The 144179-nt window shown below is 43.4% G+C and overlaps 2 protein-coding genes across 3 annotated transcripts; both read right to left on the reverse strand.

Moving 5' to 3' along the window:
* Positions 1–13705: 13705 nt before the first annotated feature.
* Positions 13706–108947, reverse strand: PAX3 (paired box 3). 2 transcript variants are annotated; one of them, XM_079924790.1, is made up of 9 exons: positions 108459–108947; positions 106993–107228; positions 105498–105624; positions 104170–104304; positions 44623–44828; positions 34068–34233; positions 32977–33191; positions 14943–15189; positions 13706–14448 (listed from the first exon to the last, which is right to left on the reverse strand). In XM_079924790.1, exons 1-9 carry the CDS (start codon positions 108541–108543, stop codon positions 14414–14416), a joined length of 1452 nt encoding a protein of 483 aa, XP_079780916.1. In that variant the 5' UTR covers positions 108544–108947; the 3' UTR covers positions 13706–14413. The 2 variants fall into 2 exon arrangements, with proteins under 2 accessions (XP_079780916.1, XP_079780915.1); XM_079924789.1 differs by having other exon boundaries at positions 105498–105627.
* A 19216-nt stretch (positions 108948–128163) lies between these two features.
* RNF228 (ring finger protein 228) lies at positions 128164–130043 on the reverse strand. Its single transcript, XM_079924945.1, has one exon. It carries the CDS (start codon positions 129779–129781, stop codon positions 128792–128794), a length of 990 nt encoding a protein of 329 aa, XP_079781071.1. The 5' UTR covers positions 129782–130043; the 3' UTR covers positions 128164–128791.
* Positions 130044–144179: the final 14136 nt, after the last annotated feature.

Here is a 144179-nt window from a genome sequence, read left to right on the forward strand (position 1 = left end):
TACAATCCAGAAAAGGGCATGAATTTTATATTAATTCCTCCCTTTGTCAGTGGTCAAAAGGAGCAGACTGCCTGCTTCTGAGGTGGGGGTCACTATAAACAAACAACTTAGGTCAGGAGCCACAACAGCTAATTTACCTCCCGTGGTCGCCATCTTGTGTGCACTTTGGTGGGACGGTTGGGGGTGGGCGTCATGAGTGAGCTAAGGCAAGAAGGGCGCTAGGTTGCTGAAGGGCTGGGAAGTTGACTGAAAATGAAATAGCTTACCACAGCAGTCCCACTTCTGGAAATCCATCCTGTAGAAGCAAAAGTGCCAACATGGAAAGAGATACAAATAGAGAGATAGAGACAGAGACAGGGACAGAGATAGAGATATATAAATAAGTTTACCCCAGCATATTTACTAGCAGGAAAAATCTGAATGTTGGTCCTTCCATCAGAAAATGGTGTAATGAATTAAGACAGATCCACCCTCTGCACCATTATGTAGCAACACAAAAAAATAAAGCACAATAAAATGCAAAAATCAAAATAAAAACAACTCCATGTGTGCCAATATAGGTTTATATATTTGTATAAGCATAAAGAATAAGTGGAGAGATACTGTTAATTTGGGGAGTTGGAGGGAGCTACACAGATTCTTAACTTTTTATACATGTGCCTCATTCTAGTTTGGTTATAAAAAGTATAGAATTTTATATACATATACTAATAAAGGATCTTAAGGAGAAAAAATACACGGGTTTTGCCCCGCATCCATTTTCTTTGGATCCTTTGCCCTAGAATCTGATTTTTTGAACCAACCTTTAGGCCACTGAAAGTGACAAAGAAAATGGGGAGAGGGTGTCTAAGTAGGTAAAGCAAACTGAAGTTGCAGAATATCTGGATGATCGATGTTTCAGCACGAATAAATATGAAGTGCAGAGGTCCCGAGGTAATGGGTGCTTGGAGTGCTAAGAAACAGCAAGGAAGCCAGTGTGGTTAGGGCTGAATAAACAAAAGGATTACAACAAAGGAAGCTGTAAAGGGATCCAGGAGCCAGATTATAAAATAGGTTTGCGATTTTTTTTTTTGCTGCAACTCAAAGTAAGAAAACCACTTTTGCATCACAAACCAGCACATGGTTGCATACATGTACACACACAGAGACAGACAGATCACAAACCACAATTGAAAAACATTGATTGAATTTTATTCTAGGTGTGAGAAAACATCACTAGAAGATTTGATCTACGTTTAAAATAATCACTGTGGCTGCTGCGTGGAAAACAGACTTGGTGGGGCGGTAAGAGTGGAAACAAAGATCACATTTGGAGAGTACTGAGGTGGCTGTCTAGGTATTGAGAAAGAGCAATGACTACATTAAACTGTTAGCAACAGAAATATTAAGAGGTGATTGGATGTGAGAGATATATATATATTTTTTTTTTTTTTTTTTTTTGCGGTACGCGGGCCTCTCACTGTTGGGGCCTCTCCCATTGCGGAGCACAGGCTCCAGACGCGCAGGCTCAGCGGCCATGGCTCACGGGCCCAGCCGCTCCGCGGCATGTGGGATCTTCCCGGACCGGGGCACGAACCCGTGTCCCCTGCATCGGCAGGCGGACTCTCAACCACTGCGCCACCAGGGAAGCCCGAGGTATATTTTTAAAGTCACTACAATGTGCCGATAATTTGGATGTGCAGCATGAAAGAAAAAGAAGAGTCAAAATGACTCCCAATTTGGGGGCATGATCAACTGGGTGAATAGTGATGCAACTTACTGAGACGAGGGGCAGCATGATTGAATCAGACTGTGGCAGAAGGGGAATGGGGGGTTCTACTTGGGATACGTTAAGTTTGAAGTGAGAAGGACCATGTGGTTTGCTTTGGCTGATGAAATATGAGCGGAAGTGAAGTGCGTCACTGTTGAATGTGTAAATTTGGGTGGCGTCATGATCTAGATCTAGACGGCTAGCTAGTAAACAAGACGAAACAAAAGGAAGATTTTGAGGGCAGGATTTTTCAGACTGTTAATCTTGGCCATGAAATTAATGTAGGGATCAAGACCAGAACTATTTTCATGAACTGGAATAAAATGAAATTAATCGAATAGGACAGGACAGGATAAAACAAGATAGAGCTGAATCGAACCACATAGGATGCGATAGAATAGATCAAAGGACACCACATGTACACTTGGCAAAAACCTGTAGCTATTGTGATGAGCCGTGTAAGAGAGACAGTTTGTAAGAAAAATGTAATGAATGCTTGTATCAGAAAACAGTGTTTTATCTTTTGCTCACCTGCATCTCATTTAACTTTCCAGTAGGTAATGATTTACCATAACAGGATAGTTAACATTGTACCTATTTTCAGTTAGGACATAGGAAGTCAGTAGAGAAAAATCCTGAGGTCATAACCTAATGCTAGACTTTCCCTCACTGACCCTTTTCTGCCTTGTTCTCTTTCTTTATAGCAGTTTATAAATTATATGAGATACATAATATTAAAAGGACTGAAGGGCCCAGTCACGACCACCCTTTCCATGGTTATTTCTGTGTGTACTCAAGGATCTTGATGATGGTGGCATTTTGCATGTTAATGTCCAAACCTCTATTTGTACTTGTGTGTCTTGGAAATTTAAGATCTTAAAATTAATAGATCGCAGTTTCCTTTCTGTTCTTAAAAATTCAGGTTTTAGACAATAGAATAGAGAAAAAATGAGAGAATCTCCACGGCATCTATCCATTGGGGTGCTCACTAACTGTTAACCTACTGTTATAGTAAGATTCAGTACGAATAATCCCTTCAGTTCAAGCTCAGTGACTTGGAACACTCACCCACAAATTTTTATTGAAAGGCCATTAGGTTACAGGAAAATTACCCCATTTATTTCTCATGACAGTGCCGTAAGGGATGTGTTAATATCTCCATTTCATAGCTGAGAAAACCAAGACTTATGAGGCTTGGATGAGTTGCCTATTCAGCTAATCAGGGGGATTTAGGATTACAAACCAGATCTTTCCGAAGCCAAGCCAGGTTGGTTCTTATTACACTACACCACAGCAGCTTCATCGAAGTGTGCTCTTAGCATTGCTGTCAAAGGAGGAGATTGGAAACACCCTGCCATCAAAAAGGAAGTGGTTATGTAAAGTATGGTACATACAGCCGTATGTATTAGTGGTACATATGGCCACTAATGCAGGAGAGCTATATGATATATAGACAAAGGTTTTTTTAAAATATATTATGTAGAAATAATCCAACAACCAAGCATAAAAGACAGAAGAGTGTTATTGAATATTCTTATTTGAGTACCAAAAAAGGGATGTGTGCACACATCCATATACACACCACATGTATTTTCATATGAAGAGAAAATTTTGAGCATGATATACCAGAGCATGTTAGTAGTGGAGAGGCTGGAGAGAAGGACTGGGAATCTAGGTTAAGAAACAGAATTACTTTTCATCATTTACCAAGTGTGCTATTAACCCACATAGTCATCACAAGAGCTCTAGTCAGAATAATTCTAGATCTCTTTCTAAGCACAAGGTGGGAATGCATATCCTCCACCTTTTTGGACGTTAGGCTGTGTGGCTTGCTTTGGTCAGTAAAATGTGAACAGATATAAAATGTGTCTTGCCTGGGCAGAAGTTGTAAGAGCCAATGTTCAACTCATCTATTCCCTTCTGCTGTCCCAGCCTTGCTGAAAGCATGTGCAAAGATAAAACCTCCATCAGCCAGGGTTCCTGAGTGACCACGATGAGCAGAGCTCATTGGACATGTAGAGAAAGTTAGAAGTAAATCTTCATCGTCTTAAGCCACTAAGATTGGAGGCTGTTTGTTATGGCAGTGTTGTCCTGGCTGACACGATATCAAAAGAAGTGCTGATGTAAAGAAAAACATAAACCTAGTAATTACGATAGAACTTTTTAGTATTTTTAGACGTTTAAGAGGGAAAAAAAAAGATGTGTTTTAAAATATAAGTCAGTTCATTCATTAAATTAGGCAAATATTTATTGAGGACCAAATATATCCCAGGCCATTATAGGCGCAGGAGAAGTACCATTAAGTAGGACAGACAAGATCCCTACTGTCACAATTAACACACATAAGTGAGCAAGAAAGTATCAGGTAATGACGTGCCCTCTGATGAAAATAAGCTGCATAACGTTATTGAGAGGGAACGGGTGACTAGTTCGAGAGGTCGGAGAGGCCTCTGGGAAGAAATCACGTCAGCTGACGGCTGCCATTGTGATAATAGTTCTAAAACCACAAGGAAGTTTTCTTTTAAACGTCTTTGTAGTCTCCACATTTTTTCTACATTTCATTTCAAATCAGAATAACACCATAAAATAAATAAATAACAGTGAATAAAAGGATGGGGTGATAGAGCCTTCAGTTAGAAAACCCAGGAAGTCCAGCCTTCCTTGGGAAAGTGAAGGACCATATTCAGTTACACCTGCAGATGGAACTGATAGAGTCCTAAGTGGATGCAGAAGCCAATGTTGGCACCTCTGTAAGTGGAGGAGGCCACCAACTGAAAATTTATCCCATAAAACATCAATCAAGATAGCAGTAAAAGGGATGAAATGTGTATACACGTAAAAACAATTGAAAACATATCTGCCTAATTATATAGACAAAGATATCAAGATGAGTGCTGAAAGGGGATGAAAACCTAGGAGATGCAGAATCCCTGCTCCGATGGTACCCAACTCCAGGGCTAGTAACATGGCCTCAGGGACAAATGCCACCAATTACAAAAACATTAAAGAGTTAATAAAGCCCGTGAAGTGTTTCCAAAGAAAGGAGGATCTGAAAGAAGGAAGCCACAATTCTGCTTTTATCAGCAATTACGCCTTCATATTTTTGTATCAAGCTAACTTTATTAAATCATTCTGCAAAGGTCAAGTGGGATGTGTCTTTCCTGAACTATTTTCATATTTCATGACACAGACTGAGTAACTGGATAATATACACTGTATTTCCAAAGACTGAAAGACATTTATGCCCAAGTGCTGATTTCCTGTGGCGTGAGATTGGTCACTTGGACAATGGGGATTTATATGATGCTGTGTGTGTGTAGTAACTCAGCCAATTCCTTTTTTGTGCGTGAAAATCTTCCAGTTACCAGCTGTCAGAAATACAATTTCATTGCTTATCATTAGAATAATGAATTAATTCCAATTCATCTCTTCAGCAATAGGGCATCATATCCTCAGGTTGCCATAGTCAACACGTTTTCTTAAATGTAATAAATTACTTACAAGGCATAAGATCCATTTAGCTGCTAGGATAATAATTTATGAGATACCAAAGTTACCTCCCTCAAGATGTCTTCTTTTCCCTAATATTGGGGAAATGCTTATCAGTCCAAAAGAGGACCCCAATATTTAAATTTTTTTTTTTTTTTTTTTTTTTTGCGGTACGCAGGCCTCTCACCATTGTGGCCTCTCCCGTTGCGGAGCACAGGTTCCGGACGCACAGGCTCAGCGGCCATGGCTCACGGGCCCAGCCGCTCCGCGGCATGTGGGATCTTCCCGGACCGGGGCACGAACCCGTGTCCCCTGCATCGGCAGGCGGACTCTCAACCACTGCGCCACCAGGGAAGCCCGATATTTAAATCTTTACAATCATTTTGAAAGTGACAATGAAACAACAGTGCACTATATTTATATAGTATCCTTTGTCCAAAATTTTTTAAACTTTTCACGAATAGCTCGTCTTTCTTTTAGCACCGCTAACAAGTAGACATTGTCTACTGTGTTATCCTCGGTGCAAAGAGGCTAAGAAAACCAAACTATTAACCATGGTTATGTTTGGGTCGTGTCTCTTTAGATGAATTTTTGTTTGTTTGTTTTAATCTTTCTAGTTTTCTATGGTTTCTAATTTTTCTTTAATGGACCTTTAGTATTTTTACAATGAAAACAGAATTTTTAATGTTGTGAAGTAAATACTAACAGACATCACTACCCTTATAATAGACCCCATAGGGCAAGGATTAACATCTCTTCTCTGTCTTACTTTCACCAACCCATTGACCTCTATGCAGCACACACGTCTTCATTAAGAAGTAGAGATCAGGGTTTCCCTGGTGGCGCAGCGGTTAAGAATCCACCTGCCAATGCAGGGGACACGGGTTCGAGCCCTTGTCCGGGAAGATCCCACATGCCGCGCAGCAACTAACCCATTACATGCACCACAGCTACTGAGCCTGCGTTCTAGAGCCCACAAGCCACAGCTATTGAGCCCGTGCACCACAACTACTGAAGCCCGCGCGCCTAGAGCCTGTGCTGCGCAACAAGAGAAGACACCGCAATGAGAAGCCTGCGCACCGCAACGAAGAGTAGCCCCCGCTCGCGGCAACTAGACAAAGCCCGCGCGCAACAATGAAGACCCAGCACAGCCAAAAATAAATAAATAATATTTTTTTAATTAAAAAAAAAAAAAAAAAGAAGGAGAGTATCAGGTCCTTTATCTACTCCCAGCGGGGAGGGAAAGAAAAATGAATGTTTCTTGAAGTTCACAATATGCACCAAACCTGTGTTAAGACACATAAAATTAACTCAGTTAATCTCACCACCCTATGAATTATTACTCACTTAATTTTGAAAATGGCAGCTCAGAGAAAGCACTGCCTGGAGAGCATAAGTAAATAATCATAGGAGATTGAATGAGGATCCACATCTGAGTGATTCCACAGCCATCCTCCCTCCAGGAAGACACACGCAGGTCAAGTCTCATCATATTACTGCCCAGGATTTCCACTCCTGTCTCCCTCCAACACAACCTTCACGGAGGAAGGAAATTAGATAATGTCCCTCCTCTGCTTGAAAGTCCTCAGTCACTTCCCCTTGCATAGAGAATCAAATCCAAGCTCCTTACTGTGGCCTACAGGGGGCCGGGCATGACCCAGCCCAGGCCAGCCTCATCTTATGCCACAGTCCGCCTCTGCAAAACAGATGCAAGGACGTAATGTCAGTACCTCAAACAAGCAAAGCTCTTTCTCAGATCCAGGCCATCACACATTCTATTCCTTCTGCTTAGAAAACTTCTCTGTTCACTTCCCAAGACTCATTTTTTCTCATTCCCTGTCAGACCTTCCTTAAAGACTCAATCTAGGTAGGTCCCATGAATCTCTCTTTGCATCTCATTCTGTTCCTTTCCAACATTCAGCACTATTTCTAATTATACGTTTGCTTCTTTACTCATGTAGATCTATCTTCCCTACATGAGCTTCCAAAGTCAGGAACCAAGTCTATTTGTTGAACAAAACATCAAAGACACTAAAACAATTTCTGGCTAGCAGAAGATTCTCAAAAAGGTGTTTACCAAATAAATGAATAAAAGGGTTGGAACTCAGTTCTCAATGACTCCCAATTCACATTCTAATTGTTAACATAATATTGAGTATCTGCCTCACTCTCATCTTCAGGAGGGTGATGGAACACAGTTCTTCCTTCCCTCCCCATCTACACCCTGGATTTCACTGGTTTCAACTGATCCGAGGACATGACTGCAAGAAAACTGAACGAAGTTGGGCCTCTTTCAGCAAAGAAGACATATAGGAATCACCATTTAGGTAGTCAAACACTAGACCACCTCCTGCCCTGGACCATGAGGTTAAAAGCCCCCGGACTTGTGCCTGCAAAAATCTACTCACACTTTCTCCCCCTACAAATACACATTCCTATAAAATCCAAACCAAAGAGAACTAGAAATGGTCCTCTCCAAAAAGTTCCTGATATCCCCAGTAACTGCTCCCCCAGTGCCGTCATACGCTGTTAGGAATCAGTCTCGCAGTGAGACATTCCTCTGTGTGTCAGCACAGGGGGTGGGGTGTTGGAGACCACTGCCTCAGACTGACCCTTACTGTACTTCCTTTGCGTCTTAGAAACGTACCTGTTTCCATGACAAAAGTTGCCTTGATAAACAAGCCATCATCAGTAAGGATTCTTTGGAGCAGAGGTCAGGTTATTATTTTGTTTGTGACTTCAATCCCATTATTTTGGGAACTCTCCGGGGTAAGAGAGAATCATTTAAAAACTATGACTATGTATGGCAAAGAAAAAAAGAAACTATGAATACATCTGCTCAATAAATTATATTCACATAGAAGAGCTATTTTTTGACTTCTCCATTCATGGTCATTAAAAATAATTCCTCCATTAGTTTAGTAACTGGGATAGGTTAATGTGCGAGTTTAAAAGCCCAGGAGTACGTTTTACAGTCTGCACGTTATGACCAATGTGATTAAATAATAATATTAATCGCTAAAATTTATTGATTGCCCACCTTTACCCAGGCATATGCAAGATAACATTTAACCCTCAAGAGAGTCCAATAAGGAAACCATCACCATTTTTCTTTCTTTACAGTATCTCAAACTAGTTTAGAGAAATAGATGACTTATCAGGTAGTACAAATTTTTAAACTGCCCATGGAGAATTTAAAACCTAGGTCTAGAGTCCTTAAAATCTATAGCATTAGGCTACACTGCCTTCAGAAAATTACTTTCAGAGCAATATATCATTCTTAAGGATGTGACGATGTAAAGTCGTGGGAAGAGGGTTGTCTCAGAAGAATGTCCCCTACCCTTTGTAACTCTGTCAAGTCCAGGAGCTTGGGGTCCATTTTCAACATCTCTCTTGAATCCCTAGGCAGAGATGATGTCATCTCTTCTCTGGTGTGCAGTGAATCCTACCTCGGTTCTTGTCCCCAGCACCAAACTGCAGCTCTCCAAAATGATCTTTCCAACAGTGTGTGTCAGGTTGTGTTTCTCCCTCCTTTAAAACCTTAGTCTAGCAGCCTCATAGGTGCTTAGGAGGAAACTCTTACAATGGCCTTCAAGGTCCTGCAAGACTCAGCCCCTTCCATCCCCTCCAGTAGCCTTTCCACCACTCACACCTAGCTGGTGACGCTGCAATCCCCCCAAAAGAATCAATCCAGTCTCCAGTCCACTCAATCCCTTTGCGTGAGCCACGAAGCACAGCTACAAGAAGTCTTCCTGCCCTCTCCCGGGTGCTCAAGGCTGCTCCACAGCCTCTCCGTGTCCCAAGACAGATCCCTCACTGCTCCCCTGAGGCCATTTTAAATGCTTGTCCCCTTCCGTTGTGCTCAGCTCCAGAGAAAACAGAGGCAGCAGAGGTGGCCTCGTGCAACTTCATGGCCTCCTCACCCACCTGCCAATACGTATGTCTGTGTTCTTCCTTACTTCCCTTACTAACATAGAAAATGTTTTAAAAGCTGCTCATTTTCCTGGATAAAGCCAGTCCCTCCAAATACTTGCTTCATCTTATTCCCTTCCAACTACAATTCACACATCCTTCAGGTTGAGTTCCTTCTTCAGAAGAGCACGTTAGGACAGTTTGAGTCACTCTTCACTCATTTACTTATTCAACAGGCAGGCACTGAGTACTCATTTTGGGTCACACGTGGGACTAGATACTTGGGTTGCAATGGTCAGCAATACCAAAGAGTAGGTCTATGAAAAAGACAGAACTAACGTATATCACTGGCATTTGGCAACAACCCTAAATTGCGTCCTTTATTCCTATAGTCTCACGTATCATCTAACACTGATTCCAAATCCACAAGTCCTTGTCCAGGGCTGAGGCTCGTCTCTGGATCTCTTTGCATAAATACTGCCACTTGTCACTTGTTCTCCTTCTTGATGTTTGACACCAGCTCTCCTTACCCATAAGTGATTAAACACCAAAACATCATTTACTCAGAAAGGTTGAGGCCCTACTCTTCACCCCCCAAAATAGATTTCCTTCTATAGAGATCTCGGTTCTGGTTCCATGTGGCAATTACGTAGTTTGAGGAGGGATTCTTCCATGGCAGGTCCACACAAAGGGCATTAATTAATCCATCCCTCCCCCATTTAAGTCTCTTTCTAAACTCACAACCATAAGCCAGTGACCTGGTCCATTACACTGGTTCCATTTGCCAGTGCTAATGAAGATCCCTCCTAACATGGAACGGTTCCCCAAGTATCCAATGTGTGTGAAAACGCATTTCCAAACTGGGCTAGTTAAAATCCTAAATCAATATGTTTGTTTCCATCACAGATGTAAAATATACCTATTTCTAGGAAAATTGCTGTCAAGGTATGACTCAGCAGCTGACATTCGTACATCCACTATTTAATAATTTTAAGCTCTCATTTTCAGTTTTTACATTTAAAGTTTTCAAATTAAATTCTATACGTACACGAACAAAAGGGAACCCCTTCACACACAATCAGGTTTGAACACAGTTGAATGCCAAAGAGTTCAAAGTCCTGAGGGCTGCCTGTTCCAGGGGATTAGAGTAGGGACCCCGACTAGGGTTAGGACTGGGGAAGTCAGATCCCCACTCCCCTGGAGATGGACTAGATACCCAAAAGAAAGTCAGGCGAAAAAATGATCTACAGAGAGTTTCAACGTAAGAAATATGATCAGAGCAACAGATCTCAGAGACAGGTAGAAATAAGAGAAGGGTATAAAGAAGTATATCAAAAAGAGGTATGAGCCACACATGGCAAGTTCTGAGATCAGGAGGGGAGGGAAAGTGATATGTAAGATCAGTTTCTACTGAGTAATCCCACATCCTGGTAGCATTTCTCTCATGTGTTGAGAGTGAATGATTTTTCTTTTAAATGCCTGCTTTCAACTTGAGTTTGGCGTGCGGACAGGTTGACATAATGAAGTGAGTACCACAAGGAGGATTTGCAGAGGTAAAGTAATGAGCTCCACCGTCAGGCTGAACAGAAGTCAAAGCCTGCTTCTGCTATTTCTGACAGGGTGTGACCTTGCCCAAACTAATGAACAACTCTGGACCTCAGTCTATTTAGCTGTAAATTGGGGCTAATAATGTCCAGCTCACAGGATTTTGTGAAGATTAAGCAAGATAACAAGAGTAAAAACTCAGTACGGATTACCTTCCTTTCCTCTTCTTATTTTTGGAATAGATGATTGTCAGAAAAGGGGCAACATATTTGACTAGAAGGATGAGTGTATTGCTAAAAAGACCTTAAGGCATTGAAAGAATTTGGACATTTTTATCTACTGCACTTCGAGTCCTTGGAGTTTTTAAAAGATGAGCTTGGGGCTTCCCTGGTGGCAGTGGTTGAGAGTCCGCCTGCCGATGCAGGGGACACGGGTTCGTGCCCCGGTCCAGGAAGATCCCACATGCCGCAAAGTGGCTGGGCCCGTGAGCCGTGGCCGCTGAGCCTGCGTGTCCGGAGCCTGTGCTCCGCAACGGGAGAGGCTACAACAGTGAGAGGCCCGCGTACCGCAAAAAAAAAAAAAAAAAAAAAAAAGATGAGCTCAGGTGCTTTAGATCAGTGCTGAACAACAGAACTTTCCATGATGATGGGAATGTTCTCTATCACTGCCCAATATGGTAGCTTCTGGCCACATGTGACCTTTGCACACTGGGGATGTGGCTAGTGCAACTAGGATCTGACTTTTAAATTTTATTTACTTTCAATAACTTATTTAAGTAGCCATACATGACTAATTGCTACAAATTAGATGGAACTCCTTTATTATAAGGTTCTCTCATACCAGTCTGGGAAAGCAGAGAGAGTTTAAGCTCACAGGCTCTGAAATTGGACCCCCTGGGTTCAAATCTCAGCTCTGCCGTTGGGTGACCTCTCGTAAAAGAAGTATGCTAACGACATCACCTGCCTCATAGAAGATGTTGGGAGGAATAAACGAGGTAATACAAGTAAGACCTTCAAAGAGTATCACAATCATTTCCCCAATCAAGTGTCCTCTTGCTTTACTGTAGCCATGTATGTGCTTCTCTGTCTTACCCACGACATTAGAATCACCGCTGTAACACCAGGGCCAAGCCCCATGCCTGGCACATTTAGACTCTCATTTAAGTAAGTGTTGAAGGAACACAGGGAGGGAAAAGAAGAGGAAAGGGAGGAGAGAGGATGGGAGAAAAGGAGGAAGGGAGAGGCGGAAGGAGAATGAATAAAATAGGCAGTAATGCCTTTTCATGAAGCGTAAAGAAAGCTTCTAAAACAAAATAACAAAATATGAGAGCTTTCAATAAAAACCTCAGTGGGTATGACTGTCGGCGCTGAAGATGGAAGTGAGTACTCTGAGGGAAAACACGCTTCCCAGGGACAGTGAAGAGAGCTGACAGCTCTGAGAGAACCGGGAGAGAGGAAGGTGGGCTTGAGGGGTTTTTCTAGATTCCACATCTATGAAAACACAAGCTTCAATCCTTAAATGTACGTTCAACCAAGCTTCTTCATGAGAACACAAGTGTGGGTTGTGTAACCTTATTCATCCATGGGACAGTCTAATCTAAAAGGCCAATAAAAATTAATTTTAAAAATATGTATATATAGTTGTGAGGCAAATTTTGTTATATTAATATTACTGAGTTATGCAGATGAACAAGGTGAACATGAGGTTGATTTGGTCATTGGAACATCCTGATAATTGGTGGATGAATTTTGAGATTGTCTTTCCTTCTTATTCCAGAATAACCTTTTGTGATAATGATAAAGTATATACCAATATTTGATGGAGAATTATTTCTAGGTAAAGAAATAAAAGAAATTTAATATTTAAAAAAATAAGTTAAAAAAACAGGGCTTCCCTGGTGGCGCAGTGGTTGAGAGTCCGCCTGCCGATGCAGGGGACGCAGATTCGTGCCCCGGTCCGGGAAGATCCCACGTGCCGCGGAGCGGCTGGGCCCGTGAGCCATGGCCGCTGAGCCTGCGCGTCCGGAGCCTGTGCTCCGCAACAGGAGAGGCCACAACAGTGAGAGGCCCGCGTACCGCAAAAAATAAATTAGTTAAAAATAAATAAATAAATAAAAGGCATTAGATTAGAAGTGAAGTATATGCTTTGTTGGTTCCCCATTTCCAAGTTTTTATTAATACTGCGTTCACCAGTTCCCCCAAAAAAGCAGTGTTGGGCAAGTTTTCATAACTGTTTATTCATTATAAATAGTAAATATTTACTGCACTTTTTACAGGAAAGACATTTTTACAACACATTGTTGTTGGCTGAGGCTGCAACACGAAGGTAACGCTTCTCTTGATCCACCACCCCTAAGACCAACGTAGGAACTAAACTCAGTACTATGTCTAGTCTCACTAACTCACTACGTCATAGTTCCTAACTCTAAAAGGAATGTACTTGTGCCTACCTCGTTCATGGTTCCAAGAATAGAAAGAAATAAATAACACTGCATTCCACCTTCCTGTTCCTCTTAACATCTCAAAAAACAAATTTATTGACATTCTAAAATGTCACCACACAAACGTATGTAAACCTCAGTTTCCTATCATCTTTCAATTTCAGGTATTATTGTATAATTTAAAAGTACATGACAGCCACATGGACATTTCTGGTGTTGCCCTGCCTTTCATAGAAAAGAGAAGAATGTAAACGAAGTCATTTTAAAAGCATTATTCTCAAACATGGTCTCTAATCAAAAGGAGCGAGCCGGGTATTGGTTGTCCAGCAAATGGCAAACATCACTGCATTCTACCACAATGAATCATGGGCTGCGAAAATAAAGCACCTGCAAAAATATAGTTCTGATTCTGTTTCTATGGCCCTGGCCAATGCCAAGGCATCCATGAGGTACACAGTATTGCACACTGATAAGCAGCTGTGGGAATGCACGTCACTTCTCCACCATGCCCTGCCCCCGCCCAGGTTGGCTTCCAAATGAAACTACATTGGGCAGATGTCACACACCTCTCCCACACTGAGAAAGAAAACAAGCTTTTCTTCTGGTTCCCCCATATCCTGTTAGCAAGACGTGTCCATCCAGGACATGTATTGACAACTGAATTACAGATGAGGATAAGATAACAAATAATTTATTTGGGAGGTCCTTTACATCTAGTCTTAACTTCCTAAAAATGGTGGCATTTATTTTTATATCCATTTCCAGTGTGTAAAAGTCAAGGATTCCTCCGTTCCTGCTTCATGGAGCGAGCAGTTTTAAGGTTGTAGAAGTGTCAGCATTGGACATCAAACTTGTTATACTTTATTCTCCGACTATATTTTCAGAACATTCTGCTTGCCCAAACCAGTCAAGATAAATCACACACACACACGCACACACGCACACGCACACGCACACAAATGGAATGTTTTAGCTCCTTGATCATCAGCACTAAAGAGTTGGGACATTTGATATGTAGCCATGTTAAATCATTGCCTTAAAATGTTGCATTTGTCTTTTATTTTTCCGGATCTTCCTTTTCTCCACTGCTTTTGTCCAACACGTTCAAAAGAATTTGAAACCAACTACTGGAGAAAGAAAATCAATCATTCTCCTTTGTCTCCTGTCGAGACTGCCCCCCAAGAGGGTGATTTTTTTTTTTTTCTGAGAAGATTCTTCACGTCTAGGCTGTGGAGACCGGAAACAGGGCCAGTTTAAGCTCCAAGTGGACAGTTCACTTATGCGATATCTGGCTTGAGATAATGAAAGGCACCTGTAAGGAAACACATGCAGCTTTTCAGGTCAGGCTGGGACAATTCACAGCAAGGGGCAAAATCAGCTACAGGCTGACAATGTCATATTTAATACCGAGGTATCAAAGGATCGAGACGAATATTTTTATTCCTAAGACAAGTTTGACAGAACTCTGTGTCCTTGGGATTATACCCCATATGATCCTTGAGCTGACCTCATTAAGAACATGTGTTTCTAATGCCAGAGGTTATTTCATTTTGGCCAACCCTTGTGTTTTACCTAGTGGCAATCAGCTTTCACGTCTCAGCAATTAATAACCGCAAGATGTTGCTGACATTGGTTAAGAAAATAATTATACTGGGAAGCCCTTGCTGGAAAAACCAGCTGGCTTTGCCACAAAATTGATACCAGGATGGAAGGCTTAATCATGCTGGCAGCTCCCCTTTCTCAACGAAGAGTTAAAGTGTTCCACCCTTACAGGAGTAATTACCCCCTAGAAAGTCCAAGGCTTACTTTGTCCATACTGCCCATATTGGTAGCCTGTGACAGGGTCCATACTGTAGCCCGTGGTGCTATAGGTGGGTGGACAATAAGATTGAGAGGTTGGCAGACTGTCCAAGCTCTTCATATGGTCTAGTCTCTGACTGCAGCTGGCCGACACCGTCGTGGTAGGTTCCAGGCCCCCAGTGAGAGGCGAGAGCGCATAGTCGGTCTGGGGCTGATGGGGTACCCCACCGTGGTTGGTCAGGAGTCCCATTACCTAAAATAAACAGGCAGATTAGGAAGAAGTGAGAATGCAGGGAGGACCAGACCCTAGCCTGTAGCTGAAAGGATAACTGAAAAGGGCCGTTTCACTTCTTTGGAAATCTGCTGTTAAAGAGCTGTCCCGAAGACGGTGACCTCCATTCAAAGTGGCAGAGATATTCCATCATGCCCAGTGATAGCATCTGACTGCAGTTTCAGAAAGAAGGAGAGGGGGAAAGGGGAAGGAGGGTAGGGGAAGAAGGGAAAAGAAAAAGAAGGAAGGAGAGAGGGTGGGAGAGAGAGGACACCGTGCCCCTAGTGATAAAATCATACTGGAAATTCAAAGAAGGAGGGACACAGGCACAGAAGGTTGGAAGGAGGAAGAAATTATATCTGTTCATATCGAATCATGTTTAACCATGTATTTACAGCTGGGAGTCTCACATGTCATTTTAAACAGGCATTTGCTTATATATTTTTTTAAGTTGAATCCAAATCAGATTCTTTTTGTGTATTTTGAGATCTCTATGTCTTTTTTCATAGAGTTCCCTCTCACGAAAACTCCACTCTCCGTTTTGGCCATCCTTCAGTAATTAGAAATTAGTACACCCTCCCTGATATTCCCTTGCGTTTTCCTCAGCCCTCTTACTGTGTAATTAGTACTTGGTCACCTACTTTGAATTACGAGAGCTCTGAGGGGAGTAATCTACCGAGTTTCATATCCTCAGCACCTAACAGAGGGCGGACACATATTAGGTACTGAATGAATGAATGAATGAATGGTAAATGATTCTGCAAATAACTGCCCCTATTACCTAATCCTTTCATTTCTTCTCTAAACTAACATTTTCATAAGAAGCACTTAAAAAAAATGCCTGAAGAGCAAACATGTTATAAAAGTCTGCTCGGTTTTTTAAATAACCCTGGAGAGCAAGCGAACTTTTAAAAAAACAAAACTGTGATAACAAAACAACTTTCCGATTAGCACGGTGACAAGTTTCACAAACACAGGCTCGATGACCCTTACAACACCTCGTGATGGAAGCAAGTAGATAATTAATTTTGCATCTGGAAAACTGCCACCCAAGAGAGGAAGTGATTTTTCTCAACTTCATGCAAGTCAGTGGCAGGACTCAAAAAGCAATCGCAGAAGAAATCGACTGCTGAGTGAAGAGCTTCCAGAAAATATCACCTGCTTACAAAGTACTGCAATGCAGGGACCCACGACTGCACAGTATTTCCATCCTAGTCCTGTTGTATTTTAAGACGTTGGAAGCATATGGAGATTAAAGTGTACAAATAAGAGTGAGATGAGAGGGCAGTAATGAAACTCAACCCTGATTGTAGGTCTTGGGTTATCCACCAAGGTAATTCAGGCCACAGGATCCTGGATGGAGGGGTACCAGCAAGGCAGGAGGGAGGGATGAATCTCGCATTCCAGAAAGCTTCCTAAATTAGATTCCAAAACCAGTGAGGCCACAATCCCCTTTGGGAAGGGTTTGCATAACCCTCATAGCTAAACAAAATCTTCTTGAAATAAAGCTTTAAACGGATCCATCTTCAATTAGCCCCAAAAGACAAAAAAAAAAAAAAGAAAAAGAGAAAACAAAACAGAATCTGTTCCACCTTCTATGGATTACCCTTTCTTCCTCCATTTTAACAAGCCATGATTCTCCTCACCATCCCACCCCGGCAAGTCTCTATTCTCCATTTCCTCGTCTCCCTTTCCCTTGAGCTCTTCTATGCGTGAGCAGATGGGAAGGCGGGCTGGTGTGGGGAAAGCAACACAGTCTTACCGAAATTTTTAAAGACATGCCAAGGGATCAAAATTTTCTTGAGCTTGAGATTTTTCAAAATCTCTAAAAATTACTTATATTCAAAAAAAATTGTATGTTTCAGAGCCTACTTTTGTTTTATTGGGCATTAGGGGAAAGTGAGAGTCACAGAGTAAAGTAAGAATAAGAGTCACAGCTAACGGAGAATGAAAAGTCACCAGAACATGGGGCTCTCAGACACTGCTGATTACAGTAAGTTAATTACTTCATTTTCTCATTTAAAAAACCTGAACACAGCCCCAAATGCATTTATTTCCTGAATGTTCTTCCATCTATATTTTTTTCTTTTTTGCCTTTCTTTGAGTTCATGTAGATGATTTTGCAGTATATACTTGGAAAATTCATAAATGTCAATTGATATACTAATTTATTAAATATTTTCTTTCAGCCCAAATTACGAACGTCTATTAGAAGAGAAGTCTTTAAAGTAGAGGTTGTTCAGTGCCAAACACACTCCTTTCAAATCAGGAGTACCTCTCTGTGTACTGGTCTAATGGGCAAGAATAGACAAGGAAAATTAAAAGATTAAAAATGTGATATTTTTAATGAAAGGGGGATTATGGCACAGGGCACAAATAGTTTACTGTGTAAATAATCTGTGCTAAGTTTTTTTAAAAAGCACTTAGAAAAATCAACTTTGTAACTGTATAAATTCAAAGAAAAATAGGCAGTGGTACTGGATAAAAGGAAATATATTTTTAGTAGTGTCCTTCATGAAGATACTTACTTGAAATTCTGTTAATGGTATACCTCTTTAAGGAAGAAATGGAATACTCTATACACAGCCACAGTTGAAGAGTAATAGAAGAATTTTATTCAAAACATGCACACTCTCCCATGAGCTATATGTACATTTTTGTGATAAACTTTTTTTAATCCTCTGCCATATATTTCTTGTTTGCATAACTTTGAAGGCCGCAATAATTCTGAATATGGGAGGAAAAAAACATGCAGATCCTAAAAGAGAAGAGATGAGTCCTTCCTAGAAGCAAAATTCAGCTGATGATGTTCACGTAGCAACTTTTTGCAGCTGTTGAATTAGAAAATACCTTAGGACAGGAAGACCTTGAAATATATCTGTTGGAGGATGGAGAACATACAGTACCATCTGCCAAGGCTATATTCTAGGGCAAGAGAAAGACAGCTCCTTAAAGGTGCCAGGGCACAGTGTCCTAAAGACATCCCAGCTCATGGTCCAGTCAGGAGGGATGGCTGCTGTGTGAATGGAATAAGAGGGATGCTTGATAGATCTTCGTGTCACTGTTATGACTGTCACACACCGGAAGCTCGTGACAGCTCCTGCTTTAGCAACTGCCCTTAGCTCAGCAGCCCAATACCTGCGGAAGCTAATGTGAGAAAATAAAGAGCACCAGAGAGACCCGTTATCTTGCTTAGAGACAGATATTCTCCCACGAGTTTTTCTTTCCGCTGTGATGGTCACACATTGTAATCATGACTTCTTTCTCAAGAATTGGATGAGGATGGGAAAAGAAGCACTAATACTTCCCTACATTTGCTCTGAAATGGAAATTAATGAATAACGACAACGAACGCAATTTATTTCAATATTTCATACTGAGAAAACCTGAGAAATGTACATCGTTGTAATAGCTTCTTATTTAAAAATTAAAAAGGAAATCTGTGTTGGAAAAGAAAAATAACTATATCAATACAAAATGCATTACTCTCCCCTAACATAATTTAAAACCTCAAATCTCTATGGAAGGGTCCCATTACATTTGTATGTACATTTCTTTAAAAGCAATTTTGCTATTTAATGTGGTTCAAGGGAAGCTATGGAAATTTCTTTCTGCTGCACAAAGTTGGTAAACAGACTTCTTAGAACTCCCCCAATATGGTCATGGAATGTCTTCCAGTCATATTTTCTTTTTAAGAATGTTGTCAGGATCTCTTTCATATAAGCTTTTCCTACAGCAATTTGTAATTCAAAGCCTAAAATAAAATCTCCATTGGTTGCCAAGTGGGGGACTTTTCCTCATAAGCCATTAATAAGCTATTTCTATTACAGGGATGGCATTTTTGCCTGATTTTATTTTATTTTTTAATTTGAGGTAAGAGAAACACAATTGCCTGGTTTTCACAAACAATTTCACAGGAAAAGAAATAGACTCAGGGCTAATCAGTTCTGTCTACTGAACATCAATCACATTCTTATTAAATGTCAGATGAGTCCAGGAACTGCAATGAACAGGAAAAGTTTTCCTTTTATAAAGATCTCTGTTCTGTCTCCTTGGGAATGGAGGTGGGAGGAGGATTTTTTTATTTTTTATTTTTTTTAACTTTTAGTTGAGTACAACTCTTAGGTGAGACATCTGGAAAAAAATCTATTAAGTATACCAGTAACTTGTTACCTCCGAAACACTTCCCAGACACCGTTTCTAAATTGTTTTATGGCTAACCTTTAAAAACAAATTCAAGCCTTAGAATCTTGAACTGGGACTTCTGCTGGTTCCTCAGTCATTCCCTTTATTAGAGACTTGGTTGAAGATCTTTTTAAGCTCATTCTCAAGTTTCAGAATTCCAAAGAAGTTGTTTATATCTTGATTGGAAGATTATATGGTTCAGGAAAAACTAACTCTTTACAATTGCTTCATGCCATATTTCTCTTGAATTAATTTTCCTATTGTAAGATTAAATATAAAAGATAAAAAACTATGAGTCAAGCTAAGATTTACATTGAAAACAATGTGTCTGGAAAATATCCGTCTTGGCTTAAGTGTTATCATGTTGCCATCAGTTGAAAGTGCTCAGAGCTTATCAGAAATCTAAAATGATTTAGCAAATTATGGTGTACGTCTAGGCGCTTCTTTTTTTCCTTAGCGGGAATCCTGGTTCATGTCTTTATTTACATTTTTGCTCTTAAGTAATCAGATGCTTTTCTGATTTAACATTTAATAATACACATTTAGTTGCATTTTAGAAAACCACTGTGAATTACAGCTTTGTATGACATAAAGGGTTTTTTTTATAGCTTCTGCACTTTTCTCAAAAGGCTAATGATGATAAACTTTTAAAATTTGGATATAATTTATTCCCACAACCAAACAAAAAATTCAAATGTTTATGCACGTGTTTTTTTGCCGATACGGGTACTACTGGAGTTATGTTCTGCTTAAATATCAGTGACTGTATCTTTGAGGCTGTAACTAACCCTAAACTTGAACAGCGGAGATTTCCCTGAAAATGTTGTCTTCAGATTCAAATGCCTTGGGAATTATCCTGCAGTTGATTAGCATCTAAATAATTAGATTTTTTGGCCCTGTCTGTTTGAAAGCTGTAAGAGGGAAGTTGCCCGAAGGCAGAAGTTTCTAGCAAGGTAAGGACGGTGACCTTCTCACCCACCCAGAGTTACGGGAAGGGCATGGCTGACCTTTACCTAACCAGACAGAAAACCAGTGCATGTAAAATGTCCAGCTAAATACACACTTATTTTTTACTTTAATCCTTAGCTAACATTTTAAAGTAGCTATGTTTCACACATGATGCAAAAGTATGCGTGTCAGACAAGTGTGGTTCATATGGTGCGTATATTTCCAAGTTTCATTTGTAAAGATCACAGTGAGTACCTTCTCAGTTAAACTCTGTTATATGTGCTCTAATCTCCAGCTCTGTGACAAGTTACAGAATGAATTTTACTTTATTGATTCTTTAGAATACCTCTTTCTCAATAGACCTAAGCTGTCAAATGGGTAGCACTATTCTTTAGAGACTGATGACTAAAATATAAACCTAGGCAAAAAAATTAGCATAGAAATGGCTTGCAAGAGACACATATACACATACAGAGTTTACTTCTAGACAATGATGAACAATCATATCGTGTCCATCTATTATCAATAAAATAAAGCCCATTAAGAAAAAGCTCATTTCACCTAAATGAAAAAGTATGGTTCATACAGTTGGTATCTATGTTAGACCCACCATGGGCTGTAATAAAATTCTCATATGTTTTAATTCATTTACGCATGCCTGCATTTAATATGCTTTGTGACCATGTCTACAATTAATATGATTTATGAGAAAAGAACATGTGTGATATTGGGGGGGTAGGGTGTAGCATACATATTTTTTCTTCTGTGAATGAAAAATATAGCAAAATGGCTCAAGGAAAATTGTTGGCTGTTAGCATATTAAGATGGACTGACAGAGCCCTGAGTAAACTTGGGGGAGTTAATGATATCCTCTTATCTGACCCTGACACATTTGCAGCATGTAATTTACAGAAGCTCTGTCCAGGGAATCTTGACAAATGCTCCTAACGATGTCAGGGCAATGTTCCATTCTAATGTAAAACAGATGTGGGTCAGATACCCTCATTCATCACTTAACACAGAGAGTCTCAAACTCTTTCTGAGAGGAATGACATTACCTGCTGTTAACTCTTCTCATTTCAGGAAACAACAGCAGCCTTCTATCTAGCACTCAAACCTATCACCATTTCAAAAACATGACTGTAGAAAATTAAGCATATATCTTGGTTTAATTTTATGACTACTTCTGGACACGTTTGCTAAATATTAATTGACCTCTTGAGACCTAGGATTCCAAATACAGAAAGGGAAAAGCTCTACACTTGGGCATCCCACGGTAATTCAGTGAGATGGTGCTTAAAACTTTACCTCTAATTGCCCATAAGCTAAGCCTGCATTCAAGAAAATGCAGGGCTGATTCACCTAATAACCATTCCTAAAAGCACACCTTGCTGAATCTTAACTGCCCAGTTCTGTCTGAGATTCACACAGAACTTTACAATAACCTAGGTGTCCACGTTACCTTTTCGAAAGAAGGACCTCCACACTGCCCCTCTGAAGCATAGGGGTGCTGGGCTACACTGTATCTTCACTCCCCAAAAACTTCCCCTTCCACCCAATACTACAACTGTGTGTAGGGCAGACATTCCAGCCTACTGAGGGAGGAAAAAATTTGCCCCGCTCAACAGTGAAATTTCTTCTCTCTTCCAGATCATGTGTGATACAGGCAAATGTTTCTGCAGCTGCCCAAAGTCCATGTCATAAGACTCCATCTACTAAACGCCTGAAGATTACAGAAGAGAAACTTCCCTACACTTCTGTTCATGTGAAGGAAGATAAGTCCTTAGGACAAAGAGCCAACTGAAAAGATCAAGTGATACTGATTTAATGAGTAGATATCAGGAAAGTTGTTTCTATTAACTATGGGAAATCAGTGCACAGCCTTGCAAAAGTCTGAGAATGAACTTACCGTTCGGGAAGTGTTTTCTGCCCTGTTTCACAGGTTTTGTGTTAAGGTAGAATAAGCTTTCATTTAAGATGCATGGAAATGTGTAACAGCTCTATACATATGGGACAACATCTGAGAATACAGTCTTCTAAGGACCAGACGCTACTATTCCGGTAAGCTAAAGTCCTACCTACTTTAATTCCCCACCTTCCCGACTCCAGGGACACTGGACCAATAAAGATGTTGCAGTGCTTTTCTACCTGCAAACTTACTTGTGTTCTTGATCGTAAATTGGGCAGTGGCTATGTCTCCTATTCCCAGGCAGCTTGAAGTAGCTGGCAACATCCAGGACCCACAGTGAGGCCATATACATAGTTCTTTGACCTACAGAAATTAAATCTGCTCCTACAGATCTTGACAGAATAGAGTCTTTGTAATTTAGTGATAAAAGGAATACTCCCCAATCAGTTAAATCAAAATTACTTAGATTGCCCCTTACTTTCTAAAACCTTGCACCTGTTGTTTAGCTACCTTTCTCTTTTGCTGGTGAGAGAGAAGTATAGCGTTCATAAGATTCTCCTGCCTTTGAGGTATCTAGTATCATAAAAGCTAGACTGTAGATTTTTTAAAAATGAGTTCATGTCAATATTATATTTCAAGGGGCTTCCCTGGTGGTACACTGATTAAGAATCTGCCTGCCAATGCAGGGGACATGGGTTTGAGCCCTGGTCCGGGGAGATCCCACATGCCGTGGAGCAACTAAGCCCGTGAGCCACAACTACTGAAGCCTGTGTGCCACAGTACTGAAGCCTGTGCGCCACACTGCTGAAGCCCGTGCACCTAGAGCCCGTGCTCTGCAACAAGAGAAGCCACTGCAGTGAGAAGCCCACACACCGCAACGAAGAGTAGCCCCCCGCTCACCACAACTAGAGAAAGCCCGTGTGCAGCAACGAAGACCCAAGGTAGCCAAAAATAAATAAATAAATAATTTTTTAAAATTACATGTCAATAAATCAAAATAAGAATAGGAAACAACAGGACAACCCTGTCCCCTCCCTACTCTTAGCCCCATGGAATGAAGGATGGTTGCCTCTTCTTTTCATTGTAGTGGGTTCTCATGTTATTGTGATCTGAATTACTCAAACAAAACCAATTTTTGTACATTGTATTTCTGGGGAGTATCATATCCCAGTAGCATTACAATGACTGCATTCTGAATGGACACCAATATGTGTCCTTAGGTCTTTAAAATGTCTGAGTAGAATACCTTAAAATACTCCAGTCCACCAAGAAACTGCTTTTCCTTTGATGGTATTCAGCTTCCACATTTGTCTTATTCACCAGGGACAAAGAAAAGTATGTCTTTTTGTCAGAGGCCTGCGTGATATTTTTCAGCAAACAATAATGAGAGCTCTGTTGCAACAAACAGTATTATCACTTTATCAAAATGCATTTAATCCTTTTAAGTACTGTGTTTCTCAGCGTAGCTCTATAGGGTGACTCTTTTGCAATATCTCCCAAGTTTAACAGGAGGATGAAACAGAAGCTGAGATAGTTTAAGCAACTTGCCTGAAGACACACAGCTAGTGAGTGGCTGTTAAGTACTGGAATCTACTAAACAGGAATTCTCTCTGTTTTTACTCCCTTTTTCTGCCTATCTTAACATTATTAAGCAGTTAATAGCTTCTTCTTTAAAATTACTCTTTTTCCTGCTAAGGTCACTTGCAGAGGGTGACAATGTATTGAAGCAGGAGATAACATCAGACATTAAATAGAAGGAACATTCACTAGTGAAAAAAAATTAAAGAACAGTTCTAGAAATGGACAAATCATGAGTTGGGTCTCTACCCATTTTTTTCATTCAGCACTTCCTAGGAAATGTTCCTCAAAACTTGGTAGTCTGATACTCAACAAAAGGGATCCCCAGTTAAATTAGAGAACACTGAGTTAAACAAACATGTTTCTATACTGCAAGGCTCGTCAGAGCCTTTAGTAGGCTAATGTGCACTGCCACTCTGAAAGGTAAAGGGATATAATTTGAAATATTTACCAAATCGTTGGCTCAAAATCCTTTTTCCCCAAACCACTATTTCAAAGAGCCCACTTCGGGGAACAAGCCTTTATTATGAGACACTGTTTGGTTTCTGGGTGTTCAAAGATGATTATGACCTAGTATCATGCTTCTAGAAGCTCATGGTCCAAAGGGGGATGGATATGTTATAATACAGTGTGGTATGTATTTTAACAAGGTATAAACACACTAATGTAGCATCAACGGAGACTAAAGTAAGAAATTCTGCCTACAAGTGTCACAGAAGGGTTCATACTGAACTAGAAATTTTCCCTTGGAATCTTACATATAGAGGGTCGGCTCTTTAGAGGGTTTTTACACTTGATCTTAGCCCAAAGGCCGAGAAGTGATATAAAGGCTTTTTGAATCGACAACTGTTTAATTAGCTTTTGTAATGCAAGCTACCCAGAATGAGACATCAGCATTTTGTGGAGGGAAAAGATGGTTATTTCTTTAAATAATGCCTGCATCCTTCATTAGTTCAGTGCTGAGGACAGCCTGCCCAGTCATCTCACAGCTCCAAAATATTCCCCGCAAGGTAGAAACACAACCCTTTGATTCCACAAAATGCACTATCTCAAAGGGTCTCCCAATTTACCATCTTTTCCATTGATCAGTGGAGACAATACAATCACTAATCTCAGAAACTCTAGTTTACTGAACTCTAGCTAAACGTCGAGAGGAATTTTTAAATATGACACTATACATTGAAAAATATACACCTCTGATGAAACCCAGACTGTTTTGCAGAGACAGATTCTTTAAAAAAAAAAAAAAAATAGTATACAACGAATGACTGAATCCAGTCTTCTGTGTCTGCAGTACAAAGCACACATTCAGCCTCTAATTGAATAAATATGCAAGTATTGAGATTTCTATAGATATTGCCATTTTGCAAATGCAGTAATAAATTAAAAGCTTTACATTGCATTCCAACCACATATAAAGGGTTGATTCAGACCATTGGCCTCACACTAGAATTCAGCACGGCTTTCCTATGTTTTACTGACGAAAAAGAAAACCTTTTTATTCCAGTAGCTTAGTTATGGACCAAGCGATCACACTCAATTTTTTCTCTTCAATGGCTAAAGGAATTCAAATGGGCCTAAATACCTTGGGGTTCTTACATTTTTTGTCCAATGTACAAGAGAAAGTAGCTGATGGAATTTCTACATAAATCAATTGAATTCACAAAAAAATTTTATTTCAGCAAGAAAGGTTTTCTTGTGGCTCATTTCAGTGACATGACGTAAGATTCAGTCACTGGTGGCTGCTGCTCCCTTCCTTTCTTTTAAAAGGAGATTTTGGCCAGGTACTTGCTTCTCTCACAATTCTCCAACTAACTCGAGAGGCTGTGGCTAGAGCTGACATAAACCAGGGCTCTCCTCGCGCTCTTTAAGGGTAGCAACCACAGCCTTCGGAGAAAGACCAAAGGCACCAGGTCAGTTACAGGCTGCATTGATTCAACAAATGGATTAGCAACAACGTTTTCACCACGAAGCAGAATATCTTGAAAACCGAATATGGAGGAATGGAAACATGCAAATGGCCAGTGGTTACTCTGGTGTAGCTGAAATGGGCTTAGTTATGATCGTAAACATCCTTGAGCCTTCATAAACATGTAAAAGGCTTCTGCAGCCCTGGCTGTGAGCTCATGAGTTGCTTTAGAAATGAAACAGAAGGAGGCTGAATCTTCGGAGAGGCTGCCACTCTTGCACAGAATGTCTCTCTGTCCAAGCTTTGTTTGACACCCAATCAATCTCTTTAATCAAAAGCACTCCTTTTTCTTCCACAGATGAATTTCTGGAAATTGTAAGAGGGGAGTGCCTTTGTTTGGAAATGAGTTGGGGGCAGGCCACCTGTTTGTCTGGTTCTTCACGATGATAAAGGTAGGTTGAGGGCACAGGATCTGCAACCTGTGTGTGAAATGGACAAAACAAATGGCCTGGCATCAAGCAGCTTCTGGATGTGTGCCCAAAATGTCCAGAAAAATAGCTCTCCTGAAACAGGAGCTGGCCCCGCCATCACGGTAAATCTTACTGCTTTTACATGTATCAACAGTACTAAAGAAGACCAAGGAATTGCTATACCACAGTGAAAAGGGTATTCTCTCTATACAAAACAGAAAAGTACCCATCTCAACCATTCTGAATGACTACACCCCATTCGCATAACAAACTGATGTGTAGTAAATCGCACACCTTCGATGGACAAAAATCCTTCATCTTGCCTTGCAGCTAAGGAATTTGAGATACTTGTGAACACTGTGGTCCAGGAAATGACAAGCAAAATCAAAAGCAGTCTTGAGTTCTGTGTACACATATTAATGCTTAAATGCTTCTCCCTAGTAAGTTTCAGGAGTAACAAATGTTTGTCAAAAGAAACGGTGCTGAGCAATTGAAATCTGATTTGAAATGGAACCACGACAGTCTAATACATATATGCATGAAGTGGAGAAGCTGCCTAATAAGCGTAGCTGACACCAAATATGCAATTTACATACATTACACACTGATAATCTCAATTTTAATATTATTCTTTAAAAGTAGCTGGATGGGTGGTGGAGTTAAAATTTTTCTTTTATAAAATGTGAATAAGAACAAAAGTGCATCCTGACGTCTTCCACCATTAACCACAACCTCCTTAGTGTAAAGATATATCTGCTCTTTCTTGGGTCCGTTTCAGAGGCAGGATCTCATCCCCACAGAGCTGTGATGATTCAACCAGACTTAACAGATGAATGGTCGATAAACTTGATGAGATCTGCAGACCTACTCTTTGTTCCTGAGGTGCTGAGTGGTGAGCAAACATTCAAGCGTGTTTAAGCCTGGTACACAAATCTTTATGAGAATTTTTTCTTTCCTCAGTACATTATCCATGAAATAGGACAGGTGTACTGGTTATTCAATTACATCTTACACAAACCTGGCCAAAATTTGAAATGAGGCCTCTGAGCATAGATCTTACTGTGGGGATTTATTAATAACAGTTAGAAGTTGTCTATAACAAACCTTTTTTTTGTAATTTAAGCCGATTTTCTTATTTTATCATTGGTTTCACTCATAAACCAGAAACGAAAATCGGCCCATCTGTTCTAAACATAAAATGTGTTCATAATAATCCAGATTTATACCAAATGTATTTTTAAGTATTGCTGAATTGAGAGAGTACTCCAAATTTATAGCCTCTGAGGTTACAAAGAGGACTTCCTCTTTTTAAGGAGGAAAATGCTTAAAATGAACGTAGGAAAGGCTCAGAAAGCTTCTTGGATATCAAATGGCTCCGTAGGAAAAAAAAAATGTCAATGATATAAGAGTAAATGAATCAAAACCATATGGATCAAATTTTCCCTAAAATATACAGTTTGAAAAATTAAGGAGGAAAAGTGCTTGGCAAAATGTGTTTTAGGTTTTACCAAACCCAAAACATTCAAAGAATCATTTGCAATGGTTGATGAACCCTAAATGCAGCCAACTTGGCCCATTTTTGTATACTACATAACAATAAAAAAAAGCTTCCTAGATAACTTCATAGTGTAACCCACTGATACTGTATTTCACTCAAGAAATCATTAGAAGCTGTCACCAGAAACCGTGGTGTTTGTAGGAGTAGGGGGGTGCCTGAAACGATATAAGTGTGTTCATTTAATTGGCCTTGTTTTGGGGGTTTGGCTCTGCGTGTTTGGGAGGTGGGGGGAGCAGTGAGGGTAATGTTTCTTGCAAAGGAAAGTTAATTAGAAGAACATGGGCCAAACGTTAATTAGTCTCACGTCTTGAGCATGAGAATATGGTAGTATTTCCTTGGCACTCCGTAGTCCAAGTCGGCATTCCTTTTTTTCTCCTGCACATGCAGGAAGGCGCTGGGAACACACCAGCTGGGTTTGGAGGGGAAATACGTGGTCTCTATTTCCCTTTGCTCTTTCTGTGGTGTTCCCACACCAAGAAAACACAACTTTTCAAAAGAGGGTGCTACTGCAGGGTAGAGGGAGTTGAATGGTTTCCTTCTCAGATCGTGTTTTGTCATTCATCATAAAAGCCTCATCTCCTGAAAGGGTTATATAGTTCAAATGGTCCTAGAAATTCAGAGACAGTAGAAAATTTCAAGGGAATTAGCCTATTCCCAACCCACCCATCCCTGAGAATCTCAAGTTCCCTGACAAATCCAGCTTTTGAGGGAGTGTGAAGCCCAGCCCTCCATCTGTGAAGGCTTTTGACGGTTCCTGCAGGAAAATCAAGTTGAATATCAGTGCTGGAGCCCATGGAAAACTTTCTACAGCATTATGCTCCTTCAGCAAGTGAAATGTGTAATTTCGTTTATTAAAGAACTAGTAATAACTGCAAGAGAGGTAGACTTGGCTTTTAACTCTGCCAGTGACTCTAACTGTGTTGCACTGGCCTCAGCTTTTGCATAAATAAAATGGGAATATTCCCCAGATACAGTTATGGATTCCCTCAGAACAAGACACACTTTTCCAATGATTCAGTAACACACAGACACTTTAAGCAACTTGAGGAAGGATACGACCAAAGCTTCTAAAAGTTTTCATCAGGATTCTGAGATTTGGAATGTCATAGATGCCTGTCAGTCTACTACTACTCTAATCCCACCAGCTGGACAGTGGAACCTTTTCCTGATTCACTGCTTCACACCCATCCCTCCCGAAGCTGAGAATTTCTCTGGGAAAAGCACTGAGGGAATCTAAGAAACACCATTTGACTAATGGCTCTGATTCCAAGCATTTTTTTTTTTTTTTTTTTTTTTTTTTTTTAGGCCGCAGGTCATGAGAGATCTTAGTTTCCTGAACCCGCAGCCCGGGCAGTGAAGCACGGAGTCTTGCCCACTGGACCAAAAAGGAAGTCCCTGATTCCAAACTTTAAAAGAATCTTTGCTCAAGGGAGCTGATATGTTAGAGACCCCAAGGGAAAATCAACTACATCCCTCACACCAACAGAGAAACAATTTGCTTATCATAATAGTGTCTATTAATTCTTTGACAAGAAACTAGAAAGCCGATTTCACAATGGTTCACATACTTTCTAACTCATGATTTCCAAGTCTGAATGGCAAACAACACATCAATTTCGATGACACTAAGAAAAGAATCAAATAAAATAGCATCCACTAAAGAGATTTACAATGAATTGATCATAATGACTCAAAAAACTTTAGCTCCAATTCAGTTTAAATGAATAGGTAGGTAAAGACCTATGATGAAGAGTAAAGGCAGGGAATAGGTAAGATGCAAAGTTACATATTATATAACATAGAACATGCATACTATCTCAATTATATGTGTGTGTGTGTGTGTGTGTGTGTGTGTGTATATATATATATATATTTTTTTTAAGCATAAGACCCAGAAAGAGCTGAAAGGCAATAGGCAAGAATATTAATAGTGACTCCCCAGGGGAATTTTTTTCCTACTCTAGAGATACCTTTTTAAATTTTTTTTCCATTTTCTACAATAACCATGAAGTACTTTTTATTATTGGGGGAAGTTAAAAGATTGATAAGAAAAATGTGTAAAGCAAAAAAGCATGTAGGGCTTCCCTGGTGGCGCACTGGTTAAGAACCTGCCTGCCAACGCAGGGGTCATGGGTTCGAGCCCTGGTCCGGGAAGATCCCACATGCCGCGGAGCAACTAAGCCTGTGTGCCACAACTACAGAGCCTGTGCTCTAGAGCCCACGTACCACAACTACGGAAGCCCGAGTGTCTAGAGCCCTTGCTCCGCAACAAGAGAAGCCACCGCAATGAGAAGCCTGCGCACCACAATCAAGAGTAGCCCCCGCTCGCCGCAACTAGAGAAAGCCCGCGAGCAGCAACGAAGACCCAATGTAGCCAAAAATGAATAAATAAATTTATAAACATTTTTTAAAAAGCATGTAAAGAGTGCATTAGCAAAAAGAGTGTTAATTAACCCAAATCCAAAGTTTAGAAAACTAGTTTCTATAAAATGATTTTAAAATATGAATAAGACCCCCAGCTCTATTTTTTATGAAACCTGTCTCCTCTTCACCCAACTGGGTGCTATCATGAATGAGATTCGAGAGGAGGAGCTGGGAATCCTCTGTCCAGCCCCAGCTCTCTCACTCAGCGCTGTGACCACAAGCTCTCCGAGCCGCAGTTGATTTGTCTGTATATTAGACGTCCAGATAGAGACAGAGGAAATGGAAAAGTTGGAGGAGAAGAGGAGAAATGGCAGTCGCAGGTTTAGTTCTGTTTTTAATGTAATATGATCCAGTATATTAATAAGCACTTCTCTATAGCAAGGAAAAAGACTAAGCCATGACCACACTTTCTTTACTCTCTTCTTTCGTTAACAGGTAAACCAGCTGTTAGACGTGGACTCTTTTCTTCAAATTTTCTTTACAATATTTTTAATAAAGCCAAACAATCACAAACAGGGTAGTGCACACCTCCCCACCTTGCTTAAATAGAGGCATTCCTGAGAAATGGTAAATCTGAAAGGCTACAGAAATCTGTTTTAATTCCCAACTCTCCTAATGTCCCTATTCCATCTTTCTGTAAATATGTCTGGCAAGATATTGATTCACTCAGCCTTTTTTCCTCCAACTTTGCCTAAGGAAACAAGGAGGAGCTTCATATTCTTCATTTCTTTTCTAACTCACTGGAGATGCTACGAGAACTAAGACAACATGGGTTCCTAGTGGTGGGTTGAGGAGGAAATATATGGTAGAAATGCAAGATGTCCTGGATATTTGCAATTTAATAAGTGAGGAGTTAACATAATGTGTAAGAGCATAGTAAAGAAATACAGGAGAAGTTGCCTGTGGAATTTTCCATGGCTTGATATTGGAATGATTCCCACCCTACCGCCAACTCTGGAATCATAGCCAGGCTTCTTGAAATCAAGGATTAACAGTTTCAAGGTCAAGTGCTAGTACCTGCATTTATATAACACAGTATAATACACTTATACTTCCTATAACATACAAGAGCAGACGTCTATAATACAAGAAACTAGGAGCTTCACTTAGAGAATACATGTTCGTGTCATTATTTTTATTATGCTCGAACACTAAGAAATGCCAAAAGAATCCTGGGTCTCACCTTACAGAAGTGGTTCGAGTTGAAGTTTACTTTTATGCAAACTTTCAACTAAATCATGTTCATAAAAAGCTCTTCTATGGCCCCAAATGACTTATAAAACTGCAGAGATAACTACTTCTGATGTTACTTCTAAACTGTGGAAGAAGCTTCTATGCTATAGATCCAGACATTTAAAGATGAATCTATTAATATAAATCCATGATTTTCATGCAAAATCACATTCACAGAGGCGAGCACTTGGAAATTAAATGTATTAAAGTCCTGTAGGAAGCATGTCCATTGTTTTCATGTTGTTATTTTTCAGCTGAGGCTTAAAGCCACCTCTTATTTTTTATCCCAGGATGTGCTATAGGAATCTATGAAACTTAATTACATTCACTGTTACAAAAAAGGATTTACGAACTTTTGCCTTTAGGCAGAAATGTTTATTTCATTGCCTTTGCTATTCATTCTTTTCAACTCCAACGGCTTTGAACTTTTCAGCTGCTCGGAGTTATCACCGTTGTGCAGAGCCCAGGAACTCCACTCCCAAGACGCAGACCACAAGTTGAAGAAAACGAAGAAGGCAAAGATATATGAGTCGTTATTTTGGCCACCCTTTGTGCCATTAAAATCTCATTTTCTGCCTATTAGAATGCCCTCTTGGTGTTTAGGCAGCAGTGATAGTCAGTGATTAGTGTGTAATTGAGTATAATTGTCTTTTCACTTTTCATTTGTGTCATTCTGAGCTTCTCTCTGTTTTTCTAACCACCAAGAGGAAAAAGGGGGTTAAGAAAAGATAAAGCTGTTAAAACTCTCACTCTCGGCCCTGAAGAGATTCTCGATTGCAATTATAGATTGCAACCCCTTCGTGACATTTCTCCAAATTCAGCGGGCAGCTCTCCTCGCCACCTGGGCCAAGTGCTCTCTAATAAAATCAAGTGATCTGTATTTAAACAACTGCTAATAATGTCAACCTCAGACAGATGCCACGCGTAGGAAATTTAACCAACCCTCTGACATGCAATTATCAAGGCAATTTATTAATATAATCTCTCAAGAAAAGCTCATAGTTCAATGCAAATTAGAAAAACAATTACAACATTCAAATATCTATATATTCCCAAAGAGCAGTAATTCTCCTAATTTGTGCGTTTATAACTCATTTATCCTAGAGTTCTGTAGTCATCAGCTGGGTCTCTCTCCACACAACTTGTGAACCTCCTCTCCAAATACTGTATAAAAGCTTTGGTGTTTTCTAATTAAGTGCTTTTGCTCACAACCCTATCAGCTGACCAAATACCATTAAAAAAAGAAATGTGTGTGAACCTCTTACCCAAAACCCTGAACAAGGAGTGCAGAAGATGAATGCCTTGACAGCTAAGTATAACATACAATCTCTGTGATTACATTAAAAGTCACTTGGATTTTAAGTCTAAGCTACAACTTTTGATACAGCCCGTAGGAAGGGTGGAGAGAAAGGAAACCAGAAAACTGAAATCATGTGGCTTGTATAAAGAATACATTATGGTTTAAATTTGGCAATTCATTATATGACTGCCTCGGGGAATTGACTATTTGGTTCTGGTATACAGCAAATCGTCTGTCTGGAAACACGGGACTGACCTGAGGTGAAAGGCCATTGCCAATGGCGGGGTTCATGGGGTTGGAGGGCCCGGACGGAGGCACAAAGCTGTCTGTATAGCTGGAAAATCCATGCCTGGTGCTGGAGAGGCAGTAGGCAGAGCTGCTGTCCGGGGTGGAAGGAATAGTGCTTTGGTGTACAGTGCTTGGAGGAAGCGGCTGAGGTCTGTGGACCGTGCTGCTGGGATCCGACACGGCTGCAAGGAAGAAGGTCATCAGCCATAAATCTCCTTTGGAGGCCAGCAGAGAAAGTTCAGTACAAAAGTTCACAGTCACCAAGCCATCAGCAGTATATCCTGGTCAGCCACATGTAAATTTCAAACTGTCCTTCTTGACACTCAGGTCTAGAACCACTCATAACAAATACAGCCACATCTCTGCACGTATGTGCCGCTACATGATTTATCTACAGTTTCAACGCACACTCGCCCAGAACAGAAATTCAGAAAGCACATCGACAGTGCGAACAAACCTGTTTTGGTAGTGAATGTTATTCATCAACACGAGGATTAACCCACGTAAGAATTGCAAGTCTCAAGCTTCTTATCAAATTTACTTCCAAAGCACCTGAACATTAGTGTCACAGTATAGTTTCGAATGCCTGCAAGGCTATCTTTCATAATGCAAACTAATTTAGTTTTATCATTTATCCCATTCACCTCTATGCACTAAGACAGAGGGACTTTTTATCAAAGCTTACCTTCCCTCTACTCCTACTGCAGTTAGGAGCCGTCACAGAACTTCAGTTAATGGCAGACTGGAGTATAAATGTAAAGTTTTAACAAAGGAAAAGCAAATTGCATGCTTATTTAGGGATGCTGTTTTGTTTTGTTTTAAAATACTGAAATAGTATTATATTACAACACAGTTTATCTAGAGAGATTCAGACAGGTCACAGGACAAACTATGTTTCTGAAATGGGACAGGTATCAGTACTTTCAGGACAACCTGATGTAATGTAATGAGCATACAAACAGCCACAAGGACACCGCAGAAGATTTCACTGCAGAAATTAAGCAGCAAGGAACAAGATTGGGCGTTGCATCTTAACCCCCGACCCCATTCCTCCATACCTTGTGGAATAGCTGTGGGCTGGTAAGAGGTCTCGGACAGCTGGTATGTTGGCAGAGTCGGCATGGCCGTGGGAGGGAATCCCCCCGGAATGAGATGGTTGAAAGCCATCAGTTGATTGGCCCCAGCCTGCTTCCTCCATCTTGCACGGCGGTTGCTAAACCAGACCTATGGATTTAATTTAAAATTTGAGGATTTCACTGATGAAATAATAGTACAGTCTTAATGAATTTTTCATGCTAAAACAGATTAAAGGCCCCTTACTGACAGGGCAAATAGACACAAGAGCCCTCCACCTTCTGGGTTGTATTGTCAGGGAAGAAAGGAGAGTTAGATGTCAGGGGTCAGTAGAGGGACTTCGAGGGCCTTCAATGGTCCTGCAGAGCCCCCACGAGCCCGGGGGGTGACCATGGGAAGGGATGGCTAAGCAGGGATGGGAACAACGGGAACTCCCTGCCATCACCATAAGCACCCTCCCACCTTCATGTACCGCAGCATAGCGGGGAGGATCCAGGAGTCTGTTTGGCCCCCGCGTGACACGTGTCCTAATTTGGTCTTACCTATCACACTAACCCTTGTTTTTTATAGTCTTATCAATGTGTTTGTATTTCTATGGACATTATGTGCACAATTCCTGGAAAGTCATATAAATTAACCAGAAGGATAAATGGAGCTATGCTACCATCCCTTCCAAAGTGTGAGACATTGTGCTGGTCTTCATGGAAATAGATGCTGAAGAGGTAAGTATTTCAAGAAATGAAAGCCTTTTATCTATGAAGCTCTTTTAAATAGTGGGTTTATTTATTATTTCTTTCAACAGCAGCTGTAAGCACCTATCTTTTCAACAGAGGGCTAAAGGGGTGGATAAGATAGGATCCCTGCGCTCCAGTAGCTTACTGTCTCCTCCTCTAGGAACTCACAGAGTAATCAAGGTCACCAAAATAACTGCTCACAGGAGGTAGAAACTCCATGTGTGAAAATGCAGAGAAATTAGGAGAAGTTTAGAGTGGAGACAAAGTTTCAACTCCTTTTAAAACTTGGATATGATTTCGAAAAGCGGTCACGCCAGTTGGAAGAGATACAAGAGACCAGCATGTCTAAGAAAAGTTGAGACTTGATTTCCTTATAGAACAAAGTTAACAATTATACAACTTAAATGTAAATTTCAAGTCACAAAACTTTTTTTTATTTTTATTTTTTGCGGTATGCGGGCCTCTCACTGTTGTGGCCTCTCCTGTTGCGGAGCACAGGCTCCGGACGCGCAGGCTCAGCGGCCATGGCTCACGGGCCCAGCCGCTCCAAGGCATGTGGGATCCTCCCGGACCGGGGCACAAACCCGTGTCCCCTGCATCGGCAGGCGGACTCTCAACCACTGCGCCACCAGGGAAGCCCTAAAATTTTTAAAAGAGTGGAGAGAGGAATGTCTCCCTTCTGTAGCAAGAAAGCCCAGTTTAACAGATACTTTGCCAAGGTATCTGCTTAAACTTTTGCCAATCACCCAAGCATTTATCTGGAAAAGAGTTTGGTCATCTCTAACCATGATGCAAGACAGTTGTAAGGAAAGCTATTTGAACTTCCTCAGAACACTAACATTGAATACTCCTTAAGTTTCCAACAGGAAAAGAAGGGAAGTCAATATTTTCCCATGTTGATACATAATTGAATTAGAGTTTTACTTAACTTAAGAAATTGCCACCTGGGATAACAGAACCATTGACAGCACTCAATTTCAGGTCTGCGTCAATTGTGTTTTCTCAGCGCAAGTCTAAGCGTCTGTTACCGGGACTCCCAAAGGCATCAGGGTAAGGAAACTGTTTTCAGGGAAGTGCTTGGAACAAGCTGGTTAGCCTGAGGAGGCTGGGGGTGAGAAATTAGGGTTGTTTTCATGCCTGAATGCACTGTCCCATACCACGCACTGTGTCATATTTTATAGTATAAAACCTCCAGATTAATGAGGCACACCTGGCTCAGGTGATGGGTTGTTTTTTTTTTTTCCTCCCCACACTTATCTAGACCAGCCCATGGGCAGTGCACCTTCAGGTTAATGTACTAGGCTGGGAGGAGAGTTGAATTTCCAAAAGTTCTGATGTGACTTCACTCATTCAGACTTACTGTCTTCAAATCTACTGGTGAGATCCCTTATGAAGAACTCAGAAGCTTGCCACTTCTGACATTATCAGAGCATGTTGCCAATCTCTCTGTGCCAACTTCCTGCTGTAACTTTTAGATAAGCAAACCAAATGTGATTTTTCCAGTGGGTGGGCTCTGCCTGGTTAGTTGATCAGTCTTAACCTACTTTTGATCTACATTCATGCTAACGCCTCCATAATCCAATTTTTTAAATCAAAAATGTCTTTGCTCAGATAATAAATTAGAAGAAACATCATAACTACAAATCCCTTCAAAACATTAAATCCAAAAGGCTAGGGGTAAAGTTTTGGGGGTTTTCTTTCCATTTTTCCAAAATGATACAAGTAAATATTGATGACATGGAATAAACCTACCAGGAGTTGAATAAAAATTCTTATAGTTACAATACAGCATATATTATAACTACAATATAAGATGAAGAGAAATAGTTGGGAAGCAAATCTTTACTGAAAAACAAACCTTCAACAGGAGGTTTCAGAGTTTCCCAAAGGAAGGAATTTAAATGTTGTTTAAATTTAGGCTAAATAAATCCAGAGGGCTATTCCTGAGGGAAGCAGGGCTTACTGAAGACTGAGCTGCCTGTCTCTGGCCATTTAACCAGAATTTTCTTTTTTTTCTTTTTTTTTTTTTGCGGTACGCGGGCCTCTCACTGTTGTGGCCTCTCCCGCTGCAGAGCACAGGCTCCGGACGCGCAGGCTCAGCAGCCATGGCTCACGGGCCCAGCCGCTCCGTGGCATGTGGGATCGTCCCAGACCGGGGCACGAACCCATGTCCCTTACATCGGCAGGCGGACTCTCAACCACTGCACCACCAGGGAAGCCCTTAACCAGATTTTTCTATCATCTTGCCCCTGCCAGCCTCTGCATCTCCTAGAACCAGCTGACACTGCCAACAGAAGCACTAAAGGAAAAATATACTGAAGTTGCAAAATGGGAAACAGCCCTTGCCTTCTTTATGCTTTGAAATTCATAAACATCTATTTTTAATAGAAAAAAAATGCCCTTGAAATCACCTTCATTTTAAGTACCCAAACTGGCTATGCACAGTGATCCTGGGGTACTGTTATTAGCCCATCTTTGACTGAAAGACATTCCCTTGCCCTCAGAAGTCCTACCCAACTCTTCCAATATTGTCTGTCTAATTCCTAACAGACAATCAAGGAATAATCTACTGAATGGCTTGTATAAGTGCAGAATACTGAATATGTTCATCTAAAATGGGTGGAAGGCATCTATGATTCAGTTGTTACTATCACGAGAAACTTTGTTTTGAAAAGAGTAGCAATTGCAACAGAGACAAACTGGCCTTTGATGTTCTGGAGGACAATATGAGTGTTCCACCAATTTCTTAGCCAGAAGGGCAGGAAGAACAAGTTTTACTAAGCTATCTACCTATTAAATGTCATTCTACGATCTCTAATTCAATGTGATTTCACTCTCCCCACGCAGCATTACCTGGCCTTACACATCACACTTAGCATGGTAAGAAAGTGGGGCGGGAGACATACATTGGTGGATAACTACTCCCAGGTGTGGGTAATTGCTTACAATTGCCTGTATAATATCACAGTACAGCAGAACCTTCCCTCGCACCAAGTTTTTATTTCATTTGATGAACTGCAGCCTGGTTCATTTTCATCTGCTCCTGGATCTTTCCCTACTTGTACGTCTCTCTTCAGAGCCCTTCTACAAAGTCATATTCACGCTTTTGGACATGATATTTAGATCCATTCTGGAGTAATATAATATCAAATGATTTTTTGAAACAAAATTTAAAATATAACATCATAATAACTAGGAATTAAAGGTAATGAATCACAAAAGAACAGGTCTTTATAAATTTTTCTCTTCACGAGTAAAAAAAGTACCAATTTGTTCTCAACAATGAAAGTTGTAAAAAAACTTAATATTTTAAGAAATACGGTAATACTTTTCATTCACATGGAAGCACTGCAGACCAGGCAATAGTTGAATCCCACCTTTCCCCACCCCTCACTACCTCTGTGATCTTGAACAATTTGCATAATATCTGTGGGTCTCTGTTTTCTCATCTGCTAAATGGGAGAAATAAAAAACTCCTTCAGGGCTTCCCTGGTGGCGCAGTGGTTAAGAGTCCGCCTGCCGATGCAGGGGACACAGGTTCGTGCCCCGGTCCGGGAAGATCCCACATGCCGCGGAGCGGCTGGGCCCGTGAGCCATGGCCGCTGAGCCTGCGCGTCCGGAGCCTGTGCTCCGCAACAGGAGAAGCCACAACAGTGAGAGGCCCACGTACCACAAAAAAAAAAAAAAAAAAAAAAGCTCCCTCACAAGATTAAGTGAGACAATATAATCAATTAAATGAGACAATACAATCAAAGCTTGCAAAACACCTAAGAGATACTGTGTTCAGTAAATGTTAGTTATTAAATACAAACCACACTGAGAAATCCAAGAATTAAGAGACTTGCTTTTTTTTCTAAGCTCTCTGGTCTACAGCCAAAGCCTTTTGTGCCCCTGAGCAAACAGGAAAGTACCCAAATAACACCTCAAATAATTGAACGCCAGTTTGGCTTGAATGGAGACTTAGGTCCAAATTGCTTCCAAGGTTCACGGATTAGTGTTAATTGTCCCATGGTGTAAGCCTAATTTTGCCCGTCAATAAATTACTGGTTCACATTTTTGGCGTGGTCCTCAAAGGCAATCTAACCTACATTGTTCCAGATGGGTTATTTCAAATGCCATTTAAAAAATGGGAAGAGAATGTAATCATTAATCCTTAGAAAGAGAATTCTCAACAAGATTATAAAATGTTTCATTAAATACTAGAGCTGAGGGGCTTCCCTGCTGGCGCAGTGGTTGAGAATCTGCCTGCTAATGCAGGGGACACGGGTTCGAGCCCTGGTCTGGGAGGATCCCACATGCCGCGAAGCAACTAGGCCCGTGAGCCACAACTACTGAGCCTGCGCGTCTGGAGCCTGTGCTCCGCAACAAGAGAGGCTGCGATAGTGAAAGGCCCGCGCACCGCGATGAAGAGTGGCCCCCGCTTGCCACAACTAGAGAAATCCCTCGCGTAGAAACGAAGACCCAACACAGCAATAATTAATTAATTAATTAATAAACTCCTACCCCCAACATCTAAAAAAAAAATGATTTAAAAGAAATACTAGAGCTGAAACTAAAGTGCCAATTACAGTACTTTCCAAGTAGGTAAATTCAGGACAAGCTGCTTGTTCCCTGGACCTTCCCACTCACTCCACTCCCTCTCTCCCATATCTCACACGCCCAGCCCTCTTCCCATTGCTGCTACCCAGCCTTGACCACTGTATGGAGAGCAGGTTGGGGAAAGGATGAGCAAGGCTGATGAGGAGAAATGCCACGCTCCTGTGAATGTCAGAGGATCACGACACACATGAAAGTGTACTTAACTGCACCTTTATGTATCCCAAGGGCAAACTCCTGCAGAGAATTGTAGGATGACCACATTTTTGCTTTATTATGGAGTTCAGGACCAATATTCTGTACCTATCTTTAAACTATACAGATCTGGGGCTTCCCTGGTGGCGCAGTGGTTGAGAGTCCGCCTGCCAATGCAGGGGACGCGGGTTCGTGCCCCGGTCCGGGAAGATCCCACATGCCGTGGAGCGGCTGCGTCCGTGAGCCATGGCCACTGAGCCTGTGCGTCCGGAGCCTGTGCTCCGCAATGGGAGAGGCCACGACAGTGAGAGGCCCGCATACCGCAAAAAATAAAATAAAAATAAACTATACAGATCTGTTAGATGGCTTTAAACCACCATTGGGCTTCCCTGAGGATCACAAATTACTGATGCTATAAGGGTCCTGAGAGATCATGCATCCTAGGGGGTTTTAATTAAAGGAAAGAACAGGGGGGGATTTCCCTGGCAGTCCAGTGGTTAGGACTTCGCGCTCTCACTGCTGAGGGACTGGGTTCAATCCCTGGTCGGGGAACTAAAATCCCATAAGCTGTGTGGTGCTGCCAAAAAAAAAAAAAAAGAAAGAAAGAAAGAACAGGAGGTGGTGATTTTTGGGAATATGATGAGAGCTAGGGGCCCTCTCCCTATTTAACACTTGTGTACACACACACACACACACACACACACACAGGCAAAGGCACAACATTTGTGCACAAATCTCAAGTTTCCCAGATCTCCTGAAGTCCATCCACGATTATCCTGGTCATCCATGGACCCAGACTAAGATCATCTGATCTAAACCCCATATTTTCAAATTTGTATTTAAATTTTGAAAAACCTGAAGTCCAGCAGGATTACAGCAAAATTGTGACTTGCCCAACAAAACATTTTTGGCAAAGCTGAAACCAAAACCCACATCTTCTGAGACTCCTAGTTAAATGCTTTTCCACAAGCAGCTTCCTTTCCTGTCTTCCATTACCTGGGTGGTAAGAGAACAATGCTTGCCTACTTCTTGGAGTTTTAGATGGAATATTTACTAAAACGTTTACACATCATAAATGTCTGCAAGTCACCCTTCCTTACAAAACTTTAGTGCTCGCCCTTATTTGCATAGTAACAGCTACCCAGGAGGTGAATTAGGCAAATTAGTCTTTGCTGTACAATCATTCTTAGATTGTGTACTCAGATTTGACTCTGATAAATATAACATAGCTACTGTCTAAACAAATTTTTATGGAATACTGACATAGGTCTAATTTATTAAAGCTTTAGTCTCATTTTTATCCAGAAGGGTTTAGAAGGTGTTTTTTTTTTCCCCCCTCTGGGAGGAAAAAAAAAGGAATGTAGACACATTTGGGTTTTTTGTGGGGGGGGGGGGTGCGGTGTTTGGTGTTGGGTTTTCCCAGGTGCCCCAAATTAAAATAACTCACACTCTCTGGCTATCACTCAAACTGAGTTGACTTTGCTACTGCTTTCCCAGATCCTTCTAAAAACTAAAGGATTTTGTTCTGGCATTTTAATCAGTGATTAACTACTCCCTTCTTTTTCCTGCTGGGTTAAGTAAAAGATCCATATGCCGGGTGTTGTAGGGAATTTGTTAGGCTGTAGATCATAGCTGTGGTGCAAGACGTGATGTGTCTCAAGGGAACTAATGAAGCCATAAGGAATGCAAAGAGTCACCGGGTTAAAGCCACATTAGGACAGCTGTTAGGTTAATGAGGGCCCCGCTTCGGAGAGGAGGTCACTGTATAGAAAAATATGAACCACTCTTTATTGGTTTGATCCCATGTCCTCTGGAAGTTAATGGGCCATTCTTATTCTCCTTTGACGTTCACTGAGCCAGATGCGAGTGCCGGGCACTGTACAAGCTGCATGCGGTTGAGATTAACTCTGTCCCCCCATCTTTGTCTTTGGCAAAAGCAACAATGAACGAGGGAGAGCAACACAGCACGCTCTTTTCAACTTTCCGTCACTCTCTTTGTTTGATTTCTTTACAGCCAATGTTTATTTTTTGACTCTGAGTTCAGAACTGATCTTCGATCTATCTTAAGGACAGACCCAGTATGTGGGCTTAGCCAGCCAGAGAGGATAAGGACCAGATCCTGGAATATAGTGGGCAGTCAGTAAAGGTTTGCCAAAAGAATGGAAGAATGAATGGACCTCACTTTCCATTTAAACCAGGTGATCACATAACTATAATAAAAACAAATAGATTTGATATATGTAATATTTGTAGCATTATTATATATATTATAATACATACGCTGTATATATTACCATAAAATAATGTGATATTTATATATACGTCTATAAATATCATCATGATTTGTGGTCAGCGGTGGACATTTCTGGGAAGGAGCGCTATATCACAATGTAATAGGCAGAGGGATCGAATAGCTCCAGCTGTAAAACATTTGTGTTGCAAACCCCAGCATATCTGTGACTCTTCCCTACACTCACCTTTGCACCCACCTCCAGCTCACACGATCAGCTGCCTACCTTCCACCTTTCAAGGCAGTTCTCTCCTTTCCATCCTCACTGCCACTGACCTACTTCAGAAACCACTGAAAAGTTTGCCGTTGTCCATGTACCACCCCTAAACTCCACAGAGTGCCTGGTACATAACAAGGATTCCTGAAATGACGAGTGAATAACCTGAGTTGACACACTTCTGTATGTTATATCTGACATAATCATATTCTCCCCATAATGATAACCAAAGTTAAGAATGAACATTTTCATAAGTACCAAAAAATAAACACTAAGAATACAAAGAGAGCAAATAGATTTTCAAGCAATCATATTCCTTCCTGCCACCCTAGCACTCCCTACCCTTAATCAAATTGAACTATTCACTGTGTTCTCAACACGACTAGAGTGAAAAATGAAAGGTCATCTGATATGCAACTCATGTGCTTCCGACTCTGTGCTTTTGCTCATTATTCTGTATTACCAAAATACTCTCCCAACCTCCCTGTCCAATGAATATCTATCTAAACTCAAAAGGCCATCTGAACCCTCCCTTCTTCATGATCCCCTCTTGTTTACTCCAATAAAATCTGACCCTTTCCTCTTCTCGACTCTCACTGCACTTCAGCTCTCTCTAACACACTTATCATCTCGGCTTTGTTTTTAAATTATTCATGCGTTTACTTTATTACCCATTAAATACTAGTTCCTTGAGAAATTTGCCTTAATTCATCTTAGTGTTCCTTGGCCTTCCTAGCACTGTGATGATCAGAAAGAAAGTCAAGTTGAAGAAAACAATCCCTCTGACTTGGCTCTGCAGGCTACGAGAGGCTATTCCAAAATAGTCTGTGATAGGAGAGGTAGTTAGATGCTTATGGGAAAGTGTCGATCAATCTGGAGACCACATCAACTGCCTAGTTCGCTGCTGAGTCCCCAGCCTCACTCTAACTATGAACGTCAAGTATCTGGCAATAACATGACGTTTCCAGACAAGGTAACTTCACTCCTGGGGCAGTAAGGGGTTCCAGGATACCCTGAGGCATTTGTAATCTTTCCAACCATGCTTTACTGCCTTGAGAAGAAAGTTCATTACTCACAATGAAACATCATTCTATCACTCAATAGAAACATATTACACCAAAGTAGCCTTTCCAGAGGGTTCAGAACACTTCTGAGTTGAAAAGATAATTTAAAATGTTCTTTAAATAATACAGTGTAGGGCGCGGTCAGCTAACTGCTACGCGGCAGGAAGCTGAAATAAGCTGAGTCATCCTTCCTGTGGCCACTGCGCTTGCGCTAAGTATACTAATGAGGTTTTAAAGTAGCGACCTATCCGATGCTGGCTCACAAATCGCACCATCGGCGAAAGCCAATCACAGAGCGACACATGTTCTTAATCCCTATATAAGCAGACTGCTATAGGATTGCGGGGTCTTCCTTCCATCTTTCTTCAACCAAGCTGTGCTCCAATAAAGTGTGATACGAGAAGAATCTTGCGTGTGGCGGCTCGTTATTCTGCTGGTCGGAAACGGCTCGCCGCAATACAGTTACTTGCAATGCTTCTAGACTTAAAGGAAGGGATTTTACCTTATATAACTTTGCACATCTTCATAATTGAAAGGCCATAGGGAGGAAGTGTATGGAATCCAATTACCTCCATCACTTACTAGCTACATGACTTTGGGTAGCTACTTAAATAGTCTGAGTCTCAGCTTCCTCATCTATAAATTGGGGATATTAATAGCACCAACCTAGGGTTTTAACGGTGAGTAAATGAACTGATTCTTATAAAGCATTTACAACAGTGCCTGGCACAGAGTAACCACTCAAAATTTTGCTATTATCTATGTACCACCCCCAAAGTCTATACAGTGCTTGGTACATAACAAGGATTCCTGAAATGGTGAATAAATAATGTGAATTGACACCCTTCTCTGTGATACATCTGATATAATTACATTCTCCTCATAATGACAACCAAAGTCTAAAATAAGAATGTCTACTTTCATAAATACAAAAAAAAATACTAAGAATACAAAGAAAGCTAATTAAATGGATCACAGTTTTAAATCTATATATATAAAATACTTGTATCAAATAATGTGATAGAAAAGAAGCAAATATAGCCATCACATCAATAAATTTAATTGGACTTATCAACCTATTAAGAGGAAAAGGAAAACTTTCTGACTGGTTAGCAAAGTAGTATGTTGCTGTATACCACAGACATACCTTGGGGGAGATGGTGGGGCAGGGGGCGAGGGGGGGTGTTGGCAGGAGGTGCTTGGACCAAGCACATGCCATAAAATGGAAACGGAGGTCATGACGTCGTTATCACGACACGGCGAAATATGAAGGAAAGAAATGAGAGAGAAAGGAAGAACTTTATAATGTGAGAGGCTGCCATGCACAATGAAGGACCATTCCTGATACATTTACTTTCTTGGTCTGAAACATGCTTTAGAGGAGAAGACACTCTTGTTTCCTGTGTGGGTTTAAGCAGGAAGGGGATGTTTGGATGTCAGTACCTGTACTCGGGCCTCGGTGAGCTTTGCCCTCTGGGCCAGTTCCTCCCTAGTGTAAATATCAGGATAGTGAGTTCTTTCAAAAGCCCGTTCCAGTTCTTCAAGCTGCTCTGCTGTGAAAGTGGTTCGGCTCCTGCGCTGTTTCCTCTTGAGCGGTAAATCTGGTTCAGAGTCGATGTCAGAGCCTTCATCTGATTGGGGTGCCGAGGCTAAAAGCACAGGAGAAAAAAAGTGATCAAATGTGAATCAGAAAACAAGTCTGGGGAGTTCACTGGTAGCTGAGCAGTGAGGATTCAGCACTGTCACTGCCATGGCCCGGGTTCGATACCTGGTCAAGGAACTGAGATCCCACAAGCTTCTTGGAGTGCCAAAATATGAAAAAAAAAAAAAAAGAAGTCTGACCAAGCTATAATGATTCAAATCCTAGTCTAAAGTACATTCCCAATGTCCTCCCACTGACACAAAGCCCCTCCTTGCAGTATTACATTATTAAATGGTATTTAATCTCTTCCCCTATCCCATCTCCAAGGCCCCCAGGCAGAAATAATGGCTCTCTGCACCTGTCATTCTAAGCCCATTATGAACTCTTAGAAAGCAGAGACAGGCCTTACTCCATGTTTCTGGCCCATGTCCTTAGCCTTTAATGGGTACTCCGTTCTTGTCTAATAAATGAATCACATTTAATCTGGTTCCTGATCAATCTTCACCAGCCTTTAGACCAGGAAAAAATTTGTTAAAAAGGGATTTTTTAAATTAATATTCCAAAACTGACTTCGTATCTAAAAAGGCAATAATCGTAAACTAGTGCAGGATTCCTATAAATTTGTAGACTGTACCGCTCCTATAAGAAACACCGTGTTCAATTTACTCCCTCATTGCCAGGTATTAGGAAATGCTTTAAGGAGAGTTTAGACATTGTTAATGCAAATCTCAAGAACAGACTCAGGAAGAAGCAGGCATCGTCTACGAAACTGTTTCTAAACAGAAGTTCAGAGTCTGGGTCTGAGAGGCAGCTGCTTAGGACCGCTGCCTAGTTTGAGGAACGCAGTGCAAAATAAAAACGCAGGACCCCCGTGTTCACAAGTTATCACGAATTTCAAGATGGCAACTACAGAGCATAAAACTAAGCACGGGGCCTTCTGCACATGGGGCCCTGAGCGACTGCATAGGCCACACGTCCCTGAAGCCAGCCTTGCTACAGGCCCCCTCCTCACCAAAGCTTGAATTTGCCTGGATGAGCACGCATCAGGAAGGAGACCTTCCAGTTTTAGTATGCAGGCGCCCAAGAAACCGGAGGAGGAGTTGGGAAATTAAGTCGAAATTGGCATTAATAATGCAATTTAGCGTCTGTGAGTTGTGACAGTAGAGCACCTGTTGGCCAATAGCAGGTTCTTCAGCTTGAAGATGCACCAGACATAGGGCTCTCGGTAGGAGAGCAGCCCCCTCCCAGAGGCCTGGCCCTCAGGACAGTGGCAGAGGTTGTCAGAGGGCTACCAGGCCACAGACTCTTGAGTGTAGCGTGGGAGCCAGAGCAGCCTTGCCCCTGAACACATGCAAATGCTCTCAGAACTTCCCAAATAACTGGAGGATCCTCTGGGGAAGAGGCTGAGGTGTGCTGTCAGCAAATGAGGAGAGAAAGCCAGAAAATTGTAGATGACTAATGTCAACGTCAAGGTAACTCATCTCCGCCCCCCAGGCTGGTAGACCCTGGGGAAATGCCGGAAGTGCAAGAAGCGATCCTAAAATGAAGTATCTCCTATACTACTAATTCTCTTTTCTCTTAAGCTCAAACTTAGTTCTGCCCTATAGAAATTTAAAATTTCATTTTACTTCAGTATAAATTATACGCTGCCCCAAAAGGTACACATCCAAAATAACCCACAAATATAATTTTAAGTTTTCTAATATTTTAGTCCTTCTACATTTTATTCACATTCAAATACTGTGAAATTAAGAGAGTAAATTAATAATATATATGACAAATCAAAGAAAACCGATACTGGCACATAAAAGCAAAAGGGAATTATAATATGGAATGCTCTACTGTATGTTAGCCATTAAGCTTGGTTTTTCAATTGTTATCTAATTTAATGTAAAATGGTCTAATTTAATATAAATCTTATTTTAGGAAATGTTAGTATTAACTGAAAGAAAGAAAAATAGACTTTAAGTATGCTAACACTTTACAGGAGTATTAACATGCTAAGAAATATGTCATTCATTGCATTATAAACTTCAAAAGCAGCCAATACAACTTACATGTGTATACCTTTAATAAACGTGAACCAAATTAAAAGAACAATAATTTGTGCCTAATTGTAGGGCAGCGGTTCTCAAACCTCTGGAGCATCAGAATCCCTGGAAGAACCTATTAAAAACCAGATGGCTGTCCCCTCTTCTTATTCCATACGTCTGGGGTGGGCTCTGAGAATTCACATTTTTAACACATTCCCTGGCGATTGACGCTGATGTTACTGATCCTGGACAGACACTTTGAGAACGCTCTGCAGAACATTTCAGATTAATTATTCACTTCCCCCTCAAAATTCCCAAGTATATAAAATATTTTCTGCCACAATTTATCCAAAAAATTGCTCCCACCTGTATTTTTTTCCGTTATAAATAATATACTCCCCAAGAAACAGATTACTCATTCCCCTAAGAAGAAAATAAATTTTTATAGAATGTTTTCCTTCCATGCTTCCAGTTTCTGTTGCCCTGACGTTTCTGTCTAAAGTGAATTCAGGTGAAAAACTCAACAGCATTTAAGAACTGACCAAAATCTCTCCTCTGCCTGTGAGAACCTTAAATCTTTGCTTGCACTTTCTCTTACTATGATCCCATTAGGATAATAGTATGTGGAAATTTTCATGTTTCCTTTGGGAGTCTCTGGGGCTAGTAAATCCTCCCAAGTAAATATGATGTGCCATGCACTGTCAGGTCAATTAATCAAAATCATCGCTGGTTTCTGGAGAAAGAGGGCTGCTTAGATGTACAAGTACCAACCAGAGTTAATTCTGAGGGTCAAGACCACTGTTTCACCTTAACAATTAACATCCCCCAGAATAGAAGCTCTATGAGCTCAAGACCCTTCCTTTGCCTTGTTCATTGCTAGAATTACTGCTGGAACATAATAGGTGCTCAATAAATACATGCTGAATGACTAGAAGTACAGGAGAAAAATTAAGTTTTGAACCAAAACTCACTTTTCTGTCACAATTTTACATCTTTAAAATGGAACTTCTGCTCTTTTGAGTCACCCAACTACCACTTATAGATGAGCTTTGGGGCGGGGGTTGTGAGTCCTTGAAAATTACTTGGAAATTCTTGCAAGTACTTGCATGCCTGAATTTTTCTAGGAAATAATTACCAATTTTTTCAAAGAGGATTGTGATTTTTAAAAAAAAGATGAAGAACCACCAACAGTCAATGATAAACAAGACTCAAGACTATCTGAGTTCAACAGCACAGCCTTTACCACCAAAAATAAATTTTTCTTTAACAAGCTAGCAAATTACTACTTTTATTCCTAGACTGTTTATTCAAAAGCAATCCAAAGGTTCCATCTAACTAGGAAAAACTCCAAATAGCATCATTTTAAAGACACTGAGGAAACGATTTGCCTGATTTTTCTGCTAGAAAATTATCTGAACCAGCTGATCATTTTTGACACGATGAAGCCACAACCTTACAAGTCAATTCTAACTTTTCCCCATCTGTAAACTCCAAACGGATGTGGGCTTTAAAAAATGTTCAGTCAGCAACCCTAGGTTAATCTACCAGCTAGGAAATACTAGCTCTTTCTAAAGATGGAAACACTACCATTTCTTATACTACTCAATAGAATTAAAATGTTTTTTGTGTTTTTTTTTTAATTTATTTTATTTTTGGCTGCGCTGGGTCTTCATTGCTGCGAGCAGGCTTTCCCTAGTTGCGGTGAGCAGGGTCTACTCTTCATTGCAGTGCACAGGCTTCTCATTGCGGTGGCTTCTCTTGTTGCGGAGCACGTGCTCTAGGCAGGTGGGCTTCAGTAGTTGTGGCTCACGGGCTCTAGAGCGCAGGCTCAGTAGTTGTGGCGCACGGGCTTAGTTGCTCCGCGGCATGTGGGATCTTCCTGGACCAGGGCTTGAACCCGTGTTCCCTGCATTGGCAGGTGGATTCTTAACCACTGCACCACCAGGGAAGCCCTAAAATGTATTATTTACACAGAACATGGTTCACAATAATGTCCTAAATTTGAATCATTCAGTTTTTACCAAAAACAAGTCTAAAACTTAAATCCCATTTTAATAGCACAAATTAAATCAATCCGTTGAAGTTCTATTTTACATATTTAACTTTACTCAAGATACTGGAACAAATTCGATACTAGATACCAAGTATCTAATCTTGCTAAATATTTCAGCAAAGTAAAAACAAGGCCTTTCTTTCAGACAGCTTGACAGAAAGAAATTATTTTTTTTCTGTGAATAATATTTAAGCTATGACTTGAAAACTACAAGCAGTGTTAGCAAGACAGTTATCTAAATGCTAATAAATTGCCAGGATATAGCAACTAGATTAAATATAATTTCTTCAGTCTATTTATACTGCCTGGCCTTAATTTTTTTTTTTTTTTTTCGGTACGCGGGCCTCTCACTGCTGTGGCCTCTCCCGCTGTGGAGCACAGGCCCCGGACGCACAGGCTCAGCGGCCATGGCTCACGGGCCCAGTCGCTCCACGGCATGTGGGACCTTCCCGGACCGGGGCACGAACCCGTGTCTCCTGCATCGGCAGGCGGACTCTCAACCACTGCGCCATCAGGGAAGCCCTGGCCTTAATATTAAAGGGAGACTTTCATACATTTAAGTTGCTCAGTCACATTCTACACCTGCCTTCACAAAGTTTGCTTTACTGTTCTTTAGAGATATTGTCCCCTAATTTGAAATTCCAGAATAGTTCTCATAAGAAAATCCATATCAATACATAATACATGGTCCTTTAAGTGGAGATTTTATTGTTTTAATTGCATAAAAATTCTCAGATTTTATCCTAATCCATATTCTTATCAGACTTTGAAAGTTTTGACTCTATTACCAAAACCCCTTCACAATCCATTCTCTGACTTATACATTTGTTTAACTCAATGTCACCAATGAACCTGAAGCAAACCTTCCCAAGAGGTGGAGAATTTCTCTCCTTTCCTTACGTAACTACACAAAAACCCGTGAAGTAAATACTCACCCCAGAAAAAGGAAAGATTCAGAGAGGTTATTCAGGTCACACAACTTGGAAACTGGGATTTGACCCAGGTTTATGGGACTTCGGAGAACTCTCTCTCATCTAGCCTGGAGTGTTCTAAATAGCTGTTGAGTTTCTTTATCTCACACACACACACACACACACACACACACACAAACAGTCCCCTTTTGAAGAGGAATACCGGAAACACACCAAAACAGGAATCCCAATGTAAATCATTTAGCTGATTGCCACTACTATTCTTATTTGTCCCAAATTTTCAAAACTTCTTAGAACCAAATGAAATTGACAGAAATACAACAGTTTAATCAATAGTATATGCCAAATCAATTTCCCAATTGAATTTAATTCAACAAATATTTATTGAATTCTTTATATATTCAAAGTATAGATGTTTAACGACAATAAAGCACTAAGAAATGGATCAATTTTCCAAGATATTGAATGAATTTAAGAAATTAAAGCAGTCAGTCTGACCATGTGCAGTCTCCATTAATAATCATCACAGACGCTTAGTTCTAAGATCCAGGGTCAATAGGGAAAATACTACTGTTCACAAGCAGTTGAACTGATCACTCTGTTTATATCTTTATTAAAGTCTTCTTTTTTGATATTAAAGGCACCTTAGTGAAAGGATATCAAGAGCTGTAAAGTAACCTCAAATTCTTTTTAGGCAAAAGCGTAGGAATAAAAACTTGAAATCTGTTGGGATATTCACAAGTTATTCAGCAGAAACCTCAGCGTGATCACCAGGAAAATGTCACCTCTCACCCAGGTGCCTGAGTGTTTCAACTCTGTGCTTTATTCTTAATTTTAAAAGAAGCTCACTTCTTCTTTTTCTATGTTAAGCTAATTCTAGGTCTTAGGAGCAAAATTTTTAGTTATCCCAATCATCTCACATTAACTCCCCAAATCAACCTTGGGAAAATGGACATTTTCTGCTTAAAGAAAAAAAAAAAAAAGATCAAGCATAGGCAACAATCATACCCCATAGGATTACAAATTCTTCTTTCGGAAACAAATCAAACTGGGAGGAGAAGGCAGAAGTATTACCACCAGCGGACCAACCATGAAGTTTAATTAAAGAAGGAATTACAGAATTAGAGAGTATGTCTTTGTCCGTTAACCCCTTGTGACCTCTTCTATAGCCTCAGGAAATATTTCATCCTAGTTAATGCTATTATACATGAGATCTTACCTCAATTTTATAGGGATTTAGTCACGTGGAATTCTATAATTATTGGTTTCCAGACCAGTATAATTCAGAGATGGGAGACAGGCAAAAAATGGAGAGCCAAAATCATTCACAAGCATGCACTTGGCACACTGTCTTTCTTCTCAGCAAGACTTTTCATCTGAATAATTAAAGAATCAAAACATGACAACCATTTAAACTCTATGTTTTCCCCAGATATAACACAATGCAATTTACAGACACGGGAGGAGGTGGGGGGAATCTCTCTCTGCAGGTTTTGAGGCTGAACTTCCTTGGTCAACTGTCATTTATTCTAAGACAGCCTCAGACCAAATCAGATGGTCGTCCCATCTGTACTAACCTTTCCAAGCAAAACCTGTCAGCGTCGGCACTCGAAGCTATGTTTCACCGATGAAAGAACAAGATACAGATAAAAATCGTGCCTAAGAGCCCCACAAGGTGGTTTCACCCTGTGTCAGACAGCATGAAGGTATTTCAGAAGTATATCCCATGAGGTCTTTAACGGGTCAACTTGAAGTTGGATGTACTTACTTGGCTAATTGTAGAATGTCTCCTGTGTTTGTGAGTTTCACCATTCAACACCAAGGGGACAATGGGACAACTAACTGTTTTCTGATCTGAAATAGCCCTTTTACACTGAGAGAGATGTGAATGACCTCTCTCGTGTTTACTCGGGTGAAAATCAGGAAGAGTCTGATATTCCCTCACAGACCCAGAGTAAATGACAAATGACACTTTCCCTTTGTGATCTTTGGGATTTTTGTTGACTTATTTGGAGGCTTTTGTTGGATCCCAAGAAATGGCCTGTGGCCGAGGCCTATTCTACCGATTTCCACGCTCCATCTGTGGAATCCATCAATGGAGCGTTTACCCTCATTCAGGGCTCTGACACCTGCCTGGCAGGGAGCAGCAGACACAAAGAAAGCCGGAGTGGATGAGAAAGGGGAGGTTGGGTGTTTTTTTTTTTCCAGAGGAGGGAGGAGGGGGAGGTTGAAATGGAAGCACAGTAGGGGTTAATCCAAGCCAGTTGAGAGACTTCAGCACCTGGAAGCTTCTCTGCCACATTAATTCACAAGCTAAGAAGTAATCGGCAACATTATTTTTTTTAATGTTTTTAAATTGTATATACGTCAAGAGAAGGAAAAAAGAAGAGACCCCGCCGAAAGGAACAAACCAAAGATTTACAACAAAACCCTAAAGTAGATCTAGAAAGCGTGTGTGACCTAACAAACTCAAGCTATCTAATGAACTTTCCAGAATTCCTAACTCAGAACTAGGATTTGAGTAATTGTGACCATGATCGTTGATAAACTAGGAGAGATAGTTTATAACCTGATCAGTGGCCTCTTGGCGGGTGGCGGTGGGGGGGGGGGGGGGCAGGGGGTCTTGTTTTGCTTTTATTGCCTCTACAACTTCTCCCCCAATTTGCCAGCCCAAAAATCTTTAGCAAGTGCAAAAAAAAAAAAAAAAAAAAAGCAGGACAGTGTATGGCAAGAATATTCTGGGCTCTCTCTCGGAAAGGTTCTTTTAAGAACTCTAAATCTAATTAAGACCCTCCAGCCATTCACCTACTCTCGTTCCCGCCCAGCAGTCCCCATCTGGGGGCTGCAGAAATGTAACGCCGGTCCCCTCCCCTCTGACCCAAGCCCTTCCCTCGGAAGCCGCCTTCTCACAGCACGGGGTCATTAGAAGGAAAATAAGCTCCTGCCAGGTTGGTGCTAATCAAAATAGCGCAAATAAACCCTGACACTCAACAACTCCCCGAGTCCCTGCTGCCCTGGGAGGAGAGTACAGATTGGTTATGAATATGGCCGGCCGCGGGGGCAGTCCAGGAGGGCCGCGTGTGCTCCGGGGCCCGAGAGTGACTTGAAATGCACAACATGGACCATTGGGTGTTTATTTAAGATAAGGGCTGACAAGCAGAGGCTGGCTGAACGGCCAAGCTGCCTCCGAGGCAATGAGCTGCGTGGCCCTAAAGACCCCGGATCCTGAGGTTCTAATAACATTGAATTTCAGGTGTGTGTTGGATCTCAATCCACGTTACACTGAGGAAATGTAATCCGGTGGAGTTCCCTCCTAACAGCCACTACCTGACCGTTAGTCACTTAAAAGGCCTCCTTTGTAACAACACAGCTAGAAAGAAAGGCTATTTCTCCTTCACTTATTGCAGCCCCGCTAGTGATTATTTTTAGTAGCTGTATTCGTTGATGTGTTTAAGTAAAAACATGTTTGTGCCCTTTCTTTTCCCCGACACAAGCAACATGTTGCTTAAAGGAGCCACAAAATCCCAAGCAAACTGCTGTTTCAGCACCTCCTTCCAAAGGCATAAAGTGAAGAAGGAATCGTTACTACTTTTGGGGACCCTGACAGTGACCCAGATTAACCCAGTGGCTTCTTAAACCCTTTATTTTGAGATTTACGTGTGTGTAACAAGAATCCTTTTAACGAAATGAATCTCTCTCATCAAGCAAAGATGAAGCCACACTTCCCTACCCGACCCCGGCAAATGATTTCTACTCGCAAATATTTGTTTTCAATGGCTTTTTGAAACTTCGTGGTAAGCACCACCAGCGTGTTTCAAAGGGAAAAAAAGAAAATGTGCTGCTATTCAATTAGGAAAACCGATTAGTTAACTAATTAGTCAGCTAACAGCATTCTAAGAATAGTCTCCCCTGATAAGAACTTTCCTCCCTCAAGAGCTTAAAAGTCAGTCATAATTAAAATTAAGAGCCAGAGCTCTCTCCGTGCTGAAGTCTCCGTGTCTCTAAAAGCAGTGAGCTAGGTTTTGGTTTACTGGGACTGGATTGCAGGGAGCAAAGAAAGGTAATTTGCACACTGAAGGGGAACAGGAAAACAGTAGTTCTTGTGAAAGGAAAAGGGCCAAGTGACTTTTATTTACAATTGCCAAGAGAGAGGCCATTATTGACCATATGTGCCACAATGCCCTCTTATCACGGGCTGGCCATCATGTCCTTTGGGAGCTGTTAATGAACTGGGTAATTGAGCTGCTGACATGTGTTACCAAAACAAAACAATAGGAAGAAGAGACAAATGAACATTTTATTTGCCAATCAGAGTAGGTTCAGCTTTTCAGGGAGCTGCAGCTAAGTAACTGACTGAATACATAAAACAGTGCATTGAGAGCAAGCAGATGCAGACACAATAATAGTTAACTGACAGCTTATGGCCCATCTGTGCTTAACATTTTGTTAGAGAAATTACTTGACTTGCTAAAGAGACAAGTCATACATCTGCCCCAAGTGCTGCATTATAAGAGATAAATCATCAGCTAAACTGTTTCATGACAATGAAAATGACAATGCTTATTAACAGTTATGCTGGGATACTTTGTCAGCACAGCTTGACACAGTTATTACTTACTAAAAGTGTGACAACTCATAGATATTCAATGGAATTGAGTCAGGAAAGAAAATCAGGACACAGCAAACAAGTTGGAAGAACAATAGGCATTTTTAATCTCTCAGGATTAAATATGCATTTCTAAAATGTTATGAATGAAAAAAATAAGTGCATGAAATAGAACATAAGATCATGTTCCATATAGTAATTATGTATCTTTCTTCCATTTACACCTTATTTATGCACAACTGTAGAATATTGGAAATGCTCTCGTTCTGGGTGGCTTACCACTAATATCACCAATGATATCAGTTTAAGGAATAATTGTGGCTAGCCATTTTACTTTCCCAAACATACCTTCTTTTCCTCTTTTGGGAAAATATTTCTCTAATAGGGAAAGAAAAACCATGTTGCAAAACACCCACTTTATGAGGAGATTTAGCTTATGTTTTTGTCACTGCATCTGAATTGATACCATATTTTTTGGTCCAAGTGTCCATCCACTGCCATGTAGAGCAACTTGATTCTGAAACCATTTTTATGTAAACTGGTTAACCAGAGGCAGAACATGGATCTCTCAAAGCCCTTCTTGTGATGGTTCCTTCAACATTCTGGCAAAATCACCTCCATAACAGTAATAATGATATAAGAAAAGCTGCTATTCACTGATTTCCTGACAGCTTACCATAGCCAACCACTGCTTCCAGCGTTCTTTATGTGCCTTTTCTCTCATCGTTACCAAAACCCTATTGGAGTATTGTCATCCCCATTTTACAGATGAGAAAAAAATGAGTTCTCAAGCGTAATGTAACCTACCTGATCCATGAGAACTAAGAGAGGCTACCCAAATATAAGATCAATGAGTAACATTGTTATTTGAGGAACAGGTCGGTTAAACCATTGATGTGGGTTGAAAAAAAAAGGCCAGTATCGTCACATTTTTCTTCCAAGTCACAGTCAACCCTATAAATCCGTTGCGAAAACATGACCATAAAAGGTGAGTGATATTTTCCATGGTGGTTGGTGTATGTGAAATTATGTTACATACAGTTACTAAGAAAGAATTCTGGCTATGAAACCCAAACCTTAACTATATTTACAGAGCTTTAAATAAGACACAGTTGACAAAGAACCACCCTGCCTTTATTTTCCACTACCGAATATTTTTGCTATTGTGTGCATCAGTCATTTAAAAGTCAACAAATAAACTAAGGCTGAATATATAAAAGAGGTGACCAGTTACACAAAGAGCCTTTCAGCAGGTAGAAAACAAAAGAATGCTTTTGCCACCCTTATGAAGACAAGATAACCCAAGACACACAAAACCTAAACAACTAAACTTTGTCAGGATTAGCATGACTGGGAGATGTTTGGAAAGGAGAAGAAAGGCAGATTAAAGAAGAAAGTTAAATACTACACTTTTTGTGCCAGAAACCAACCAAAGGAGTTAAGGAGAAAAATGACTAAGAGACCTGAAATACCAAAGCAAAACATTTACAGAATTTCAGAATCAAAGGAAGCAACTTTTGGCCAGTCCCTTCATTTTGCAGTTGAAGGTCAGAAAGAGCAAGTAGGGTTGCCCCAAATCACACATCTTTCAGTAAACATTTACTGAGTGCCTAAGATTTGGCTGGTATTGTCCTTGGCACCAGGCATGCAAATATGAATAATGTATGGCGCTTAAACTCAGAAAGTAAAACTCAAATCACCTAACTCCCTCTCCAGTGCTCTTTCCAGTGAATCAAAGTAAAGTATCACTATATACGGAAGATAATCCAGCCATGCCCTGCAGCAACAGGAAGATTAAGTGGTCTCTCAAGGCTGAAAAACCTAGATACATTATTTACTAAATAACAGAGCCATAGATTCTGTGCGCCTGTGATCTTTAATACAGAGATCAAATTAATACATAAATGCTTTAACTGACACCTCCCATATGGTATTTCAAGATTGTTTCTTTGCTTTTCGTTTTCTCTTGGGTTCCAAAAGGAAGAAAAGAGACAGTATGGGAAGCTTGTTTTGAAAATCCAAATCTTATCTGGGTCCATTATTGCTTGTTGGAAGATAGAAAGAGGTAATAACTGAACATAAATGAAAGAGGAAACTTTTCCTGGAGGCAAAAGAGAAGGCTGAGCTTAATTCTCCCTGGCAAACGCATTAGTAGCAACATCAAGGTCATCATCAGAAATCACTCATGGGAGACCTACTGTGCAAATAGTACTTTGATAGAGGCCGGGAGGAAAGGGATAATGAAGAAGAGAGTGGGATTTCTCTCCATCCTGCAGAGGTATGATGCTCAGACTTGGAAGGTTGGCTTCCAAATTAGTGTCCTATCCCACCAGAGAACCCCAGGAGGAACTGGCAAACCAGTCGAGATGACTAAGCAGATAATGGTAAATGATACATCACTGTCCTTAGTCAGATAGGGATGGCTGATTTTTGAAATTTTGTTTTCTTCTCTTTGCATATAAGCAACAGTCATCGTTGAATTCAGAAGAGATGATACCAAAGGTTTGCACAAACAAAGCAGTAAGCCATGGTAGAAGACCCCCGGCTCTAGAGACAAGCCAATCTACTTCAAATGCCCACCTGGCCACTTCCTTTCTGATTTGGGGCAAGCTGCTTAACCCTCTGACTCGGTTCTCTCATTAGTAAAATGTGGTTTAAAACATATGCTTCAAAGACTGGTTTTAAGGAAAGAAGAGTTTGTGAAGCACAGAACAGCTCCTGATGTACAATATATCCTCCGAAAATGTGGCCCTCTGCATCCCTTCACCTTCATATTATCCAACCCCACCGGGCATTAAAAAAAAAATACCATGATAAAAATGCTCTCTAAGTTCTAAGACTCAGAGAGAAAAACAATCAACAAAACTTTGAAGATGTATGTAGAATTTCCGGATTTTGTGAAATAAGAGCATTATCCTGTCTCTCATCTGCTTCCTCTTCTGAAGATCCTGCCCATAATCAGCCAGTATATACATATCCACTTACAAAGGATATTCAGTTCTTGCTCCATTTCCAATTCCCTTAAAAATCTAAAACGTAGCCCAGGATACTCTACTCCTCCTGGCCCAGGGCATGTGTCTGTGCTGTGGGATCAATGGTTATGGTAGCTATGAAAGTAAATAAATCCTGTGCTCCCAAATACCTCAAGACTTAAACAAGAAGGCTGAGCTTAACAAAAGTCAGGCAAACAGCCTACAAGAAATTAAGTATACTTGACCTCTCCTTTATGCCAACATTCATTTCGATTTCCATGGGGAAGAACTTTGAGTATGTTTGCTTGGAGGCAAATTCTCATCTTCAATTTTGTCTACTGATATGAATCTATATAGGCAAAATGAAGCATAGTTTTGACCAATTCACTATCTTCTCATTTTGATTAGTGGCCACAACCAATGTGAATAGGTCAGGTACCCAACTCTAGAAAAGAAAAAAAAAAAATCAAGAACTCTTTCAAAAGCAGGCTTCTATGTGAATTGTTGGGCAATTGCCTTTCCTCTCCACATTAGCTTTCCAGGAACTATCTTGCAGAGCTGGAAGGAAATGAATAAGGAAGTTTTAGGTAGGAGAGAGTAAGGGAGGGAAGGACAGAAGAGGAAAGAACAGAAGAGAAGAGGGTCAACTTTCCTTCCTCATGAAGAAGAGTAATAACACAATAAGTGATTTCAGAGTTAGTGGGTTGACCCCAGGCACTCCTTTCTCCAAAAGGCTCTGATGACAAGTCTTGTTGAGTTAGGAATGCCTGCTCGGACAGAATGGGGCGGGCAGAGGGTAAGGGTCTGAAAATGTGTCCTGATCTTCGGCAGCTTTAAATAAATTAAGGACCCTCCTGGATGCTGACCAAATGTAGTCCTACGCATCCTTCCCACCCACACCAGCCAGTAATTTTAACTGGAAATCACCCCATCAATATGTAAGGATAAGGCCAGCATTTAAAGACTATGTTGCCAATTTAGTTCAAAGTGAAGCCCTACTCTTCGTCACCCAATTGTAAGTTTATTCCTAAGAAGAGTTTCTTGGACAAAATACATTTCTTATTTTGTTGTGGATTTTTGACTTTACATTATAAAGGTAAATTACATTATAAAATAAAATTTGAGCAGTGTCTAAAATTAGAGATCAGATTGTGTAAATGGATGGGTGGACGGATGCATAGACGGATGGATAGATGGATGCATGAATGTGTAGATGGATCAAGAGAGAGATATAGATTGGCCAATCTCCTTTACCGTATTTCTTTCCATTCTTTTGTTCCATGTATATTATTAACGAAATATAAGTTTTTAATAAAAACCCTCTCTTGGGCTTCCCTGGTGGCGCAGTGGTTGAGAGTCTGCCTGCCGATGCAGGGGACACGGGTTCGTGCCCCAGTCCAGGAAGATCCCACATGCCGCGGAGCAGCTGGGCCCGTGAGCCATGGCCGCTGAACCTGCGTGTCCGGAGCCTGTACTCCGCAACGGGAGAGGCCACAACAGTGAGAGGCCCGCGTACCGCAAAAAAAAAAAAAAACCCTCTCTTGATTAGCTACACAATTGAAAAGTAAATAAATTTTTTTCCTCCAGCAAGTATTCAAATGAATTTGTTGTTTTAGAATAACAACAAAATTGTTTGGTTGGTAGTATTGTTGATATGTAAAAATTTCACTTGAGTTCTGAGGTTATGTAGGGTGCTTCCAATTTGCTCATCGAAACTTGTAGATACATTTGAATGTACAAATATAAGCATTTGCCCATGAGGACCGAGATAAATGACGTGTATTCACACTGCGTTCACATGTGAATGCAGTTATGCAATTCATTCAAACAAGCACTGAAGCCACTGTCATACATCTCTCTCTCCACTCTCACAGTAAATAAGCCACAGTTTTAAGAAAGCTTGTCAAAGGCCTGAGTCATCAGAGGTGGTTGTCCTTACTGACCACGCCTCTCAAATCCTCATCCCCATTTCCAACCATGATGCAACTGAGTAAGAGGGGGCCCTTAAAATGCTTTCTTCTTCCTGGTAGAAGAAGCCAGAGCAGGATCAGTGTGTGAATGTCTGAGCATAAGATGGGCATAAAGAGAGACAGTGGCTAGAAAAGAAAACCAACAGGAGAAAACCAACTGAAACAGGAAGATGACGTTCCAGGTAACTAACAATGTAAATTGCAGGGGAAAAATTAGGAATATTGTTTAAAATATTTTTTCCACTATTTGCTAGAGATGTTCATGTTTTGTATTAAATGCGCTGCCTAGCACAGAATTTTAAAAACTGGAAATTACTTTAAAAATCATCATGATTTACCTTACTGATCAAAAAATAATAACTGAGTCTCAAATGAATGAAATGGTACCTCTATCATCATCTGGCTTGTTAGTGACAGAGTTAAATCTCAGACCTAGGTCTTCAAATTCTAAATTCTGGTTCTTTTCTCTGTATCACACTATCAACTCATAATTTTCTGTGGATCTGTGGGTGAAGTGACTTCTATTTTCTGATCAACTATGGCAGGTAGAAAACTTCTCCCAGATGCACTGAATCCAAGAATTAATGAAATGAGATGAAGCACTTTGGGCTCAAATTGGGCTCAGATGGAAAAAAATATCTAGCATCTCAACCATTATATGTACATTTAACCATTATATGATTCTGTTTTTTTCTGATTATTAAAGTTCTTTACCTCATTATATCTTTGTAACAATTCTGTGAGTTAGAAATTAGTATCCTTGTTTTTCAAATGAAGTTGATACTCAGAGGGTTTAAAAGGACTTGCCCAAAGTCTCAGCAAGCCAATAAGGTTCCAGAATTAAGGAGATAATCACCAATCTTCACTCTAAAATGCATAGGAATGATTTCTAGATCATCTATTTCTTAGTATCATTCACAAATTTTTTGCTCAAGTAACATGTATATTCAAATACCAAGCACTAATAACCAATTCTTACAAGAAATAATGACTAATATATTCCTGAATAAATCGGCTTCAAAATGTAGAAAACTATTAATGAACATGTACACGAATATCTACAAAGAGTTCACCAAGTGGAGTTTAAAGTTTTCATTGGACTGAAACAAATCTACTTCCCAGAATCCCTTGTGCTTACCAAAATGGACCAAGGATTGGCCATATCTTGACTTTGCCACCTTAACCCACTGTCTGTTCTACCACCTTTCTGCCCATCTTTACACAATGTCAGGTCTCAAAACCCAGTTCCACAAAACCTTCCCTGAACCTCCCAATCCTAAATACCCCTCCTTTCTCTGTACTGCAGGAGCACTTCATCTTTTCCATTCCATCGACACTTTTCCTTCCTAATTGAACTATTGACTAAACTTTCAGGTCAACTCTTTTGCAACCATACATTTCTCTGACCACTTCCTCGAATGTGTATAAATTTAGTTGTATGTCCCAGTGGTGCCTTTTCATTTAAAGGGTCAAGCAGTCAGAGGTCAGCAAACCAACTAGTAAGTTTATACAGACAAACCTAACAAATGCAAACACCGCCTTACGAAGAGCAGGTTTTGAGGGAACTTGGTCCTTTGCCTGCCAGTTGAGTAGTTGTGCAAGCGAAAAATGAGAGGCCATCTGAAGGGAAACTGCTTTGTGTGTCAAAGTTCAATGGTTATTTAGACTGCTCTGATGCTGAGGAATTCACAGAAGAAGAGAAATTGACAGATGGTGTCATGGCTTTATCACAAAATAAGGAAAGAATAATTAAGAGAAGCATGGAGACCACTCTATCTCAATTTTTCCCAGAATTCCAGTTAATTTTGGAGGCATCCAAAGGCCAGAAATGAAGAGACTCTTTCTTGGCTTCAGTGGTTACCAGTGAGACAAAGTATATGAAAGTGTTTTGTAAACTGTAACATTCATGTAACATATGTATTTTGTCTTCGTCATTACCACCATATCATCGTTATTATTGTAATAGATAACACAGCACCAAACTTTATTAGCCAATATTAAATTAAAGAGGCATTATATTAAGCCTTTCACTTTCTACAGAAAATAAAAACTATGAGTGTATGAGGTTCTTTTCTGATAGCTTACGATATCTGCCCTTCAAGATTTCTCAAATATCCTGATTTTTTTTAATACAGGAAGACAACAGCAATGTCATTCCTGTCTCAGCTTCATGCCCCTTTCCCTGAGAAAAATCTTTCCTTTCACAATGTCGTCTTCAGTCTTAGGCCTTAGGGAAGATTTACTCTCAAATCCCAGAATTCTACATATCTCCCAACAAAGGTGTTTTTCTTTTCCCCTTCCGAAAAGGTTTAAGTAAGTCCCAGCCTGCAAATACAGAGCCAGAAACAGATCCAGGCTTTGTGGGGTCTGAAGCTTTTACGATTTGGGGGGACAGAGTTCTTTAAAAATAACCCACAAAACTAGCTTATTTTTGCCTATTTTACAAAATCACATGGGCATGTGACACATTTTGAGGGCCCTTTGCGAGGATTTGGAAGGACTCCTTGCCAGTAAGGGCTCTGAAGTTAGCTTCACTGTAAATCCACTTTTGCACATAAACCTCTGGTAAAAGCAGAGAGGCCCTAAGTGCAGTGCACAAGAGAAGGACACTTCTTCTACATCCACACTTCTTGCCATGAACATAGTGTAAACATCCCTAAACAACAGCAATGAAGCCCAGTTTACCCCCCAAGTAGCAGGGACAGACAAGTCAATCAATACTCATGACTGTAAACTTCTTTCACGGGGACATGGGGTTTCTTCCTCAATTCCAGTGAAATCAGCCTTCAGGGGCAGCCACTTCATCAGCCTGTGAGCAAAGCCCATTCCATAAACTATAACAGAGCCATACGGTCATGGATAATACAGAGAACCTCATGATAAGTACAGAAAGCCATTTTGCTTTGTTTTCAAACCTTAAGGAAACGTCTTGGGAATCCGGGGCATGTCCTGGGGAGGGATCTCATGAGGCTGCTGACACCCTCATGAAATCACCACCATGAGTGTGGTTCTTCCATGTGCTTATTCCTTTCACTCATTAGCCTCAAAGGGAATACAATTCAAATGACTTGTGAATTATTATTTAAATATTTTTTCTGCAATGAGTATGTGTTACTTTTATAGTAATGGAGATAGTTCCAGTATTGAGAGGTAACCCAAAAACACTTGGGTATTTTTATGAGAATTTGCAAACAACCTTCAGTCGATTCAATACTTTAACCAGCACGTGAAATCTTTTGGTACCTAAAAGGTGACACTACTAGCACCCTCTTAAACTTGAAAAAAATCAGAAAAATAATCATAAACACGATTAAAAATTCTGTGCATGTTAATTAATATGGTCACATCTTGCATGGGAAACGTTGGCACCACAGAAACTGGAAAAAATTATTATGATAAGGAAGAGGGAGGACTTCCCTGCTGGTTCAGTGGTTAAGACTACACGCTTCCACTGCAGGGGGTGTGGGTCTGATCCCTGCTTGGGGAACTAAGATCCCACATGCTGCACGGTGCGGTCCAAAAATAGAAAAAATTAAAATTTTTTTTTAAAAAAGAAAGAGGTCCTTGCACCAGATTTAGGCCAGATATAATACCCTAGAAATTGAAGTGGAAGAAATGGGGCTATTACAAAGTTACAAGGAAAAAAAACCGGTTGGCTGTTTCAGGCACAAGTGCCTTATAATTTCACTTAAATATTACCTTGCATTTCTTCTTTAATTGCATCTGAAGATATGGCTTCATTCTCACCTGAGGTTTCTGAATTCTGAATATGTTATAGGACCTCACAGTTTTACCCCAAATAACTCATTCAAGACTAAATTTCTTTATATTTCTTCACTTTAGATCAAGCACTAATTTTCACTGACCTCAGTAGTTCTAATACATTACCATCTGAGAAAGATTTCTTAAAGATGAAATTTTGCCAAGACTCCACGAAATTGAAAATGCACTTTGCATTTAAAGGACCACCTATCCCATGACTTCAGTTGTCTACTAGAAGTGTTCCACTTTGAGGGTATAACCAGTCTCGGATGAATGAGGAAGGACTGTTGACACCCCATCACATGCTTTGCAACAGAACCAGATGTTGCCAACAGAACTCTAATAATGGGAATCTCCATAAACATAGATGTGGCAATAGGAGATAAAATAATACTTCCAAATTGGAGATGTAATGGTCTATAGCAGGGGTCCGCCAAACACGACCTACTACCTTACCTGTCTTTGCATGCCCTGTGATCTACTAAGGATGGTTTTTACATCCTTAAAGAGTTGAAAAAAATTAAAAGAAGAAAAACATCAATGCATGAAAACTAAATGAAATATTAGTGTCCATAAATAAAGTTTATTGGAACATAGCCATGCCTACTCATTTATGTATGGCCACATGCTACAAAGGAGTAGTTGTGACAGAGACCAGTGGTCCACAAAACCAAAACTATTCACTATACAGTCCTTTATAGCAAAAGGTCTATACGATAGTACCTGGTCTATACAATAACCAACATCTTATGGGTACTTATTACGCATCAGGTACCATGTCAAACATTTTTACTTGCTTCTGTTCATCTAATCTGCAAATGAACACTATTCCCCATTTTATGGATGAAAAAACTGAGGCACAGAGTTACTTAACTAGTATGAAGTGGAAGTAGATTTGACATACTAACTTTCTCAGGTAGATGCTTGTGTTTATGAATTCTGTGCCAAATTTCATCCTCACATTCCCTGTCACCCCCAAGCCACCACCACTTGCATCACCCAGGGGTAGGCAAAATACAAAACACAAACTCTCATTTTTCCCTAGCACGATGCAAGTCCCAAGCCCTCTGCAGTATGCATGGAGGGATGCCTTATCCTATCTCCAGGGATGAATGAAGCCAGAGTTGTGGGGGATTTTTTCCCGTGAGGACCCATGTCCCTGTAATGTTACTCAGCTTTACAGAACAAGTGTCAAACTTCATGCATGAATTAATCACACCCAAGAACCAAAGTTATTACTCAGTTCACAAGCAGATAGAGAACCAGGAAACTCTTTTAATTGATCAACTTTCCCAGATGGTTTGAAGTCTTGCACCTATGGTTACTTTAGCTTAATGTTGACCTTGGCTTTGACTTCAGACTATTGGATTGTCTTGGATCTCCACATGAACTCAGTGACCTCTGACGCAAGCCACTAGCTACACCCACAGAAATGCTAGAACCATAGTTGTCACCTGACTCCCCACTCCTATGTCCCGATGGCCCACACACAACTGGCATCCTTTTTATCTAAGTGGCCACCACCGGGGCAGCAAATTTACCTATTTGGTAAACAAGGAAGCTAGAGGCAGCACACACACACAAAAAAAGAACTGGTATTTTACTCCCAGGATTCTATTCTCAACCCAGTCCTTCAGCTGGGCAAACAGTTGCCTAAATTGTATTCACCATCTGTTAAGGAGTAATAAGAATCCATAGGCGGGGCTTCCCTGGTGGCACAGTGGTTGAGAGTCCGCCTGCCGATGCAGGGGACACGGGTTCGTGCCCCGGTCCGGGAAGATCCCACATGTTGCGGAGCGGCTGGGTCCGTGAGCCATGGCCACTGAGCCTGCGCGTCCGGAGCCTGTGCTCCGCAACGGGAGAGGCCACAACAGTGAGAGGCCCGCGTACCGCAAAAAAAAAAAGAATCCATAGGTGATGGTAAGGAACAGATTTACAGGAGCACGAATAGACTTTGAAAAATGTGGAGAACTGCAGAAAGGTAAAATAAAAGTAAGTTATAGTTTTGAAGTATAAAATATGTATCCTCATTTGACATTAGTATGCTAACTTTCTCAAACACTGAAGACATTCTAGGGTGTGACTCAGAATCTAAAACTTCATGCCAGCCAAGACCCTATTTATACGAGTAACCCTAGATGATGCACCACCAGAAATAGCAATAAAACAAGTTGTCAAAGATATAACCAGAGTCCAGATAACAGGACATAACCTGTACCATACATATGTTTAGACATACGTTTTTTTTCCAGGAAAAAAAAAAGGGATCAAAGTTTTTAATAACCTCATCACAAAATTTTTCTCTAATTTCTCATTTATTTCTTCACCAAATGTTTATTTAGTGCCTACTCTACGTCCAGGTCTGTGCAAAGCAGTACACGCAAAAGGGTGAACAGAACAGAGCTCACACTTTAACAAATATCAAATTAAAAAAACATCTGACATCCAGTCTCCAGGAAATGCCAATTGCAAAGGTTTTTTTTCTTAATGCATAGTTTCACTTTAAGTTTTCAGTCAGACATATTAGATGGTTTACCAGATAATAGTTGGACTTCTAATCCCATTTTGTGTTCAGTGGATATATTATTTGCCTGCAGGGCGGGTAGTGGTGGGGAGCTGTCACAGTCTTTTTTCACTTTACATGTTGTCAGTGTTTTCTCACCTTACATTTAGATTGTCTTTGTTGTACTGAAATATGTTTGTCTGCTCTGACATGCTTCCTCCTGCCATAAGCATTGTCCGATGCTTCAGACATATGTGGTTGCTCTGAAGGTCTGAAAGTCAGGGTCTCTTAGATACCCAGAAAAACCTTTGGAAATCTGGGTTTCCCAGAGTCTCTGAGTATTATTTTATCACAAAGTCATCTCTGAGACCCATCTCAGGGTCTGCCCCTAAACTGATGTCTCCATCAAGGCCAGGATGCAAGAAAGTATCGTCGCTGTCTGAGACCACTTGAAGATCTCTGAGATTTTTGTTCATATTATTTTCGTATCACTTTACAGTGCAAGCATGTCAAACATCTCAGTTAATATCAACATGCATTTGTCATAAACCCTCATGTACTTAAGATTTACTATTAAACTTTCTATTCTCAACTCAGTCAGTTGGACGAGTTGCAACTCATCCAACTGAAGAGAAATAGAGATTTTGTTTTGTTCAGTAGCCAAACTCATTTACAGATTTCACTGGGGAAAGAGGGAATGTGTAGTCTTCAAAAACATGAGTCATGGGATCTGATTTTAATACTGAAAATGAGTGAGGCAGTCCCACTCTTGAGGTTTTGTGATAGGAAATGTTTGCCCTGCCTAAATATGGTCACAGTCTCGAGGAGATGGGGGGAGGAGTAGCAGGACCTCCTAGCTGGAGAGGCCTCATCAGGTGGTGAAGTTAGCACCACTATTACACGGGGATATCATGCAAATCACCTACCAGCATCCACATCAGAATCACCTGCGGTGTTTGTTAAAAAATGATGATTGCTGAGCTCCACTCCAGATCTGCAAAGTCGAAATCACTTGAAGATGATCCCAGAAATATTCTCTTATGCAAGAAGCCCAGAAATTAATGGTAGTAATATCTACACTTACCTAGCACTTACCATATCAGTCAAAGTTCTGAGAATTTTTTGCATACTAATTCAGGTTCTCTATGTACGACTCTTAGGTTCTGTGAAGTTGGACCACTGGGCTAGATTTCGGAGTAAGATGCACGTGGAGTCAAATCCTAGATCTGCCATTTTTCCAGCAGTGTGCTTGCCGGGAGGTTATTAAACCTCCCCCAACCCCAGGGAACTCATGTTCAAAACAGGGATAATAATTCCTATTTTGCATGGTGTTGTGACGATGGCATTTCTTATACACATAAAGTACCCCACAGAAGCGCACTAGAACTCTCCGCCGAGTGCTGACGCAGGGCGCACTATCTTCCAGGGGGCGCTCAAGTGCCCTTAAGCAAAAGTCCACCCTTGAGCACTAATGACAAACCCGGTAGCATTCCTTACTCGCAGTTGTGAGATCCTCCCTTGAGAATGAGGAGCTCCTTCCCTATGGCTTGTGCCGGACCCTGTCCTTGGAAGCCTCAGAGCCCCTGGACTCTTTTCTTTCTTCCGGGATCGGGAGTGTGCGGTAATCAATCACATTCCAGGGGGGCAAACAGAGTGGAGACAGAGCTCTTAAGCGTTTTCAGAGTTTCCACGAAGGACTTTCTCTGCTCACAGAAAACCATTCTTTCCCTCCGACCAGCCCCGAGGACCCGAGGACTGTGCTCACCATCGCCTGGAAGATGCCTTGATCCGAGCAGGACCTCCTCTCGGCCGCTAATACCATCCTCCCTCTCAGAGCCCCCTGCGGTCCCTCCTTGATCCCTCGGGCTCACACCGAGGCAGGCACTTCCTGATCTTTACCTCCCCCTCTCCGCTCCCACCGAGACAATCCCCCAGGTACAAAGACCCCCTAACCTCCTCCAGGCCCTCAGCCCGGGAGACTCGGAAACTGCGCTTTGATTTCTCTACTGCAAGGAATTAGCTTTTCTTTACTAGTAGCCTGGAAGTCTCATTTTCTCATGAATACAAAATTAAATATTGTATGTAACGGCGATGTTTAAACTAATCATCTTTTAAATTTCCTTTTCCAAAAATTCAGAAAGTGAATACCAATACGGTATCCTTAATGTTATGCCTCAACTACGCAACTTGTTTCAGGGAACGGTAACCTGACTCCATCTCGGAAAGCAGGCGTCGAATTTGATGTATTGGTTCTCCTCTCCATTTTGAAATTTTACGCTGTCCCTAGACCGACACTACTTCTAAAGGTATTAAACTTCAGCTCAGCCTGCATCAGGGAAGTGGACCCTGCAATTCTGAGACAGTTTTGCTTAATAAGGCAAATTGGAGACAGTAAATATAACTATTAATAGTTATAACAGGCTGTAGAGCCTGCTGGTAAAATCAGGAAAATATTCACGGAATGGGCACACACAGACACACCATGCCATAGGCTCTTTTTTTGTGAGGAAAAACTACTAAATGGGAAAAAAAAAAAAAACCCAAACTGCCTACATTTTGCTTCAATGTCTCCGCATGCCGTCCATTAACAAGGACACAAAAAATATTTGCTGACTAAAGGGCTCAGCACTTTTAGGCCTCAGATAATATCTAATTCCTCACACTCTTTGCCTGACTATTGAAGTTATGACGTCATGGTAATTCAAGGTGTATATTGTTTTCCTCTGCTTTTAACTTATACAGCTAAACAGCCGATTAATAATAGACTTTCACGTTTTAAGCATTAGCAATATGCTCGAACAAGTATTTTTCCGCAGGTACCAGAAAAATTAAAACCAGCACAGCTTGTGATTTTTTAAAAATTATTATTGGAGGTTTTATCACCCTAATTATAGAGACTTCTCAACGACTTCCCCTGGGAAACTGCCTATTTTCCAGACATTGTTTCAAAAACATCCTTCCATTTGTGTAGAAAAAATAATCATATTAACTACCTGTCTCGGTTCATCTTTTTGAATGCTGATCAGAATGCCTGCAGTCACTGGTCCAAATGCCCTCCCGCAATATTTTCCTAAAACAAACAACGAGGGATGCTGGAGAGTGGAGGGCCGTAAGCATCTGAGAGCAGCGCAGACTTCGGGGCCTGCTGAGGCTTTTGTGTCCACGGGGTCTCCCCGCGTCGCCCGACCGCCGCTGCTGACCGCGTCCCCGTCCGGTCCTGGCTCGGAGTCCCCGCACCACCACCACCACGGCCGGCCGGGCAACGTCCAGGCGGGGGACAGAAGGGGCTTTGTAATGGTATGGACGGCAAACCCTTCTGGGAAAAAGGGAAGAAAAGAAGAACCGCTTCAAGGAAGAGGAATATTCGAGAGACAACCTTCCATCCTAAAACCAGCGTGATTTTCTGGAGTGCTCTCAAGAACATTTCTATTTCATGCTGAATCAAATTAGGACTAATTCCTATCACACCATCCAATTTGCGGGGGGACGGGGCCGGTTGGCGGGAGTGGGGGGGGTGGGGGCGGGGGAGGGCGAGGGGAGAACTATAGTGGTGGAAAGAACAGTATATTTATCTGCCCCTTACTCTGAACTTAGAAAAGGCGTCTGTGTATCTAAGCTTCAATTATTTCATCTGCAAAGTGGGAATAATAATATATAATAATAATATATATCTCACAGCATTGTTTTAAGGATTAAATTATATACTGTATGTGAGGCTTTATTATCATTATTATTTCATATTAATTATAAGTGAGAACAATTTTCTGATTTCATTATTAAGTAATATTTAATAAACCTAATAGGGTAATTTTTTTTAAAAAACTGAATATCTTGCCACAAATTTATTTAAATACAAAGCTTATATTCAGAACCTGAATGATGACCCTCCCCCCACCCTTTTCATTGACCTAGAGATAAACTTTGACCTGTTGTTTGATAATCACACTTTTTCTGAAGATGCCTTGTTCCTTTTAGGCACAACAGCTTGACCCCAGAATCTGGAAACTGACATGCATCAATATACCTCTTTCCTCCCTCTTTCACTTGCCAGCAAGAACCTTTAACCTTTGGACTTGATTCCTAACCCTTGCATATTGTTTGCAATTAGTGAATATTTGGGGCAGATGGAGGATTCTTTTTAATCTGAGTTTTATTGGATGCTGACTATATCTTTCTAAAATGTGGATCTGAAATTTAGTTCTTAAAAAAAAAAAGAGAGAGAGAGGAATTCTTATTGGTAATGCTGAGATTATTTTTCTCTGAGTCTTATTCTCTTGGGTCACATCTGGGATTGACTGCATGGCACTGATTTTATACACACTATAAAAATCTCAAACCCTGAGGCATACTGTGAAGTGAGCCGCTAAAATGGCCTTGACCAGGGAACTAGAATAAGAAAACTTCTTCCTGCAGATTTCCACCTCTGTGGCTTCCTCTTAAAAAAATAATCATCATCATCATCTTAAAATTTAAATTTTCCTAAACCAAATTTATTTTATCTTTTACCTCATCTACAGCTGCTGAGATCTACCTTCCAAGAGTGGTTTGTTGGGAGAGGAAAAACCTACTGTTACTGCTTTTCAATGAACATGCACACGTGCGCACACACACACACACACACACACACACACACTGAAGCAACCGAACACAATGTATCCAACAGAACATCACTGCTGAATAAGCCCACTCCCCGCTTCCTGATACATTCTGAAATGGAAATTCCTAGTTCCTGAAACCATATTACATTAAAGGCAGGAATCACATTGCTTCTGCCTGTTTTATATCTAGATCAAAAGGGAAGACCAAAAGATTGTACAAAGCAAATAAGCACTTTGCAGGTACTCTATGATATATCAAATATAAAGACTAGGCATAGCATTATACCAATCAGCATCTATTAAGAACATCAAAATACAAGGGTTTATAACTACTAGTCCAAACAGAGAAATTACTCTGGGAAATAACACTGATTGTGTTTAGAGAAAGAAAAATACAAACACCTATGTTTTTTGAAATATTTCAAAGCCAGAGCTGGTGCTACAGAATTCCGCATTTTTGTCTTTTTTCTTTTTGTTTTAATGGAAAAAATCAAAAAGTATCAAATAACTTTTGCCATAGAATCTGAAATTCAGTACTTTGGAGTCATCCTTTACCTTTTTTCACAGATATATGGTAGGAATTTATTTTATCTAAAAGTAAAGCGCTTTCAGGAGAATGAGGTTCTCATGCTGATTCTGCTATTTATTACCAGCTCAGTGGCCTTGGATCGGCCACTTAACTTCTCTGAGGCTTGCTTTCATCTCTGAGGTGAGGAAAGCCATGCCAATCTGCAGCACATCACCACATGAAGTAGCAAATAAAAACTACATATAAAAGAACCATGGAAAAATAAAGCATTATAATTATCATTTACTGAATTGTGTTAGTTTTACTGGACTATATTTGTATCTGTTCCTTAACTAAGAAATCAGAGAACTTACTTTCATTTACATGTGGCTATGGTTCAACACCATAAGGTCTTGGTTGAGGAATGAAAAAAGTATTTCTGAAAACATAAAATTTAAAAAATAATGCTCTCCTTGTAACCATAGAACCTAGGGCCACCTAGACTTCGTATAATTAAAATGAATTCAAGTAGCCACAACCGTTCAGCATCACATCCTTCAATGCAGTGCAGTCTCAATGCAAAATTCCTAAAATTACTTAACTGACAAACGTTAACGTTGGATATTCATCTCAATATACAGTTTTTAAAGAGTAACCTGAGATAAGCTGACTTTATCTAACCCAAAGTTTCCAAAATTTAGATCAACAAACTGAACTATTCTGGCAGACCTGGTATGCACATAACAAGGTGCCAAGAGGTCCAAGATGACCAATTTTAACAGCATCCTTCAAAAAACCAAGAGTTTCATAGGCAACCTCTGCCAGATTTGAGATTTACTTGTTGCCTCCTTAATTATAGCTTAAACTCATTTTCATAATGCTCACCTTGACTTTGTGTTAAATGTTTATTCTATTCTAAATGTTAGAAAATGGGTAGGAAAAACATGCTAAATACCTGGCATACATGTCAATTTGTATAAAACATTAGAACATGGCAGTCAAAGTTCATTGGAACTTTGCAATGAAATTTTAGGCTCAGAGGAGAAGTTACCAAGAAGATTGTAACATCTTTCTAAGTATCCTCTTCTGAAGCAGAGCAGGGGATGAATTTCTTTCTTCCCTCAAAGCAGAAAAAGAAAGTAAAGCTTCCTGCTTTCTATTTTCCTCCCTGAGTTCCTGATGTTCTAGTTTTTAATTCATGGCACAGAACATTGGTCTGGAAACCCTATAATACGGCACATTTGCAAATGTTTCTGAAAGGACCCAAAGGCCTAAATCTGTATAAATTAAATAAATTATACACAAGTCAAGGACAGGTTGACCTGTTTTTCATGAATATACATTAAATATTTTATGTATGCCTTCCTTGTTCTCTGAGACTGACTTTGAGTGCTGTGTGACCAATTCAGAAAGCAGGTTAAACACGTGTGGTGATTCAAAATTTATCTCTGGTGTAGACATGACTTTGCTCAATCTCTCTGACTTATTGCCAACCATTTCACTAAAACGGAGTACTTATATAGAGGAAGAATTTGTAATAGAATGGCATCCCCAGTTTGGTAGATGATTTCATTAATTTTGCATGTAATAGAAATAGATTCATCTTATTATCACTCTCTGATTTCCAAAACTCTTCAAAACCAAAACAAAACATCTTTCAGAAAATAAACTGTTCCCAGCAGGAATTTTTGTAGATATAGGCTGATTCTAAAATGTATGTGGAAAACCATTAGAATAGCCAAAAACAATTTTGAAAAAGAAGTTTGGAGGAATCACATTACTGGATTTTAAGAATTACCACAAAACTATGGTGATGGAGATGTGGTATTGGCAAAGGAATTGGCTTATAAATCAATGGAACAGAATAGCGAGTTCAGAAACAGACCCACACAAACACCACCAGTTGATTTTGACAAAAGTGCAAATGTTTTTCAACAGAGAAAGGATAACCTTTTCAACAAACGGTGCTGAAACAATTGGACATCCATACGCAAAAATAAATAAACCTTGCCCTAAACGTAAACCCAAGTACAAAAATTAACTGAAAATGGACCACAGACCTAAATGTAAAATCTATCTTTTATAGGAGAAAATCCTCATGACTGGGGCTATGCACAAAGTTCTTAGACATGATACTAAAAAGCACAACCATAAAAAAAAAATCAATAAATTGGACTTCATTGAAATCAAAGTCTTTTGTTCTGCAAGAGACTGTTAGAAGAATGAAAAGACAAGCTAATGATTGAGAGCAAATATTTGCAAATCACATATTTGACAAAGGAGTTGAATCCAGAATATAAAAAGAACTCTCAAAATTCAACAATAAGAAAACAACATAAATAATTTTAAAATGAGCAAAACAACTGAACAGATATTTCAGTTATACATGGATATGTGGAGGATATACGGATGATAAATAAACACATAAGAAGATGTTCAATATCATTAGTCATCAGGGAAATGTGAATTAAACCATGATTAGATATCTCTACACATCTATTAAGAATAGGAAACAATTTAAAACACTGACAATATCAAGTCTAGCACCAATGCGGAGCAACCAGAGCTCTCATCCATCGCTGGTGGAATGCAGAATGGTATAGCCATTATGGAAAATAGTTTGGCAGTCTCTTATAAAGTTAAACATACATTTAACATATGACCTAGCAATCCCACTCCCAGGCATTTACTCTAGAGAAATGAAATTTTGTGTTGGAACAAAAATTTTACATACATGTCTATGCCAGCTCTATTCACAATGAACAAAAACTAGATATAACCTAAATGTTCCTCAGCAGGTGAATGAATATACAAACTGTAGCACCTCCATTCGATAGAACAGTATTCATCAATATGGCTTGAAAGGATACACGCACCCCAATGCTCACTGCAGCGCTGTTTATGAGAGCCAACACATGGAAGCAACCTAAATGTCCATTGACAGATGAACGAATAAAGAAGATGTAGTACATCTATACAGTGGAATATTACTCAGCCATAAAAAAGAATGAAATAATGCCATTTGCAGCAACATGGATGAACCTGGAGATTATCACACTAGGTGAAGTAAGCCACACAGAGAAAGACAAATACCATATGATATCGCTTCTACACAGACCCTTAAAAAAACGACACAAGTGAACTTATTTATAAAACATAAACAGACTCATAGACGAACTTATAGTTACCAGGGGAGAAGGGGAGGGGAGGGATAGATTGGGAATTTGGGATTGACGTGTACACACTACTATATTTAAAATAGATAACCGGGGCTTCCCTAGTGGGCCAGGGGTTGAGAGTCCACCTGCCGATGCAGGGGACATGGGTTTGTGCCCCGGTCTGGGAAGATCCCACATGCCGCGGAGCAGCTGGGCCCATGAGCCATGGCCACTGAGCCTGCATGTCCGGAGCCTGTGCTCCGCAACGGGAGAGGCCACAACAGTGAGACGCCTGCATACCGCAAAAAAAAAAAAAAAAAAAAAAAGATAACCAACAAGGACCCACTGTATAGCACAGGGAACTCTGCTCAGTATTCTGTAATAACCTAAAAGGGAAAAGAATTTGAAAAAAATAGATACAGGTATAACTGTATCACTTTGCTGTACACCTGAAACTAACACAACATTGTTAATCAACTATGCTCCAATATAAAATTTAAATTAAAATAAATAAATACATCCATTTTTTAAAAAGGAAAGAAATATTGACACGTTCAATGGCATGGACGAATCTCAGAGTAACTATACGGGGTAAATGAAGCCAGTCTCAAAGCGTTACATACCGTATGATTCAATTTATACGATATTCTTTTTTTTTTTGCGGTACGTGGGCCTCTCACTGTTGTGGCCTCTCCCTTTGCGGAGCACAGGCTCCGGACGTGCAGGCTCAGCGGCCATGGCTCATGGGCCCAGCCGCTCCGCGGCATGTGGGATCTTCCTGGACCAGGACACGAACCCACGTCCCCTGCATCGGCAGGCGAACTCTCAACCACTGCGCCACCAGGAAAGCCCTATACGATATTCTTAAAAGAACAAAACTGGACAACATACCAGTGGCTGCCAGGAGCTGGGAGTGGGAGGAGGGTGTCAGTTCAAAGGGGCAGCATGAAGAGATCTGGGGGGGGTGATGGAACTATACTGTATCCTGATCGTGATGGTCGTTACATGAACCCATACACGTGTTAAAATTTCAAGAAAGAACAAATGTATGTACACACATGTTCATAGCAGCACTATTCGTAATAGCCAAAAGGTGGAAACAACCCAAAGGTCCACCAGTGGATGAACAGATAAACAAACAGTGGGTATACAATGGAGTATTATCCAGTCGTAAAAAGGAATGAAGTTCTGATACATGTTACAACGCGAATGAACCTCTAAAACATTATGCTAAGTGACAGAGACAAACAGAAAAGGTCACATGTTGTATGATTCTATTTCTATGAAATGACCAGAATATTTAAATCTATAGAGACAGAACACAGATTGGGGGTTGCTTAATGGGTACAGGGTTTCCTTTCAGGGTAATGAAATAGTTCTAAATACCTTAGAACTAGGTAGAGCTGGTGGTTGCATCACCTTGAGAATGTACTAAATGCCGCTGAATTGTTCACTTTAAAGTGGTTCGTATGAACTGCACCTCAATACACAAAACAAAAATTAAGTCTATTTTACTATATGATAATTTCAAGATACAAATTTAAGTCACAAAATGAAGGAATCTAGAAAAAAATAGTAAGAGTCTGTAACTGCATGCTCAGATCACCTCCTTGAACACAGCATAAAGGAAGAGTTAGAGTTAGGTTGTTACATTCCCAAGAGCTTCCCACTTCCGTGTATCAGGCTCTGTTCTTCCCCAAAGTGCTCCTGCAAGATGGTCACTCATAGTGGGAGAATTTTTGTCCCATTTAAAAAAAGAACTCAAGTGTATGGAATCCGATTTCTTTTCAAACAACAATTACTTAACAACAAATATTAAAGAGACCTATTTTGACATGGATGGAGGCTTGAAAGGGTTATGCTGAGTGAGACAGAGAAAGCAAATACTGTATGATCTCCCTTATATGTGGAATCTAAAAAAAGCCAAACTCATACAAACAGAGACCCAAATGGTAGTTACCAGGAGCTGTAGGGGAGGGGGGCGGGGGAAAGGGGAGATCTTGGTCAAAGGGTACAAACGTCCATTTATAAGAATAAGTTCTGGAGATCTAATGTACAGCACAGTGATTATAGTTAATAATACTGTATTATATACTTGAAAGTTGCTAACAGAGTAGATCTTCAATGTTCTCACCACAAAAAAGAAATATTCATTATGTGATGTGACGCAGGTGTTAGCTAACGCTTTGGTGGTAATCACTTTGCAATATACAAGTGTATCAAATCAACACATTGAACACCTTAAACTCACATCATGTTATATGGGAATTATATCTCAATAAAGCTGGGGGCGGGGGAAAGCAGCCTACCTAGCCTTTTGAAAATATGATTATGTTGTAGAGTATATCGCTTGTTCATTTACAACAGAAGAAAAGATGAAAAGGGAGTGCTTATTCTTCCTTTAAAGACTGAGGTGACAGGACCCCTGGTTGTCCTCAGCTGGTTGGCAATCCCCGCATACAACATGTGTTTGATTGTTCCATGCCTTTGCTGCCCGTGCTGTTCCCTCTGCCTGTAATGCCTTTCCTCTAGCCCTTCTTGTGCTGATCAACTCCTAGTCACCCTCTAACGCTTAGCTCTGAGATATTCTCCTCCAGGAAGCACCTCTGAACCTGGAGATGGCCAGACGAATTTCCCTGCATTCCTTCGGTGCCCTGGACTTCAAAAGCACTTCGACATCTTAGATTGGCATGATCTGCTCATGCGACTGTCTTCCCTTCCAGGCTATAGGCTCGTGGAGAGGCGAGGGGCATCTTATTAGTCATTATTCTCTCCAGTAACTTAGCATATAGTAGGCATTTGATGAGTGTAGCTGATTTGTTGGTTGTTGTATGTTTCTCACAAAATAGTCTGAATTGGTTTCTGAGCAAGTGCTGGTCTCTCCTTATTCATACAGGTTCTGTCACCCTTGTTTTAAAATGAATTATAATTCCCTGCGTTGTATACTTTCCCAGTTGTTCTAAGTTAGCCTCCTATGGATTCTTCATACTTGGAGCAAGATTTTTCCTCCAACCCTCTCAGGCTACTGGCAATTACAACGTTAAGCAATCCAGATTTCAAACAATACCAGAATAGGACGGTGGTTTTGACTTCTCTAGTTCATGCACATAGAATCTGAAGGATCAGATAGAATTTTCAGTTAATGCCTATGAATGAATCAGACTCTCAACTAACCAATCAGTAAAGCAACCATCTCCTACCTCACGCCAGAACCTGGCTCACCAGTGCCTGGAGAGGGTATCTCTCCAAGGGTTTTAAAGCAGAGCCAACCCAATAGTGTGGCAGCAGCCAGTAGCTGGTCCAGGTTTAGGGGGATCTTCTTAAGAAGAATATAAATTTACAATTACAAAAGCCAGGTACAAAGTGAATATTTGTTTAGAATGGGGAAAAAGTACAGTAAGTTACTGGAGCTAACTTTTGTGTTTCTCTCTCAAGGCAATTTAGTAGGAATTCGTACACGGAAACACATCCTGATTTCCTCTGCCCACCCAGAACACTCTACAGCACCCAGCAAACTCCCAAGGGTTCATGCATGAAAAAGTCCTAAAGTGGAAGCTTTATCACCTTCCTGGGAAATCCACCACTGAGTCACGCCCCAAAAATAAGATTAACAAAGACAATACTTGATGTTTATTGAGGGTCACTTGTGCCCCCGTGTATTCTCTCATATAATTTTTATTACAATTTTATAAGGCAAATACTATTTTTGGCCCCATTTCATAGACCTACTAGCTGCAGAGTGGCCTGGCACAGTCCCTGAGAACAGACCCCCTTCTCAATACTTTCTTAATGTCACTTGCCTTCCCAGAAGCCACAAGCCAGTTACATAGTGTGGCAGTTACAAGTGCATGTTCTGGAATCCAACAAACCTGGATTCGAAGCCCAGCTCTGCCTTTACAAGCTGTGTTACTCCTGCATCCTTAGATAGAAAATAGGAAGTACATTATATTGTTGCTTTGTTGTAATCTGTCTGGCCCTTGAAGGACTGATGGTTGATCCAAGGATACATTCTGATTTGGGGGAATCATTAAAATCGTAAGATCCCAAAGATCATACAGATTCCAGGAATTCTTTGTGTACCTCTAAGAAGCAGCTGAGGGGATGACAGAATGGGGTCCTTTGCATTGTAAGCCTATGAAAGGATATGGCATTGAACCTGAATATAGCAGGAGCTACAAGTGTAATAACTGCAACACTGTTCTAGATTCAGCCATTTGGATTCAAATTCTCCAACATACAGGCAGAGCAAATGATAAAATGTATCTTGACTTCAGAACCAGTCTCCCCTAGAGATTGCACACGATTCTGAGTTCAGGAAGGGGGGCAAAGTTAACACAGGAGACAAAAGGGAACCCAAATTGTTCTTCCCCTCCACTGTTCCACAGCCTTCATTTCTGGCAGCAAAAATCAGGGGTTTGTGTGGGGAAAAAGAGGCTAAAAAGGTAAAAGTTGGTGGAAATTTGCAAAATCACCCAGGATTAGGAAAAACACAAAGAATAACGAAAATGCTCCCAGTCTTTCTTTCGACTTCGAGCTGATTTTGATCGGAAAGTTATGTCAATGTTTCCGTATTCTAAGACCATGGACATTTCCTAAAATTCCAGATACTATGATTTTTAGTCATCCTGAAAAAGAACATAAAAATGAGCCCTGTAATTTTAAAACTAAAATAAAACAAGTTTTCAAAAATAGTCTGAAAAAAAGTCCTCTTTCTAAAAGTGGTAAAGTTTCCATAGTTATTATTGATGAAAATGTCCTAGATTATTCTATTTCTATTCCCTGAGTTTCCCCTTATTTGACAATTACTATTTAACTATGTTTTTATTATTATTTAGGGTATTTCATGGTACTTTTCTCCCAGGACACCTAAGGAAATTTGTAAATTTCACTGAATTCCAGTTCCTTAAGCAGCTACTACTCTCTGCTAACTTTGTTTCCAAGTGGAAATGCCTCCTAGTCCCTCAAACATTGTTCTGTCATATGTAGCATTAAACAGGACAGGAGAGAATTTACGCGTTGGCTCTACTAAATAGCTGAAGCGATTTATATGTTCAAAAATTAACCATAGGGCTTCCCTGGTGGCGCAGTGGTTGAGAGTCCGCCTGCCGATGCAGGGGACACGGGTTCGTGCCCCAGTCCGGGGAAGATCCCACATGCCGCGGGGCGGCTGGGCCCGTGAGCCATGGCCGCTGGGCCTGCGCGTCTGGAGCCTGTGCTCCGCAACAGGAGAGGCCACAACAGTGAGAGGCCCGCGTACCAAAAAAAAAAAAAAAAAAAAAAATTAACCATATAATTTGTTTTCCTAGCTTTGTATACAATTCACCCTGGGTGACCCTCAAATCAGGTTTGGGTTTTTTTTTAAAGAAGGAAGTTTTCAAGTGCCAGTGAATGATTGGTGTGTTAAAATGCAGAGCAATTGAGTACTTAGTTCAATAATGGACTCTTTACAAAGGCAAAAACTTTTAAATTAATAGATACATTCTAACAGTATATCCAAAAGCTGCATAACAGATCCTTCACATCCATTACAGTCCCCCCAAACAAAACCCATTATGCACAAACCCAACATCAAACAACAATCTGCAACAGCCCATGTTGCAAATGATCTATATAGAGTCCTCAGGAGCCCTTTAAAAGGCGGCCACGTTTTGCAATTCACAGACAAGTTCGACCTATCTGCAGACATTCCAGCGGGTGCTTGGGGTTTCCTCCTCTTTTACCCATACACCCCTGAGACAGTTAGAAATCTTTTTAAAATCAGTTTGCTCGGCGTTCAAAGAAGCGTGTGGTTGACGCTGTTCTTTTGTATTTTTATAATGACCGATAAAAGTGGAATCCAAAAATATCCGTCCTAACCGCAAGAATAAAAGCCCATCCTGCCTCCCATCAGTCTCCCAGTCCTTCCTCCTTCCCTCGCTGTTGAGGATTTTCTGGCCACCTCCCCGCAAGGGTGTGTCAACAGCCGGGCGCGATGGGGAAAGCTAGGATCCGAGTGCCGGCTTCACTCATTCTCCACGGAGGCAGCAGGGACTCTTCGCCCAATCCGTCATATTATTTGAGCACAGCTTTTGCAGGTTAATTTTTTTTTTTCCCTGAGAAAGAACTTTCTTGGATGGCTAAACGTGTTTGTCTTTAAGGGCTGTTAAAGGAGAAATCGTGCACCTTTCAGCCAGCTCCAGATGAAACGTGTTAAGTGATTCTCCAGCATGTAATGTTTGAAAATGCTGTATTTGTGCCCTATTTGGGCCTTTCACCAGGAACAGCAACTTCCATCAGCCTCCGCCCCCATCCAGCTCCCTCCCACCCCTTCCTACTCCTTTATGTATATATGTTGCATAATTATGGAGCAGTGAGTATTTATCACCTTTTTCTGGGCAGTAAGCAGAAAGAAATACAATACCATTACTTCCAGTTACTGCCTTTCCCAAGATAATTAGGTAACACAGTGGAGGGAGCTCCGCAAGCCTAATGCTGTTCAAGTTAAGTGATTGACATGGCTCTGTCTGGCTGCTCTATTAACTGTTTCATTTTGTTGCTATTTGCAGTTTGCTTGGCTAATACTCCGAACAAATACAGACTGTTTCTTTAGCCCTTTTTTTCTCTTTGACCTTCTCCTGCCCATTTTCTTTGACTCACTTCAAACTGTCTTGAAAAGGCCTGTTGAATACACACAGTCCATCAGAGGCCCAGGTTCATCCCTACCCTTGCCCTGAATGCCTTACTTCAAAGATGGGCCGCATTCTTTAATTGCCCTTTGAATTAATATCAAAGGGTCACAATGCGAGTGCCAAAAGAGAAAGGGGCTTTAATGAAGCAAAGAGCTACCATTCATTTGCAGATAAGCACGTTTTTATGCCTGAACGGTCACCTCGGCTACAGGCTTCGGGAAGAGGGGGCCGTCCCGGAGAGGACTTTTCCTTAAGTAGTGATTAGTTCAAACAAACAAGAGTAAACAAATAAAAGAAAAAGTCTACAGACAGCGACAACGTACAATAAATAATAAGACGAAAATCGGGAGCTGCACATCCCCATCCCCACATACTTCCCTTTAAAAAAAAAAAAAGGAAAGAAAGAAAAGCTGCACCTAATTAGCAAATTCATTCACCATTTTTAATCCCATATTTCAACACTGAAATTCCAAGGATGGGGTTCAGCACCACGCCTGAGATAAAGTATTTTCAGTCTGAAATTCTGTACCGTGGGTAACACCGAGGGACAATATTATGACTTTAAAATGCAGGAAAGAAATGGAACTTGCAAAATAAATGTCCCAGTGCTCAGGACATAATTACTTTTGATATGAACATTTGTGCTTAAATTATTGTCTTCACTAGCTCTCTCAGTACAGAGAATGTCGTTTGAATCTAATATAGTAAAACACGTCTGTGTATCTTTCTATTTACCAAAGCCATATTTTCCATTTCTCCCAGAGAAGTCACCATTTAGTGCCCAATGTCTTCGTGGTAGCTGCAAGTATAGAGTGATACACTAACAGCACCAGAGGTCATTGTAAGGTAAAATACAGCTCAAATCATAAATGATTGCAGAGTGAAACAGTAAGCCGTGCTTCCCCTCTGCATCATTCTCCTTTCCGAGAGGTTGGTGATTAGGGAAGGATTTCAGTCCTGGTGAATTATCATCTTAGCTAAAGCTCAGACAGCATTCTTGGTGCACAGCTACAAAGTAGATGGTTGGCTTCTGGTAGACATAATATTTGGACCAGCGCCTGGACATTTCTCTTCAGTGGATGCCTTGGTAAACAGAGTTTATGTTACTCTCAGTGACGTAACAAGGAAAGTCCTTGTTCAAATGTTTTAATCAGTCGCCAGAAGTGACTTGCCAGTTTTGAATTCGTGCACAAAACAATTGCCACTGCTGTGTTAAAAGAAAGAGGGAAAGAAAGCGTTCTCCCTTATCTTTGAAGAAATCAAAAGCATCTTCTCTTCACTGGCCTTATTTTCCATGAGCTTGTCCATCTGGTTCAGAGTTGCCAAAACAGAGTGAGAAAAGGGCAGCATATAAATGTCAGAGAGGCAGCCAATCTGCATAAATCTCCAACTCCTTCCAGAGAAACTCCTTCCTGGCCTGCTGGGCCTTCCAATTTTGTGACATGAGCCAACAGGCATTGGAACAATGTGGAAATCAAAAGACCTATTTTGCACAAATCCAAACCCTTAAAAGCAGTTTCTCCCAAACCACTTTTCCACTAGATGTGCACCACTGTGCCGCTCGGCAATAAAGCAATGTTATTCCAGCAACCAAGTCCCATATGTCCTGGATACAGAATTATTTCAGGGTATTCTGAGCTGACCACAGGAAGACGCACTTAATTCGTGTTAAACTGTACTCTAGGAAAGCACTAAGGCGAATCAGCTACCAGATCTTATTTCACTGAGTACAAAAGCAATGGGCAGATTATAAGTAAATCATACTTTATACTCGTTCAGAACTTCAGACGCGTTCAGGGCCACTAACACATCACAACAATCCTTTGAGATAGTGGAGCGTGTTATTGTCACCCCCGCTTTGGAGGAATCCAGCTCAGCACGGCTAGTGAGTTTCCCTTCATCACACAGCTAGCTAGACATTGAACTGGGACCGAAAGCAAAATCTTTTCACCAAAACACCCTTCCCAAGTCCACAGTTACATCTGGTGCAGAGCTAGATCAGCAGTCCAGCGTGCTGTGGGGTTGGTTTTGTTTCTCTGGGTGTTTTTAACCAAAATACTCAAGTGAAATAAACTTCAAGATGCTGCAGATCCAGCTTAATGAGCCACAAGAAAATTGTTCGGACCGTATATATTTCAACGCTTCCCCAGGATGCTACAGTCATATAAATACAACCATTGATAAGCTCCATTCAAAGACAGCAATCGTGTTGGTACCGATGATAATGGTACTGCTGATGATTAACGATTATATCTTGCATTTCTCTAGGGCGTTACTCTTCTCGGAGTGTTTTTCATAGCCACTAACCGATGGAATTAAAGGATTCCTTCAGATGAGAAAAGAATTTTTTTCACTTTAATTTTCAAGTGCCAAGGAATACAGCGATGTAAGTCTCTAACATGCTTGATGCCAGGCGAAGTAAAGCAATGTGAATTTTTAAAATCTAAACAGCTAGTCACTGAAGCTACCCAAGTAATAGGTTTCTTACTGCCTGTGTAACTCTCAATGAAACTAAGGGGCACTTGATACCCAAGTAAAATTTGTATTCCCAAGGGACAAATCTTTCATGATAGCATTCTCTTTTCTAGATACCTTCTCACTTGCAGCTTCTGAAATTCAGGCCCCTGTGAAAAACCCCTATCTGAAGCTTAATTTGCAAGCTGAAAACATGCAACAGGAAAGGTATTGCAACTTTACAAATAGCTGTTTTATTAAGGGGCTTTCTAGACTTAGACGAAAGCTTTGTCCAGATGCTGGCTAAATCTCTCTCCTGTAGGTTTTCACTTTCTCTGTGTCACCAAGTCATAACCAGCAACGCAGCCGGCGTTGCATGCAACCCTTCAAGCAGACAACATTGACCTGGGATCTGATGATTATTTAGTTTAGGAAACACTGCCTAGTAGCCTCCACTGTTTATCCCCGTTAGGAATCGAAAGCACACTTGCAAGAATCTCTCACCTTCCATGAAGAAAAAAGCAGAACAAGCCGTCCTGAAATTCGTAGACTTACAAAAGCGGTAATAGCTTGACTTCTTTAAAAATGTCAGTCTACCTCTTCTGTTCTTGCTGCCACTCCTCCCAAGAACCAGCACGGTGCCCAAGCACGGCGTAAGTGTTATGTCAACTAAAGAGGCTTAAAGGGGAAGAAAATGTGATCTAAACAAACCTCCCTGAGCAGACATCCTGCTGTAGGCTTCAATGGGAAACATTTGTTATGAAGTAATAAGAATTTGCATAATTTGGGGGAAGACTTTGTTTTCAAAGTAATTCTATTTTTCACCTGCTCAGCCCTTTGCCGTGTGTGGCTTTGGTTAAGTTTTGTTGATGGAGGCCCATGTTTAACCAACTGTTTTTAATTTACAAATTAAACTTGTCAGAAGTAGAAATCCTTCCCTTGGAACTCTTCCAATATGTCAAGAATTAATTCTAATGAAAACGGCATTGCCTAAATGCAGGATGGCCAGTCACTTATTTTATTTACACAAAGTCCCTCTCAGTTTCTTTGATAAAAGCAGCTAAATCTTTTTCCTCTTTCATGTTTTGTCAGCACTTGATTCCTTTTGTCCCTTGGCTATTTGCCTAGCTGTGGACAATAAGGCAGGAAGAATAGAAGCAGATTGTTGGAATGGCCCTCAATAAACCTAATTATGACATGTTGACTGCCCTCACCATGACACAGTCAAGGGACCCAGGCTTATTCAATTACCCTTGCCAGGTTTCTCTTTCAGACCTAAAGTTATCCTTTGACTGTTTGTATTTCTGAACAGTATTCATGTTCATTGTGAAAGAAAATCCCCTGGACTTTGAGGGGTTTTTAAGTTGATGCTGTTATTGTAGCTAATTTTTATTAACTGAATGATAACATGATAAAGAAATAGACTTTTGTTATGTAATAAGAACAAATCAGTGTGTGCTTAAAAGTTACACCTCTCTTTCCTTTCTCTTCCAGCCAGCCTGGCAGGACATGTAACCTGAATTAATAAACAAAATAATTTCTTCAACCTGCATGTCCCTTTCAACATGATACTGAGTCTAGCTCCACAGAACGGGACTGTTGCTTCCATGTGATTCTTCTTAACTTAAAAAATAATAATCACGTGATTGGGGGTATTTTGGAGGGTTTTTTTTTTTAACCACCAAGAAGGTTCCTTGCCCTATTAACACCAGAGAACATAAGTTCATTGGTACCTTTACGCCAACAGCTATTTCTTCAGCTGTTTGAGATAGACAGGATGCACAGTATTTAATTAAATCCCTGGCTGCTGGTTGGAGGAGCCCTTTCCTCCTCCAACAGATTGTTCAGAGATCACGCCAGTGGTTCCTGCAAAGCCAGTGTATAAAAGCTGTGTGTCAAGTGAACAAAAGAGTGGAAAAATGAATGAATGCCAAAAATCAGCTACTGATCCATCCTAGCTTTTAAATCAACTAGGTCTGATAGAATTAACATTCAATTGTATTTAAAACTGCACGAAGCCTAGCAGGAAAGATTGTTTTGTAAGTTGCAGCATCTCTGGGTAATTTCTTTTTTCTTCTTTTTTTTTTTTTCTGTTCAGAAACTCATTGTTCCCTTTAGGTAATTTGACAGCTCTTGGGACTATAATAGAATAAAAATTCAACCACAGTATAACAAAGTAGGTGCTGTAATTTCTTGAATTTGTTCCTCAGTTCAACTTCCTTCATTAGAAAATTCCCATCATTCTAACAAAAGCACGTCTAAATTGCCATGTGCTCTGCAAGTGAATTTGGAGTTTGGTGGGGTTTGCTTTGGTTTGGTTTCCAGGGAAATTACCTTTGTAATCTTAATGTGAGAAAGAGACGTCACAAAGGACTTATGAAATAAAATATACAGAATCCTTAGCGTTTGAAGAATGTTTGGAATAAGTACTCTCTAGAACATGTTCTGCTCTGCTGGTTCCTCTCCTGGCAAAGAGCAACAGTTTCAATTTCTCCAGATTCTAAAGGGATATTTTTAATCTCAAACATCCAAACTGAATTGTACAACAAAGTCTTTAAGTATTATTAATATAAATACTTTTAGTGGAATGTATATTTACTTTATATTATAGAATGTCATTCTACAGTTTAGTTTTAGCGTTTGTTGATTTCATTTTCTTTAATTTGTATAAATTTACATTAACACTGATTTTTTAGAAACAATTACCAAACTGTTTTGTAATTGAACAATTACAAAAATAATCATAATGGTACTCTACCTATAAATAAAAAAACACTTCTTTTAATAGTAGCATGGAAAACAGTAAATGTCTTACCACTAGAAAGTTAGTGCCCTTCCAAAGTGTTCAAATTACTTTAATCAGCAAATGTAACCTCATGAATAAAGCTTTAAAAAGTCTACTTTTGCTACTCTATAGTGGAAATGTTATTAAAATATCCAAGATGTCTCACTATTTTAACCTGAAGCATATGTATTTTTGCATTCCCTAAAATATTTTAATGTTTTTATATAGTTAAACAGAATAACAACTCTTCTTCAAATCTCAACTAGCACTTCCCTAAGAAAACATGAAAAAAAAATAAGCAAAGGAAATCAAATACTCAGATCGACTACTGCTCACCACCCCAAACTTGGCAAAGCGTTATAAATGCCTGCCATTTTAAAAGTTATACTGTTATCTTGCTACTCAAACTATATTAAACAAATGAATGCCCTAACTCTCACAAATTCGACTTCTTCATACCTGTTGGAACCCAATTTATGTGGAGTATAAGTCAGACGTCTGCTTATGGATACGGAAAGGGAGTCAATAACTTAAATTGTTTTGATTTGTGTGGAGTTACTCAACAAAAATTCTAATGTTGACCAAAAGTAGCTGAGATCAGATTTCTTCTTTAATCTATAGGTCAAGTAGTGACTTTCTCAATCTTATCAAATAAAAATTTTAATTTGCCATTCAAAGTTCAAAATTGCAATACATTTGATCTGAGTACAGGATAATCACTAAAAAAAATAGAAACAAACTCTTTCATATGGTAAACAGTAGTACTTATTATTCTGAATGTATAAAGGGGTATAGTTTCTCTTCCTGATGTTCTCATTTTATAATGTTCTGCTTCTATTTTTAAAGATTGGTAGATATTTTTTCAGAATTTGCTTACAAAATCTGTTTGTTTAAGATAAAGAAAACTACAACAAAATTTAAGCCACAGATATCAGATACATAAGAAAAATTATACATGCATATATTAGATTGGGTATTTTAGATGCTCTAAAAATTCCTCAAACAAAAAATGACTTTTCACAATACATTTTACATTGTTAATTTTATCGTTTAGTCTTTGTAATTAAGGACTGTAGCATTTGAACCATTCTCTATTCTCAGAATATATATTAAAAACTTGATATGTAGTAGATGTTGACTTCTGAAATAATTTTCCGCCACAAAACTAAATAAGCGAGGGGAAAACTTTATTAAAATCTTCCCTTGTTAGGCTACGACATCTTGCTTTGAGTTGTTTCCAATGTAACGAAAAATATTTCTTACATTCTCCTCAAGTTTCTAAAATTCTTCATAAAAAAGTCCTTGAAAAAACAATAAAAGTTTTCAGATTTGAAAATATCTCCCATTTAATCTTTACAAGTTTTCTCACAAACTCTGTTTTGAGTGGAAATTTTTGATTGATTCAAATATGATTTTTTTATTTGTAAGTGTATATTGCATGTATTTTAACTCAGAGGCAAAAAAAAAGCAAATCTTGTTTATCCAATTGGGTTTCTGAGAACTACTAGTGAAGGAGCTAATTTAAGTTTAAGATATGACAGCAGAATCCGATTAAGTGAATGCACCATTGTCTGATTCTCTCTCTCCTCAAGCCCAGACAGTTCCTAGCTTTGACTTCATCAGTTGCCAGAAATCTCGTGTGTTCCTCTCTGGGCACAGGAAAAAATGTCTAGGCACAGATGATTTGAAAGAAGGAATGTTACCGTCCTGCTTAAGCAACTTCAACTTAAGGAGAAGTTCTCTAACCAGTACCCCCAGGCCTTTCCAGCCTCATCTGGAAGCCACAGCTATGACAAGAGGTACAAAAAAGCATGCATTTCCCCTGTGTGGATGGGGAAAAGCCAGGGTGCCTACCTGTTCAATGGCGCAGCAAGTCCCCACCCTCACTCTTCCGGCACCTAAGGGCATCCTTCCCCCCAGAGATAAGACAAGTAAGAGTTGCTCACCTCCTGAGACATCGAGGGGCCACCAGGGGCCTCTCCATTCTTGCCCCGATTCCCCAACTGCCTGGAGGCCCCACTGTTTCCTCAAACAGCTGCCTGGGGCTTCCCAATGTCTACCAAGAGCTGGACTTGGCCGCAGCTGCCACAACCTGCCAGAGCTGGGAGAGACTGTTGCCTTCACCTGGCCAACGCTTCCATTTTTCAAAGGAAGAGAGAATGAGGTCTGGAGAGGGAAAGCAACCTGGTCACAATGATAGTTTCAGAGACCTACAAGAAACATCTAAAAATTGCCTAATACAACCTTTACAGCTGAGGGGACCAAGGCCCCCCAGAATTAGGGTCTTACCCACCTGCCTGTAACCAGTAAGTGGATGGAGGTTCCTCAGCTTCTCGTGAGGAGTTGGTCCATGATCCCTCTAAGGGGCTCCTTGCAAGGACTGAGGGTCACGTGGGTAAATTCTCAGCAGCTCTGGATTGCCAGACCCAGACTTTGGCTCCATAAGTAAACAAGATAAGGCATAAGAAACGAGGAGGTATCCTAGAAACTCTAAAGTCCAAGATACAAGTGGAGGGTAACTGAGTATCAGTATTATTATTATATCCTTATGCTCTCACACACAGCTGTGCCAGGCCCATACTCCATGCACAGGGAGCCCATGTGTCTTAGCCTCTACCTTCCCCACCCTAAACTGAATGAGGACAAGGGTAGATGCATTTCTGTGGGACCTGAAGCTTTTATCATTTAGGGGTCCCCTGGAAGGGATACACACAGGTGAGGGGCCCTGGAACTGAAGGTTCCTCAGCTCTATGGTAAACCCACCTCTGCCCAGGACTCCTCTTTCATCCTCCACTTGAGAGGGCCTGGGGGAGATGTGGGCTGTTTCTAGATGCTTGTATCTACTGTCATTACCTAATACTTACAAAACATCAATCAAGTCTAACTGCCAACTATGGGGGCTCAGCAGGAATTCAAGATCATGAGAGTCCACAAACACAGCGGGCTGTTTCTGAACCCCATATATCACAGGCGGGATAAATGCCAGCTGTCCCTCTGGGACCCTCGTGGCTTACATTCTCCAAAGCAATGTGTTTCTGAGGCTCTCCAGGACCCTAGCGCTGAGAGTCCAGGAGCCTCTGGCCTTCCAGAAGCTCTCCTAGCCAGTAGACCCATCATGGATGCCCCTTGGGCCCTACTCTTTCTGAAGAGGAGAACCTCACTTCTTCTGACTTCTGACAATGGTCCAGGCACCATTAGAAGCATGAAAATTCAGATCAGATATCTGCTCCTGAGAATCAGAGGCAAGATGGGCCCCCAAGTGCCCTCCCTGTCTACGGCTCTAAGCCAGAACAGACGCGGTATGTCCTTCCTCTGGCCCTGCTTTTTGCCAAGAAACCCAAAGGACACAAGCCAAGTCCCTTCCCTGGCATCCAGGAAGTGTGGAAAATCCACCTACAGGAGAAATGCTCTTGGTGCCCACCTGCCTCTGCCTCCCCCAGATAGCTCAATGGGGTACCACGCCCTGGAAGGCCGTGCTCACCAACAAAGAGCTTCCTCATAGCAGAGCTAGTCCTGCCCATTCACAGCGAAGTTGGGATCTGCTGGAGTACGATTTGCGGGGCAACAGAAACCTATACCTTGCCCCAACCAAAAAGCTTTCCTACATGGGTACCTGGAATTCTGCCATTGGGGAGTCATTCCTCCGTGCCAGGCAATTGCTCCCAGGGCCCTTTTGGAAACTGCGTCCTTAGGAAGGGCAATTGGTCGAGTCAATGTGAATGAGGTAGAGCTCGGTGGAAGCAATGGTATGTGTGTGTGGAGCTGGAGTGCACAAGGGGAGGGTAAGCCAGGTAGAAGCAGGACGGGGGTTGGGGAGACAGGAAAGAAGAGAGAACAGCAGCTGAGACTACCCTCTTTTCACCCAAGGTCAGCCCATAGAGTCCTTTGTGAAAAGAAAGTGAGAGAAACATTCTCACAGGGTTTGGGAACGGAAGATTGGGGGCAAGGAGATGATCAAACATCCCTGTACAAAACCCAAACTTGTTCCGGTAACATCATTTCCTATAAACTACTACAGTCTGAGTGACCGTCTCCTAAAGTTTTTCCAAAAGGATTTTCCAAGTACCAGAAATATCGATGTGAAAGATAATCATTGTCTTCCCTAATGAATTTAATTTGAGCTTTCAATTTTAAAAATAAATAAGTAAAAAGGATGCATTTCAGGGGAAAAAAATCATTACTTTAAACAAGTAACATTAAATTATAGTAATTCAATAAAACGATGAAAGTTCGCCAGCCAGCAAAGATTCAGACCAAATTCGGCTCTCTATGTCATTTGTATTTTGTAGTAAGGAGAGTGTTGCTCTCCTTATCTGCCCCAGGTATGTGGTAGTACTCCACCAGGAAGGCAAGCCTGTATAGTGGCCATTGGTTTCAATTTGTCTAAAAAGGACAAACCACTTGACACAGAGCTGTGCCAAGGAATGAGTACTTGACCTACACAAGATCTGTTTGTCTCCACACCCACTTCTTGAGCCTCTGATGAAAACAAGATGAGGTGGCCTTCCCAGCCCCCAGCTGGCTTTGTACTCAGGACGCCCCGAGAAACCCTAGCTGACACTTTCCACAGGCAGGAAGAAGACAGACAGAAGTTGAGGCCCAAAAAGTTCACTGACAGAAGCCCGGAAGCTAATTCAAAACAAGCCAGGCCTTGAGTTTGCACCCTGGCCTTCTACCTGGAGCTGATTCCCTGTAGAATGGGGGACATTCCACGACCCAGGCACCCCTCTTGCCCCTGCACTCTTAAGCCAGGCTCCTTGTAGTTTCTAACCTGTTGCTAAATGGGAATTTAGTGCTCCGTTTGCCTTCTTCTTTCAGACAAAAATTCAGCAGTATTCAGAGCTTGGCAGGGCCAGTGACCACAAGCAGACATTGGCTTCTGGGAAGAAGCTATAGAAGTTGCCTTTCTACTGCCCTCTGATAAAAGTGTCTTGCATGCGTACAAGTGCCGATGTGTCCCATCTGCGTAAAAGTCAAGCAAATCGACCACCTGGAAAGTTTCCACCCTGGAGAGCTTCCCAAATCATATTCTGCCCTGGCATATTGCAGGTTCCCTGGATGCTCTGTGAGGAGACCCAGTTTATTCGCTCGACCTCCTGAAATGGACTCCCAGCCCCCTTTAGAAATGGTCTGAGAGGATTTTATGTCTTAAAAATTTCCAACATATAACCAATAATTCCAGACACTGAGATCCCATTCACTTGGGAATCATACAACGGAAAGTTGAAGTGTTTCCCCAGATGAATTCATGGGTCTCTTTTTATTTTAAAAAGTTACAAATCTAAAAATCAGAAGAGAAGGGGCAGCTCTCCCACCGGAACCCCTGCTCCCTGACGCTGAGCCAGTTCCCCAGAGAACGCCTCAGCCTGCTTCCTCCTTCACCTGTGTGATGAGAACAATGTGAGGATGTGTTGAGAATCTAAAGAGTGGTTGTTCTGCTGATGTGGACCTGAAAACCACTGATTTTATGTGGTCGAAATTTCTGTTGAGAACCTCACAGCAACCTGACAAATCACAATCTTCCTCATTGGGATTAATCCTCCCAAGACCCTCCTTCCTACGTGGAGAGCTGCATACTTTTGCAGGTAGTAATCAGATGTCACAAATTATGGGCCTGATTCAATCCAAATTATGCACAGAGCCAGGAGAGGGAGAAAAAAAAGCTGCTTTTCATTCTTCTCAGCTCTTTGCAGATGCTCTAAATGCCAGGCCTGTTTACATCCCCACTGACTCCTCTGGAGTTCCGTAAGGCAGTCAGAGGGGAAACAGAAAGAGAACCAGGGTTCCCAGCTGGCTGTTTCTATCGAAGCACAGACAAAAGTTCTAGCATTAGGAAAACACACCTTCCTGCCTTGTGTCTGGCTGAATAGTGCTACATGCTGTGGGGCTGGCTGCAGGAACAGTCAAGAAAGAAGACTTGTTTTTGTTTTCCTGTTATTTTGAAAAAAAAGAATCAAGATTTTGATTTTCAAAAATAAATCCCTAGCCCCTAACTTGTTCTCCTGTTTCCAAAAGGCCCAGTCCTAAGAAGGAATGACTTGAAATATTGACTTTAAAATATGTATTGGTGGGCTGCCCTGGTGGCACAGTGGTTGAGAGTCCGCCTGCCGATGCAGGGGATGCGGGTTCGTGCCCCGGTCCGGGAAGATCCTACATGCCGCGGAGCAGCTGGGCCCCTGAGCCATAGCCGCCGGGCCTGCGCGTCTGGAGCCTGTGCTCCGCAACGGGAGAGGCCACAACAGTGAGAGGCCCGCGTACCGCAAAAAAAAAAAAATATGTGTGTGTGTGTGTGTGTGTGTGTGTGTGTGTGTATTGGTGTTCACATCTCCAGTTTTCTCAGGAGGCTTTGGAGAGTGTTGTTTTCTCATATAGTTGGAGCCCAGTTCTTTCTGGTTCATTCCACAGACTTGAACTTCCAGCTTAGGGAAGCCAGGTACTCAGCAGCATCAACAACTGAATTCCTGAGCACCAGATATAAGGGGAAATGGGCTGAAATGATCTGAGGGAGGCAAGCTATGTGCAAAGACATAAAAAGTCTTCTGTGCCTAGAAGGGAATGGATACATACCCCTTAAAAGTTCGTAAAATCAAAAACTAACCTTTACCAAACTCAAGAAACCCCTAGAGAATCAGGCCAGCACTTTTCAAATATCAGAAATACAAGACCATGTTTTATTAGACATAATCTGCTTTCTTACTAGTTCAAACCTAATTTGGTAACCCTGAAAGACAATTTCTCTTTTGTAACTAAACAATCAGAATAAGTTGTCTCTGAATTGTTCTACAAACTATCCATAATTTTTCCAGCGCAGAAAGAAAAATAAGAATGCTTAACATAAGTGTACCATTTTTGATGGAGGTGAAGTGAAGTAAATAGTAGATAAGAAAAAAAGAATAAAAAGGGGAACCAACAAGTCAAAGCAAAAAGCTTTCCTTGGATTTAGAGAATGTTACATTTGGAGAAATATCAAAATATTGGAGCAATTTCCTAAGCAGAAATTTCAAAACCTATGCTCCTACCTACGTACAGTGGTAGAAGGAAGTGTCTCTTTTTTCTTGTACAAGTGGCCACAGGCAAACGCACACACACTCCATGTTTAGGGAGCATTCCTTCACCATTTGTTCTCAATGCAGAACCCAAATTCCCCCAAAGCTATCAAAATCACAAATGCCGTTCCCTTTGTCTCTACCACAGAGGAATTATTTTACAAATAAAGTCACACATGTGCCAAATGGTGCTGTTGGATTGGAAACACTCTAAATGCTGTTAAGTAAATCATCGCTTGCCAGTAGGATGGAATACTATGCAGCTATATAAACAGGCTGAGGAGACCCTCAGTCTGATGAGGAGTGATTGCAGAGATATATTCTAAGGTGGAAAAAAAAAAAAGCAAAGCGCAGAACAGTTTCTGCAGTGGGCTACCATTTGTGCAAACAAACAGGAGAGAATATTTTTAAGAGAGAAATACAATTGCTTGTTTATGCAGACTCTCTAGAAAGACAGCCAAGATACTGAGGGTCCTGAGTGGGAAGAAGACTTGTCACTGTACGCTCTTTTCTATATTTTGAATTATGTACAGAGTGTAGGTTTTACCTGGTCAAAAATAAATATGATTTAAAAATACAATCTGACAACACATGTATTTTTCACTTGAGGGGGTGGACGTGAGGGCAATCCTCAGAATAAAAGAACGCTTTCGTTTTTTAGGCTAAGAGTTGGCCCCCATAATCCAGGAGTCCCCTTGCCTCTAAAAGCTTTCAGGGGGCTAGCACAGTCCAGAAGGAAGGCCCAGGGCTCACCAGCGAATTTTTATCAATTCACTGGGGGTCGACCGGCCAAGGAGCCGGGCTGCCCGCTGAGACGCCTAAGCCGTGACAGCTGCGTAAACTGGCGGTGCCCCAGCCTGACCTATTTCAGAGACAGGTCAGCCCAGTGCATGCAGGGATAAGAAAACAACCTTCCTTCTCTCCAGTGGCTGCACTCCAGCAGGAGAACCACAGGGCAGGAGCTCTCCAGCCCCCCGCAAGTCTTACAAGCCAGGCTACTTTCTTTTTACCCTCGCATTGCACCCTACTCATACAAAAGTCCCAAGCTTTGGGGGCTGGATAGAGAGGGAAACTGAATAGAGAGGTCATTGAAATGTATCCTCCAGCTTAACAAACGCTATTTTGGAAAGTTTCCTTAATATTTCTGAACTCCAATTTTAAAGGAGAGGGATTAAGAAGAATCATGCAGAAAGAAAGAAGAATGCACACGATATCACGTGCGGAGCCATAAAGACATTTAAGAACAAGGAAGCAGGCTGGAGAAGGGACGCAATGAGAAATTACACAAACACAATTCCACAAAATGAAGGATTGCACCAGGATTTCAGGAATAAGAACGCATGTGTGAGATCCATTTTCAAAAAGCAACTTATTTGTCAGTCCAGTGGAGGAAAAAAATCTTGTGCAAATACACAAACAAAACAAAGTTTGATTTGGAAGAGTTTTAAACAGCCAAGTTAGTCTAAGAGAGAAAAGTAAACTACAGAACGGGAGAAAAAGTAATTAAGAAATATCTTTTGACATCTCGGCAAATGGTTTTCAAATTTTATTATTTTTCAAACTATTAAATCAATATAGTCTATTACATTAAAGAGTTTCTTATAAACTCAATTTTCTGGAATCAGTGAAAGTGAATTTTTTGGTGTGTGCATGTATGTGTGTTGGTCTTCATTGTTGCTCCTAAGCCTGAATTAAGCTTTTATTTGCCCTTGGGCAGAGCCCATCTGCCAGTAGGCTAGTCACTTTCTGCATGTTCAGAGGGCTTTTTTCCGCACAAGATTTTGAGTTTTCCTGTGAGATAGGTGTAACTTGCACATAACTTGCATCTTCTCATTTTATTCTCATATCCCCCTGGGAAATTGGTATAATGTGCTCTCATCTTACCAGACATCAGAACTCAAGGGGCTCACACCCAAAATGTGCTGTTCTCAATTTTAGAGCAAAATCAGTGATGCAAGACAGACTACTTTTACCTTGGGTGCTATGCTCTTATAAGGCAAGCAAAGACATGAAAAAGGACTTTGGGGTGTGTTTAAGTCAGACAAGAAACATTCATTTGTATTAGTGAACTTCAGTCAGGAAACCAGCCAAGTGGGGATTCATAAAGAAGGAACCTGTTGCTTTTCTTATAATAAAATGAATTGGACCAATTAATTTTCTTTAGTTCAGGTTAAGCTCAACCATGGTAATTGGGAGACACACACACACACACACACACACACACACACACACACACACACACCTACCCTGTGGCCAAGATTTTCTTAATCTTGATAATATGTTTGAATACTGGAAGAATTTTAAAATATGTGTTTGAAGACAGACTCTATGAGTCTATAATTGTTTAAAAACAAGATTTTTTTTCAAAAAGAAGATAGACCCTATAAAGGAAACAAAAATGATGTTAATACCCCCAGACAATGCCGAAGTAAGTTAATGCCTATATTAGGGTTTGCCAAAAAAAAAAAAGATAAAAGATATGAGGGGTATAGTGGCTGTACTCTTAGTTTATCTGTGTACCTATAAAAATCACAAGCCTACAAATGTAGGCTTTCTGTTAAAAATGTAAATTTGTATGTGACCATACAAGTATTGACTATGAAAGTATACAAAAACCAACTCCATGTTGCTAGATAAATTGCACACAGCCATTAACTTTCCTTTCTTAGCTATTCTACCCTAACTTACTTATTGTTTGCATGTAATGACATAAAGCCAAGTACATTTAATTCTGTAGTTGTTTCCAGAAATATGCCTACCATCTGATTATAAATTTTTTTAAAATTTACATTTAAGCTTCCTTAAAACTATACTATTTGAATTCTCAATATGATCCTGGAAATTTTTAATGCTGAAAAATCAGTGGTATTTCCTCTCCCTCAATCCTATGTTAGTCAGCCAAGAAGAGTCTCCCATCCTTGTCACAAAGCATTTTGATCAGCTATTTTAAAATAGAATCCAATGGAATCGGATCCAGAATGAGTGGGAAATTGCTCCTCGAATCAAGAGTTTATATTAATATGCTATTGTAGGTACAGTAAAGCTGGCCAAATAAAAATACATAAAAATCAAATCACTAAATGGGTTTAAGGAGACAAATACATGGCTAGTTTGTTATTGCCTGTCATGAGTTCTAGTTTGTATTACTGGGGAAGATTCATTTCCCAATCACTGCAGTAAGAAGGCGGACATAAAAACTCAGACTACTTACTTTGATTGAGTTGCTTCACTGCAAAGAGAAGGGGTTCTTTGTTGTTTGGGATTTTTTCAACTTAAAATCCTGCAGCTAAAGTTTAAATGCTACGAACTTCGTTATATGCAATGTGCAAGGTAAAACTCTTTCTCAGGATTTTTTTTTCCAGGAGAAATGTGCACCAAATCAAATTTGAAACGTTACACCATTGTTCTTTATTAAAATACAACTACTTCTTTAAAGAAAAGTGGCCATTTCCAGGGCAGAAATTATGTTAGTCTCTTCTCAGTTTTTATCAGGAAGAAAGGAAAACAGACATTGAAGATATGAATTCATAAGGCTTTTACTGCTCAAGTGTCTTCAACAACTATTTTCCATGGTCTTCATAGCTCCCTTTGACGATGGTGAAGCTTCTAACTCATCTCTCTTAAATAAACGTTTTATAACGTTAACGGCCATTTCGATAACTGCTCATTTTCCAGTTACAAACTGGAAAGTACATATATTCTATTCCTTTGAGACCATCACAGAAATGCGGGGGAAGCTTTCTAAAAGGAGAGACGTCCCAATTTCAGCAAAAGTTCAACACTGTTGGAGCTCAGCATTTGTCCCAACACTGCAAGATAGAGCTGAAAGCTGAGCTGTGCCACTCTCTACCCAAGACTGGCATGAACGGGGCGAGAAAACCTTTCCCAGCGGAGCAGAGGATGGTTCTCTGTTCTCACTTTGGTGTGCATCTTCCAAGAGAGTGGCAACTTCTGAAACTCCTTTTCACTTTCTCTGATCACAGTTCCCCACTGAGGCAGCCAGTGCTTTTTTTTTTTTTTAACAATAATACCAAGTATTTATTTTTTCCAGCCTTACTGAGATATAATTGACCTAGCCCGTTATTGAGTCAGTAATTCTGCCTCGGTACTGACATCAGACCCCACTCAGAGTATGACTCTGCTGCCCCCCTGGCAGTATATGAATACATAGCCTGATATCTAAGGGGGGAAAGTCACTTTAACTCCACATGTAAATGAAACATGAAATATACATGGAAAATGCAGCGAAGAACTCTCTAGCACTGCATCTGGACCCAGGGCAAGGTAGTCATAATAGATCTGCACTGACTCACACTTCCAGTTTAATCTGTTTCAGGCAGTTGTCCCACACTGCAATGACTGGGACTATGTCAAAGGACATTTGAGCACAGATAGATTATTAACTAATTGGGAGATTATAATACAAAATGTTAGAAAATACCCACTAATGATTCTGACTCTGTATGTCAAGATTCATCTTGTTCAAGAGTGAATAAGAGGACTTGCCTTGTGGCGCAGGGGTTAAGAATCCGCCTGCCAATGCAGGGGACACGGGTTCAAACCCTGGTCCGGGAAGATCCCACATGCCGCGGACCAACTAAGCCCGTGCGCCACAACTACTGAGCCTGCGCTCTAGAGCCCACGAGCCACAACTACTGAGCCCACGTGCCGCAACTACTGAAGCCCGCGTGCCTAGAGCCCGTGCTCTGCAACAAGAGAAGCCACGGCAGTGAGAAGCCCGCGCACCGCGAGGAAGAGTAGCCCCCGCTCGCCGCAACTAGAGAAAGCCCGTGCACAGCAGAGAAGACCCAATGCAGCCAAAAATAAATAGATAAAATAAATAAATTTATATAAAAAAGAGTGAATAAGAGTAAAATAAAATAAATGAAATAAAAATAAAACCCTAAGCACAGTTATTTAGTAGTGAAATGAACACAGAGAAAGGGATTCAGAAAATCCCGCACACAGGCAGATCTATGATGCTCAGTTGAATATTCAAAACTGAATCTGGCATAAATTTCACAACCTCAGAGTGACTTGTTGGAATTTGCAAATTAAGCACAGAGATGGTATTTCCAAAAGAGTCTTTGCATGCATTTTAGCTCTCATAATAAAAGAAAAATCTATCCAAATATATTGAACTCTTAAACAAAACAAAACAAAAAAAGCCTAACAGTTCATCGAAAAATCAACAGCCAAAAAAGTCATAAAATTATTCAAAGAAATATTTTTCCTAGCATTCAACAGCAGTGTTGAATATGAATTGGTAAGCTGTGCTGTTACCTCAAATTCTCATGACTCTAGAAAGTGTAACCTACAGGAGAAATAAATCCTTGTGTGTGTGTGTGTGCAACTGGGTATAGTTTACTGCCAACATAACTCATAGTGACCGACTTATAAATAAACTTGAACTATACACACAAACACATATCTGCTCCTACATTGTAGGAGGTTTAAAAATATACACGGGACTCATCTAACCATCCATAAACACAAAAATTGTGAAAACATATGTAGAGAAATGCAGTCAATCTAACTCTCAGTTTCCTGCGTATTTAATTGTTCTCCAGCTAGTTTTACACAAAACTCTGACATCTTGCCTTTACGTCATTCCAGCTTGGCAGGTAACTTCAGTAAAACTTCCATATTTAGAAATTTAGTGACATTCAGGATCTTAGCTTCCATGCCTCTCGTCACCTCCCCCAAACGAGAACTTATTTGATGATAAGTTCACCATCTTAGCCTAAGTTCTAAACAAGAAATCACCATAGGATAATTAAAAACACCCCATGAATCTCTTCTCTGCAAACTTAGGACACGTAACTGGTTTCGGTTCCTATTTCTTAAAGAGAATTCAGTCAATCCTCCTTAGAGGTTTCAGAGGAAAAGAAGGATTTTCCAAGACAGATAAGTTGAAATGATCCCGCTTTGATCTCAGTGGTTAAGAATCCCTCACAATGGAAGATGGCCACTGAGAGGCCAGGATCCCGGCCTTTTAATGCGCAACAATGGTATCAACAAACAGCTACTTAATCAATATTTGGCCAGAGCTGCTGAAAACTTCCTTTTCAGATTTTAATTCCTAGTTGTAAAACAACCCCAGAGCAGCCAGTGAGATAAGGCATTAAACTGACTGCTTAATTGCCTTTTACTGTCTTGTTAGTTATATATGTACATTCTTAATGGTTCTTTAATCTTTATTTACCCACATAAATAAGTTACCTGCCATAGGACTCCACCGAACTGAACCAACCTTCTCTGCCCCAGCCCTGGCCAAACTCTCTCACCGTTTATTGCTGCTGTTGAGGCTTTTAATATTCATTGGCTACTTATGTACGTACAATGTGAGCATATAACCTCATAGTTAGGAAGGAATTTTTTTCCCCTTAAAATATATGTATTCATGAATGTTGAACCTGAGTTCGGTGGCAACGCTCGTATTCACCTGATTAATTTCCGCATATTCCACTCCCTGAACTGACGCGCACTTGCTGGTTCCACCTCACCGCGCCGCTGGCTTTTACTGCTCAGCCCTGGGGACTCTTAAATGACCCTTCAGTAATTATTACCCACGTGAAGCCCCTACGTCCCCGCTCCGGTGCTATCAACAAGCAAATCAAACTTCAAAATAAACATACAATTTCAAGCATTAGTTAGAAAATCTGCATGTTTTCAATAAGGCTAGAAAGTGAGCCCACAGCAGTCAACCAAACAGAACAAACCCTCGAAAAATAAAACCACGATCCGAACTCGGGTCTTTCCTTTCAAATCGGGCCAACAGGAAAGTCGTTACCGTTATCTCCTTGAAAAGAACACAGCGAGGTGTTTTAATTTAATTCAAGTTTTGATATTTCCAATACATTTCTAAACGGGTGATATTTCCTTGTTGAGTATTGTAAGGGCTTCAGATAACATGAAATTTACCCCAAAGACCAGAGACGACATTGGGGTCAAATTCGTGATTCTGACAAATGGACTCGGAGAGTGGGCCGTCCACTTTAATAAAGGTTCCGATGCCACAAACCTAAGATCTTATAGCCCGTGATTTTAATCTGTGGGAAAGTTCCTCCCTCCCCCGCCCCCGCCTGTTCCCCCCCGCCCCCCCCTCGCCCTTTGCCTCGCGCCAAAACGTCCTTCCCTGCTAACTTGAAGGCTGGGGGGGTCCGGGGGGGAGGGCGGGTGAGGGAAGAAACGGCCTTCCGCTCCCCTCGATGTCAGTAGCACTCCAGTTAATGATAAAATGTTCTTTTCATGATTCCACTGGAAACGAAATAGTTCCAGGACTTTTAAAACTTCTGTACGTTTTTAATTGCTTTATCTTATGTCCCGCTGAAAAGTTGATGTCGTCCTCGTTAATTTTAGAAAAGCTCCTAAGTTTACAAACTCATGCAAAACTTTTGTCACCTTTACTTTCTCAAATTAAAAAAAGAAAAAAAGCACTGTTTTTCAAAAACATCAAATTGAAAGGGAGCGTTAAAAAAAAAAAAAAAAAGGAGGGTAAGCTCCGACCTACCTATGCTTGGGGTCTCTTGGCTCAATCTTTGAAATTGTTGCAAAGCTCCCACGCTCACTGGTGATTCTTAAAAGGGGTAAAGTCCTATGAAAGTGTATCTCCAGCCCCAATCAAAACATCAATTTGGCAATCTGGCCTCTCTCCCCCTGCACTCCCGAGCTGCCACTTCAAAGCCGCAGCAACAAGTCAGTAATTGTAACTTTGCATCTAAATATTTAAGCGAGAGTCTTGCAGTCGCGTGTCCATTTACAGTCCTCATCTGTGCTCTAATTCCATTACGGCACAAAGCAAAAATGTTTCCCAAAACTCACAAACAGGAAAAGCGTCACCCTGCTGCTGCTGCCGCTGGAGGAGGAGTTGATGAAGGAGCAGTTTCTATTGATTAGTCACTGCTTTTGTGTTAAGGGCTTTCTTTAAAATAAGAAAAAAAATGGGGGAGGTTGCAGAAATTTCACTAATGTGAGCCTCAGGCAAGGAAGGGGGAAAAAAGAGGAGAAGAAGAGGGCGGGGGAGGCGGGCTGTGTCTAGATGAAAGTGAGAAGGACATAAAGGAGGCAATTGAGTCGGCTGCAGCCCGGCGAGCTAAGCTTCGAGCCGGCCGGAGCTCAGGGGAGGGGGCGGCGCGGCGCTTTGGCGCAGGGCGCAGGAGTGGGGGCCGGCCCATTGTGGCGGCGCCCGCGGGCCAGCTCCGCAGCGCCGGGGGAGGAACAGAGACGCCTATTGAATGGCCGCAGCGCGGGCAGTGCCCACAGCCCCAGTTGCTGCGACCGGGGCTAGGTTCCTACCGCTGCGCCTGCTCGACTCTTGGGGAGAGGAATGGTGTGTGGGGAGGGGGGTGGGGGTGTGGGGAGATGAGGAGGGTGCTGGGGGATGTTCCTGGCTGCCCTACCCTCTCCTTCCACCCTGGCAAAAGAGCTGGAAGCAAAGATCCAGAAGTGGCGCACAGCGTCTACTGCGCGCCTAGGGCGCACGGGCCTGAGCGCCCCGCGTCGACCCGAAGCGCTGCTCTTGCACTGGGCGAGGGACACGGCAAAGTTGGGAAGGTGAAAGAGGCCATCCAGAAGAAAGGACAAGACCCTGGAGAGAAAAACGAGGGCCGTTCTGACCTCTTTCAGGGTACCTCTTTCCCTGTGTCCCAGTCTCTGACAAGTAAGAGAGAGGTACTCGGGAAAGCCAGTCTCAGAAACATCCGGCAGGCCGGAAAGGAAGCTGGAACCTCCAGAGAGAGCGAGCCGCCCTGATCATGACACCTACACGTCCCTCCTCAGCCGGGCTCCTCCTGCCCGGCCTGGGAGCTCAGAGCCGTTTATCAACATTCAGTCTATTTTCCAAGCGGGGCAGCCTGGGACTTTTGCAGCCAAAAGGATAGAGGGAATTTTATTTTTTTTTTGAGGTTTCTAAACTTCCCTTCAAACTCCACTCCACTCTGTCCTTTCTCTGGGCCCCTCTTGTCCTCCAGGGCTCATCTGGAAAGGGAGCTAGAGGCACTGAAGTGACTGGCACTGCATCTTCCCTGACAGCCCCAAATTAAATTAGACTTCAGCCCCCGAGGTGTGTGTATGTGTGTGTTTTCAGCGGTTCAGCCCCCTCTGGGGAGAATACTCTGATTTTGAAAATGGTAGCAATTGCCCTTGAATGGCAGCGGGCCCAGCTAGACGGCCCAAAAGACTAGAAACATTTTGTAGGTGAAATGGCCACTTTCTCCACGCTGGAAAGTCCATAAAACTTCCTGGCGCAGCAGCTATTGGGGCTCATTGAATAATTCATCCCTCATTGCAAGCCCATAATGTCTATTCTCGGGCCTTTGTGGGGCTGTTTTCTCTTCTTTTCTCCTTGAATTATAAAAAGGTTGCCTTCCTTTGTTCACATCAAGCTGCTGCGGGCCGGAGCTTTGTCTGGGCCGAGCTAAAGTGTGAGTTTCAATGGACTCTCCAGGCTTTGTCTCCCAAGTTCATCTCCAAGTGTAGATTGTGTAGAGAAGGCCTTCTTTGTAAAAGCTGGAAAAGTTGTACAAATGTTTGACCAGCTCATTTGGGGCGTTTTGTCTCCTGGGCCTCGGTTGCCGGTGCTGCGAGGGAGCTGTCGAGCTGCGGAGCAGACGCCACCAGCAACAAGTAGCAAAGCCTTGCCACCCTTCACCCCCCCTTCCCAAGCCTCTCCTACCCCTGGGCTCATTGCCCCGCTGCCTGCAGGGGCCCGTTAGGTTTGGGGTTGGCTGGTTTCTCGCCTTCCTCCCTCCCCAGCACCTCCGTGATGCATCTGGACCTAGAATAAAAGCTGCGGTCTCTTCTCAGAGACCAGGGCAGAAACGCACCCCTCCAAAAGGAAGGGCTTAAACCGAGTCCACGTGAGGCCCCTGCTTTAGAAGGAGGGCAGCAACAGCACATGTATCTCCCCTGCCCAACCCGCCGTGGGTTTTGGTGTCTTTTCTTGATTGTCTGTGTGTGCCGGGGCATCTAGGCACCTGTTTATCGCTGAAATCTGTGGTTCGGATACATAACATTGAAATCTGGGTCCCTTCGAGGTTGTGTACAGAGTTTGCATTGATTTGGAAAGCTGCCGCTCCGGAGGGCCAGCGGTCCGCCCCGGAGTTGAGCAATGGAGGTAAAAGAAGCGACCACTTTCCTGACCCACAGTCCTACCCTGGATGCCACCGGCTGAGGGCTCAGACCCAGCCGGTCGAAGTGGGTGATCGCTCCAAGCCCACCTGGAGAGCCGCCTGCCCTTCTAGGGCAGCTCAAAAGTCAACTCAGCCCAACGAAGTCCCGGCCCCGGGCGAGGGAAGGCCACGCATGGGGGAGGGGGGCACCGGGCAACTCCCGGCCCTTTGCGCTTTGGAGGAGGTGCAACCATCCCCAAGGCCAAAAGTGCTGAGACGCAAAACGGCTGAGACTCTCCTGCTGCCGTGAACCCTTCCAGGTTCAACTCCTACGGGGTTGGCTTTCTTTTGTGGGAGTGGGCGTACCTTTGGAGTCTGAAGACAACCCGCCGGCTGCACTTATGACTCCGCGGGGGAGATTCCCTCTTGAGGCTGACAGATCGCAGCCAACAAGAAGACAATGGTCCGCACCCCTGGGCGGAGAAAGGGTGCCGGCACTGCAGGCCCAAGAACCCAGACCCCCTCGGTTTGTAACCCACAGCTTAGGCTTGTTTTACTTCCCAGACACGCACAGCTCAAACCCTACCGCATTTGAAAACCGATTTAAAACAAACAAAAAAACAGCCAACTTACAGATATACATTTATAAGGCAATCAGTGTGGTGGGACCCCACTGCCTTAAAGAGTTTTGAGTCTCTCTCTCTCTTGTCCTCGTTCCCGTCCCTCTCCCTCTCTCCCTCTCTGCGCCCCCCTCCTCTGATGTGGAAACCCCTTTGGAGACCCGGGCCTTTCCTAAGGGCGGAAAAAGTTCCTTTAACCTCCGGAGGCTCACGGACTGCCCCCTGCCTCACAACAGCTCAGAGACGCCCAGTCCCGTACCCCAGAGGGCAGCTGGGTGGCCCCGCACCCAGACTGCAATTTGCAGTTCTGCCTTCCGTGGGGCTGCGAGTGGTGTGGAGGAAAGGTTTAAAAATAGAAGAAAAAAAAAAGAAAAGAAAAGATTTTTGTGTTCACTGTAAGTGCGTCTCTGGTCTTTCACTTGAACGCTCTTACCCGGGTGCAGGGGATATGAGCGAGAAGGGGCCTTGACACGAGCGGGGCCGCGCCGCCCTCAGGACCCCAACGTCAAAGCGCGGAGTTTGGGGAGGCGCCGGCCCCCAGGGCGCCGCCCAGCGCGCCGCCGCTTACCTCGTTCGCTCAGGATGCCGTCGATGCTGTGTTTCGCCTTCTTCTCACTCTCCTCCGCCTCCTTCCTTTCCAGGTCGGCCTCCTCCTCCTCGCCTTTCCCGAATTTACTCCTCAGGATGCGGCTGATGGAACTCACTGGGGGCGGAAGGAGGAAGGGGGCGCTTACGACTGAGACGTGCAGGGCCGCGCTGCAAGGGGCCCCCCGGCCCCCAGTCGGGGTATGGGTGGGGAGGCCTCGAAGGCCTGCCCTAAACAGCTTGCTTCTGCCTCCTCCAGCGTCTTTGGGCATCCTCGTCCTTCTACACCCCCTCTCACCCTCCCACTCATACCCCCCATCGCATAATCGGCCTCTAGGAACAGCGAACCGGGAGCCTGGAAAGCTCGCACCTCCAGGTTAGGGCCGGGAACCGCGGTCTCGGTCCGCTCTCCCCAGTAGGAAGTTTCCCTCCCTAGACTCCACAGACGGGTCTCTAGATCTCCAATCTAAGAGATTTCTCCCGCCAGCCACACTGCACCGCCTCAACCTGAAGGCATTGCGCCCCGCGGTTCGCGGTAAAGGCAGGAAGAACCAGAGCGGACCCGTCCCCTGCAATTCAACGTTTTTCTTTTTTCTTTTCTTTCTTTTTTTTTTTTTTTTGAGGCCATAAAGGGTTTAAATTTCAACTGCAGGATCGTTTCCTATTGTAAAAGTCAAAAGAAAATGCACTCTCTCCCATTTATTTTTTCCAGATTCCAGTCTGGTAAACAAATCCATGCTCCGAAATATCTCGTTCTCGCAGGGGGGAAAAGGGAGTTTCCTTTTAATTAAAAACAAACCCGCGCGCCCTCGCCCTCGCCCTCGCCTGCGCTCGCCCCTCTTCTCCCTCCGCCTCCCCCTGGCCGCCGGGGGCGCCGGATGGGCCCTGGGACTCTCGGGAAAAAATCCCGGCCGTTGCCGAAGCCTCCCCTCCTTGGCGCGCACGGTGAAGTCTCGGTTGGCGCGGCCCCATCTCCCTTCGGTTAGGATTACCAAAACATTTGTTTCTCTTTAAAAGGGAACATCAATATTAATAAACGCTTGGCCTCCGCCTCGCGTTTCCTGCCCTGCCTCTTCGACAGAAATCCTCTTTGGGGAGCCCTCAGCGGCGGTCTCTCAACCCCAGGACAAGCAGCTCATCACTCCCTCCATAAAACGCCAAAAACGTCTAGCTCGTAAATATTTCAGAGCCCTGGGAGGGGCCGTCTTCCGATCGCCCAGATCGATCATTGGGGTGATGATGGTTCAGATGGCCTGCCCGGATAATAGCGACTGACGCCTCGCCCCAGGAAGACGTTAATGAGCCTGGTACCTGAGGGTACGGTGTTTCGGTCACAGACCGCGTCCTTGAGTAATTTGTCTCGAATTTCCCAGCTGAACATGCCTGGGTTCTCTCTTTTGTATTCCTCAATTTTCTTCTCCACGTCAGGCGTTGTCACCTGCTTTAAGAGAACAGGCAGGCAGGCGTTGGTACCCAGTCCTCTGGGCCAGACGTGGCGACCGCACCGCCTCGGGCCTGGAGGGACGCTCCTTCTTGCGCCCCCTGGGAAGGTCCCTCTGCTTAGCAAAAGGACCCTTGCTCTCTGAGGCTGTGTACTTTAGAAAGGGGCAGAGAGGAAACCATCCCACCCGGAAGCAGCCTGTGTACTCTTCTCCCCAGCTCAGCCCCTCAATCGGCTTAAAATAAGAAGAGGTATGACATATGGGAAGGGGTGTACTTTCTGATCCATGGAAATAAAGAAAGGCAACCCCTTACACTGAATCAACACGAAAACGAAACTAAAAAAGGAATGCTTGAAAGAGTAGCAGAAAACTCAAGTTAGATCTGCGACTTGGGCCTTTCCAAAGGAGCACAAGATTTTAGCTAAGGTGAAGACCAAAATGAAATCCAAAAGGTGAGTAGCCAGGTTTTTTAAAAATTAGAGAGGATAGCAAATATGGATAATTTTAGAGACTGACTCTTTTTTTCCCAATAAAAAGAGTTTCCAGAGATTCTTAGAGAGGTTGCAAAGGGGGCTGGCATGGCAGGAGGAGAGGCGGTTGTCTGGAAGTCTTCAGTTTACCAGAACCCTCCTTTGGGTTTTGCCCTGTGGCAACTAGAAAATTATATTGGATTTTCCCCACATCCAGAAGAAAAGGCAGACCGTATACAATCCCCTCCCACTCGGCCGTAGCCAGTGTGATTCTCTTTCCTTTTTTAAGGAGAACCAAAATAATTTGAGGATAGCACCAAAGTACCTTTTAAAAGCCAAGTCATTGGCTCATTACAAAGAAAACAAATCACCCTGGCTTTTGACTCCTTGAAGACAATTTGGACTGGAGGCGACTGGGGATGGGAGCTGGGAGAGAAACCATTAAAAGCCAAAAGTGGCTCCTTGGATTAGTTTTGGAAAAGGCAGTGCAGTGGCTGGGAGCTGGGACGATATTGGGGAATAAACCAGCAACAGGTGGGCACATACAGCTTACACACTTTGGGTGTTTGCCTATTAAAATAATTTGATGGGGATTCCAGGACTCTGAGGCATAAAAAACAAATGCCTTATCACCTTTGCAGAAAGGCTGGAGTTTTTCCTTAGCATTCATCAAGGAGCGCCAGCTAAGACAGCACTCTAGCCACTTCCCTTCAACCCCCAATACACACACACACACACACACGCACACGCACACGCACACACGCACACACCCCTTCTCAGATTTGGAAAAACTCCTCAGAAAGCCCCAGATGGCAGTCCTTGCCCCCTGCCCATTCTTCCCTAACTCGGGACACTGCAGGCAGGAGGCCTCCAGGGCCAGGACCACGCGCTCACCTTGGGCTTGCTGCCACCGATGGCGCCGGGACGGATGGAGCCCGTCTCCTGATATCTGCACAGGATCTTAGAGACGCAGCCGTGGGACACACGCAGCTGGCGGGAGATGACACAGGGCCGGATGCCGTGGTGGGCCATCTCCACGATCTTGTGACGGATGTGGTTGGGTAGTGGCCTGCCGTTGATAAATACACCGCCAAGTTGGTTGACCCGGCCCTGGCCGAGGGGGGTGGACACTGAGAGCAGAAGGCGAAGAGAGAGACACACAGAACGTCACTTCGGGAGACCAGAGAGCAGCCCAAAAGATGAACCCACCTAATTTCTCACTTCTCTGGCCCATCGCCATGTTACAGCCTCAACACTGAAACTGCTCCATTCAGGCTCCCAGCCCCAGACCCTGTTTCAACTACACTTGTTCAAATTATTAAGCAATTCAGGGGTACATAATCTTGTGTGAAGGGAACAACCAGGGCAAACTAACTCGCTCCAGTGAAACTGTCTTCCCTTTGGGCCCAGGAAAGGGGACAACTTGTGGGGGGAGACTCTGAGGCTGGAGCAGCCTCCTGACAGAAAGGTGTTCACCCAGGCCTTCTCGAAGTCACACGAAACCCTATCTAACTGAGGCAGCTTTCTTTCTAAGGCACTTGGAGAAGCTGACAGCCCTTCAGGTTTCTGGCTAAGAGGGCCGCAGCCAAAGGTCAAAGAGGGTCCTGAAAGCAAGCCGCAGGTGTCAGTGCGTGTCACCTGTTACACCTCGGGACAGAGGCGACAGACGGGTCTGCTCGCAGGTCCCCTCGCCTCCGCTGGTGCCCTGGATATTACATCCTACTCTGGACTGAGGGCCAAGGCTAGGCACCACCCGGTCAGCATCCCGGCTCGGGCGCCTCAACCTCGCAAATTGCCTAGAAAGTTTCGGGCTTGCAAATCCTCTTGCCTCCCTGGGATTCCAGAACCTTCAGGCTAACTGAAAGGCAGTTCCCCAAACAGGTTGTGGAAACTTCGAGATGCCGCTGGAGATGAATGGAATTCTAATTAATATATCAATTAATACTAAATTTTCCAAACTTTGCCGCGGCAAGAAATTCCTTCCGGAATTAACAAAAGTTTAGCAAACACGGGAGCAGCCGGGACAGTTTTGAGATCCTTCGGGTGGACAAAATGCTGAGAAGTCGCTTTCTGGTGCTCAGAAGCCGGCTGATCCTCTCCCCACCACGGCATTTCCAAAACAACAGAGGAAAGCGCAACGGCCCAGGAGCAGGCCTGACGGCCAAGCTCCGCGAGGACTTGAGAGAAGGGCGCTTCGTTTGCCCAGAGAAAATCGAGTCGAGGTCTCGCCCGACTGTTCCCTCCTGGGGCGGGGGTACCCCGGGAATGGGCTCCTGGACGCGCCTGTGGAGACCCGGGACTGGGTGGAGCAGCCCCGCCGCGGCCCCGGGGTTTTGGGCGGCGCTGAGGCCCTTTCTTACCTTCCAGCGGGAACCCGCTGCGCGGGTAGTTCTGCCCCGGGCCCGGCCGCATCATCCTGGGCACAGCTCCGGCCAGTGTGGTCATCCTGGGGACAGCGCCGCTTGGAAATTATATCCAGGTGAAGGCGAAATAGAATGACGAGAGAGGCGCTGGTGACCCTCGGCAACTCCCCCGAACGTGGAGAGCCCCTCCCCAAAAAGACTGGAGCGAGAGGAGGGACACGGGGAGGGGGTTGCTCGCTCCTAGTCCAAAGAGAGGCTCGAGGTGGAACCGGGGAAAGGGGCGGGCAGGGAGGGCCCAGAGTCCAGGATCCCGAGCCCAGGGCGGAAAAGTTTGGTGCGAAGCTGGGCGAGCGGCCCCGCGGCTGGGAGCGCTGGGGAGGGGGCTCTGAGCGCCGCGACGAACCGAGGGGGGGGCCGGGGGCGGTGCGCGGCCGGCCTGAGTCTCCTCCCGTCGTGACACCGAGTGCGGGGATCCGGGCTCGGGAGCATTTATTAGTTCTTTCACCCAAAGCTTGGTCAGGAGCCCTGAGCTGCGATTGGCCGACGGGGAGACCGTCCCGGGTGGCGGAGACACGCGCTGATTGGGCGACAGCGGCCACTTTCTCTTCCCATCCCCGGCGGCGCCGAAGCCTCGGCAGGCCCGGAGAGGAACCTGCGCTGCGCCTCTTTCCCGGGAAGAGAAGGGTACACCCACGGAAACAGGGAGAGACAGTCCCTGCTGAGACTGGAGAGGGGTCCGCGTCTGTCTGTCTGTCATTCTATGTGTCTCTCTCTCCTTGACTTTCTATTTCTCCGTCTCCTTATCTCTCGGTGTGTATCTCTGTGTGTCTTTCTCTGTCTCTGACTCTTCCTCTCATTCTGTCTCTCTGTGTGTCTCTATGTCTCTGTTCTTCTCCCTGCGGCTCTGCCTCGCGCCCACTTTTCTTGGCTTCCTTGCCAACGAAGGGGGTGCAACTACAATAAGAAGGCATTGAAGCCCCCAGACATCTTTAGTCTTCCTTCCTCTGGTCCATGCCCCTTGGCATAGGCTTATTATGAGGGTCTTCCCTATGGGGTTCCTCTCAGGAAGAGTCCAGAGGGTGCTGATAAGTTCTTTTGTCTTCACAGTCTGGGGGCAGGGATAGTGAGAAGCTTAGGTAGTGGCTGGAGGCCCCAGTACTGGTTGGTTGAAGGCTGGGGAAGGGAGGAGAAAGAAAAAGGTCTCCTCTTCTTGATTAAAAAACCGTCTCTAGGAAGCCCCAGCTCTAAGTCTGGAGGCATAGATTCCCCAATGCTTTGGCAGAGATGCCTCTATATGTTAAAGTTTTGCCCGGCTGCTGCATTTGTTCTCAGGAATTTATTATGGTATTCAGACTAAAGTGCTGGAAAAATAAAAGGAGCAAAGTCTTGGCTAGGAGCTGAAGTGTCCCCAGCAGGATATGACGCCAGGAGTGTTGTAAAGACTGTCTGTCCTTAGAGAAGGTGCTATTGTGCATAGTCTTTTATTTATAACTTGGTAAGTGCCAGCGAACTCGCCTCCTTTACACCCCCGAGTGCCAGCCCCGCGCTCAGCACCGCGCTTTATTCGCTCGAGTCTATTCAAGGACTGTCACTCGGGGCCTGCGAGGTATTCAGGGCCTTAATCAATCAAAAGGATGAGAATCAGGCAGGTTTTTCCCTTTGAAATAAAGGAAACAATGACTTCTGGGCTTCAAGTTCCCCCTTTTCCTTTTACGATTTTTGAATTTTTTCTGCACTGGAGTTCTCCACCCTCTCTCTCCTTCCCCTTTCCCTTAACTCACTTGACAGTTTTTACATGAACTCGGGCCCCCAAACCCAACTCCCCACCCCCTAATTAAGGCAAACTAAGAAGGCAAGATGGAGGGGGGAGTATAGCCGCTCAACCGACTGCGAGTGGGCTCTTCAAAAATCCACTCGCAAGTGGGAAAAGCAGGCAGCTTTCGGCTCTGCCCCAAAGTCAAAAGGTTTGGTTGACCCTCTGAGCAAGGGGAGACCAGCCTCTGGAGACACCAGAAAAAGTCTGGACATGCCCTCAGCCACCCAAGTGGGGAGGGCCCCACGTGCATTCATAGTACACAGGAGGGACGCTGCTTAGAATGCAGCCCTGTTTAACCTGGTTTTACATAAAATGATTCAATTTGTCAACGGAACAACTTTCTCAGTTCCTTTTTGCACACTTGGGGGCCACAAAAGCCTGTGTCCTGTTTCCTAAGCTACTTCTCGAGCTAGACTTTTTCCAAGTTTTCTGTCTCCAAAGGTTGAGTGGAGCGGCCAGAGCACTTTCTAGGGTCACCCATCCGTGTTGGAGGAGGGAGACCTGAAAGTGCGTTTCCAGAGGGCAAACGCAGACTCAACTCACAGTTCAAAGGAACCCTGGGACCCGCGGCAACGAGGGCTTAAAGAACGTCCAGGACTGAGTCTCATTTGTTTGGAAGCCGAGGGCTACCTCTTCGAGCCCTCGCCATGGACCCGGGGCTCTCCCGCGGGGCGTTCTCTCTCTCGAGAGCCCGCGGATCCGGGAAGGGATGCGCTTGCCGCAGACTCGCTCTGCCGGGTTTCGCGTCCTCCCAGTTGTAGAGCCGGGAGGACCTTTGAATGGAGGTGCTGCAGGTTGAAATGGATTTCTTTCGAGGGCCCATAGGTGCCCGTCCAGTAGGCGCATCCCTAAACCGACCACCACTTGCTATAAAAATGTACAAATGGAGACGGGGTGGGGGGCGGGGAGGAGGGACTGGCGGCCTGCAGCCCGGGAGTCTCTTTGCTGGCCTCTCCCCTGCCAGACCGCTCTGAGGTACATATGTAGCCAGAAGATTAACTCAGCTCTTCCTCAGCCTGGCAGCAGCCGGAGGACCCGGGAGACCCAGAGACGGGTGGGAGGGCATCCTCAGGCTCCTGGCAGCTGGGCCGGTCGGGCTGCGGGGTCGCTTCCGAATTCCCCAAATTCCCTGAGGTTGGTATCCCCGAGGTCTGACTTGGGAGGGCCAGGACAGCGATGCTGGCTGAGACTCCCCGGCCCCGGCCGGTGGTGCCCACTCGTAGTCAGGCCAGACCAGGCGGGGAGGGGAGGGGGAGGCGGGGCGGGGAGGGGAGGCGGGGTGACCAACAGGTCACCGGAGGGCGGGGTAGTTCCCGGTTTCCCAGATTGGTTTCTAAAGAAAGCACCCGATTCTACACTCCAGCCACTCCTTCCCTATCTCGGAAGCTTGGGCCTCCCCTTACTTCTTTCCAAAGTCTCTCTGGAAGCCGAAGCTACACCCACACCTGACTCCCCGGAGCAGGAAGGGGATCTCCACCAGGGCACCTCCCCTGCCGGGAACCTGTGGGCCCCCGAGTCCCCATTCCACTCGCGGGCAAAGGAGTAACCCTGCAGTGGGGTTTGGAAGGCAGGCGCCTGGCCCTGCAGCCCTGAGCCCAGGTTTGGGAGGCAGTATCATTTCCTCAGACTGACAAATTACCCAGAGAGCAGCCAGGAGGGTCTCCAGCACCGTTCTGTGAAGGAACTGCAGTGTCCACCCGCACGTGCACGTGCAAAATGAAACTGAAGCCCTGAGGACAATAGTAGGATAATTCGACCCCAAAAGGAAAATAACTTGCAGCTGCTTCCTCTGCCCCCTGTTACAGAGGCACTTCAGGTGAAATAGATAGCGGCCGCCCCTCCAAGCCTGTGGCGAGAATGCCCGGTTCACTAGAAGTCCCTCCGTCCCGGCCAGCTCGGATGCGTGGATCTGGAGTCCAGTCAGGTTGAGTGGAATCTGCTTTGGGCCAAGTGACACCCTTCAGCCCACAGCCCCGCACTTGTGGACCCCAGGCCACAAGAGTTACATGGCCCACGGACTTCTTGGGCCTCCGAGAGGAGAGAGACCACTTCATTCTAGCCGGACACAGGCCTTAGGAGGAAATTATGAGCTGTGTAAAATAATGTCCCTGAACTGGAGGCGGGGGTGCCTTATCTGGAGGGTGTAGCCTCGCGGGGATGCGTCCCAGGGTTGCAGGCATCACTCAGGATGGAGTCCGAGGTTTGAGCAAACGCGACGGGAAACCCTCAATTCCGCGGAAAGGTTTTCCCGCGTTCACCGGGAGGAAATCAAAACGCCAGACCCTGACCACGCGCTTCTTGGCCGAATACCAGATTGGTGATTGCTGGGGTTAAACCCGTGGCCCATCACAGCGCCTGGCTTAGCGACCGTGATCAGGCCCCCAGCTGTTGTTTGTCAAAAGCTTTGGCGCCGCTATTCTCCCCCACTGGAAAATTAGTCGGGATGGGGTCGGATTTAGGGACTGGATGGGGATGTGCGCATCGCACTGAAACGTGGTGTGGGCCAGCCGCAGTGGTTTTGTCCCCGCGGTGCCCCTGTAGCTAGGGAAGCGGCCCCAGAACGTGTGAGTGCGTTCTCAATAAAGAACATATGGTTTGTGAGAAAAGAAGGAAGAAGGAAAAAGAGGAAAGGAAACAGAAGGGAGAGGAAGAAGTGAGGTGTAAAAATATAGTTTTTGAAAGGCAGTGAGGGAGGGAGAGAATGAATCTCACAGCAGCTTGTCTCCTACAAGATGTTCATTTGGTTCTGCAAAAATTATTTTTATGCAAATAAGGAAGACAAGATGCCAGAATCTGGGAGAGGGGGGAGAAGTGTCTCATAGAAAATAGAATACATACTCTCTAACCTTCAAAAAGTGTTTTGCCCAACTCGGAAAGAGTGTGTGTGTGTGTGTGTGTGTGTGTGTGTGTGTGTTGGGGGGTGGGTGTTGAAGTTTACAAGAGAAATTTGGTAACTGCTCTGCTGGTGTGTGTATGGGCCGCGTTTGAAGGGATCCTGGGGTGGGAGAGGGGAGGTAAAGATTTAGGGGTCTTGGAAAGGGGGTACTGGCTGGCACTGGGGGCTGTCTGGGCCTTGAGGAGGAGAGGAAGTGCACAGGCCAGATCTGAAGTGGGGTGGAAGCAGAGCTGCGGACGTGGATATGAGGGCTGGGGAAGCGGGAGGTCTCCTGGGTTTCCTTGACGTCTGGAGCAGAACGAAGAGCAAGTGACCACGCCAGGAACTCCTGCCCCAGGGTGCCTGGGGGCGCTTCTGGACACGAAGTGCCCGGACTGTGTGTTCCGCTGGTGTGGGGCGGGAGAGACGTGGAGGGGGCGGAAGGGGAAGCAGTGGAGGGGGTGGACTGACAGGCCTTTCGCTTTGATCAGGCCAGGTCTCTCTCGGACTCCGCCGCGGCCCCGGTGACGGAGCCAGCGCCATGAGCCGCCATCGCCTCTCGGCCTGAATCCCTTCAACCCCCGCAGCAAGTTTCTCTGCCAGGTGGATTTTAGAGGGAGAAACGGGAGGCGGGTGACACAAGGAGCGAGAAAGATCTGGGAGGCTGTTCAAACTCAGGGTATCTAGCTGAGCCACAGTGAGGTCCCGGGAGCCTAAGGCGGCAGAGCTGTGAGTCCCTGACCTGCGGTTCCCAGGTTTTAAAAGCGGGTCGGGAGCGGGGACCGCACAGCCAACTCGGAGGAGTAAACGCAACAGGTGCGGGGAGCTGGAAGAGACCAGGTTTCCGTGAGCGGAGTCCGGGCGCGATTTGGCTAAAGCCTGAGGAGGACTGGCAGGGACGGAAGAAGATGATTAGGAAGTGTTGTGCGCAGTCCGCCTCCCGGCCACGCCCACCCACTTCGGGGCGGCCCCTGGGAGCTCACCTGGTACGAGGAGAGGAGGGGTCCCTTGCCCTGGGATACGTCATTTCCTGACCCCCTCCACCCTTTCAAAGGTGGAGGGGAGGAGGAAAGGAGGAGGGAGAAAGAAAGGAAGGAAGGGAAAGAAAGAAAGGAGAGAAGGAAGGAATAAAGAAAGAAAGAAAGAAAGGAAGGAGGAAGGAAGGGAAAGAAAGAAAGGAAAGAAGAAAAGAAGTCACCACAACCAAAATAGGCTGCCTCAGCCCTTCCAGTCTCTAGATAGGACTTACGCTAAGTTCCTTCCTAGGTCTTAAACTTTTTCTCCATCTCCCTTCTCCCAGGAAAACACCTATTTCCTCATCTAAACAAAGTTCCTCTTTTGGGGGATGAACCTTTAATCCAACCTTGGGTTTGCGGATGAGGAGTGGAAGAAAACTTTTGATTTAGAAGTTTAGAGTAAGGAGAACCCTATGGGAAAAACCCTGAAACGATGAAAACTGACCATCTCGAACTCAAAGTGATGGGAAGGGGCGGCCAGGAGAAGTCTGAGCTGGAGCGAGCATTGGACAGAAGTGCAGACCCGGCCCTAACTGGCTGCCCAGAGCCCTGCCACAGAAAGCTGTCCCGGGTCCCCTCGGTGGTCCCAGGTGCAGGTCACCCTCGTGGCCTTTCTTTCCCCGCCCCCCCGAAAACCCCACGAGAGGCATGCTGGTCCCAGACCCCCAACGCCCAGCCCCGGCCAAGAGTTAGGACAAGTAGCCCCGAGAGGAATAAGCTTCAGAAAGCCTTTCTTCTTCTTTTCATTTCTAAACGAAATCTAATACTATCTGGCTGCAAAAATATGTCACTGGACCAGAGTCTGAAAGATTAACATTTGGATGTGTAGGAAATGTAATCTGCATGGCTAATTGATTCCCAGTGTATCAGTTTAAAGGATAAAGATCAATATCTACATGATGGATATTGTATTAATAGGGGCATAAATAAAGGCCGAAGAGTCGTTACGAAAACCTTTGAAGCCGCTTCCCGGCTCCTGGGCCCTCCACGCTGCCGGCCACTCGCGGCGTCCCTCACCCGCCCGCCCGCCCCCAGCCCCTGCTGGGTGGGAAGCACTCGGTCCCCACACCCGGAGGAAATGTTTCCGGCTAGAGCGGGAGTGTTTTAATGCAGCGAAGCTCAAGAGAGAGCCGGCCCTTTTTTCCTAGGCTGTAGCAGGTGGACAGTAAGGCGGGAGAGAGGGTGGTATTTTAGCAAAACGCACCGCTAAGATGCTTAGAAACAGACACAGAAGACCCACACGGGGACATACACAGTCACACACGTTCACACACGTGTTCGCACACGCACAGGCACGTAGAAATCCACGCACAGGCATACATAGCCATACAGACACACAAACATCCATCCCGAGATGGGTTCACACACGCACATGCCCATGCGGGGGTGGCTTCCCAGCCTTTCCTGCGCGCCTTTGGCCCTAGGGATGTGGAGCTGGCCTCTTCTTCCCGCAGGCCCCTCCCTGAGAGCACCGACGGGAGCCCCGGCCGAGCCCTGGATCAGTGATCCCTGCCCAAGAAAGCCCCCTCTGGACAGGAGGGGGAGCGGTAAGGAGGTGCAGAGGGGAGCGAGCCGGGAGGAGCGAGAGAGGGGAGTGCCCGCCAGGTCTCCCATTGTCCTTTGAGGAAAGGGAGGGCCACCCCGAGCTAGAGTGATGGCAGACTGGGGGGAGGGGGTGTTGAGTGCCAGGGAGTAGATCCCCGAGACTACGAGGCGAGGGGAACAGGATGGGGGACACCTCGATCCGGAACGAGAACGCCTCAGTCCGGTGGTGGCCTGGGTCCCAGCGGCCGCCTCCACAGGGCAAAGCCCGCACCGCAGAGCGAATTTTCCACATGCAAATAAATCACCCTTCGCGTCCTCCTCTCCATTAATTAAGAGGGACGTTTCGACAAAACGGGCGTAATCTTTATTAATTACGCAGCCCTCAGTGCGCGGGGCGCATCAATCAGGCCCAAAGCGAAAGTACAGCGGGCGCCTAATCCCTTCCCGGAGCGCCTTTGGGGAAGGAGCCGAGAAGCCAGCGGTGTCCGCATCGTGTCCACCCTTCCCGGCTGGCGCTGCAGTGGCGGCCGGGGGAGACGCGGCCCTCCGGGCCACGCCACGCCTCTCCCCGAGCCTAGAGCCTGCTGCGCGAGCGCCCAACGGTTCCCGGAGCCCCGACAGAGCCCGGTGTCCCCCACTCAGGTCCCTCCCGCATCTGGGCACTCGCTCATTTACTCACACAGCAACTCACAAGCAGACTCGTTCGAACACACCCCACGGCCAGTTTCTTCAGCCCCCTGCCCCCCAGCCAGTTCCCCACCGTCCTCTTCCCTCGGATGCTCTTAGAAGGAGCCGGACCAAACTCGATTCTGCGGGGCCCGAATCCGAGCTGAGCAGCGTTCCTGGGAGGGGCTCATTTACTCCTGGAGCGAGGAGACAGGGGTGGAGAGAAGAAAACGCAGTCCTGTCGCCCCGAGGACGCCCCTGAGAGCTGCCCTGGGGGGCGGGGCGGGGAGGACCTTAGAAGCTGTCCAGGAGGCCAAACCCTCTCAGGCGCTGGAGGGTGCAAGAGGACGCCTGCATTGGGCAGGAGAGCGTGGGAGGGGTGGGGCTCTAGTTCTTGGCAGAGAAACCCAGAAAAGCTCGAAGACTCCAGGTCCCGTGTGGGAAAGCTGGCTGGAGATGGGGGCCGCCAAATTCAGCTTCCTTCCAGGCAGCCCCACTGCACTCTGTCAGCTGAGGGCAGGGACCCTTGAGCTCACTCCGGAAAGCGTCCTGCGGTAGGGTGTCTGTGAGACCACCCTTCTCAACCTGGCCAGCATTATTCCCTCGGCCTGAGCTCCTTCTCACCCTCCCCCCACCCCTCCTACGCCATCCTAGCAGGTCCCGTCCTCTCTGCACCTTGAACCTGGAACATCGGAGCTGAGATGCTTCCGCTGGAGCCCCATAAAGAGATTCTGCCGGATTTAAAAGGGGGGGGGCAATTTAGGGCACAAACCTAATAGGGTAATTATTTCCGAGGCCATAGCGGAAGAGGTGGGTGCTGCGCAAGCCCTCTTCGTGGCCTCTCTGAGATCGGACAGCGAGGATCCGACCCCGAAGCACGTAGGGTGCGCTCCTAGGTGCCTCTCTCGGTTTTGCCACCTCCAGCCTGGCGTCGGAGGTTGGGCCTTCAGCCTACTGTACCCTAAAGGACTGGTCTGCCCGCCCTTGCATCCTTCCGCGTCCTTGGCGGGCGGGCTTTTCGTAGCCTTCCCAGGAGGCGGAAAGTCTCAACGCGCAATCTGAGCTTCTCTCAGGAGCGCGGTGCCCGGAGCAGCCTGCTTTGGCGCACGCCCTGGGGACCCGATGGCCCGAGGAGAAGCGGGACCTGCTGTCCTGCTTTGGGCCGCGCTGACGGAGCCCAGGGGTGAGCGAGGCGGTGGCCGGCTAGCACCATCCTCCTGGCTTTAGCAGCGCCTGGAGCGTCGCCCTCTTTCCTGGGGCTTCCTCCGTGCGGGGGCTGGGCATACTCGGTTTCCGACACTCTCTCAATCATTCATTCCCCCTCTGAAAGTTTTCATGAAATGTTCAGGCTCCTTTACTCACTGGTCATCTTCAAGGCCTGAGACACTTGCAAGCCTGGCCTTTGAAGCCTTTCCCTGGGGCGGTTTTGATTACCTTACTCTCCCCCTGCCCCCACCATTGGTCGGCCTGTCTTCTGGCTGTGTTCCCAGAGCTGTCTCAGAGCTTCGCATTGATTCCACATATACTTCTTGAGCGTCTACTACGTGCTTTTCCGAGGGCTGGGGCTACCCTTGTGAGGAAAACAAACCACAGTCCTCAACCTGGCAGAGCCGATGTTCCAGAAAATAACCAAAGAGAATATAAATGTAACTTGTCAGGAGATTGATTTAAGGGTGCAGCTCAGCTCTGGCGAAGCTCGCAGGACCGAGGGGGAGAGGGGGTATTCAACGTTGGAGTGGGGTGGAGTGGGGTGGGGGCATTGCTATGTCAGCAGAAAAGGCCTGGGCAGGTTCCGTAGAGGTAGATTCCTGCAGAGAAGGGAGGTAGGAAGGAGTGATTGCTGAAGGAAGGAAAAGGGTGAAGGGAGAAAGTGAAAAAACACGTGTAGATAGAAAACACCTTACGGAGTTATTACCGCCAGTGGGTGGGGCATTCTGAAGTCCTGGCAATACTCGGGGCCGGGCCTGGGCAGCCAAACCTGCCGAGGTGCTCTGCCTGGAAAGAGGCAGCTGTTGGGTCCTCTTGGGGCTTGAAGTCTCTCCAGATGTTTCCCACGGTCCTCTTTCTGAAGACACTTCATTCAGGCTCCTAAAGGGGTGACAGGGGACTGAATCTTCCCAGCGACAGACAGAGGCTTCCTTGGAGCCATCCGTCACCCCACCTCTGGGAGTAATGTCACCTTTGAGGGTCAGGAGATCGAGATTTCCCTGTCGCCTCCCTTCCCACGTCTGTGGCTCAAAAATCCAGCAGGAGCCTGGGAGTCTTCCTCTCAGTGCCCATGGTCTGAAAATTGCATGATTATTTGAGAGAAAATGAAGGCCCAACTTCTTGGTATCCAGACCCCCCAGTCACCGGGACCTGTCATTCCCATTCCCCAAACTGGAGAAAAGTCCTTCCAGGCAGGAGAAAAGTTGGGCAGACTAGAAATGCGCTGCTCCACAGGGCGGGGCTGATGTGCGTGTCCCTCCTGAATGATTCCCAGCAGCTGCCACCACTCTGAGGGGAAGGGGAAAGGAAGAACTCCTCCAGAGGAGCCCTAGACCCTAGCGAAACCAATCATCCTTCCCCAGCTAATGGCGTTGTGAGGTAAACGCGAAGGAAACAAGCAGGACCATTCAGGAGAGAATGTCTTCACAAGGCTTCACATGTTATTAATAGGAAGGCTTTGAAAACACCTTTCCCTGTGAAAGTCTGGGATCAAGGGAACCAGCAGATAAAGTAGAAACAACAGCATGCAGCCCTGCAGTGGGGGCTTGAAAGGAGGCCGTGGCTTTCTCAGAATGGTAGCAGAAACACTACTCAACAAAAGGGAGCAGTTCTTACTTGTCAGAAAACTACTGATAAAGTCTTAGTAGATTTTGGAGCTACTTAGTAAGGGAGAAAAAGAGAAACAGTGTGTACCTGCAGCAGAGGTAAGAAGGTGCACGTGGAAAGGGAATCCCTGTAGCACCTCAGACCTATGTTTTCTATCTCCAAAGCAGGCTGAAGAGGTTCTCAGAAAGCCCAGGCTGTCCTGTTACAATGAGATCATAAGAGTCATCCCTGTAATAGAAAGGATAATCAAAGGTCCCCCCAAACAAGGTCACATTTCCAAGTAGGGGAGGAGGCACTGATTGGTGAGGTAGCCCCAGTTTCAGAAAGGAGCAAATGGTGAGGTTTCATTTGGGCAGGATGACCCAGGAAGGCAGGAGCTAGATCCTGGAGCATGGTGGACTCTGTGGAGAGATTGGCAAGTCACTCCAGGAGGGAGAAATCAAAGAAGATTCCTGAGCTCAAAAAGCAGGAAAGTACCCTAAAAATAGAAGTTTTCAGAGACAGACAAAAAGAGAAGAAAATGAAAAGTCCTGGAAGAAAAGAGGATTTTGCTTGAAGACTGAAAAGGGGAGGGGGAGAGAGAATAACGAAATACTGAAGAAACATTATGACTAAGATATTGCTGATTAAAAAAAATCCTAATTGATGTTAGTCAAGGTGGGTTCATTGTAGACAACAAGAAATGACTTTTTCTAATTTGAAGGACACATTTGCACTGGGAAAAGTGGTCTGAATCTCCAATTTCACTGTTCCAGAATATGTGGTCATGGGGGACATACTTGTATACTAGGGGCTACCAGGATACAGAGAGTTGACTTAAGAATAAGTCATTTAGTTTGCTCCCAAGGTTTTAGAATTCATTTATGTTAAAAACAAGAAATAGGGATAGGACTTTGCCCACTCACACGTTACAGAAGTGCAGGGTGATGGGAGAAAGCATGGATAAAATCAACACTTGGAACAAACGCTTTTAAGGTACCACTTATCAAAGTACCAGCGTAGGGAGGTCAGGCTTTTCTGGTGCCACCAACCTCTCCCCACCACTACAGGCTGCTGAGCCATGTCTCCATCACCTGTCCCAGGCTCCCTCCCAGGAATCAGACCACACTTTCCAGGAGACTTCTCAGAACATGCCCGGTGTCCTGGGGTTGGCAGCATGAGTCCTCAGAAAGCCCGGCACTCCTTGGTCTAGAGGCTTGGGTTCCCCATCTTGGGAGAATTGGGGAAATTGTGTGGCAACAACAGCCCTTAATCATACTGGCACATTATCATTGTATAATAATAGTAATAAAACATTATATAAGAGTAATAGCGTAAATGTATTGAGCACTTCATAGGTACTGGCATTATCCTCAGCCATTTACAAAGATTAATTTACTTACTGCTTAAAAAAACCTAGATTGTACCCAATTAAAATGTACCCAATTAAAAAACAAAGGACCAGAGACATTACTTAACTTACTCTAGGTTACACAGCTAGGAAGCAACAAAACTAAGATTTAAACCCCCCACAATGTGGTGTTGCCACTCCTGTTCAGTTAGAAAGCCCTACAGGTTTCTAACGCTGGCATCGAACCCCAAAGGGATGGAATCTGGGAGCTGGTTAAATACTTTACCTCTCATTGTTTGCCCTGTTCTGGTTGTAAATAAATGTCAACAAAAGTTACCTTTAATGCCCCCGGGAGGCACTGATCTATCTTATCTCGATTGAAAATAATTTGGAAATTTACTCCCTTTCAGTTCCCTTTTTAAAACCTTCCAATGAAAACAATCCCACTTTAAAATTTTTGCTTATTTTAAACACCCCGTTTTCTTACTCCCAGAGTTTATTAGCCTGTATTTCCGTGCGGAGAAGAACCTGAGACACTTAGCATCGTTCAGCCGCCCCTGCTTCGGGCCGGGCACGTGGCAGGCAGCTGGTGAGTGTTGGCAGAAAGAATCCAAATCTTCCTGCCCCCTGCGGATCAGCGCTATATTTGGAACGTGGCGTGGGCCGGGCTTCTTGAAGTCCTCCTAGGCCCCTAGCCGTGTGGCGAACCTCTCCTCCTTAAGGACCGCCTCGTGGTGGTGGAAGGTCTGGGGTCGGATGCCAGCGCCGCCCCCGCGGGGAACTGCGAGGAATTTCCAAGAGGAAACCCGAAGATGCCTAAGGTATTTCCAAGCCCCCAACCCTTTGCGTCCACGTCCCGCTGACCCGCCCGCCCGACAACGGGAAGGTTTGTCAGGACACCTTTTGCGTCTTTGAAAGCCGTGGGGACAATGCGGAAGGGGGCGGGAGGTGGGAGAGGGTTTTGGAGCCCCGCGGGGCTGGGATTCGGGCAGAAGCCGGCTTGCGGACCAAAAAGCAGCAGAGAAATGACGGGACAGACAAGCGACTCCGCGCCCCGCAGCCACCGCACTCGGTGTCTTTCTTCTCAACCTACATATGTGGGGCTTCTCTGCTCTTTTTAAAAATAGATGCGGGAAATTCCCTGGCGGTCCAGTGGTTAGGACTCCGCGCTTTCACTGCGGGGACGGGTTGAGTCCCCAGTGGGGAGCTAAGATCCCTCAAGCCCCGCAGCGGGGCCAAGAGGAAGGGAGGGAGGGAGGAAGGAAGATAGATGCGAACCGAGAGCTATGGGGCGGGCGCTGGGAGGGCCCGTGGACATCCAAAGATGGTAAGGACACCACTGGATCATAAACCTTCAGACCCTGAAATCGGGACGTCACAGAATCCGGAGAGTTAGGGGCTGAAGACCAGTTTCCATACGAAGACAAAACAAATAAACAAGCTAAGCAGCGATGTCGAGTGGCTGAGTTTGTAAGGCACCGTGCCAGCTGGTTCCGCCGCGCGCGACGAATGCGCTGGTGACGGCGTCCTTGTGTCTTCGACTTCTCCCCGGCCTGCCCTTCGGGATCGCAAGCTTGGAGATTACTGGGCTGGGGTTTGGGGTCGGGGTTGCGAAAGGGACACGCTTAAGTCGTTGTCGTTGGCCCAGTTGTGCGGGGACTAGCCTGTCGCCCCGGGCGGCCTCGAGTTCTCTCCAGCCCGGGAGACTGCGCGGGAGCGGGCACAGGCCAGCCCCAGGATGCGGATTCCACCCCGCCCGCCCCAGGAGCCTCCCCGGGGACCTGTCGCGGTGGCTGCCCTCGTCGGTCCCCGCGCCCGCACTTTCGCCCCGATAGTCCTTGCGCTCAGCTACGAGCTACCTCGGGCGTCCGCGTTAAAACGCACAGAAATCGAGGTGATCCTCCTCCTCCCATCGCTGGCCGCTGGGTCTCAGCGCAAATCCCTTTACACCTGCATCCAAGAGTGTGGAATTAATTTGTACGCTGAACGGCTACTCGGAAGGGTCTTTTGAAAGAATGTAATAACTCTCCTAGCGAATATCTTAAAACACTACTCTCTGCTCTGGATCTGCTCGCGTGTCCACACCTGTTGGTGACCAGCAGCTTCCCCTTCAGTTGTCACGGGCGATGACACCCACAGCTGTCAACTGGCGAGGTTTTGTTAATTTAACCTCTAGACTTTCTTGGTTAGCCATATAATCCACCCTCAAATCCCCACGTTGTCACTGAATTTTGACTTGGAAAGCACACCCCTATTTCGAGGGGCCGAGGGGAGCCCACGGAAAAGCCCTGTAATGTGCGGAGGCGCAGCCGTCATCCCCGCCACATTAGGAAAGATCACGAGCGCCCGCAATTAGGAGGCAAATATTTACCTAACTTTCCTGGGAATACAAAGTCAACAGTGTGAGTGTGCGTGCGTGCGTGCGTGCGTGCGTGTGTGTGTGTGTGTAGAGACAGAGGGAACAGTCAGAGCAACAAATAGTTATCCAAATTATGGCCGTTTCCAAAATCCAAGCATTAGTCCACAATCTCCCATTTTCTAAGAAACCTGGCGGCGTTTAGTTCATTAAAGTGGGATTGGGGAGAACGTAGCATTTCAATAAACAACGTTGTGAAGTATAATGGCTTTCAAATCTTGCTGCTCAGTAGAATCACCTGGGGCGCCTTTTAAAAACTGCTGCTGCACCTCCCCTCCCCACCCCCACCCCTACTCCCAGACCAATTAAATAAATGTCTCGACCCGGGGGCGGGACGGGTGCTTCCGCGTTTTGTTTTGTTTTGTTTCTTAAGCTCTCCAGGTAATTCTAAACTGCAGCCAGAGTTGAGAACCTCTGCTAAGGCTCAAATCAGGAAATAAGTTTGCTGTGTGTGAATTTAATAAGAAATTGACTCTAGGGACAAATCTTTTCCTTGCAGAGTTCAGTCCCAAATTTTCTTCCAAGCAAAAACTGTCTGCTTGACAACTTGAAGTTAATCCTTCCCCTCCCCACCCCACCCACCTCCCCAGCCCCAAGCTGCAAGTCAGGTGCAATTGCTCTCCACCTCCCAAGTTTGACTAGAAACTAGTTTTAAATGCACACACAGTAGACATATAAATCTTATCAAAGTATCATTTCCATGTGATAGAGAGTACTGTCATTGTGGTAAGAGATAGCTGAGCCACTCAATTATTACCATGGTTCTTGAAATAACTGCTGAAATAAACGTGTTCTCTTCTTGCAGCGATTAAACACTTTCTCTCCCGTTTATTTCGGAATGTGTGTTTGTAATACTAGGGGTTAGGAGAACTTTTTTGCACATCTTCTCTACCTTCTTTCTTCCTACTTCAGCACTACCCCCTCTTCCACCCCATGGAGATGTGGTATTTCTAAGCCAAAGATAATCCAATTTTACATGCAAAGACAATTTTTTTCTAAAGGAAGTGTGCACATTCTTCCTGAGCTCCTAGGAATATTCTTGGAGATTGAACACTCTTACTTCCCTGAATGTATTTTATAATCAAGCATGATGGTGAATTTATCACAGAAGCAAACTTGCCTCTCTTTGGCATGTTTTAGTTTTGTATAAGAGAAAGGAAGCTGCAAGTTTGATCAATGGATAGAAACAATGCTAATGGTATGTATTACAAAGCTTTTCTTAAATGCACAATGAAAAGAGATCTAGCAAAAGATAGATAAAATCTCTCTCGTAATTTCTTCATTCACATAACTTGGAACCAAGCTCCGGCTACGGTCATTTCTAATACTCATTTCATAAATATTTACTGTAGTAAATATTTGATATTCCACAAACTTACTCTATAACATATACGATAAAAACATATTGTTTCAGAGGAAGAAGTATGCTATTTATCTTTAACAGGGATGCAGTTCAATGCCCATGGCATGAAGGTAATCATCTTTGGATCATAACAGAAATTTAAAATACGAATATTAGCTAATGGGAATTAAATGATTAAAGAGGATGAGTTGGATCACAGATTAATGGGTGATCTCAGCTACTGAGATGATAAATTTAGCAAGTCTATGAAGGATGATTTATTTAAAGTGGCAAAGATTGAAGAATTAGTAAAACAGGGAGTAACACATAATGAGAAATTTAATAGCTCTTGCTCTCAATGTTGTGGGGAAATTTCACTGCATTGTAAGCTTATCCCAACTACTACGTAGGTGCTGCCAGCTTTGGAGGGGATGGGGCAGACGTGCTTATAAAGAAGGTAGCCAAAAGGATTCATACCTTGAAATCTTAAAATGCAGAAAATGATCGGAAATGGAGGCCAGATGTCTTTTAGTCTCTCCACTGTCTCCTGTCACTGACTACATTGCAGTTCGAGTTTTGCTGTAATAGAACTGCTTTTTCTCATAACTCAAGGTGCTTTTTGGTATATTTTTTCACCTTTCAAAATTCCTTATGAAGTTGGGGGAAAGCAATTGTTTACCTAAGTCCCCCAGGGTCTCAGGAGTTATTGAGGGGAAGTCAAGTCACTTAACATTCAGTCCAGGGTTTCCCATTAAGCCCAGTCAGCAGACTAGTTATCTGCCACTTACCATATGCCAAGAACTGGCTAAGGCTTTGTGGATAGAATGGGTGACCAGACAAGGTTTCTGCCCTTGTTTTTACATTCTGGTTGCAGGAGATTGAGATAAAGCATATAACAAATAAATAAGACCACTACAGATAGTAGTGTTAAGAAGAAAATAAAACTTCAGTAGATATTCCCTTGGGGATAGAGTGGTGAGGGCAAACCTCTCTGAGGAGGTGATATTAGACCCTTGCAAACCTGAATGAAAACAGAACTAAAGATCCACATAGGGCTTGTTTCCAAAGCATTTTCACCCATATACCCTCCTATGTATACAAATCCTTATGCCTGCCAACCCCAAAAGGAAAGCAGGGCTGATTCCTTTTGTTCCCATTTTGCAGATGAGAAGCCTGAGGCTCAAAGAGGTTAAATAACTTGCCAAGGTCCTTCCAAGAAAGGAGAGAGCCATTATTCAGACTCATATCTCCTGGGTGAGATTACTGGTCTTTAGAACCCAAACCAAGGTTCTTTATGGATGTGGACACTGTTCACCAAAACATATTACATTTAGAGGCCAAGTATTTAATCTATCAATCACCAACAAGATGAGTTTCTTTCACTGGAAATTTAGATTCTATAGAAGCCTCAAGATAATTCTAACCAGCAGTCTCAGAACCCAAGCAGAACCTGGGCCATGGAAACCATGAGTTCTTGAGCAGGTATTCAGGCCAGACAAGGTTGGGCTTTTTGCAGTGATTCTACTAGTAGTTCATACTCAAGAGCTGGAGATGTGCCCAGGGTTGAGTCAAGCTCTTCCCAGGAGATGAGAATTTCCATGAGAAGAGAGAAAAGTACTCCACTGTCACAGGAGCCCTTCAGACAATTCACTGGTCATTTAAACAATGTCTGCTAAATTCATGCTCTAAGATGCTGGTATACCAGGACTTTCCATGTGATGCAGGAATGGTGAAATCACATCTGCAAAATGGGGGAACAGCTGAATGCCAGAAAACCACTAGAAATTGGAAAAATGTTTTCCATCGCCTCATCCTGCCACTCAATTCCTGATAAAGAAGTCAGAAATTAGCAATAAAACAAAGTTAGCCAAGAAAAAAATAATCTCTCTGTGGTCAGGTACTGAGCTATTAATTATATATATTTGATTTTAAACTATTCAAATTTCTCATTACAAGAGATTTACATCTGCAACCTATGAAAGAAGCAAAATGTGGCTTGTGTCGTGACTCAGGCAATTCAAAGATCTCTTTCTCATTTATGAGGAATGATTCAGTTTATGTCATTGTTGTACCTTCCTCTGTGGAACATAAATAAACTCTATAAGAAGCTGGTCCCCAGGTAACTTTAGACAAACTTCTAGGTTGCCAATTTAAGGGAATGAAATAGCAAACACATGTGTGTGCCCACAGGTACACATGGTTACATCCACAAAGCCAAGTTCTGTTACTAGCATGTACATTCTAGTAACTACACATATATATGTGTAACTGCACTTGTACAACTAAACAGTTGTGAATACTAGCAGAATCTCGGCACTGGAGGTAAACAAAGGATACCAGGTTAAAATGAATACAGAAATAAAAATAACACAAGTTATTTGTTGGAGGTAAAAGTAAATTAAAACCAATCTCTGAAGTGTGAGTCTTAGTATTAGGAAACTGAAAACATTTTGCAGAAACTGAGAACAAAATCTGACAACAGAGTTTAGTTTTAGGGGAACGTTATAGTAGTGGATTGGGTAAGTCTTTAAAATACAACAGATCTCACCTGGCCTTCAGGAGTTCCGTTAAACCCTAGAAGTAATTCCATGAAATGCCTTTGCAGTGTACTCCCACATGTGAGTTATTGCTCTCTCAGCCCTATTCAAAATGTGAAATTTTTGATAGAATTTGGATGAGGTTGTGTATTTCAGGAAAAGAAGCACCACCAAAATAACTCAGAGCAATTTCCCCATGAAATAAGTTTCATGAAAACAGATTTTTTCTATAAATGCTTCTTGTTTTTATTGACAGTGCAGACACACAACATACTATATTGCAATTCCTAAATTGCAGCCATACCACTTATCAGCGGCCCATAAATTACTTCACTCTATGATAGATACAAGTGCTCCATTCAAGTTCGGTTAATAGTGTCAAGATATCATGCAGACAGCTTGCATAAATACATGAGGAATAACAGCATACCCTCAGTAGCTTCTGTGATTTTTAGGCATGAAAACTTTGTCTTATTCCAAATTTCAGAAGATGGAATAAAGGATGTTTTCATATAAAATACATTTGGAACAATTCAGGGTTTTTTTCTTTCTAAAACATCTAATCCACCTGCAACATACACTCTCAATTCGTCTTTTTAGTTACAAAATCGGATAGGTACGTGTTCTTTTTCATCTAATGTGATCAGATGTGAACATTTCAGTGATTTCTAATAATATCAAACAGCTGAATTCAAAATAATATTTTTCTGATAAGTATAATATATATTTGTAATCAAAGGATGAAAGACCTGTCAGTTGATTTGTCAGTTTCGTTTTTTGAGCAGTATTTTCTATTTGATCAGATAATTGAAAGTCAGTTGTTTTACAGTATAAAATCTTGAATCAATTACCAACACGCCTTTACTGCCGCCCCTACTTTTGAAATGTATTTGGACTAGAGGTACGGGAGAAATATTACTGCTTATCAAACAACTTTTCCATAAATCTTAATGCACAAAATTTCCAGATTTATATATTCTAAAATAAATTATTTTAAAAATGAAATTAAGAAAAAAGGCAGGGGAAGCCTACAGTTTCTATTCCGCGTGAATAGCTTTCAATATCTTCCAGGTGGGGGCAACAGTAAGTCAGCTTTGAGAAGCGAAGAGAGAACGGGCTCGTTAAGCTCCCTGAGCCCAGTTACAGAAGATGAAATGACTTCCTGGTAGCAACACCGTGAATAAAACAATCACAAGTTTCCAGGAGATGTAACTTCTGGACTCTGTCGGGCCGCTAGCAGACGGATCCACCGCCCTGTGCGCGCCACCCTTGCTGTGCTCCGAAGACTCCAGCGGCAGATGTGAGCGCGCACGCGCGCTGAGCACCTGCCCAATCGCTCACTTATGCGGACTGTTGGTCGGTGCAGCCTCCCAACTCAGGCCAGCGCCGTGCCCCCGGGGGTTGAACGTCACTCTCAGCGCTCCGGCTCACTCACTCGCCATGGCCTCCAGGAAGCAGGGAAACCGTTCACGTTTACATCTCATTCATGCTTCCTCTGGACAATTTAGGTCCATTCACAACTGCTGCAGACGTGAGCTAGCACCTATACCCTTAAAGAAACTCTCAAGTCACAGCATCCAGAAAACCATCTTCCAGGCGGGGCAGCGGGCATCCCACTGCTCCTTCCTCGTCTTCTTGCAAATCCTCGGACCCCAGGGAGGGATGGCTGTGCACTCTGGCGAGGATGAGGGTGGTGCATGAAGCGGAAGTTGACCTTGCACAGTCCAGGGAGATGGGACTGCCACCAGCATCCCCGCCTCCTCGGTTTCCTTCTCTGGCCCAGCGCGGAAGCGTGGACTTGAAAGGCCAGAGACGCGGAAAACCGAAGCTCTGCCGTGACCGGGCGGTGAGGGGGTGAGCGGCCGGGGGCCGCCCTCCGCAGAGGGCGGAGAAGCTCAAGAGCACCGGGCCAGAGGCCCCCTCCTTTCGGACCGCGGTGGAGGTATGGGAGGGAGGCCAGGCGTGTGGCCCCACTACGTGTCGCTTCTCCGCGCGCCGCCCGCCTCCGCCGCCGCCCGCGCCCTCGGGCCGCCGCCCCCAGCCGAGCCCGTGGCCGCGCCCTCGGGCCGGTACTTGAGCCAGCAGATAACCCAAGTGACGACGACCGAGAAGAGCGCCAGGATGCTGGCCACCGACAGGCAGATGGGCCCCACGGGCGAAGGCAAGGGCAAACCGGCTGCCGGGGCCGCATCAGGGGACGTCCCGCCCCCCGGGGGGGGCCCGCCGCCGCCGTAGTGGTTGACGAAGATGAGGCCGGTGAAGAGCAGCACCACCATGGAGAGGAAGGAGAAGACGACGCACACGCAGCCCGCGGTGAGCGCGGCGCGCTTGCAGTTCTGGCAGCTCTCGTAGGAGCCCGGGGCGCGCAGGCCGGCGCTGGAGCTTGGTCCTCGGGCCGCGTCCCCGGCGGCCGGCGGCCGCGGCGGGGCCGGGGCGGGCGACGGGGCCGCGGCGGGCGCTGGGTGGCGTGCGGGCAGCGGCAGGAGGCGGTCCTGGGGCAGCGGGTCGTGCGCGGCGCGTAGGGCCAGCGGGAAGGCCTCGGCGAGCTTGGTGTTATTGGGAAGGCCGTACACGCGGTTGTCGGGCAGCGGCGTGCGGTGGCGGCACACGGGGCAAGCGATGGCGCTGGGCGGCCCGTGCCAGGGCGGCGGGCGCAGCGGGCGCTCGGGCGCGGCGGCGGCGGCGGCGCGGAGCTGCAGCCGGCTCAGGCACTCCTGGCAGAAGGTGTGCAGGCACGCCAGCAGCTTGGGCGCGCGCCGGTCTGCGTCGAAGTAGTTGTAGCAGATTTTGCACTCGTAGTCCTCAAGCGGAGGGAGGCCGGGGACCGTCACCGATGCGCTCCTGGCTCCCACGTCCCGGCCGTCCCGGGCTCCCGCCGCGGCGTCCCGGGCCACTGTCGAGCTCCGGGGGCTGCTGGTTGGGCTCCGCTCGCCGCCGCCGCTGTGGCTCGCCGGCGCTGCCATGGCATGACCCGCCCCTCATCGGGGGTAAGGAGAGGCGCCTTCCTCCCCCTGCGCCGCCGTCTCGGCTCCTGGCACGGAGGAGGCGCTTCTGCCTCCCCCCTCTGGCCGCTGTTGCCTGGCGGGGGAGGCACCGCTGGCTGGGCCGGGCGGGGGCGCAGCGGCGACCGCCTTCCCCCCACTCCCCTAAGGAGGCGCGGGCGTCGTGGTCCCTCCCAGTCCCCGGGAGCCTCTCTGCCGTCCCCCTTGGGCCTCTCAACGCGACTTCCCAGGCCGCTTTGGATGTCGGTTTTTGTTGGACTTGGAATTGGGAGTTGAAGGAGGGTGGGGTGTGCGATGCGGGAACGGAATTTGGGGTGCGGCTGCTTTAAGGAGTCGGTGCCCGTGCAACACCCCATCCCATACACACGTTCAGGGTCGTGGTAGGAAACCTGGTCCTGCTTTTTCCTTCTCCTTCTCCCTCCGCCCCCCCCCCCCGCCCCGTATCCTTGTTATTCCGTGTTTATCCTCCTTGGTCTGGGGCTGAGTCCCTGGCAAAGCCTTCTTTCCCCCCACCCGCAGGAGCTCACCGGTGATGTAATGCGGGACCCGCGCAGGGAGGGGAAGCAGCAGCCTCAGCGGTGGCGGCAGCGGCGGTTCTTGTCCTTTGTGAAAATCGTGATGTCATTTCTCCGGCCAAGGGCTAAAGCCAGTCACCACCAAACCATTTACACTTTCCGATTTTATTAGCAAAGCCCAGGCAGCCCTGCCTCGTTCTTCTCGGGGTGGAAGCCGACGGATGGCATTTTCCTTTCACCATCTAGAGGAAATTTTCGAGCTGAACAGTGTGTTTGCCCCCACCTCCCGAAATATTGCTTCCTGAGCCTTAAGGAGGCATGAAAACGCAAACTCATAGCCAGATCTTGCTGATTTCCCGACGCTGACTGTACGGGATGGTGGTAGCTCTCAGTACTTCGTGGGTGCGCATGCGGTTCCAGAGCCAGAGAGGGGAAATGTTATTGTCAAAGCGGTTCACAGAACTTCAGTCCAGCTTACATCTCGTCCCTGGCATCACTCACCCCCTTGGTCCACTTAAACTTTTAATACACAAATGTAGAGAGCTGGAAGCTCCATGAGGAACATGAGACAGATCTTCTTGATTTTATTAAAACCAAGAGAAGCCGTGTGAGCAGCTTAGCAAGAAGTAGCACTTCTTGAAGGAACACTAGTAGGGTGCAGGAGTGGTGTGTTTGGGGACTATCTGAGAGGTGATGTTTAGATATTCCTAGTAAGAAAGTTCTGTTCCCCTGTTTCTCCAGGTTGGTCCTCACCCTAGGAAGAGATGAGCCTCCCCAGCCCCAAAAAGGAAGAGAAAGAGGACGGCTTTCTGGGTCCCCATGAGATGGGAATGTTCCCACTTTCTATCTGGATTCTCTGCAGAAGACAGCAAGATAACCCAGGGGATATTGGTGGAAAGGGTGAGTGAATGGGAATCAAGCTGAAGGAAGAGAAAGAAGGAAAGAAAGATACCAGTAAACCACCAATGTACAGACCAGAGGAGGAATTGTCATAAATAACTATTAGGTTTCTATGACATTTGAAAATACATGTACTTTTTACTGTATGTGAACAGTGAATGTGATTGATGTCTTAAGTTTGAGAGACCTTAGGTGAAGCTCATTAAAAACCACGAGCTTTCCATTTCCTTGTTTCACATTTTATAAATGTGGTTTAGGGTAGTATATCATTTTGTGCGGAGACTGTGATGAGCAGAGGGCAGGGTGATGGGACATCAGAAGAAGGCCCTAGTCTGGCCTTGGAGTATTACAAAGTTTCACAAACCAAACTAACCTGGAGGGAGTTAAGTTCCTTTCCTTCTCTTCCTGTCCTCCCTTCTCTTTCCCTCCTTTAGCTGTTTGATTGTGAAGAGCCTGGAACTGCATTTTAGGCAAAATTTGAAACTGGTTCTTCTACTTTAAGTCCTGAGTAACTCTGTGCTGAGAAGAGAGATACTGCTGATATAGGAAAAAATTTTAAGCAGGGCATGGAGAGGAGAGAAGTTCAGAGACAGGAAGGGCTGGTGTGCATTTATGTCCCACCCACCCAGTTCCTAGGACATGTGCAACCTCTATGCCAAAGAGGACTGAAAGTGTTCTGAAGGTCTGAAGGTCTGCGTACTTGCATGTGGTGTGCGTTTGGGCAAAACATTTAAGATTTTGAAATTTCACTCTAGCATGCATTCTCACCGTTGAATGGAGGAATTGAGAGATGGAACACCGGGCCACACCAGGGTTTCTCAGAACCTCAGCCCTGTTGGCCTTTTGAGCTGGAGAATTCTTTGCTGGAGGTGCTGTCATGTGCATTGTCAGGTGTTCTGCGGCATCCCTTGCCTCCACGAACTTGACGTTAGTAGCAGCCCTCCCTAGCGGTGACAGCCAAAAATGTCCCCTCGGGGCACAATCACCCCTGGTTGAGGATCTAGACCAAAGTCACTGGTTTGGCTAACGTGAAACCAACAGCAGAAACATCTCCCAACTCTTAACAGCACAAAGTGAGCGTTACCAGTCGAAGTAATTATTTAGTAGTTACGGGCATTTCTTCCATGGCTCACGGTCACTTAGATACCATGGACCCTTTGAGAGGTCCAGGTTTGGTTTCTGTTGATAATACAATACATTCTGTTGATGGGGTCTTAAACAATTACCAGAATTTGGTTAACAATGCTGGAATTTACTCTGTGTCTGGCTAGTACGTTAGCCAGCATCATTTTATATCCTAGGACCAGTCCCTCACTTTTAGGACTCACAAGGTGTCATGTGGAGTTTCCATCAGGGGAAGGAGGGGCCGTTCGTGAAGAGTGTGAGTTTGCGTGACGCAGGCCACAGGCATCGACCTTAACAGACTGTAAGGCCTGGTGCTCATAGTATTGTCCTTAACCGTGTGTAGTGAAGTTTGGTCATTCAAGTAGGAATTAGGTTTCTACTGTGGTGAAGGGTGTGTTGAAAGAGATCTTAAGTCAGTAACAAGGAACTCAATATTTACGTTAGGATTTGAATTGACTTTGCAAGAATCCTGCTCATGCCTTGAATATGTTAGACACTCAATATTTGCTGAATCGTTTTCTTTTTGAGGACCTGAGTAAATGGCAGACAGCAGAGGTTTCAGGTAATCTCTTGTATACATTCCCTCCATCTACCATCTAAATAAAATGAATGTTTAAGTTTGGGGGACAGCTGTTTCACAAAGGACTTAGTGGGGAACAGATGTTCACAGAGAGGGGGGATTGACTGCTCTGAGTCTGAGTTCGAGATCTGCTCCTTACCCTCTCTGTAGCGTTGGATTGCTAGTTAGCTTCTCTGTACCTCAGTTTCCCAAACTGTAAAATGGGGATAAGAATAGTTACCTCGTAAGTCTGTTGTGAAGAGTGAACATGCCGTACATATAACACACACAGAAGAGTCCCCAGCCCCTGTAACACTCATTACTGTTTATGTTAGGATTTTCTATTTCTGATCTCAATAATCCTCTCTAACGCCCTGTGAGAGAGGCCCAGAGGGTTCTTGTAACCAGCCCAAGGTGACACAGCTGATAGTGACAGAGTGGTCAAACTCTTCCATTATTTCAAAGATAGAGATACAGGTAGCATCTCCCCAGAAAGGCCGGGAGGAGGCCTGACCTATGAACCTCACCACACATTATTGATCTGTAATAAAGCTCTGTATAAAACATGAGGATAAAGTGAAATCTCATTGGTAATGTTGAAAGAATAGTTGTATAGACAGATAATGCCACTCAGAAGCAGGTAGTAAATGAGCTGACATTTTCAAATAGAAACTGGGTTGATTCAATCTGACATTTATTCAGGTCCTATTCTGGAAGGCATTATTGCTGTGTGATAAGGTAACCTGGCCTCCAGAAACCAAGAATTTAGTAGAGGATATTAATCATGTGTGCAAAACTGGGAGGCAGAAGGAAGCAAGTCTGTAGTCCAGGGATAAGGCTCTGGTGGGAATAAAGAAGAGAGAGAAGTTATTTCTGCCATGGAATGTGGGAAGTTTGCACAGATTCACAGACAGTGTATTGGGGATTTAGGAAGATGATGAGAAAAAGACATTCAAGGCAGCAGCAGGGAAAGCAGGTGTGTGGAGGACGTGGTAAGTAGCCTGCTTCAGCAGTGACTTGCCGTCCAGGAAAGCTCAGAACCATGGTAGCAGGGCTGGGCTTAATTCTGTAGACAACTGGACGCTCCACGTCAGGGCCGTGGCAGGAGGGCCTGTGGGAGTGCTGGGTTGGCTGGGATTGGAATTGTCTTCATCAAGAGAAAGCATGGCAATTAAGAGGTTACTTTAGGAGCTGGATCTCACTACTATATACTGAAAAGATAAAACTTTTTAAAGAATTAATGCAATAGAACTACCATATGACCCAGGAATTCCACTCCTGGGTATATATCCAAAAAAACAAAAACACTATTTCAAAAAGGTACTTGTACCCCAATGTTCATAGCAGCATTATTCATAATTGTCAAGCTATGGGAGCAACCTAAGTTCATCAACAGGTGAATGGAGAAAGGAGCTGTGAGATATATATATATATATATATATATATATATATATATATATATATATATATATATATATATGATGGAATACTACCCAGCCATAAAAAAGGATGAAATTTTGCCATTTGCAACAACATGGATGGACTTCGAGGGTACTATTCTAAGTGAAATAAGTCAGAAAAAGACAAATACTGTATGATATCACTTATACTATGTGGAGTCTAAAAAATACAACAAACAGGGCTTCTCCGGTGGCGCAGTGGTTAAGAGTCCGCCTGCCGATGCAGGGACATGGGTTCATGCCCCGGTCCGGGAAGATCCCACATGCCGTGGAGCGGCTGGGCCTGTGAGCCATGGCCGTTGAGCTGCACGTCCGGAGCCTGTGCTCCGCAAACGAGAGAGGCCACAACACTGAGAGGCCCGCATACCACACACACACACACAAAATACAAGAAACAAATGAATATAACAAAAAAGAAACAGACTCACAGTTATAGAAAACAAACTAGTGGTTAACAATGGGGCAAGGTAGGGGTAGGGAATTAAGAGGTATAAACCATTATGTATAAAATAAGCTATAAGAATATATTGTATAACATGGGGAATATAGCCACTATTTTACAATAAAACTGTAAATATTATAAAAGATGTGTAAACTTTAAAAATTGTGAATCACTATTGAACATCTGTAACTTATAATACTGTACATCAAACATACCTCAGTAAAATAAATAAAGAGCAAATGAAAAAAGAGTTAATGTGTGCTGTTTATGGCAATAAGTTCTGGCTCATCATGTAGAGGCAGTGCGGTCTAATGGTTAGCAAGTACTCTGCTGCCACGCTGCCTGTGACACTAGCTGTGCAATACCTGGACAAGTTGCTTAACTTTTCTGGTGCCTCAGTTTTCTCCTCTGTGAAATGGGAGAGTAGTATCTACTTCATAGGGTTGTTGTGGAGTTAAAATGAGTTGATAGATGTTAAGCTTCAAACAGTTCTTAGTGCATGGTAAGTACCATAAAAATGTTAAAAAAGAAGCTACCCAAACAGGCCTAAATTGCAGTGACTCAAAAGATGCTTATTCTACGGAGGTTATTATTTCTTTACTGGTAAATAAAAATAATTCAGAACACAACCTATCCTGACCAGATGATCAAAGTTAACATCAACAGTGATAACTCCATAACTCCAGTTGATCACACATACCCTTGATATGATGTGTTGAGAATGACACTTTCTGTGATATTCCTCTCAAAAACCCATAGCCATCTAACCATGGGATAAAACACAAGGCAAATCCCAATAGAAGGACATTCTACAAAATAGCTAACAAGTACGCCTCAAAACTGTCAACATCATCAAAGAGGGAAAGTCTGAGAAACTGTCACAGCCTAAATAGATAGGATGACTAAATGTGTTATGACATCCTGGAGGGGAGACTGGAACCAAAAAGAGACATTAGGTAAAGACTGAGGAAATCTGAATAAGGCATGGACTTGAGTGAATAATCATGTATCCATGTTGGTTCATAAGCTACGATAAATGAGGCATATTAATGAAATATGTTATTAATAGGCAGAACAGGGTGGAGGAGATGGGAATTCTCTGTGCTATCTTTGCAATTTTTCTGTAAATCTAAAACTCTTCTAGAATTAAAGTTTTTTGTTTTTTTTTTAACATGGTCAGTTTATGGGGATTTGCAATCATAAGCCACTAAAATTCCCTGGATTAAGACGTATCTGGTCTGGGCTTCCCTGGTGGCTCAGTGGTTAAGAATCCCCCTGCCAGTGCAGGGGACACGGGTTCGAGCCCTGGTCCGGGAAGATCCCACATGCCGCGGAGCAACTAAGCCGGTGCACCACAACTACTGAGTCTGTGCTCTAGAGCCCGTGAGCCACAGCTACTGAAGCCTGCGCACCTAGAGCCCATGCTCTGCAACAAGAGAAGCCACCGCAATGAGAAGCCTGCGCACCGCAACGAAGAGCAGCCCCGCCTCGAGGCAACTAGAGAAAGCCTGCACGCAGCACCGAAGACCCAGTGCAGCCAAACATAAATAAATAAATAAATAAAATTTAAAAAAAAGACATGTCTGCTCACTATACATTTGTATCACTTCAAGTAAAATCACTTCAAGTAAAATCCATTAAGCAAAGCTGAAAAAACCTTCCAAAGACATCTCATTTAGTAGTTATTGCATTAGGATATTGCATTAATACTTATTACAATGTGCAGATCATGGTGATTTTTAAATGTGTACAGAAACAGTGCAACTACTTTAAAGAAAATTCAGAAAAGAGAATTTTTAAATCTCCTATAACCCAACACTTGGGCATAGCTATTACCATCACTGAATTTATTCTTATTAGCAAATGTTTTTACATAGTTGTAATAATAATGCATGTACTTGCTTCACTTTAATTTGATTTATTCATTCAAATTACTATTTATGGTGTCTGCTCTGTGCCAGACTGTTTTTGAGGTTGGTGATCTTAAACAGACAATGACAAAACAAAATGCTTGTCCTCATGAAGCTTATATTCAAGTGTATGTGTATGTGAGTGATATAAAAAAATTAATGAATATATAATATGATAATAAGTCTAAAGTCCTACGAAGAAAAATATAGTAGGATAGGAAGACAGGGAGTATTGGGGTGTGAACGGATGGTTTGCTTTTTTAAATAAGGTGGCCAGGAAGGCCCGTCTAATAAAGTAACATGTGAGCAAAGACCTTAAGGAAGTGAGGGACAGAGCCATGTGGCTCTTCAAGGGAAGAATGCCCTAAGCAAAGTGAACAACCTGTGCAAAGGTCCTGAGGTGGGAGCATAGTTGATGTGTTCCAGGAACAGCAAGGAAGCCAATGGCAGAAGCAGAGTGAGCTAGGGGAAACGACAGGAGATGGGGCCACAGAGGGAGTCAGGGCAGGGAGGATCATATAGGGACTTGAAGATCATTTTAATGGTTTTTAAAATTTTTAATTAGAGTAAAATGAGAAGCCATTGAAGGGTTTAGAGCAGAGAGGTACATAATCGATCTAGGTCTGAAAAGAATCACTGTTAGTGCTGTGTGAAGAATAGATTAGAGGGGACAAGTTTAGAAGCAGGAAACCTGGGTAGGTGGCTCCAGTTAACAAACCACAGAGAGAAAGGTGCTTGGATTGGGTGAGACCGCTTGGATTTTGTGTTTTCTTCCCTTGCATATCCCTTCACTGGATGTGAAGTTGAGGCTGACAGGATTTGCTGGTGTGGGGAGAGAGGGTGAGGAAGCATGTTCCAAGGCTTTTGTCCTGAATCCAAAAACCCCAAGCTTATATTTTTTACTCAATAACAATCATTAATTTAACAAATATATAATAAGCATTTTCCCATAATTATAATAATTTTTGGTAACCATGACACCTTTCATTTTCTTGCTCAAATATCACATCAGGGATGCTTCTTCTGACCATCTGATCTAAAAAATTTCAGTCTCCTCCCCACCTGATGTCCCACTTATGCTTAATTGGTGGGGTCCAGTGCAAATTGAAAATGTGGGAAACTTGTTTAAAACTTATTAAGAATTTTAAGAAGGTTGCCAGCAGAGCATTAAAACAAGAGGGAGGCCCTGATAAGAACAGGGCCCTGTCGCAAGCCCATGAAGCCAGCCCTGCATATACATGCCATGTACTAAATTCATCGATTTAGTTACTGTGTATCCCTCCTCATATTCATGTAAGCCTGTGGAGGTAGGGAGTTTTGTGTTTTCTTCCCTTGCATATCTCCAACACCTAGAATAGTACCCAGCCTATAGTAGACACTCAATAAATATTTTTGGATAAAGAAATGATTTTTAACGGCTGATTAACTTTTTATCCAACGACTCTACCATAATTTCCTTAAGCATTCTTCCATCAGTGGATGTTTGGGTAAAATATTTGGCTACTACAAATCACGTGGCAATTAAAATTTTCATCATATAGGGCATCCCTGGTGGCGCAGTGGTTGAGAGTCCGCCTGCCGATGCAGGGGACACGGGTTCGTGCCCCGGTCCGGGAAGATCCCACATGCCGCGGAGCGGCTGGGCCCGGGAGCCATGGCCACTGAGCCTGCGCGTCCGGAGCCTGTGCTCCGCAACGGGAGAGGCCACGGCAGTGAGAGGCCCGTGTACCGCAAAAAAAAAAAAAAAATTTCATCATATAGCCTTTTCTATATTTTGGATTAATTCCACAAAGCCAGTTCTCAGAATTTTTGTAGGCCATTGTCCTCAAAAAATATAATTTACAAAATACTATTAGCTGATGACTTCACATCATATTAAGCATTACTTAGCCTTTGACAATTTGCGTTTTTTATTTAAGAACACATTTTATCGCCCAGGAGAGTGCCTTTGGTCTATTAACTTTCATGTTTATGAATGAATAAATTTTTTAAAAAAGAAGAATTTTTTTCTCCTCAAGAATGTCATTGTAAGTATTGAAACCATTCCTCTACCTATTGCTTGTTTTAATTTTGTTTCAGTGAGATATCAGTTAAAAAAAGAATAATTAGGTCAATTTTATACTTCATATAATAAATTCATTGCATTTCCTCAAAGGTTTTCTTGTTTCACTGGACTTTTGATGTTTCAATACTTTGTGACGACTTTGTGTTTTGCTGCTTAAACTGTAGTTTATGCAAGAAAATACATGTCTGTTGCTCCTCCCAGGGACTATTAGAAGTTGCATTTTAAAATTTTCAGCTCTTTGTACGTGTAATTATTAGAGGTACCACCAGAAGAGAAAAGCCGGAGGCTCCAGTTGTTCATAATCCTGTGTATTTGTCATTACTTATGCGGACCTGTGAAGTGTTTAATGCCCCAGAGCTTATACCAGCTGGAAGATTGATTGGTACTACGGTTGGATTTTGTGTCAGCTGACAGTCACTAAGGCCGATCAAGTGTCTACATACCAGAGCTAAACAGAATCAAGTCTAAACAAGATGGGAGACAGGTGAGAAACTCACAAACTCTTGTGTCAACAATTTTTATATAATAAATTTGAAAATGGCTTTTATGCTCTTAGATTTGCAGATCTTGCAGCAGTATTTTGCAATGCCTTTGTTTTTCTACTCCCATTTTATGATGAAGGTGCTAATACAGAACACAAAGGTCCAACTTGCTTACCCAGGACCATCTGGCAAATTTAGCTATTATCAAAAGCTGTGTTCCTTCTGAAGCTTCTAGGGGGAAATGTGTTTCCTTGCCTTTTCCAGCTTCTAGATGCTGCCTGCATTCCTTGGCTCGTGGCCACATCACTCTGAGATCACATCCCCTTCACTCTGACTCTGACCCTCCTGTCTCCCTTGTAAGGACACTAATCTCGGGATGAGGATGTGAACATCTTTAGGGGCCATTATTCTCTTGACCACAGCAGCTCTGCAGCCCCAGAAAGGCTGCTCGCAGTTGGTGACTGGCCCTTAGATTGCAGCTGTCCCAGGCCCCACTTAGCTGCCAAGACGGCTGAGAAGCTCAGTATCTCCCGGTCCTTTATGGTCCTCCAGTGGGCTGCAGTACACCAGTTCGGAAACTTTACCATAAAATGTAAAATAGGGGCTTCCCTGGTGGCGCAGTGGTTGAGAGTCCGCCTGCCGATGCAGGGGACACGGGTTTGTGCCCCGGTCCGGGAGGATCCCACATGCCGCGGAGCGGCTGGGTCCGTGAGCCATGGCCACTGAGCCTGCGCGTCCGGAGCCTGTGTTCCACAACGGGAGAGGCCACAACAGTGAGAGGCCCGCGTAACGCAAAAAAAAAAAAATTTAAAATAATGTAAAAGAAGATTTCTTGTCACAGGGACTGCCAGCACCTGTATTTATTTTCCTGACAATTTTCTCCTGCAGCAGCCCTCCACCACTGACTAATGGGGGTCGGTGTGTCCCAGCTCCCTCCCCGCTCTGGTGAGTTAATTCTGAGGCACGTGTTCTCTCTTTGCTCTCAGTGATGGCCGGATTGGCAGTGCACCCCTTAGTGGGTGTGTTTCCTTCCCTGCTTCCTGTTCCTACTCCCTTACTGGTGTTTCCTTGGGATCACCTCTTACCTCAGGGTCTGCTTCTGGGGGGACCCAAGTTAAGATGTGGGGATAAGCTCTGAAAGGGAGGGAGAGCAGAAAAAGAATGTTCAGACACATTTGCAAAAGCTTTTCTTGTTGAACCCCTCTTGAAGTGCAAACTGGAGGGGGAGGTAATAGGAACTCATAGATATACTTCAGGGGATTCCAGGGCATGAAGGTTTGTGTCTCATGTTCAGAATGTATCCTGGGGAGATTCCAAACCCTAAAGGCCCAGAGAAGGGAGTAACAACGGTGGTAGGGCAGATCGGTGCAGAGAGACTCACACAGCTCATCGCACCACCCAGTTCCGTGTTGCGCCAGAGAGCTCCAGGAGAGCACGTGAAACTTGCAAAGCCCTGAGGGGAGAGCGGAAGTGTCCGAGAGAGTTCAGAGGCAGATCCTGGTTGGGAGGGGGAGGGGGCAGGTGGACCTGAGAGCGGAAGTCCCAGCATCACGGCATTAAGTGCAGCAGGGAGCAAGGAAGGATGACAGTCATCTGAGCAGGGGCCACGAAGGACCCACTTGCTCCTCCCCACCTCCTGCCTCTGCCTTCCTTGAACCCGGATTCCATTCAGGGTGAAAGGAAGCGGAAGAGGAAGAGAACCACGGTCCCGACGTGACTGAGCGGTTACCCCCATAAAAGGTGATTTTTAAAGTGCAAGAGAGGTGACTGAGTTGTTGGCAAAATTAAGTTTGTTCTTTTGCTGTTAATCAAGAAAAATGGGGAGGAGGATGCTTATAAATTGGTAGCATAAAATATTGCACCTACCATTAGAGAAGGTATTTCATTTCCCATTATTTGTTTTAACTGGTCCACCATTCATTCACATGAAGCCATGAATATAGCTCTAGGCAACAATAGGTTAATTGGATAATGTGGAGTAACATACACCTGTTAAACCAAAACCAATGTATTTTCCAGTCTTCACACGTGTGTGTGCAGGCGTGCTCATGTGAGTGCGTGCAAACGTTCCCCTGAGCCTCTGTGCTTTCATGGCTCTAAGGAAGTGGGAGGGTGAGTACCACCCTGGAAAAGAGATGGACTCATGAGGAGTGCAGGTAAAACTAGCCCTACCTGGGAAGGGTCTGAAGGGAGAAGGGGTACGGAAGAGTAGGGTATCACACAGGTGTGTTGTGTCCTGGCTTCCTCCGTTCCTTCACCGACCAATGAACTTGTGCAGGTGAGGTGGCGCTCCAGAACTTATTAGGCAATATGAAGGAATTATTGTTGATTTTATTTGTTATACTAATAGCAGTGGGGTTAGGGAAAATGTTCTTATCTGCTATAAATGTATCCTGAATTATTATAGGAAAAGAGCGTGATATATTGAATTTGCTTTAATATACTCAAGCAAACAAAGATAAATAAATACATTCGAAAGTGGGGGAGAGAAGAAATAAGTTTGTCACATATATGAAAATTGTTGAAGCTCAGTGATAGGAACTCAGCTGTTTGTTATGCTGCTTTCCTTTGTGATCTTTGAAAACGTTCATTTCAGTTGTTAATCTAGAGACAGACTCCATATTGGCATCATTCTTATAAAAATAGCACGAATACTGCTTATATTTTTGAAGGTCTCATTAAGCACTTTAGTTTTGAGGGATTGGATAAAATGATCTTGAATGCAGCTCTTTTATTCATTATTTTTTCTTTACTCTTTTCTTCTTCTCAGACTTCTTTTAAAAATCAAGGAACAGCTAAGTGGGGGGGGGGGGGGGGGGGCAGGAGCCCAGGGGGTTCCTTCGGAAACAGGGAGGAAAAGGCTTTCAGTTTGAGTCCTAGGAGTCCTTCTCTCCTGTCTTTCTTTCCAGGCGCTGCTCAGAAGTCAGAGCCCAGAGCCCTATCCTTCTCATTCCAGACATCTGTGAGTCATTGCCTCAAAACCCAGAATGAGTGGATCAAGGGAGATGAAGAGCAGAGGTAGGAGATTATCAATTAATGCTCTATGAGCAAAATGGGAAAACAGGAGCGTCCTTTGCAGTGGATTTAAAGATCTGCTTCTCCTCCATACATGGTCTGTGAAGCTTTTTGTGACTCAGATCTTTTCAAAGAGATGCAGGTCTTGGAGATGGGGCCTCTCGTCACCTGGGGAAGTCGATGAGGCTAAAATTGCCCCCAGTGGAAGCCATTCAAGAGATTGTGCCTTCCAAGCAACCTGCTGCAGGCTCACTTCTAAAACAACTTCTTCCCCCTCCTATCATTTGGCGACCTTTGTATGACAAAGGCAAGGTAAACTGGACTCCTTTTCTCCAAAATGTCTTTGCAGCCTGGGACCCTTTTAATCAAGTCTGTACGGTTGATAGAGTAAAAAAATTTTCTCCTCTGACAAGTCTGCCCTTTGATTAGATGTTATAAAAAATACCTAGGTAGAAAATGTGTTAAATAAAAGCTCTTTCATTTTGAGCTATGAATCTTCTCTTTGAAGAACAAAAGTAAGGTACAGTATTTTTAATAAAAAGAAAAGCAGTTTCTTGGATACCACAAATAGGAGTAAATGAAACTGCAATCATGTTGCATTTCTTACTATGGTTTGTTCTGACGCTTCTAACACAGCAATGAATCCCCAAACTCTAAAGACTGCCTGAACGTTGTGAAATATTAAGGGCATTTGAGTTCCCAACCTAACAGCAGGACTGTCTTAACCTCTAGGGAGAATAAAGGCCAAAGATGGTATAAGTCTATACACACGATAACCACCCCTTTGACTGAAAGAAGAGGTATTACAGGTGCCCATGGACTGTGGGGCGTGAGGAGATGGCCCAGCCCCTGAAACTCTTTTGATACTTTGCAAAGATCTTTGTAATGAAAGGCTTCCCAGACCTATATGGGCCAAGCAAGTCCTTGATGTGTTTAATCACCAATTGCGAAATTTGAAAGGAATTTCAAATAAGAACATTTCAGACCCATCGTGAAATTCTCACTCTTTAGCTCTCTGGTTTTATAATCTCTTAAGTATTCTGGCTCCAAGGGGAATTTTTTAAAAGAACTACATTTGATCAGAACAAAGGTGAACAGAAGTAGTACTAGAAGGTCTAGATGTAAATGACTTCAACTCATCTTTGAGTAGCTCCAGGACATTCACTGTTTTTATTTATGATAAAAAATACATAATATAAAATTTAGCATCTTAACCATTTTTAAGCGTATAGTTCAGTAGTTTTAAGTATTGTTGTGAAACAGATCTCCAGAACTTTTTCATCTTGCAAAACTGAAACTCTATACCCATAACCAACTCCTCTTCCCCACCCCCCTGCCCCTGGTAACCACGATTTTACTTTTTTTTGAAGTATAGTTGACATACAAAATTATATGTTACAGGTGCACAATATAGTGATTCACAATTTTTAAAGGTATACTCCATTAATAGTTATTATGAAACATTGGCTATATTCCCCATGTACAATATATCCTTATAGTTTATTTTGTACATTGTACCTCTTAATCCTCTACCCCTATAGCTCCTCGCCCCCTTTCATCTCCCCACTGGTAACCACTAGTTTGTTCTCTGTATCTGCAAGTCTATTCCTTTTTTAGTATTCATTAGTTTGTTGTATTTTTTAGATTCCACATAGTATAAGTGATATCATACAGTATTTGTCTTTCTCTGTCTGACTTATTTCACTTAGAATAATACCCTCCAAGTCCATCCATGTTGTTCCAAATAGCAAATTTTTGTCCTTTTTATGGCTGAGTAGTAGTCCATTGTGTATATATACAATACTTTCTTTATCCGTTCATCTGTTGATGAACACTTACGTTGTTTCCATATCTTGGCAATTGTAAATAATGCTGCTATGGACATT

Source organism: Stenella coeruleoalba (genome assembly GCF_951394435.1).
Source record: "Stenella coeruleoalba genome assembly, chromosome: 6".
Lineage (NCBI taxonomy): Eukaryota > Metazoa > Chordata > Mammalia > Artiodactyla > Delphinidae > Stenella > Stenella coeruleoalba.

What these genes read in the sequence shown, in the direction of transcription:
- RNF228 (XM_079924945.1), bottom strand. Translation starts at nt 129,781, where the DNA reads ATGGCAGCGCCGGCGAGCCACAGCGGCGGCGGCGAGCGGAGCCCAACC.
- PAX3 (XM_079924789.1), bottom strand. Translation starts at nt 108,543, where the DNA reads ATGACCACACTGGCCGGAGCTGTGCCCAGGATGATGCGGCCGGGCCCG. An exon ending in CAGCGGGTTCCCGCTGGAAG is followed by an intron (nt 107,229 to 108,458) that starts GTAAGAAAGGGC and finishes TTCTGCTCTCAG; the next exon opens with TGTCCACCCCCCTCGGCCAG. An exon ending in CCGAAACACCGTACCCTCAG is followed by an intron (nt 104,305 to 105,497) that starts GTACCAGGCTCA and finishes TTCCGCCCCCAG; the next exon opens with TGAGTTCCATCAGCCGCATC.